The sequence below is a fragment of the Manacus vitellinus genome, unplaced genomic scaffold (genome assembly GCF_001715985.3).
Source record: "Manacus vitellinus isolate BGI_N305 unplaced genomic scaffold, ASM171598v3 scaffold_24_pilon, whole genome shotgun sequence".
NCBI classification, from domain to species: domain Eukaryota; kingdom Metazoa; phylum Chordata; class Aves; order Passeriformes; family Pipridae; genus Manacus; species Manacus vitellinus.
Window position 1 is genome coordinate 6,839,325 of NW_021939798.1, and position 125,444 is coordinate 6,964,768.

At 43.1% G+C, this 125,444-nt stretch overlaps 1 protein-coding gene across 7 annotated transcripts; it reads right to left on the reverse strand.

The window, feature by feature from the left end:
- Window positions 1–64,195: 64,195 nt before the first annotated feature.
- SPAG9 (sperm associated antigen 9) lies at window positions 64,196–99,458 on the reverse strand. Of its 7 annotated transcripts, XM_018073196.2 has the most exons (29): window positions 99,013–99,458; window positions 95,048–95,201; window positions 91,196–91,406; window positions 90,594–90,693; window positions 89,339–89,460; window positions 87,844–87,855; window positions 86,216–86,273; window positions 85,519–85,671; window positions 85,383–85,434; window positions 84,845–84,975; window positions 83,894–83,950; window positions 83,756–83,767; window positions 82,851–83,024; window positions 82,087–82,216; window positions 81,752–81,844; window positions 81,304–81,471; window positions 80,477–80,648; window positions 79,418–79,645; window positions 78,465–78,660; window positions 77,922–78,044; window positions 77,301–77,381; window positions 76,770–76,837; window positions 75,435–75,583; window positions 74,126–74,297; window positions 73,039–73,152; window positions 71,258–71,296; window positions 70,212–70,388; window positions 69,722–69,859; window positions 64,196–67,900 (listed from the first exon to the last, which is right to left on the reverse strand). In XM_018073196.2, the coding sequence occupies exons 1-29, from the start codon at window positions 99,171–99,173 to the stop codon at window positions 67,785–67,787; spliced, it is 3,561 nt and encodes a 1,186-aa protein (XP_017928685.1). In that variant the 5' UTR covers window positions 99,174–99,458; the 3' UTR covers window positions 64,196–67,784. The 7 variants fall into 7 exon arrangements, with proteins under 7 accessions (XP_017928685.1, XP_017928687.1, XP_017928686.1 ...); XM_018073198.2 differs by lacking the exon at window positions 83,756–83,767; XM_018073197.2 differs by lacking the exon at window positions 87,844–87,855 and having other exon boundaries at window positions 99,013–99,457.
- Between the last annotated feature and the right edge of the window lie 25,986 nt (window positions 99,459–125,444).

Here is a 125,444-nt window from a genome sequence, read left to right on the forward strand (position 1 = left end):
GGGGGGGCGGAGTCAGACTCGGGTGTGGGGGGGCGCGGCCCCCCTTCGGAGCCCGGGGAGGGATGTCGGGGGTCCCCACAGGCGGTTGGGGTGCGACCCACCCCTGTGTTCCTTAAAACATCCCCGGGCGTTCTCTTTAAACACCCCCTGAGGTTTTCAGGGTTGCGGCTGGGGCGGTTTCCCTCACGCCACCAGCAGGACCCAGTTCTGGAGGACAAACTGTGAAGGGGTTTTTTTTTGGTTGATTTTTTTTCCCCCCTCTCTCTCCGCCTCTTGCTCTGTTTGTATAATAATAAAGCATTTTGGCATAAACGCTGCATGGGCCCCGGGAGAGATTTGGAAATGCCACTCGGAAGAAATGCCAGGACTTTTAACCCTTTGGTGCTGAGAATATAGATGAGACTGGGAGGCAGGAGCCCAAAAACTGAAATACCAAGGGAAAGAAAAGGATAATATTTAGGATTTTCCACAGCTCAAAATTTCTGCTAGAAGGCTGCCTTCATTGTAAAACACATAGCTTTTATTCAGACATATCAATGTTGATGCTACTGGGATTGCAGTATTGCAAACAGCTTGAAGATCTTGATTAAGACTAAAAATATTTACGATTCCCCCCTCCCCATTTCTCACCCATTTTTAACCATAAGGGGTTGCACATGCCTTCGGTGAAAACTGAGTCACCTGCCGTCACTGTGCACCCCGAATGGAAAATAAAGTATGAACATTATAAAATTACAAGCATTAGCAACTGGGAGACTACTGGGAACTGCTGTAGCATCACTGGGAATCTGCGTGAGAGCCCTGGGTATTTGTTTTGAACAAAAAGAGACAACGTGAAACAACTCCCTAAACAGAGAAGGCGAAAAGACAAATAGAGGTGGTTGTTTTGTTTTGTTTTTTCTGACATTAGCGCTCAGAAGGCTCCCTGGTACAACAAACACACCTTGGGAGGTGACATCAGCCCCCAGTGACAGTTCGGTGTCTCGCTGCGCTCAGTTCTGGGGTGGCAGCAGCAGATTTCCCTTTGAAGTGGGAAAAACTGCACAGTGCCGCAGATCAGTGTTTTCAGGTGAGATTCCGTAAGGAGCTTTACAAACCCGGTAACTGCTGCTGAGCTGCTAAAAAAAGCGGGGTTGTAAAAGCAGAGACTTTCTTTTAAATGGCTTTAGCACTACATGAGAAGCATTAGGAGCTGAATTAAATGTACAGAGCCAAGGCATTGGTAATCAAGGCAGCTGTGGGATCCTTTAAAGCTGTAAAAACTGTGGCTTCTCTGTGACTTAAGGAAAGGCAGCTTCTCGTGCAGTCCACGCTATCAAAGAAATCTGATATTAAATGGAACTAGATCATCTTTAGGGTCCCTTCCACCCCAAACCATTCTATAATTCTAAATGTTAAAGACAGGTAATTACCCTAAGAATAACCTCTTCAGGTCTGCAAGAGTCAAGCCCGCTTCTAGTGGCCCATTCGAAGTTTCAATTTATCCTTGTTTGTCTGAAAAAAACCTGCTTTTAAACTGCAGTGATCCACATATAGCACATCACAAGTAGGTGGCCAAACTGTAGTAGTGTTAAATTATTAACACCTAAACCCAGAGTTTAATCCGGGATAATTTGTATTCTTAAAACCTCGGCTGCCTTTTTGATCCACAAGGGTCAGAGTAGGGCCTGCAGTATTTTTCAGTCTTTTTGATTAATACATAGCAATAACAAAATGTCTGCCTCTCCCTGCTAGAAAAATCTTTAAAAATGCAATCAATACAAAATAACTCCAGTAGCAAAATTTTACTCAAGTTGCCAATTCTATTCAACTGGAAGATTAATCTTAAAAGAAAAGAAAAGATATATATTCTCATCTTTCCTGACAGACCTTGACAAGTTTTTTCCCCAGCAGAGCAAATCAGCAGGAGTATTTCAGAGCAGGGCAGGAGGCAGGAGTGAGATTAGAAGTAAGAAGACTTTCTTAATCTATATTAAATGAGAAGGGCTTGATCTCATGCCCTGTTCATAGCCAGATCCTGCAATGTTGGCCGGCAGGCAGCAACTGAACTACAATTTCCATGGTCTGAGTCTCTGCACAATAATCTCTAGAGCCAAAATCTCTGTATTGTAAAACTACTTACCACAAGACCTTGCAGATACTACATAGTCTCAACAAAGGAACCTTCTTTTCTACTAAAGAAATCTAAATTTGGTTCCTCAAATAATTGCTAGTGCTCTTTAAAAATCTAAATCAGCAGCATTTATTGATCAACACAGTATCTGAAACCAAAATACGGTTTGTTAATCTTAAAAGTTGTTAAAAGGAATTAAATATATCTCAGAACATTTTTGCTAATTATGTCAACGAGGACAAGAATTTAAGAGCAGTAGGAAGAAAGGCTCAGAATTTCCACCACCCATCTTTGTCCTTTTCATAGAATCCTCTTCTCTGCTAACTGAATGTTGCTGTACAGAATAGATAAGATTTATCCTGACGGTGGACATGAAGCTTTGTATCATACATTCCTGAAAATAGTACAGTCTCTCTTTTAACATTTTCCTATTTGGGAACACAATTCTTCCTTTAGCGTGGGAGCCTGAGCTTTGATTTTGAAAAATGGAAAGCTTTCCCCATTGTATTCATCTCTCTTTAGCCCAGTTTTATCCATTTGCTGATTTTAACGCGTGTTCCTTTTCCCCACCATCTATCAGTGTGAGCAACCAGGCCTGGCTGCTCTCCAGCATATATCTTAGCAGTGAGTTTGAAATGTAGTGTAGATTCTCTTACATTTCCCTTTAGCAGCTTAAGCAGTGGTTTTTCCATAAATACAGATTATAGAGGGTGTCTGGACCTATCAGGTGTTGCCCAGCATCAGGAGCTCTCTGACCACAAAGGTTTTTTGAGATGGGAAGCCACGAAATTACCTTGCAAGTAACATTGTTTTGATGGAGTAAAGAATAACTAAGAACAGAATTCAGCCAGAACAGCCAGGTCATCTTCTAGGAGAGCCCCAACTCGTTTCTGATGCTGTGAAGGGGCACATAGTTCCCTCTGAGGGAGAGTGGCTGGAGGACAGGGGATGCTGCCACAGCTTGAGCTGCCAAGTGAGTGCACAAGGCAGGATGTGTGGGATAACTCTGGGTGTGCAGATTCCTACCCCCGGGGCAAACAGCCATAGTCAGAGACTGTGCCCAGGCTTGTGCCTGTGTAGCTCAGGGGGCTGAGGAATGGGATTAGTGTCCAGGGAGATGTGCAGGGAAGGGATGGAGGAAGGAGGACCTGGCGGTTGGGTAAATGTCTGTCAGACTGAATAGAGGGACAGTGAATCTTCACAGAGAGGGAGGAATAGCCCTTGAAGTGCAGGGAGGGAAGTATTGCAGTAAAAGGGGGAGAACAGAGGGTACAGTAGTGATGGGCTGTGACCGTGAGAACAGCCCTGCATTGTTCATCCGACCCTGGGAGCCCTGAAAGCCCTGGTACCAATTCCCATGGGATGCTCTGGGTCTGGCCTGCCCCACAGATCAACTGGGCAGGCAAATCCAAACACCAGCAACAGAAATTGCTCTGCTGTTACAGTGTGTGATGTTAGTGGCTCCAGTGATGCCAAGATTTTAGAAACTTGGCCATCAAGAGCTGGAGCTTGTATGCCATGGATTGAAGAGCAGTTTCCAGATCTGAGTATCTATGGCTTTATGAAGCTGAAAGAAACCCTCCTAAGATGGTACTTTCATAGATATTAGTGAGTCTTCTAAAAAAAAAAACCCAAAAACTAAATATATATATATATAATATATTCATGTTATTTTGCTGGGCCAACATCACTCAAACGGACTGATCCTCCTAGACTGATCTAAGGAGCTTAGAGCTCACAAGGACATCACTCTCTCTTAAGTGGAATGCTACTAATGTTATAGCTTACCTGGCAGAAGTTGCTGGAGTCCTGAGCAAGACACAGAAGGCAGCTGGAGGAAAAATAAAAACAGGAATAAAAATTTTGCACCAAATCTTTGCTCTTCCCAAAGTTTCCCTGTCAAGGATGAAGTAAAAATGGGGGGGGGGGTTGTACTGAAGATGGTATGAGGCAGGATCTGTTCTTGAAAGGGAGCCTGATAAGTGACATTTTGAGAAGCGGCTGCAGATTCCAAGAAGGCCAGGTAAAAAGAGTGAAAAGAGGAGGAAGGGATCTAAAATTGCTGTGAAAAATAGTGGTCACAGGTAGATAGATATTGTAATAGGAGGGGGAGGGAATGGGAAACATTTTATGAGTATCAGAATTTTCTATAGCTGTGAATAAATGGGCTGAAGAAGGAGGAGGGAAGATTGATTTCATACCTTAGAGAGGTTGACCTTTGAGGAAAGTTTTATTAAAATCCAATATAATTTTTTCCTCGAGTTCACCTTTGCACTGGGATTCTGCCAGTTTAATGTCAGTTAGTTCTGCAGTATCTGTTAATAGATAAAATTATGAGGTGAGGACTGTCCTAGCTGATAGCCATGTAACTTCTGCATTAATCAGCTTCAAGTGCTTTACTATGGTCATTCCAAACAATGATTCATAAACAGTTTTAAAGAGACAGAAAGGTGCTTTTTAAACTGTAAGGACTTTTATGGGGATCAAAAATAAACAGTGAAGATGAAGGGCTGATCTTTTGCCCTTTCAGTTTCCAATAGATGGAGGTAACTTGAAAAAGTCTCATGAAGAATTTACTTAAGAATTTTGTGTACTTAGCATTTTCCAGGAAGAGAAGTAAATCTTTTTTTTTCCTGAGGAGGGAATTCCGGGAAAACTGTTCAGTCTTGTTCAAGAGAGATACTGAATGTGAATAAAGAGATAAATGGGAGGAAACTGATTATAAAGAAAAGTTTTGTTCAGTCTGTTTACCTGAAAGAAGGAGTAGAGGAGGAGTGACTGTTTACCAAAACTTCCTGATAAACACAGAAGTTCTGCTAATTTTTTGACATTCTGATTATCATCAGCTAGGGAACATGCCTCAATTTTTGCAATACAGCACAGAACAAAATATAATTTTCATATCTCTAGAAGATTTCACGTGGTTCTCAACTAAGAATTTAAAGCACCCAAGAGCAGTGCAGCTCAGTAAGAAGCCATCCATATTTTAAGCTTTCAGGTGATGAACAGTCTGTTTTTTCTGGAGCGTGTGGCTGTTGATTGGGTTTCTTAAGCCTTTCTGTAATATTATTCCTATTAGAATTGGTGTTTTATGCTGAGCCCAGTACTTGCTCAGGACTTGGAGAGTGTAATTAAATGCAGAATATCACCTTTAGGAAAGCCAGGTGTTGATATTGGTCTGAGAGCATTGATTTGAGAAAGGCTGAATTAACCTGCTGTGCTGTCACACTGTGACAATGTGAGTGATGGTGACTTCAAAATAAAATGAGTTCAAATGTCAATGTCTTCATAAATACAGTCTGAAGATCCTTCTCATGAGAAGAAGATGGCTGGAAACTGTCTTCAACCTTCCAATATCTGAAGGGGGCCTACAGGGAAGTTGCAGGGGGACTCTACATCAGGAACTGTAGTGGCAGGACAAGGAGTAGTGGGTACAAATTGAAGGAGGGGGAATTTAGACTGGATATTATGAAGAAATTCTTTACAGTGAGGATGTCGAGACACTGGCACAGGTTGCCCAGGGAGGTTGTGGATGCCCCAACCCTGGCAGTGTTCAAAGCCAGGTTGATTAAGGCCTCGAGCAACTTGGTCTAGTGGAAGGTGTCCCTGCCCATGGCAGGGGCAGTAGGACTAGATGACCTTTAAGGTCCCTTCCAACCCCTTTACATTCTGTTAATGATTCTATGATTCATGTTAATAAAAAACCAAGGGTGTTTCTTTACAGATGAAGAGAAACTTGGTGACTCTGCACTTGTGCAGACATGAAGAACTAGTTGAGTGGAAAGATGCCAGCTTACGACAGCTGAAAGTTTGACCCTGAATATTTAAGGGTATTATCCATGGGGGAAAAAAAAGCCAATGGAAATTTCTTTTCGAGCTTGCTGTGCTCCAGATCTGGCCCTTACTCAAGTCCGTCGAGTCATGGAGACAGGAATAAGGGAGGGGAATGAGGATTCAGGCTGTGTGTTTACTGCCAAGATATACAAAGTGGATTTTACACAGTTTGTGCATCCTGTTTTTAAGACAATCAATGTATCCTGTTCATGTAAGGAGCAGTTCATGGAAGACTCGGTCTGTCACCGGCATTGAAAAGATCATTCAGTTTAAATAGTAAATCACTCATTTCCTCTCCAACTTCTGATTCCTAAAGGTATAATTGCCAAAAATAATATAATAAGCGCCTTAAAAGATTAAGCAAAAGGTCAGATTAGCATAACATCTTTCCTGAAGTGATGGCAAAATGGTGAAGCTGAAGCCACACCTTTGAAACCCCCCAGGACGGTACTCGTGGGACTTGCCAATAACACAGTTTCACACAGATTCTTCTGTTTCACAGGTCACAGCTCCTTACCCTCTGATGGACAAACTGAGAAACCCTCACTTACCTACAAATACATGACCCACTTCATTATACCAGAATGTTTTCTCTTGAACACACAGCCCAGTAGGAGCCATTATCTCATGCGCTATTATTAATGCAAAGGCTTCAGACAGTATCTGCACACAGCAGTGGATCTGTCTGGTCTCAAGAGTTGCCATAACTGAGAACTTCAGAAAAAGGGATGAAACAGCCACGTTGCACAATTGCATTGAGTTTGGCAATGGGAAGAAGAGATTTCTCCTTGATGCCACATGATGATAATCTTACACGCTGGAAAATGAGCACTCGGAGTGACATACTTTTTATTGTAGTTAATGCAACTCGGATTTGTAAAGAAGGTGATTCTGCTATGTGACCATATTATCTAAATTGCTTTGTCGCCAACGCATTAAAAACTGAATATAAAATTGCGTGAACATAATTGAGTGCTGACTCACCCTCAGATTAGGGTAAATGGTGCAGCGTTCCAGGGTGTCTTGGAGCTTTCTATAGCCTCACAATCCTATGTGAAATCTTCTGATTGATTTTTCTCCCCTCCAAGCAAGCTTGTGTTTCATGCTCCTATTTGAAGCTAGATGCTACAAATCCAGCTGCTGTCACAAGGCATCTTCCCTCTGCTTCGTTATCTTGATCAATTTTCTGCTGAAACTCTCATCTTTCTTCCTGGCTGGTGCAGTTGCCTCCCTTGTGATTATTCCAACTCCTGGCTCTCCATATTCATAGCCACTCTTCGAGCTCCAACTCCAACTCTCTAGTTTCTAAGGCTACATAGCTGCGAATGTTTTCTCACGAAAAGCTTTTCCATAAATTCTCACAGCCTAATCCGAGGCTGCATACACACATGACACTGCTCAGAGCAGACTTTTAATAAAAGCACCTGCAAACATGAGCAAGAAAACATGGTCCCAAGTATTTTAATTTTTTTTTTCTCTTGAAAACGACCTTGTATCACAAATCTCCATTTGGAGGTGTAACTGTGCGACTATCCCTAAAACCAGAACAATTTTTGGGCTTTGAAATGTAAATGGAAGAAGGGCAATTTTAAGAAGCAATGCCAGAGAGCTGAGGTGAACTGAGTCACAGATACAGGGCAGAGAGCTCAGATTTAGCTGACTGTGGCAATAAGTCAAACTAGCACTTGTGCCTTGGGTGATCTCTGTTTCAACCCTCACTCAGGTAGTGAAAAGAAGGAGCAGAAGAAGGGCCATGACCTAAATAACTGGGAGAACAGTGATTATTAATCAGCAATCACACCTAGAAGCATTTGCAGAAGATGCCAGCCCTGAGCTGGAGGATCTGGGAGTGAAACCAGTCATGAAGGTGACAGAACTTGGTTTAGTTTCCAGATAGCAACGAGCATCTCCTTTTTGACTGACTGAACTATTGCATGAGCAGCTGCTGAGCACTTATGACTGCACAGCCCAGCCTTGTTCCTTACCAGGAATTCTAACTTTTGTTGTCTGGTAAATGCCTTGCCCCAAAGAGGGTAAATCTCATTTATCTCATTTATCTCCAACTCCAGAGAGGTAATAATGCAATTGCTCCTTCACACCAGGAGATCAGGCATCTGCTATCTGCAAGTTCTCTTCTGAGTTGGATCACATTTTCTCCAAGTACTTCCTTCCACAGAAAAAAGGGAAAATCAGTTGAAAAGGATTTCCAGAGATAAACACTTAAGAATGAAGCTGATTGTAAAAAATCCCACCATAAATATGATATGGAGAAGAAAATCTAAAATTTAGAGCTGATCTAGAGCTGGTTCAGAATCCAGCCAGAATTAAGGATCTGATCTCTTCTGGTTGATCTGTACCAAGGCTGTACCTTTGCAAAATAAAGGCACATTTAAGAGACATGATGAAAAAAACCAGGAATCTCCAATAGTGAAGAAAGCAACACATTCTGAGAGAAAAAAAATGACTGTCTGAACCCTTCAAAGATAGCAGTGAAATACATAAAAGCATCCATGGCTTCCCCAGACAGGTTAGGGTTGGTTGTTACTCCCAGCCCAGGCTGCACTTGACAGCTCTCTCTCACTTATATTGCCAGAAGTGTGTTTTAAAAGGGGGAAAAAACAGATGTTCAAGCCCACTATTCCTGTTCAGATTGTTCTTGCTAAATGTTTGACAGCAGCCTGTCCAAGTGACATCCAGATGGGGACAATTAATTGTTAATGTCCCCAGTTCAGCTGGATCAGAGAAATGCCTACATGACAAGGGAGAACATCACTGGAAAGACTAGAGGGAGGCACCAGGGGATTTGCAGCAGGGGGAGATATATAGGATGTCTGCATCACAGCACGTTTAACCCCTTAATCTACAGCAATTGGTGGATCACTCAGCTGCCCTTTATTGCTGGGCTGCTGGGAGGAGCATGGGCTGAGCAGGGAGGCAGAGCACCCTCAGCTGAAAGCTCGAGCTAATTCTGCAGTGGAGATAAGCCCTTGGATAGAAATCCTTCAAAGGGATGAGACCAGGCAGGCTGTCACCACAGGCATCTCGAAACAGGCAATCAGTCCTCCCTTTAATAAATAGAAGAAGATACAAGATGGTCAGGGCAGAGTACACTTCTTAAGTGTGTTGGAAAAATTAGGCTGAAACATCAGTCACTCCTGATCCACAAAGCAATGGAGGTTCCTGAAGAAGCACTAATGCCTGCACAATCAAACAGGAGCAACTATGCTGGTCCTGCCCTGAGGCTTGTGCTCCAAACTATAACTAATGAGTGTAAAGGCCCTGACAAAAAAAGCTTCCACAGAATGCCTTTTCTAAGGCCTTTGATTTTACTGGAACATGCACAGCGGTAAAATTCATATAGCCAACGGGAAAGCCATGTCCTGGCCTGACCCTGCCACAGAAAACAGCAAAACAAAGGGGCAGGGATTTGGGGTCACGTTTGGGGAGGATCCATGATTCAGCATGTCTGTTTACTGGGTCTCTGGTTTGTCACGTGGTGAGGCAGTGGGGCAAACACCTGCAGCTCCAGGCTGAAAAGGTTTGTGAAAAGGTTTGACCCAGGCAGCAACAAGCGTCGGAGGAATAAATGACTCTCAATTAGGACAGTAGGTCAGAAAGAGCAAGATGATTCATATCCAGGACGTACTTCAACCATCCACTAAACCACTCAGCAATTCTATTCAGCTTCTCTCCTTCAAAGCACCCAAAAACAGCGTCCTTCCCATGGCGCTGGCAGGTAACAGGGTTTGAAATGTGTGCTGAGACACATTTTTGGAGTAACTGAGCTAAGCTGGGAAGAAATGGCTTCCATGATCCCTTCGGCAACAGGAAGGAATGAGATGGCTCTGTTCTGCTCACAGCGTGGCACCACTAGTCTAGAATTTAGGGGACACGGAGATTCACACCCCAAATAAGGTACCCAGAATTTATGGCCTCTTTCAGGGAGCTGGCTGTATGCAGCTTTCCCAGGAGCAAGCAACAGGTCGTGACAGATGGGGTTTAGGAGTGCTTGGCTCCTAGGTTAGCACCCTGACAATGCCTCTGCTCAACTGTGCAAATTGTATTTTACTTGCTTGACTGTGAGTTGCTGGGCAGTGGGATGTAATTTTCCATGCTTGCAGTTGGCACTCGGTTTAATCTTGACTTGTATTTTACAGTGCAAGCTCTGTCAACATTGTTTCACCTCTTAGAAAATAATAATTAAGAAGCCTGGGTGATAGGTATGTATTAGTACCCAAGAATTCATGGCCAGCTCCACTTTAACCCAGTGACCACATTTTACTACTCTGCAACAAAACATCTTTTCCAGATTTACCTGAGGACTGGCATATCAGAAAAACTCAGGGGTGCCAGACATATACTTAGTTGACTTTGATCTCTCTGAAGACAAATCTTTTAAAGCTTAGATCAAGGAATCTTTTAATGAAACAAAGAAATCGTGCCACTTGTATCAGTTCCAGATATAAATAAATCAGCTAGAAATAAACAGGAGCAAGGCAAACGTAAAGGAGACAGCCACGCTCTGCAATGTCAGTCCAAAGTGACTGTCTGATGGATGATAATATGGCTGGCTCAGAAAAAAAGTCAGTTTAAAAGCCTCGCTGCCAGCCATCTGGCAAATCCTCCAAAGGATATTGCTGTAAAATGGCACTGATTTGGTACCTGGTTTGCATCTCCTGCTATCAAGGCAGCCTATTTACTTTTTAAATGCAGTGAGAATTTTGAGATCCCTACTAAGAGCCTCTCCCTAGGGACTCATTGCAGCCCTCCCCACAGCCAGTTCACTGTTCCCTCCTGCCATCACTCTGCCATGTGTGTGTAATCTTATCCCAGGATCGTTCAGGTTGGAAAAGACCTCTGAGATCATTGAGTCCAACCATTAACCCAGCACTGCCAAGCCCACCACTAAACCATGTCCCCAGGTGCCACATCTACGTGTCTTTTAGATGCCTCCAGAGACTGTGAGTCCTCCACTGCCCTGGGCAGCCTGTTCCAATGCTTGACAGCCCCTGGCTGAAGAATTTTTTTCCAAATATCTGACCTAAACCTCTCCTGGCAGGATCGTCACAAAATCACAGTATGCTTGGGGTTGGAAGGGACCTCTCAGAATCATCCAGTCCAACCCCTTGGTTCACCCAGACCAGCTTGCACAAAGTAAAGATGCTTTTTAAAACGATCTTTCCAAAATAAAGATGCTCTTAGACATTTAGGGGATCACTAAGACGCTGAGCAGACCTGACTCCATTCAGGCTGCTGCAGACACAGAGCCTGTTTGCAGCTCAGAGGTGCTGTTCCCTTGTGCTGCAGGGGAGGCAGAAATTCACAGCACTGGGATTTATAGCACATCCATCCTCTTGCTCCAGAAGCATCATTACCTCATGCTTGGAGCTGAAGAGCAACATTTCACATGGCTAAACAGTATAGGACTTATTTTCATAGCTGTCATTTGGACTCCGTACCCCAGAAGGCAACAGTAAATATCACCACTGGCTATTTCCTAATAAACATAAAGCGATGAAAATTTAATGTCAACTTAAAAAGAAAATCCTTTCCATTCCATGAAAACTAAATATATCTTTAAAGAACAGGCTGCCTGGACAAATATTAATGATTTTTCCCCCCCTGTTTCTTCAGCTCCTCCCCTCTGGTCCATAATCAGCTGTAATTGAGTCCACGACCCTCCTGAATTGTAGTGAAGTGTAATGGCTTGTGGCCATAGAACTGAGAGTCCTGGCATGCAGATAACCCCAACACGCTGCCTGAGAGGCAGCTGGAGATCCTATCTGGTGACCAGACACTCCTGGGTTGTAACATGGACTCAGTAAAAGCTATTTTCAGCTTAAATGATCTTTGATACTGAAACCAGAGTTAACCTGGATGGCGAGTGTAGGAGATCATCTGCTCTGAGAAAGAAACTCAGGGAGAAGGGGGAGGGAGAAGAGTGGGAAGATAACAAAGGAGAGGGATTCTTTAGGGAGAGGAATTAACTTGAAAACATGCACTAGTGGAAAAAGGAACACGGGGAAAATGATGTTGCATCTCCCCATCACTGCTGCTCAGGTCCCTGTCCCCCCTCCACTGCCAGCCATGTTTGTCATTTGTAATTCTCAGCCTTCTTAGATAGATGGGGCTAAGCAGCAAAAGCTGTCTCATAGCAGCTTGTCTCACCTTTGCTACAGCCAGTTTTAGTCCTTTTTAGCCAGATTGGTTTGGTTGTTAATAAAGACTTGATTCTAATTTCACCATGTTAACAAGCTGCTCCAGGAGATCCTTATAGGACAGTGGAAACCAGGGAGAGGAAATAATTACAGCACTTCCACCTATGGTAGTCTGCTCCAGGGCAGGTATAAATAGACCCGTAAGTGTTTGTTCACTTAAAGTTCAGCCCAACTGCTTTCTCAATTGCCAGCAGTAGAATCAATGGATGGGTATTTTTTCTTAGAAAATAGGGGCAAAGATCATCTACTAAATATCCCCCTCCCTTCTTCAAGACTGCAAGAAGCCTTTAAAAAGTTTCAGTATTTTTACCAAAGCCAGATGTTGGGTGTATAAAAGTACGGGCAGTTTTTCAAAGCCATTCTATTTCTTTGGGAAGGGAGGGATAATTAGATCAGAAAACTCAATTCAGCCTCAGAACAGAGGAAATTGATGAAAAAAAAAAATCACATTTCATTCACTTGGTGCATCCAAAAAGCTCTGGCCTGATGCATGCAAAGAGTAACTCCCTTTGGAGTCCCACCACAAGTTTTGAGAAAGCAGTTGCTAAAGTGTCTGAAAACACCCTGTTTCTTGTCCTCTGCTCTCTGAAGGGCAGAGGGGGCACAATGCAATGCTCAGCTGGGATGGGAGTGGGGTCCCAGCAGGCTGGGGGGGATCCACCTGTGAGCTGGGCAGCGGGACACCTGCATCCAGCTTGAGCATCCCAGAAATAACCTACCTGACACAAAGAAGGTTTGGAAGCTTCTCCTCAGGGCCCAGTGGTGTGGGAGGAAGAGGAGCCCAGCATGGGTGGCCATGTGGGTGCCCTGGGCCTCTCTCCTGGAGCAGCTCTCCTACAGCTCCATCTACCCATGGCTCCGAGCCCAAAGCCCTGCCAGCATCCACATTTCCCTGCACCAAATTGCTTAAATAAACTTCCCCACTGTGGGCTCACAGAAATGCAATAAACCTCGTTTATGTGGGCTCCTCAGGAGCTCAGCTAATGGGCCAGTTGGAATGGCATTACCAGGACTTTCCAGGCAAATTTGCTGCTCTCTGCCTCTGGCCTCCCGCATTGAAGCCTCACCTCGGACTCTGTAACAGCACAAAGCACGTACCCTGCCACTGCCTATTGTTCAAGCTGCAGGTACTATATATAACCAAACAATAGCTAATAAACAAAAGGCATTTTAAGTGGTTTGTGGTGTCTGCTGAGCACCAGCTGCCCTTTTTGTGTTCTACTGTGTCTTCAGTCCCGATGCTCAGGTCTCCTGGGTCCCATTCAGCTGCAGAAGCCCAAAGCTACAGTGAGAGGAACAAACTAATCTGATAGGGAAATAAAACAATTGATGACTCATAAAAGCAAGAGGGACAGATATTTGAAAAGGAAAATAGCAGAACAGATTCAAATCTAATTGTGAGTCCTACCACAGGAGTGCTGTAAAAGCAACAAGTTCCGCCACGTTCTTCCACTCGTGCCCCCGCCAACTTCCCCGGAGCCAAGACTCAAACCTGTGGTTCCAGGTAACCTTAGTAAGGTTTAGTTCTGAATTAAACCACTCTCCTGCATGCCTGGGGATGTGATTCAGATCTCCAGTCTTGTGGCAGCCTTGGCTGCTTCAGGCTGTGCTGAAGCATCTGGAGGTGCGTGTTTTTGAGTCCCAGCCCAAAGCACTGGGACAGAGCTGTGAGCTCTGCTGGAGTCTGAGACAGCCTGCTGGAGGGAAGGACCTGCTCCCAGGTTTCCCATAGGGACCAGAGTCCAAAATCAACTCTTTCAAAGGCAACAACAGTGCAAGCCCCCGGCCAGCACAGGGATCTGTGCGTGGCTCTGGGAGAGGAGGACGGGAGGCTGAGCCCACTTACCCAAACACCCACCTTCCCCTGGAGTCAGCTGCTGCTCCTCGGGGGGAGGAGGACCCCCAGATTGGCTCAGACACCCCTGGGATGGGGAGGAGGGGTCATTCCTGGGGCTGATGGGACCCTCTCATGTCCCTGCTGTGGGGTTTGGGGCTGTCACCTCCCCAGTCCTTCGTCTCCCCCAAGGCAGGGTAACGAGGCCAGCGGAAATCTGAAGTAGAGAGATTTACTTTACTCAAGGATTCCTATTCAGAGCTACAGCTATTGACAGATTTTTTCTATTCCTACGCTCAGCGGAAGCTGATAGTATTTATTAAGCTGATCTCAGGCACCAGAGCTGGATCCTAACTCCAGATAGGCAGGCAATCATCAGAGCCTGTTGTGTTTGCATGAATATACTAATCCTGCCTCTGCTTTCTGAATGCATAAATTGATGTATAGGACCATTCATCTATGATAGTCTTCTAGATGGCTGCAGAGGGCGAGACAGTATTTTTAATATGGAGAACTCCATGGCAAGCTATTTTAATACCTTGGGATCATTAACATTTTTGAATGTCTGAGAAGCTGCTAACATTTATAAGACAACCACAACCAAGATTCATTCTCCCAAATGGAGAAAGAGCTCATATTTTTCACATACACTTTAGATATTGATAATTTTCTCATTTTCTGATATGACAGGGCTTGGGGATTTTTTCCCCGTTGAGACAAGATGACTGACAGAAGGAGATGAGAATTTCTCATAAAGAGAAGGAATGCATTTTTACACAGCTGAGGCTGATAGAAAGCAATAATTGTCCTAACATGCAGGCACAGCCCTCCAGAATGGCTGATGATTTATTCAAAAAGTCAGTCACCACTGACCAAATTCCAGGTGTGTCTTCCCAAGCCAAGATGGGAGCTGAGACCAGTTTGAACAAATCCTCATCCTTTTGCCCACCTGCTATGCTGCTCTTGGGAGGGCAGAAGGATAGTCCTGGGTGGGTGTGGTGCCAGCCTGGGATACCCTGACCATGGTGGATGCAGAGCAGCAGAGCTTCACCCACACCTCTGCCCTGGTGGGTCCAACCTGCTGTCACAGAGGTGGCACTCAGTACACATTTAGTTCAGTTTTAGGGTCATTCTCACTTAATGTTGGGGTGCTCAGAGTTCCCAGGGAGCTTTGGGCAGAAGTTAGAGCTGCCACTGCAGACCCCACCTGGGCTCTGCTTTAAAAAAAACAACCAAAACAAAAAAAAACCAAAACCAAGTCAGAGATGCTGCCTCCAACACTTGAGCCAGGACACACTTGGAGTAGCAGGGATGCCTGTCCTCAGGGTCAGCACCACTTCTGTCCCCCTAGAGCAGTGGAGGGGGACTTTCTGCAGGGATCTGCAGGGATCCTCTGGAACCATCCACTTTTCCCGTGTTTGTTCACATCGTGCAGGGTTGTAGCTGGTTCACTGGTGCATGCAAGCCAAAATTTGCCCTTCTCTACCTGCTTTCCTCCCAGCCTCCTCTTCCAGCTGTTCTCTCTCTCCTCTCTCTATCTGCATCTCCTGTTCTTCTCTGCTGTTCCTAATAGCTTCTATCTATGCCAAGTCCCATCCTACTCATCTCTCATTAAACCCCAGACCTTGCGTGGAGCTTTTCTGCATTGATCTCCCAGCCAGCTTTTGTCTCTTTGACGTCTAGGTTCTCTTTGTTTGTACTTCTCTCTCTGGATCTGGGAATTATCCTGCTTCTACTGATGTATCTGATCCAGGCCCTGATATTTTGCTGAATTCCTTGGGGTACCTTCTGCTTGGCAGGTCCGATGGTGGGTACGACTGCTCCCTGCACCGGGGGTGTTGCGAAAGCCTTGAGAGGCTGATGTGTATCACAAGCAGCAGGAAACTTATCCTGTGCTAGATACTGGCTTGAGAGAGACATTATCCCTGGCAGATACCAGCTCCAGAGCGACATTTTCCATGGCATCCCTGCCCAGGAATAGATCCTGACATCACCTAAGAGAGGAGCCGGAGCTGGTTGTGCAGGACTGTGCTGCTCACTGGAGGATGGCACGGCCACAGCAAATGGGCAGAGGTGACCCCTGCCATACCCGTGGTGTTCTGCCTCCTCCTGCTCATTTTCTGATGGCACGTTTTTCTCTCCTGAGGCCTCAGATCAGTATCTTGATAGAAAGCTGTGGATCTGAGCGGCTCCTGCCAGCAGCGAGCGCTCCCCGGAGCATGAGGGGTCCCAGAACATGTGCTCTAAGCAAATCTCTCATTTGGAAAACTAGATGGTATTGACTATTTATAAACCTCAGCTTAGAGCAAGACTAGGCCAGCTGGAAAATGTGCCACCATGGGTGAGTGAAGGTGCTTAGTGAGGAGCGGAGAATTGAGGGTTTTCAGCCCCAAATTACTGGGCAGCAGTGAGCAAGTGGCTTTGCCTTTTCTTTTTTCCCTCCTACTGATTTAGTTTGGAAGCATTTCAGAGGGCATTTTCTCCTGCTAAATGGTGATAAAACCCTGGGCTCAATAACTGAGATCTGCTGTCTGGCATCAGAGCAACACAAATAACAATAAAAGAAACAAAATAGTGGTGAGTCAGGCTGGTTTTGACTTGGAAAAACATCGGTTATCCTTATTACTCACCAGCTCTGTCGTCTCCTCTGGGGGACTCTGCCGGCCACCAGCAAGGCTGCAGTCGTAGAGAGCCTGTATTTAGCTCAGGCCCTCCTAGAAATGGTTCTCCCTGGGGTTTTGGAGGGTCAGTGATTGCATATCCACGTCATCAGGACCATGAGCAGCCTTTTTGCAGAGAAAAAGCCTGTTGCAGATGAGCGCCGTGGAACCACAGGGTCAAAGACATGGCACGGCACGGAGAAGCCACAGTCCGTGGTGGGATTGGACAATCCTCGAGGCCCACGTCTTTATCTGCATGGAAAAAACAGAGGAGGGGGGCTGGAGGAGGATCACCCTGTCCCCAGCACTGGCTGTGGTCACCCCTGGGCTCCTGAGTGGTGTTCAAGCCCCGGCTCTGTCGTGCCCCTCAGAGCATCATCACAGCAGCCCGATGCATCTGAAACACGCTCGGAGGGGCCAAGTCCAGCTGGAAGTTGATTTCAGCCATCGAGACTTGTATTTATTAATTTGTAGCCCATTTGCTTTCTTTTGGCACCATTTTTCTCTGCAAGTGAAAAATTTCCCCTGAATCACAGCGTGTTATTTCCACTTGTCAAGATAAAGGTTAATGAAATACCAGTAACTGCATCACAAATCCAGCTCTGTATCTACCCAGGATTTTATATGGCAAGTTATACTGCACAGCCTGTTCTTAGAAAAGGCTATAATCAGAAAAACCAAAATTGTCAGAGATCAAGAAATTCACAGTTAGAGCAGCTGAGCCTCTGCCCTTCACTCCTCACCTCTCGCCTGTGGGACAAGGAAAAAAACCTCCTGGAACTGGCACAAACAAGTGTGGGACTAGATTTCCTCCAATAGAGAAGATTCTGCAGGACTGCAGGATTTAAACAGCATTCTCCTTTGAAAACATTGTCTGCCTCTGGATAATGGTTACTTGGATATTTTTACCCTGTGTAAATAATACATAAATACACAAACACCATAGAATCATAGAGTTGGAAGGGACCATCGAGTCCTATAAATACATGTAGGATTTAGAAGCAACATAATGCTATAATTGACATACTGCTGTCTTCAAAGAGATTTGCACCAGAGACACGAAGGGAATTTGAAATGCTTGCTGCAAAGAGTGCCCCAAACGTGGAACCACTGGGGCTTATCCAGAGGACACTCTGTGCCCAGGGACTGGGGAGCTGAGACCAATTATATACCATTGCAAACACACCTTCGAGATCCGCCAGCACAGGGTCAGACCCCAAATTAAACACTTAGAAGTACAGAAGATGCCCCTGTTCAGCAGCAGTTTGGGCACGTGAGCTTTCAGGAAGGAAGGGAGGAGCTGCTTTGTTTTCTTCCTAGGGAAGGCCGGGGACGGATGGGATGAGTGTCAGAAGCTGCCGTTTGGGATGAGTCAGGAGATCGGCATGGGGCGGTTTGCATTAATACCGGCTTGAACACATGCCAAAGAGGATTTCCAAAATTCACAACCAGTTATTTCTTGTCACAGAGCTAAGGGATCCTATAGCCTGTTCTTCCACTCCGAGGCATGCGATCAAAAGCCTGCGGAGATTATTCTGAGGAGGTTTGTTTGTTCTGTAAATATGTTTTTAAAATCTTGAATACAGATGACTAAGTTTTTTAAAAAAAAAAAACAAACAAAAAAACAACCCAAAAAACTTCTAACAGATCAAACCCTCTCACAGAGAATCTTATCCCTCCTTGGAGGTGGATTAAAAAGCATTGTTATGAAATCCCACTGCAGATTTTATTATGGGCTAAATCAAAATGCTTTGGAGTTTTTGGAATTCAGATCTGAAGTTCAGCGTTTCAGCCCATATGCTCCATATAAAAGTAAGATAAAGGAAGGGATGTACTTTTTCTTCCTTTTGATATGCAAAGATTTCAGACGAAATGCTTACTTTCCAATTTGCTTTTTCAGTAGAAATTCACTAGAGATCATATCAACATGAAATACCCTGTGAAGCCCAAGGAGCTCCTGAGATGATGGATGACATCAAGAGCCAAAGGAAGGTGTACAAAGCGTCTGCAGAAAGAGATCCTTAATCACTCTCTGAAGCCTGTTGATTTGTTGCCAAGTACTTAACTTAAAGCTTGTGTTGTCATATATCTAACTTTAAAATTTAATGAACCAGTTGGAGAGAGGAAATCTCTGTTAAAAAATTCAGTCCTGTCCCTTCAGCTGCAGTGTGAGCAATAACACACTTCGCTGGATACTCTCAGCAAGTCCCTTGTTAAAACAGGAGCACCAAATGAGATCTAATTTTCCTAATATTTGTAGACTACAATGCAAAAAGGAAAATATTTGAGATTTTATGTATTCCTGAAGAGTAGTAGAAAAAAAAAACAAAACAAAAAACCAATGCAAGCTGCTCCCCAGGTTATTTGCTAGACCTCTTTCTTTCACAAGTATTTTACTGTTGAAATTGAATATCAATAGTATTTTTATCTTTTAAAAAATCTTTTGCCCACTAGATGGCTGTAATTGTTATGGCCATGCTTCCTTTTTGGTATCAAATTCCCATCCTCAACAAAATCTATTCTTCCTCTTTGCTATTCTGCAGCACATGCTCTCGCTCTCCAGTGCGGTGTTTGAAATTATGGGCTCCTCGCTTTGCAAATTTCAGCTGTTTTTACAAAATCTAGGAGTTCAAGATGGCTCCTGCAATGCCTCACATCTGAGGCACAGGAAGCCACCACCATTTTGAAGGATAAAGTGGGGCTTCATCTTCCATTACTGAAAGAAATACTTTGTTTTCTGCCAATACAAAGAATGATCAAAGACTCGGAGCCCTTCGGAAAGGCTTTCCAATAGTGTGGTATTTAATGCAAGCAGTTTGTGGTTACTGTTGTAGCACAAAAATGTTGTAAATCTGATGAACGAGAGCCCAGAAGGCAGGATTGAGCATCTCCTGTGTCCTAGATTCAGCTGAGGAGCTGATGTGAAAAAGAAGCAGGATCTCCTGGAAGGAAAACTCAAACAATATATCACAGGGAATAAAATTTCCCTGCTGTTTGCACAGGCTCTAGTCCAAGAGCAGGAGTGGGTCTGGGTAGTGGATTTGCAAAGTGTTTGCTGGCTGTGGTTCCCTGTGGCCGCAGTTTTCCAGAAGCTCCACCCAAGGGGAATGACCGTGTAGGCTCAGGTGAGGAGAAAGACTTCCCTGATTCAGCCACTGAGCAGGACACCGGTGGTTCCTCTGAACAGAAATGCCTGGATATAAACATCTCCATATGTTTGACAGCTCTCAACTACAAGATATGGAAAGGGAACTGGCTGTCTTGTTTTGTAAGTCAAACACAGGTTTTAAGCAGTATGCAGAGACATTCGTAGGAACTCTCCACTAAGCGTGAGCCAGCACAGATTCACTGAGGCTGCAGCCCCTCACACAGAGCCTGGCTCTGCCAGCAGCAGATAAATCTGCCCTTAATGGGAATTATTTGTTATAGGATGAGGAGTTTGCCCCTCAGTTCAGCACTGCACCAACAGGGTGATCAGGGGCCATCAGGTTTCATAAGACTGAAGTGCAGCTCCTCCAATAAGCCTCTCTAGAGAGGGTTCATTCAGCTGGATTGTGAGCAGCTGGAGTGGGGCAGTGCCTGTGCCTCAGTTAAAATCACCTCACCAGCACAGCCTGTGCACCCCACACCGAGCTCTGTGGACCAACTGGTACAGAAGAGAAGAGAGAGCACCTCTGGCAAAGGATGTGCCGTGATAAGATCTGGTTCAGAAGAAATTCAGGACTGCTGTAGCGTGCTGGTTTAATATCGGTCAAGTAGATAATTTCACTCATTGCTCTCTCTTCCAGAAATACCCTATCAAGGTGCTTGGGAGGTCCAGCTGCAGTCAAACCAGTGCATCCCCCCTGCATTTCTTCCTAATTCAGTATTACCAAGCACTCTCCTTCTGCGTGTGCACAAATAGGTCCCTGCCAGCACGTGAGTCCCGTGTGCTGTGGGTTGGTCAGCCAGAGGCTGGTCTCTGCCTCTCCAAATCCAGCACCAGGCGTTGTCCCCAGCCCCACCTTGACCCAGCTGCCTTATCGTGATGGGTGTGGGGGTCTGGTTTGTCTTCTGTCCTTCCTGGCATATGCAAATCCAGCCTACCTGGGTATTTAAATCAAGTTCATTGCCATGCTAGCTGAACACCTTATAAAGTGATGTTAATTAAGAAAGAATAATGAGCCTTCAAATTCCCCCAAGTTGTAAGTAAGGACACAGTGCTCGAGTAAAACATCTCTCATTCTAAATGGGCCTTTATTTCTAAGTCTTCTGCATCCACAAAACAGGAAAAAGTAAACACTCTGAGATGAATGGATGAAAAGAGCAAGGTACTGCTCAGGAAGATGGACATCTGTTTTACCCTCTCTTCCTACTCTCTTCAAAGTAATTCCTGCCATCATCCTTTGAAACAATATGAATAAGTCCCTAAAACTCAAGAGACTTCTTTGAGATCCTCTGACTCACCGACTTTTCTGTCTTTCTGTGTCTACAGCGAATCTTGCTGAACAGGTTGAACCAAAATGATCTCCATCCAAACATTCTGCAAATAGATCAATTCCATATCCTGTACCAAACATCCTACCTGGAGCCCACTGAATAAATGGATGTCTTTGCTATAAAATTATAAACCAGAACTTCATATAGCACCATACCCATATAGATTTGAAATAATTTAGCTTCCAGCATAGAGTTTCCAGCATTGCAATAGCAGCAGTATAAATAGCTACAGTCTCTGAGCACTGTAAAGGACAGGGATTAAGGTCAGCAGCCACACTGCAGTGGTTTGCCTTTGAAGACTATCTGGAGCAGACTATGGAAGGTACAGGGTATTTGAGGCTCCCACTCAACTGTGATGGGGTTGTGGATGCCTTCTATTTGCCACTAATCACTCTGGAGCGATTTTAACAAGGAACAGATGTACAAAAACCTGCAAGATACTTTTGAATAACAGAAGCTGGCTTGCAGAGAGGACAAGGCTGGTTCAAGACCATGGCACCTGCTCCTACCTGTAGCAAAGCTCCCTCTGAGCTCCATGTCCCAGTGGAGCACACCCTCCACCCGTCTCACCTGCACAAAGCAAACCAAATACCACAGGGGTTTGCTGGGTAAACGACTCACCCCTGAGATATCAGCTCTGGGGAGAAACAGAGGAAGAGCTGCAATGGGTGCTCCTCACCTCATGTGACTCATCCTGGAAAGATGCTTGGGTGTTTTTAAAGCTGACAGAAGGCAGGTTTAGATTAGATATCAGGAAGAAATTCTTCCCTGTGAGGGTGGGGAGGCCCTGGCACAGGTTGCCCAGAGAAGCTGTGGCTACCCTGTCCCTGGAAGTGTTCAAGGCCAAGTTGGACAGGGTTTGGATCAACCTGGGATAGTGGAAGGTGTCCCTGCTCATGGCAGGGGGTTGGACTAGATGAGCATTAAGGTCTCACCCATCCAAACCATTCTATGACTCTCTTTGGGAGGGTGACACACATAAGACCCTGAAATGTATTCAACTGCACCAGAGACCTGTCTGAATTGTGCAGAGATACCCAGCTGGAGTCAAAGAGCCAGAGGAAGCCATGAAGGCTGAGAGAATCATGTTGGGTTGGATGGCTGCTCACTTTCTGGGGTGAGGGCTGAGTACTCTCGCTCCTGGGTCCAGAGCCAAAGCCCCACAGCCAGTGGGGAGACTCTGTTTGACATCCCCGATGTTGGACAGGGCTTTGGGGTGGGTCACAGGCTTTCCCAGAAGGGATGTCTGTCACCTTCATTAATCTTATCTGGGGATTGCTCCGAAACAAAGCGCTTTGTGAGCCTGAACAAAATCACCGGGGAGCGCTCGGCGGCGAATTCTTTTGCATGCTCCCTTTTTGTTCTGTATGATTTCCAACATTTCTGGCAAAAACATTTCCTCTGACTGTTTTCCTTCTAGAAACAGCCTCTTCCAGACAGGGCTGCTCTGCCACTATTTAGCTGGGTAGACACGAGGCTATTTAAAACACAGAGCTGGAACATTAGCAAAACACTTGTCTCATTCCAAGACAAGCAGGGGAGGGGAGGGTGCGCATCGCCGGGTGCAACCTTGCCCGTCCCCGGGAGGTTTGTGCCTGCGTCATGCTGATTTGTGCTGAATTTAAGGCTTCTGGGGATGAAGCCTGTGACAAAATCTGACAAGATTTTTTAGGAGCCGCTAGTTCACACAGCCTTGAGTATTTATGATTTTTGGCTGCCGGCTCTCGCGCACTTCGCGGTCAGCAGTTTAATTATTTACCAGGCTCTACACGGCACCGCTCAAGCAGCAACCATCCAACCCGACATTTTGATAATGCGAGGGTAATTGGGTTATTTTTTTTTTTTTTTCCTTTCCCTTTCCCTCCCACCAGCTCCAACCCCCCTAATTCTGCTGGGAGATGCAGAGTCATAGCTCTGCTGGCTTGGCTTCCCGCCACCTCGCTGCTCCTTTAAAACCCCATACCTCCCATTGAAGGAACTCGGTGTCCTGTTCGCCAGGAGGACGTCAATGTTTCTATGGAAACTCTTCCCAAAGATTCTCGCTCCGCGCTGCCGCTGCTGCGTATTGTATGACCGGCTTTGTACACTGCAATTCATTATCAGGGCTGTGATGAAAAGGGAGCAGCTTTCTGCCCAAAGGGAAAAAGCATTAAAAAAAAAAAAAAAAAAGGAAAAAAAAAATTCAAACTCACAATGCTAACCCCCCCCCCCCCCTTAATATTAATAAAATAAGCCACTAAAACCAAAGGTGCTAAAGCTGTTTGGTATTTGAGCTATGAACGGAATCTGCTCGCCTGTGCTTCTTGCAATGAAAAATAGCCTTTCCTGAATAATTAGCTCAGCTGAAGAGGCTTATAAATTCCGTGTAAGGTCCTTTTTCTTCCGAGTAGCTGGGAGAAAATTTTCCACCTCTCACCATTACAATCACAATGATGGATGAGTGTCACGTAGGTAACAAATGGGCCTGAGCAGGAACCCTGAGTTGAGCGCAGTGGAGGCTCAAACCCAGGTTCAGGTTTTGCATTTGAATTAATGTCTGCAAAAGGGGATGCAGAATTAATAGGCTGAAGGAAGATTCACATTAATTTCCCATTTGCCTCAATAACAGGAAATCTCTGGGACCAGGGGAGGACATGTTGATGCTGTTTATGTGCATGTCCCTTACTAATGATGTCCAAAGGTGACCAGATCACCCACCCCTCTGCAGATGAGCTCCAGGTACTACATACTAGAAAGGCAAAAGGTCAAGGTTTTGTTTCCACCTCTATCACAGGTTTGCTCTTATTTTGTATTCAGACATAACTGTTAACTTTGAAAATCTGAATTTCTAGGTGCTGCTCTGAAGGAGCTGAGGACCTGGTTTCCTTGACTCCAGTGGATCACTGGCAGGCTCTTGGCACCTTGGGCAATCAGATTGTAGGTCCCCCAAAGCAGATACCTCAAAACCAAGGTACTCAACTTGTGACACTTGCAGAAAGGCAACTCCTTAACCCAGCAGAAGTTTTGAGATCTCCTGAAGGAAAACGTTACGTTCATCTACTATGCTGGGAACCAGCACTGAGTAAAGATGAGGATGAGAGGAGACAAGTATTTTATTTTTAAACCTTATGAATTTCTGAGTAGTTCTGCTTTGTTGCTTTCCTAGGGAGGAAGGCAGGGTTGGGAAGATCAGAATTTCAAACTCTGCTCGCTCCCTGATGCCACACTAAAGACTTGTATTACCTTTAATTGATGTTTCTGAGTGCATCCTCATTGATTTACTCCAGCCGCGCTCTTTATGCAGGGAACATTCTATTCTCAGAGCGTAATCTAGACCCATGCAAACAATATAGATGTTTCCTGATAACATAATTTAGAAAGAGGAGATGTAATTACTGCCTGTGCTCAATGCACAGCATCTCTGTGCTTGCCAGAGCACTGCAAACCCGTGACCCCTTTCGGAATCCACGCAGGGAGAAACTCCCAAATCCTTCAATGTGGTTCTCATTCTGCCGTTTCCATCTTATTAAATATGCTGGTACTTGTGCCTTTGATTTTAACTTCCTAAGGATGGCTCATGCTGAAATTATTTAGGAGGCTCTCAAAGGCTCTTAGATGAAATTCAGGGATCATTCCTGCGGAAATGTGTCTATTTGTGGAAGAGGGGACAGCAGCAATGTGGGCATCAGCTGCAGAGGAATGGGGAGGGGACCCAGCAAGTTCTCCCTGGGGTAACCTGTTCTTCTAAGAAGTGCGACAAAGCAGGTTCCTGTTGTTAAGGACTTCTCTTAAATACCTGAAGAGGAGGTTGGAACTCATCTGACCTGCTCCAAAACCAGTCAGCTTGGCTGCACGTAGTGCAATTGCTGTGATTTAGGATGAGTAGTTGGAGTGCTTTTGTCCTATAAATCATCCCACAACACTATGTTTCATTCTCTTCTCTCTGATGGAAGGATATACAGAGTGAGACAATCTGAGTTTTCATCTCTAGGGTCAAATCTATCTCAGTTCAGCAGTGCCTGGAAAGCATTGCCCTGCAGTGGGGTTTTATGTGAGATAAGCACATGTCCCTCCACAGCAGGGTCAATTGGGATCCACAGCATGGAAAAATCACCACTGTAATTGCTCCCTGCATCAGCTGCCTCAGGGAAAAAAATAAAATAAAATAATAAATAAATAAAAATCAATGACTGAATTGGCCCCAGAGACTGAGTCACTCTCCTCTCATTTGGAGAGTGGTCCCTCCTGAACACTTTTCCACATTGCAAAGCCACCACATAATGGAACGATTCAGCTCCACTGACAGCCCTGGCTAAAATAGCCCCGGAGCCGCACGGTGAGATAGGGGAGGTGTTGTAGGTCAGTGCTGAGGTGCCTGGCAGGACTGTCAGCAGGAGTCATGCCCACACTAAGAGAGTTTTCCAAATTACTTCAGAGAGGCCAGAATTAGCTCTTAACCCTGATGCAACAGTTCAGAGTGAAGCCCTTTTGTATTTTGAGTTCCTGCTCATCAGGTATCGACTTCTCCCCAAGTTCTGCAGCAGCAGTGGCAGCTTTTCTGTTGGCATTGGTGGTTAATGGCTGGGCACAGGTTGGGCCTGGGACCTCCCATCAGAGGAGAAGGCCCAACTCTGCAGCCTGCTTCCTTGCTGGAGTCTGATAGAGCCTGAATTTAGTTTGCCCTGTGACCCCGGGTAAAGTCAAACTACAGATAAAAAGCATTTCCTGTTTAAAAATCTTTAAACATAGTCCTAAGTAGGTATTAGGAATCAAAGCTCCATATTGTAATTGCATGTAATTATCTGAATTGGGCATGAGGGGAGCAAGAGTTGAGTTCATTGACCACTGGGATTAAGAGAGAGCAAGGAGACCACCTTCTTGGAAAATAACAGCAACCAAAGACGTTGTGAGAAGAAAACACAATCTAAGAGGAATCAGTTCACAAAAATCAGAGTAAATGCCACTGGCAGCATTAATCCTTTTGTCCTCCTATTGCTATGGAGCCTCCCAAATCCCAAATCTGGTGAGACCGGACAGCCCAGAGGGTTTGGTTTAAAACCAGTTCAGGTTAATTCTGCAGAATAAGCAGAGACTAAACTGCACAGCTCGTGACATAACAATGTCACCCTGTTCATGATAAGGAACCAAACTGAAGTTTTTTTAAATAAAAGCCATTTCTAATAAGGTAGAAGAGCAGCCAAATCAATGACTGAGAGGAACTAGAGGTGAAAGCTGAGAAAAAGAGATATAAATACATTCATTTTTAAACATTTTAATTTAAAGTCACAGGAAAACCATTCAGTGTGTGTCCTGGGGTTTCTTTAAACAGGGAAAGAAGATTAAAATACTAATCTCCACCGATTTCCCTGTGCAGCAGCAAAAATGAGCGTGGCTCAAAGGACTGACCTATGAGAAAAGATTAGGAGCAGCTAAATTTGTATAGCTTGGCTAAGCAACAACCATGAGGGACATGCTGGGAGGGTGCAAAACCAGAGAAAAGGGAGTATTATTTGCAAAGACAACAGAGTTAGGGGATGAAAATTAAAGAAAGGTCAGGCAGAATGGTAGAGAAATGTCCTCTAAGACTCTGGCATGTGTCTTAACCAATGAAAGCCATGATACTCTGAGCATATAAGTACAGGGATGAACTAGATGCTCGTGTGGGGATTGCTGGGTGCCACCAGTGACTTCAAGCACTTCTATTCTTGAGTTTCCAAAGCAAATCACCTTTAGAAAAGTGACAGCTCAGCTCATACTATAAATCATTTCTTCTCAAGCTCAGCATCCAGCAGCCACCGATCAGTTCTTAAAATCTTGAGCAAAAAATAAACCACAAGGAACAATCCTGCGCTCCAAGGGAATGGACAAGCTAATCTAATACATCTTTGTCATCTCTGGTTTCCATGACAGTTGCATAATCAGACATTTATGTAAGTAGAGGTTTCCTCCTTAAATAGCAGCCTATGATCTCATCTGCACCTACGGTATAACCCATTTGAATGGAAATGATGTGCCAGTCATGTGTACAACTAATTTTTTAATGCTTCTCACTTATTTTTATTTATTTGTTGTGGCAAATCCGCCTGGAGAGTACTGCTCACACATGACTAACTCTCCTCGTTGTGGTCTTCTCGTGGTCCAGAAATAACCATGGTCCCCAGGTCCAATGAATGGCTGGGCTCCACATTTGCTCAACGATCCAGAATGAAAAGTGAAGTGCAGCACCTAAGCCTGCTGCCTTCATAGAATCACAGGATGGTTTGGGTTGAAAGGGACCTTAAAGACCATCCAGTTCCCACCCCCTACCATGGGCAGGGACACCTGCCACTATCCCAGGTTGCTCCAAGCCCCATCCAACCTGGTCTTGAACACTTCCAGGGATGGGGCAGCCACAGCTTCTCTGAGCAACCTGTGCCAGGGCCTCACCACCCTCACAGGGTAGAATTTCTTCCTTGTATCTAATCTAAGCCTGTCCTCTGTCAGTTTGAAGCCATTTCCCCTTGTCCTGTCACTCCAGGCCCTTGTCCAAAGGCATTCTCCAGCTCTCTGGCACTGGAAGGGGCTCTGAGTTCTCCCTGGAGCCTTCTCTTCTCCAGGCTGAACACTCCCAACTCTCTCAGGTGCTCCAGCCCTGATCATCTCTGTGGCCTCCTCTGGACCTGCTCCAGCAGGTCCATGTCCTCCTTACACTGGGAGACCCCAGAGCTGGACACAGCACTGCAGGTCTGAGGGGTCTCACAAGAGCAGAGCACAGAGGAGCAGAATCACCTTCCTCGACCTGCTGGTGACACTTCCTCTGATTCGCTTTTGGGGCTACCAGTGCACATTTTAGGTCATGTCCAGCCTCTCATCACCAAAACCCCCAAGTCCTCCTTGGCAGGGCTGCTCCCACAGCAGCTCTCTTCAAGCAGCTCTAACCTGCAGGGTTTACCAGCCGCCCTCTGACACTGTTTCAGGTTTGCCAGGAGGTTGAGATTTCCTCACCGTATCCTTCCTGCAAGGGGCTGGAGCAAGGAGCACGGTGGGAGAGCTCCAGGGATTTGTCTTGACCAATTTGGGCTTTTCCTCCTCTCAAGGCAGGAGGAAATCACCCAGGGCATCTCTGCTCCTGAAGGCTCCTCTGAGCTTATGCCTCTGCAGAGTATCATAAAGCAGTGCCAAAAATACAGATCCTTTCCCCTATGCCACATTAATTGAAATGAAGAGAAGCAGCCCCAGTCCGTGAAATCTCACTCCTACTCCCGTCTAAGTTCATGTAATAAGAGTGAAAGGCAAGCAAAAGTAACTGCAGTTAAATCTGCATGCAAAAAAAACCCCAAAAACATCTAAAAATCCCCGGCTACCTGGAAGGAGTGGCTTTTATCTAAAGACTGCAGACATCAGCAGTCTGGGGAGCTGATCCCAGTAGGCAAATAGTTCTTAATATGGATGTTCTGGGGTATCAGACACTCTTCAAAACCTGTTCAGAAGCCGTGTCCAGTGAGTTGATCCTGAAATGTAAGTGGTCCTATTTAAACCATCCTCTTAGTGCTTTTTTGCATCACTCTGCATCAACCAGTGCACACAAAAATATCCTCCCAGCAGAGTAAAACAGGCAAGAACAGAAATCTAATCTGATCTGCCAGCCTTTGCAGCCTCAAATTTGCAGGACTCTTGCCAGCCTTTGGATGTTGCAGTGCCTCCTCTCAAAGATCCCACTATTAGAACAACACAAAGTATATTATGGACTATTGTTCCCAACGTCAAACAATCAGCAGAAATATCTCCGCTGGCTCCTCAGCCTAATCTCCCTTCTCCCACTGAAGCTGATTTAGTGACAAAGATAGAGAAAAATAGGGTGGATTGGGGTTTGCAAGTGATTGTCAATTGGATTTTGTGAGCCCAGCGGTGTCTCGGAGCAGACTCCACTTTCCCCTGAGCCCCCTGCGGCTCCTGTTAGCCTCCTTAACTGCTTCTAATTTTGGCCAGGGCATTTGCCCAGATTTTTGGAGAGGTGCTGGTGGTGATGGGGGGTGGGGGGGCTTCTTTCCCTTGTGCAGAGCAGCTCCCACCTCCATGCAGCAAACCTGGGCTGTGTAATGGCTTAATTACAGGGAGCAGTCCTGCTCCTACAGCCGGGCTCTGACGCACGTTACGTAACTGGGTTGTTAATGCTTTTTATATGTTGGCGGAACTGAAATTAAAAGAGGAAATTATTCTCCTGATGCTCAACTCTAATCCCCATCTGTCTGTGTTTTTACTTTTCTGCACTTGCAAAGCTCCCTGATCAAAAGGTCTTGAATAGATTCCAGATTTCCAATTTAGTTTGCTTATGCAACCCAAAATATTATGGCAGTCTTTCCTGGGGGCGATTAAGCATATATTTTCAGTTCCTCCAATTCTCTGTGTTCCAAGAGTGCTAAAAATGGCATAAAGCTTTAGCTCATTCCATACTGTTAACACCACAAACAACTTTTTTTTTTTTAAGACTTTTAAAAAAGATAGGAATAGCCAAGAGCTTTGCAAGGAAGGAAAACAGTCTGAAAGAAAAATAAATGGGATTTGTTAAATGTCCCCTATGCCTTGGCAAAACCAAGCAGGGAGTCTCTACTGATGGAGCTGTGCAGCCAAGGCAAACAACGGGGGACCAGACAAGGAGACAAGGAGGGAGTCTTCAACCAGGGCAGATCCCTGAATCCAAAAACCTCAAGAGCTCTTTGGATCTAGACTTTCACTTTGTCCTGTCCAAAGGATGAGCTTCAGCTGGACAGCTGAGAATAGATCTGATCTTTCTTGAGGTACTGGGATCATTCCCACCTGAAAATTGCCACAATTATTTTTTTTTTTAATCCATTTGCTCTTCTTTCCCAGTCCTTCCTCTGGTGCTAGAACTATGGGATCATCAGATGGTTTAATTGGAGGGAATTACAAGGCTCCTTAAGTTGGAAAGTGTAGCTTTTATTCAGAGCACCAGCAAATGAACCCAAAGTGTTGTGTTTCATCATCTCTTTGGTTTCCAAGAGCAGGATGGGAGCTGGCACCACACTCACCTGGATCCCATGTGAGCATGATGCTGGCACACAGGAGCGGGGAATGGAGAGGATGCTTGAGACCACTGGTGTTGGGTGCACTGCTCTTAAAGAAGGTTTTTTATTTTAAATACAGAAGGAAAGTTTATATTTACCCACAGCTGATGGGCACCTGCTCACATGGGTGATGGAATACCTAGCTACACACAGGATGGTGTCACCCCTTCTGACCACTGAAGGGCAGCTGTGGAATGCTGGAATCATAGTGCAAGCCTGGATCAAAAGTCTGAATGGCACTTTTTCCAAATTTGGATTAGGGAAACTGCAATTTAAGGCAGTTGCTGAATCCCAGAAAATACTGATTTCTGGCTCAGTCAAGGCTTGCAGCCTTTCTACTTTCCAGGATAATTTGATTTGAGAGTCCAAGTGCTGTCAATCTCCCAGGTTTCAGAGCAACTCAGCACAGGAGATGCCCAGGAACCAAACAGGTGATCCTGGGGGAAGCCCTGCTGATCCCAACCTGCCTGGTTTTGCTGGACTCAGCATCAGACCATCACTGCTGTTTTGACAAAGTGCCAAACTCTACCCTGAACATCTCCAGCCTGAGCTTCCCTCCAGCAAGCTCCAGTCTTAAACACACCAACACACTTGAATCTTTAGAGCAGAAGGGGTGTTGGAGAAACCCCCACCACAGCTGGCACATCCAGCAAATAGAACAGGGCTCCATGTACTCAGCCAAGTGGCTTCAGTCAAATCACACAAGCCATTTATCATCTGTATTTCAGCAACACCCACAGGCTTCAGGCAGGGACCTGCACTCTGCCTGTACAACAACATCCAAATATAGAGCAAGACGACAGCACAACCACAAAGCTTCACTCAGAAAGCATCGCTCCCTTCCCTGCCCTGGCAATAGTCCCTCCAGCCCCAAACTGGGGAGGAGCTGCTCTTGCTTTTGCCAGAAAGCATTTTATAAGGAACAGCATATTATAAGGAATTTTTTTAATGTTTTTAGCAGTGCGACAGAGCCACCAGTTCCAGCAAGGCAGGAGGGTAATCATCTGCCAGAGCTGCTCAGGTTCCAGGTTTGGGGAGTATTTAAGCATATGCTAAAATTCCCTTGTCTCTGGTTAGAGCAAAGCACGTGTTTAAATGCTTTGCTGAGCAGAGGTGGACTTAAGGACATACCTTGCTTTAGGCATGTGCTTAACTACTTTGTAAAATTAAACTGAAGATAATCAAGTGCTTTTGCTGAATCAGGCCCAAGTGCTCTGCAAACCCCCATCCTCTTAAGCAACACAGCTTTCAGCAGCATTTAATTTGAGAACACGCTCAGAAAATACCATTAAAAAAATGTTAAAGAGCCAGGAGCCTTTAGAGAGTGGAAATAAATAACTAAAAAGATATCTGAGGAAATCATTAAACTGCACAAACCAGCACTGGGCTTTAAAAAAAGAAACTTTGCCTTGTGCTGGTTCAGCATTTGCACATAGATGAGAGATGCTTCAGCTGCAGGGACCCAATTTGTGATGGATTTTTTCCCCCAGCTCATGCTACCAATGCTGCCACCAGGTCAGACAGGTTCAGCCTCACGTGTTTGCCCTTCAGTGCATCCCCAAAGAGGGTTATTTTGCAGAGCAGGGTGGGAGGAGACCTGCTGGTAACAGATATGTCCAGTGTGTGCCCCTGGGGCAGGGGGTTCCTTCTGGGAGAGGTCCCTGATCAAATGTTGCTGCTCTCAGTGGAGAGCACCCCATGTATAAATAACCCCAGATTCCCTTACTCCGTGACCTTCATGTCTCAGCCCTGCCAAACCAGCTCTGTGCAAATCCACACTTATCACAGTCACACCTCCATCCCAGACAGGCCTCCCTGTGGGTTTTGGGCTCCCATCCCAGCTCGGGGTGATGGTGATGCCCCCTCCATAGGGAATCATCCCCAGATGAGCACAGCTCAGCTGGATTCACCACTTTGGGGTGGTTGGGCAGGAGATGGGGTGTCCAGGAGTGTTCTCGTGGAAAAGGTTTGATAAATGGGTTTGGACATTCTCAGATGTCTTAATACAAAATAGCAAAGTTTAGGTAGAGTTTACATTAAATGGAGCTGTGCCTTGCAAACCCTTACCTTTTTTCTTTTTTTATGTGTCTCTTGAATACTAAACTGTCTGCAGATAAAATTGTTGGAGCTCATATAACACAGAGATCGTGCCCTCTCCCCCACCCCAGACTTTCATCAAGAGGAGATTTCCTGGTTAGTCTGAGTCTAGCAAATCTAAGGCTGGACTGGCAGCATTTCAAGTCAACTTGGGCTGATTTGGAGCTTGGATACATAAACTCAGTGACCCCAAAGAGAAGGAAACGTGGCTGTTCCTGTGTTGGTCTGAACCTAAAGCACGTTGCTGACTCGAAGCTTCAGAGCAAACTCGCCCTGAATGTGCACCCAAGGCACCCAGGTGAGCAGGGCATCCCAAAAAACAACCCCCCAGCCAAACACCTGCCTTATTATCACACCTGTCTGATCACACACACAGCCTTTTTATCATTTACGATCCATGCAACTTTCCTCAATGGCTCAAAAATAAAATGTCATTTCTTTAGGAGAGTGGCATTTCCTATTAACTGTAACAGCCCAAATAAACCTCAAGTGCCAGCACAGCTGATCTGGGCTTTTTCCTTGCCATAAAGCCATAAAGTGTCTATAACCAGTTGTTTTCCTTAAAATCTGATCTTGAAATTTTGTCAACAATTAAAAAGAATGACAAACAATTCCTTCCTGAGCAATTTCGTATAAATATTTAAAGGCTTTAAAAAAAATAAATCAGAGTCACCAATGGCATTGCTGAAGCTCACAGTGCACTGCTGCCCCATTGCTGGAATAGTATAAATCTGTAATTTTTCTCTTTTTTTTTTTATGTTGGGGTTTGTTTTTTTTTTTGCACAGGTGCTTGGGGAGATGCAGAATTTTAGGTTTGCTTGATGCCAGCGTTCCCAGCTCTGGCTTTAAAATTCCCAGAAGCACAAGCTGTTGCAGAAGACAAGTGAAAGGGAGCCCTGAGGTGCCACATTCCAACACTCCATGTTGTTGATCTCTCCCTGGTTGTCTCCATGAGCAGCAGAGCAAAGGCTCAAGTGTGTTTTCACATTTGCCACTGCAGGAAAACCCTGTTTTGAAATCTCAGTGGTGTCTCATGGAAAAGCTTTTGAGAAATGTGCTGGTTGGAGACAGCCCTGCTTATTTTGGGATCACTAGACACATCCTTTCACTACAGGACAAGGGTAAGGAAAGGGTCACTACAGTGACCCTTTCACTACAGGACAAGGGCTCCAACATCAGGTCTCAGGTGATCATTGTCCCTTCAGCACCCAAATAAATAATAAATGTGCTGGGTAACAACCTTCTGAGCACATGGAAAAGTGAAATAGCAAAAAAATGACCTTGAGAAGTCCATGGAGTTTCGGGTTTGTGCCTTCAGCCCCAGGCTGTCAGGGACACCGGGGTCAGGTCACACACCCTTCAGTGGGGCTGAAGTTGAACCCTCACCCTCAAGACAGGAGGAAAGGCAGATGCCAGTGTTTTCTCTCCCTGTCAGCACTTCTTAAAGGCTTAAAAGCTTCACTTTGGTTTTAAAAAGCTTCTTTCAGCACTGCCAATGCCCAGGGACTTTTTTAAATTTAAAAAATAAATAAATAATTACATTATATCTTTTAAAATTCAGGGCAGAAATTCTTGCCCTGCGTTTGAAATCCTCATTCAGGCAATAATCCCTTGTTGAGGGAACAATATGCACTTTTTCTTAAAATTGTTTTTATTTCATGTCCAATTTCTTTTTAATTTTTTATTTTTAATTGAGTGCTCTAAGCACACCACACTTTTCAGATGCTGTTTGTTCACAGCCAGGGCTTTAGGGCTGGGCCTGTTTGAGAAACCAGAGCATTTGGGTGAAGTCTGGGTTACTCACTGTTTGTTTGGACAAGCAGGTATTTTGCAATTCTTCATAAGGCTGAAGCTGTGTTTTCGCCGTGAAAGAAACACCAACTGCATCTGGGCAAATTCCAGTGGGGTTTTAAGCTCAAACTCATCTTCATGTGGCTCTGAATTTCCTTATAATACACAAAACCTTCAATCCTGGTACCACTGAGCTGCTGCTGGATAAGGAGCAGCCGGGGGGTCTGAATGGACCAGCAATGTCAAAGCTGTTCTAAATAGCGACACTGCTCGTGCTGTTTGGGATCTCAGAGGGAATCCCAGCTCATCCCAAAAATATTTCCACTGCTCACTTGTCCTCACCACCCCGGGAGATCTGGCAGGTCCAGAGGGGTTTGTGCTGGTGCCAAGGTGGAGGGAGCTCAGCACAGAGATACCTGCCCAGGGATCGGGTGTCAGGCAGGGATAGTTAGGAAAATATTGTCACTTTCTTTTCCCCCCCAGGTAAATAATGACTGATCTACTAAACTGGAAGCTGTGACCATGCTCGCTGGTTCAACTGTTTCAGTTTTAAAACAACACCATAATATTACCATAAAACCAGACAAACAAACCCAAAAATGGAATCGGAACCACTGTGCAGTATAACTCTCACTTTAGGGCTTTTTCATTATTATTAAAAACTGTAAAATAGTGACATCTCAGGTCAGACTGTGACTGCTGGAAATACCATGCAACTGCATTTCAGGTAATTTTAAAATGCTTCCTAAAAACAATATATAGGATACCGAAGCAAGCTATGAAACTTCCCATCAAAAAACTTCCTTTGTTTTCCCTTTTGACCTTGGTAACAGCACTTTTAACCTGTCCCAAAAGCTCAATGAGGACAAACCCAGCTGCCAATGTGCCTCAGGCATCTCTGCATTTCCCAGGAGGGGTAACCACATCACATCCCCCCAGGGACCTGCCTCGGGAATGCTCTGTTTGAAACAGAGCCCTAAAGTCGTGCAACCCCTTGGATAAATATAGTTGTGTAAAGACAGTTTATTCCTCTGCAAGAGCAAGCGAAGTTGCAGCTGCCCTGGGGACTTTTCACGGGTTTCAGCTCTGGATCAGTCCTGTGTATCAAGTTGGATGGAGCAGCCCTTCAGTGCTCAGGTAAAATCTGTTATTTCCCATAGGAAAACCACTGATCCCTCTAGAAGAATGTGATCTGCTTCGTACACACCTTCTGTATCACTAAAAACCATCACAGCTGGACGTGCAATGTGTGTCACCACTTGTGATACAGACCCTCCCATGCAGATAAAAAAAATTCCACACTGCCCTTCCCTGCTGCAAAATAAATATGTTGCTACAAGCATCTCTTTTTCCCCCCCTCCATCCCCATTGCCATTTGCACACAAGGGTTAGCAAGAACAGCTAATACGGAAGAACAACAATCTGTTCCCTTCCTTTCTTCTGGAATTAATTTCCAGTGAATTGGGGGTTTAAATTGCTTGATAGGAAAGACTAAAAGAAGTACGTCTTCAGGATGGCCTGGGTGCAATCTAATGGTATTGTAAATCTATCAAAAACAACATAAACTGTCATTTGTATTTTTCTGTGTTCACAGGAAAAAAAAAATATATACTAAGATAAACCAAACCATTCTCTTTGAACTTTCCCTTTGTTTGAGTTAAACACTCTGGAAGCCAGCAAGTTAATCACACTGTAAAACCCATCAGGTTTGCAAGCTTAGATTATTTTTTTTAATGAGCAAGTGTTCCTTGTGATAACTTGAATTATACTTTCTGAATGGTGGGAAAATACACAATTATGTCACATCCCCCCAACCTAAACACACTATTCAGGAAACACAATTAAAAATAAAAAACGAATAATTCTTTTTCTTTGCTTCTCTACTGGAGAACTTCAGTTGGGGATTAAAAATCCTTTTGAAATGTTGCTTTTTAATGATGTTGCTCCTGTTCATGTTTCTTTTACGGCATTTTCTGAATTGTTTGCAGCATTTGGATCTGATTTCTTAACTTGGAAAATGTATGTTTTCCCCTTTTAAAGTAGGGCTGTATCTTAAAACCCCTTCTGTTTTGATGTTATGAAGTAGGTGCTCTTGACATTGCGCCTTGTGGTGCAATTAATAATTTTCTTGCATTTCCAAGGAAAATTGCTATTTTTGATGCAGTAAATCACTCCTTTCCACTGACTGGCAAGTCTTGGGTGGGCTGGAGGTCACTCCTGCCTGCACAGTCTGAGCCCCAGCACCCCAAAACCTGCTTCACATCACCCGGGCCAGAGCAGCGAGTCCAACCTCTTCCTGTTCCTTCAACCCCCTGCCTTTATTTTGTACCCTTCAGGCCATCTCCTACGGAATTTTTTACCCCATAAGATCCTCAGCAAGATGCACACACAGCCTGATAATTGGCAACTGGGTTGGACTGGGACTGTGGGAAACAGCAGAGCATCTTTCCGTGGAGCTCCCCGCCCTGCAGGAGCAGCTTTGTCCAGCTTTGAACCTCTCGGATTAAACTTTCCAGCAAAAATTTATTTTGATGGGGATTTTTCCTGTTGCAACAAAAAGCCATGCCAGCTTCGGAAAAAGCCAACCCGCTCCAAATCGGAGGAGAGGAGAGAGGGAAAAAAAAAAAAAAAGTGCAAATTGCAAAACATGGCAAGTTTTTCTGGATGGAACGAGCCCAGATGGATTCTCCCGTTGCCTTTGCCAGAAGGAGGAGTGACTCAGAGCGCTCGTGTGTGTTTCGTGGTGAGGGCTCGGCACCCTGCCACAGCCCCAGGGACGGGACTGGGACGGGAGAGTGAAAACAACCTCAAAAGGGACCAAAGAACAGACCCCAAACATCAAAGCTGAAGGACAAGTGTAGCGTTTGCCGCTCATTGGGAACCGCTGCTTTCCCCGTCCCCGCCCCTCCCCAGAAATCGGCTCCTCGTTTCCTTAGTAACCCCTCTTGGTAGAAGTAAACGCACCTGAGCGTAGCTTAGCAATGGGAATTTTCTACACACGTTGCTGCATCCCTTTCCACCCACTCCCAGCGTCTCCATGAGCATCCGTGTCAGCCCCGCCGCACGCGGCGCACGGGCTGGGCGCCGCAGGAGGAGCCCCTGAAAAACCAAAGCCTTGGCAAGGAGCAAAAATAAACCCTCACCAGTCACTTTCTTGCAAACGTTGCTCCCAAGGGGATGGGAGAAATTGTACGCCGGGATGCACACGCATGAGGCTGCCTACGCTGCCGTGTGGGAAGGGCTTTAATAGGGAGCCCAGAAAGAGCCTGCACGTAGGAGGGGAAAAGAGCAGATGTTAGCAGTGCCTTTTTGTTTTCCTGGATGGCATGGCAAGGGAGGGAAGATGGAAAGAAAAGCTCCCCTTCTGCAGAAATAGAAGCTGAAATGGGTAAGGCTTTTTCCTCTTGTCCAGGCTGGACTCAGAGGTGTTTGCAACAGCAAAAAAAAAAAGCATCAATGAGATGAGGACTGGGCCTGGCACTGACCATCCTGGAGTGCCACAAACAGAAAGAGCCTTGGTGTGAGACACCAAACTTGGAAATGACTCTTCACTGTGCTCATGGAGGCTGAAGCAGGTCCCCTTCACCCTCCCACAGGGACTCTGGAGCTGGAGACACTCACAGGCTGCCGGGGCCATCTCCTATCAGGAACCTGCTGTGAGGTTTCTGAATATACCACTGGTTCCAGTTCCACTACAAAAACTTTAGTGACTTTCCAAAGAATCATCTCTCTCCCCAGAATAGCTGTGTGGGATGCAAGTACATGTAATTTGACGTGTAACACTCCAGGCAGGAGAGGGCTGGATAATTCACCACATCAGACATGCACGTTCTGTTGCAGAGCCATATTATTGCCTTTAACACCTTGAATTTTTTGCCAGGCTGTTGGATAATCTCCAATGCAGATTCCAGGTGGACAACAGTGCCTGGGGAGCCACCAAGCACACAAACCCTGCTCCTCCTGTGAGCAGAGGGGTTCCTTCTTGGGAGAAGGGACTCACAGGTCAGATGCAAAGCGCAAAATTAAGGCAGAAGAGGAACAAGCTGTGTTGGTGGGAGCACAGGACTGGAGCTTAGGAGGGCCAAGTGTTGTCTGGACTTGCCACAAATACCCTCTGTTATTTAGTTTGCACTGTAGTACCTTTTAGAAGTCCTGAACTTAACCCCTGGCACTGCACTGCTCAGAAAATGCCTGCTTGGAAGATTTTTGACTCAATTATTTCACAGAGTTTGTTTTTCTGTGCCCCTGTAACTTGGAGGAGGGCTGGGGCTGCATAAATCCTGCAGGACTGCCTGGGCTCTGTGTGCAGAGGCCGTTTCAGTGTCCAACTAACTGCTCTGGATGTGTTTTTATATATAGTTTTGTTCACTGGCAGAGGCTGCACAGGCTGCTCGTCCCATGGCAGGGCACAGAGACAGGGGCCCTTTAAACCCTGCATGAATGAGGCTCTCATAAATTCCATATTTGAGAAACGCTGGCTGTATCCTTCGGTCATAAAAAGAAATTAAAGCTGCATATAACATTCAGTACCCTATAATCCCACTGCACAGCCTTGTGCCTGCATAAATCAGCCTCTCATGAATATTGCACTGTACCTGCAACTGCCTGACCCGGGGGTTTAAAAAGGATAAATCAGAGGGAAACAAAGCGACAGTCACGTAAAGGCTGCGCAAACAGCACCTGCTTTCTGAGAGCCTGAAAGGTCACCAGAAGCAACCCGAGAAGAGCACAGATTTCAGGGACCCAGTCGAAGCTGGAAAAGGAGGAGAGAGCGGGTATTTTTCCTCCTCTCTTGCCACAGCGAAGCAAGACCTGGAACACAGAGCAAATCCTCTGGCAGGAGTTTTGTGGTCACGGAGAGGGACAAGCTGTGGGACACCCCGAGGGTGGTGAGGAGCAAGGAAGAAAAGCTATTTTATAAACCTGGCAGGGGAAGGAGGGCCTGAGCTTCAACAGTGAAGTGCTTTTGCACCAGAAATAACTTACAAAAATTTAGGATTTCAAATTCTGTCTCGGTTAAAGGAAATGATCCCCTCCGCTTTTTTTTTTTTTTAATCTGAAAACTTTAAAGAAGGAAAAAATCTATCTTGTCCAGCTCCAAAACAGAGAGCAGGAATAGCTTCTATTAACAACTTCCCCAGAGACCTAGAAAACACATCACAGTGCTCAGGGGGTGTTTTTTTGTTGCAGAAATCTTCAGTCAGAGGCAACAAAAAATTCAGCCAAGACATCCCCTTTTGTCCCCTCCACCTTCCCCAGTTTATTTGCAGCCCAGCTGGTTATTCCTCCTGGGATTTGTGCACAGGAACAGCACAAAGACAGGTAAGGAACAGTGAAAAGCACAGTGTAAATGCATTTTCTCTGGAAGGATCAGAGACCATGGACCAAGATTGTCACTCTCTGGTATCTTACTTGCTTTACAAGTTAACTGCTCTAACTCAATTCCCCTACTTGGTAATAGTAAAGTATTTCAAACTCCTTGGTGTCCACCAAGCACCCTAGAAGCCACCTGAGATTTGACCTGCAGGATTTTACATGGTGGTTTGCAGACTTGCTGCCACCTTCCCCCCCCAAACTGGGGATTTTTTTTCTTGAACAGCAGCACCTCCCTTTCAGCTCCTCAGTTCTACTCACTCCAGCCAGAAACACAACACACCTTGTGCCCCCCATTCCTGTGTTTCAAAATCCTGCATCTTTAAAACTCTAAGCAAAGGTTTGTGTTGTAGCCACCAAACACTGTTAAAGGGTATTGAATGCTTCTTCCACTGCCATTAATTGTGTGAAGAGAAAACAGGCTCCGCTGCTGTCATATCACATCAAAATAATTAGCTTGACTATAAATAGCTCAGCTTACTCACTTTTTTCTTTTCCTCTTTTTTAAGGTCAAGGCTGCAGCCAAAAGGAGTAGCAGCACATCCCAGAGGAGCATCCCTCTCTTCTGCTTGGATTCAGGCAAAACAGCGAGAGGAGGAGTGCACCTGTAATCAATGATCCCAAGGCCACACAATTACATCACAATTAGAGAAATAATTAGTCCCATTTAGGTAGGAAGAGGGGGAAAAGAGTGTTAGCAAGCCCACATCTATGCAAATTTACCTTAGCTTAATTAATGAGCATTTTCAAACCAATTTTAGCTAAACTGTCTTTGTTTTCATTGGATGATGCTTCTGTATCGACTTGGATTATTCTTTAATCACTTCAGCATTAAGTAGAGCTTCTACACGAGAAAAGCAAGTAGAACAAGCTGTGACACCAAGGCATTTTCTTCACCTTAATTAAGGTGTTTCAAAGTCCAAGCTGTAGGAGCCCTGCCCTTGCATTTGCTGCAGCTGACCCCATCCCCTCTGTCCCTCCTTAGAGGTTATATCCTGAATATCCAGGCACTCTGGATGGCACTATATCAAGATACTATAAAAAGGAATAAGAATAAGCAGTTGTAGCAATGCTGAGCACAGTGCAGGCTCCTTTACTCTGCTCCTGGATGTATACAGTAAACATTGCTTAAGAGAGCTGTGTACTGCTTCACCAAAACAGCAGCCACACTGTACCCCTTCCCCTTTCCTGGTGGATTAGCTTTGCCATCATTTTGGAATCGACACCATGTTCCAGCAATAAATATCATCAGTAGCCAGCAGATCAAATCTACACTAGAGGCATACATTTTATAGTTGCATTAATCAGAAGTCTCTGAATTTCTATAAAGGTGCTCTAACACAGCTCTTTGTGTGAGATTATTGTTATCCCTTGGGAACATTCCCCCCTGATGCTTATGGATGCACTTAGGTGTCAAACTCCTTTTGGTTGATGTTTATTTAGTGCAATGCACAGTCTCAGTTCCAGACCAAGGGCTGCACAGTGGTGCATTTAGATCCATCTCTATCCACTGCATGAAACCTAAAAAGACTGCTTTTCTTCCTTCCTAACTTCCCAACTCCTTGCAACACCATCAATCACAGGAGCCGCCCTCCCCATGCTCGCTCAGGGCCTCGCTGCAGCAGGGGGGCACTGGACTCTTTCTGTTCAAAGCAGAAGATTTTCTGCAATTGTTGAGTTTCCACGGGAGCCAGTGGGAGTTAAACACCCAGCCTGAAAAATGTATTTGCGCTCAGGCAGGTCTGGCAGGTCTTCAAGTGGATCCTGACCTGCTCGCAGATATTTTTTGCTGCCCGGACTCACGTGCAACCATATTTTCCAGGTACACTTATCTGCCTGTCATGCACAATGATGTATAACCCTGAAGAAAGCAAAGCAGGTGATTACCTTTCCCCAGTCAAGTGCAGTGGAAAGGTCAGATTTAATATGAAGCTGAGGGGTGATGAAATGGCACAGAAGATGTACAGAAGCAGTGTAGCCACGCCGGAGGGGGAGCGGGTCTGCCCGTCCCAGCGGAACACCCGGCAGCACAGACACACCATTCATCTCCACACAGGCTCCTTATTGCTCCCCGCTCTCACATTTGGGACATGGCTCCACTTCCATGGGAGATATATTTTTGGGAAGATGCAAATCAGGCAGGTGAATAATTTCCAGCCTTCAGCCCCCCCTGAGCCCCCTCTCCTGTGAGCACCCCCCGCCCCAGTCCTGCCACGGCTGCTCAGGCACTGACATCCAGCACCCACCCAGCTCCTGGAGTCCCCCCAAAGGAGGGGAATGGGGTTCTGCTGGGATTGTTCCACAGTTTTATTCTGGAAAAGATCTTTTTCCTCAATGTCTCCCTTCCATGGCCGGCCACGTGTTGTATGCACATCCTACAGTCACTTATTTTTAATTCTTGAGCGTGGCTGGGCTCTTACAAAATCAGCAGATTGTTCACCTGGATGGAAACAAATGCACGATGCAGCAATTTCCTGCATTCAGAGCAATATAGCAGCTTTCCATGCCCTAAATGCAACCAGGTATTTCACAACCACTATATCTAAATTAGATTTTGCCATGTTCATTTTTTTCTCCAAGTCTTTCCTAAAACCCACAGCAGATTCCAAGGAGAAATTCTGACCACTCACTAGGGCTCGAGCCTCAGATCCAAAGCACTCAGGCTGAAGATTCAAAATCAGCCACAGAACACAGAAGAGCCTTTTAAAATAGTTTCACAGTTGAAACAAGCTCCTGCTTTTACTCTCCTGCCTCATTTTTTGAGTTCAGGATTCAAAGTCCCTTTCTGCACTCAGGTCCAGGCAGATCCACCCTTTGGATCTGGGTAAATGCCTTGAAGGTTATGGTTAAGACATCAAACTTGGAAGTGGTTATTCTTAAAGCTGAGAAAGGAAAGTTCCTGGCAGTCTCTATGATAGGTTGATAAGAAATAATGGAGAATTGTTTCATTTAAACACAAAGAACAATTCAGTCATAGCATGACTCGTGATAGAGACTCTATGAAAGTTATCAGATGAAAGTCTGCATGCTAAATCTTTTGAATATTGAAGAGAAATGTAACAATTTACTGTCCGTGGTGAAGCCCGGGCTTCCTGGAAGCACATCCTGCCTTGCTGCTGCTCCGTGTTCCCCGTTTCTGCCACTGCCTTTCAAATGAGTGCCATGAATCACAGCCTAATAGCCATGTTTTAAAGAACTACTTATTTCCTAGGAAGTCAGATCAATCCCACTTAAAAGTGAACTCTGTGAATGTGCCAGATATGTAGAAGAATAAATCTTAAACCCAGTGTGATCCAGACACCAGCACTCCCAGCTTCTCCTGTGGGCCCAGAGCATGCAGCTCATGAGGGAAACTTTCAAGGGAAAACAAAAAATTATATGTAGAATCAAAAATATATTAAAAAACCCCACTAACAGCTAATTCTGTCAAGTCAAAAAATCAATGTATGGTCTCAGCTAGTCACCTATACCTTTCCTATTGAAATTTTGCTTTCTCACAGGGCCCCCTTGAGCTGCCACCCCTGTATCTGAAATGAAGCACCACTGACTGAAGGGCTGGTTTCAAACCTCTTTAAGACCCATATGAAGAGTCTGTGCCCTGCAGCAAGTTTGGCAGTCAGCACTTTAAAAAATAAACTCGGCTACAGAATGATGATTTGCATAGAGCATGGTGACTAAAATTAGCCTGCCTCCACTCCATCGCGGGAGGAAGTCTGACTTGCCACTGCAGTTTCAGGTTTCTTGGCTTCAGGAGAAATTCATAGCACCCGAGGAACACAGACATGTCTTCTGTGCAGTCCTGCTCCTCTTGGCTGGCACTGCTCTCCTGAGCTGCATCTCAAAGCTGTCCCACAGCACCAGCAAAAGCCTCATTCTTCCTAGCATGGGAAACCAGAGTGTGCTGAAACCTGTGAAACCCTTATTTTCAGGATGAAAATGTTTGGAAGACGATTTACTAAGGAGAGAACGTGTTGCAGGTCGCAAGATGGTCTGTCCTGGAGGTAGGAAGGGTAGAACCTCTCTGAGAGTTGAATACCACGTGCAAGAGAGGTTTCTCAAAGCAGGGGTGTGCTGAGAGGTGCTCTGGAGGAGACATACACAACGTAAAGTTGGTTTGGGATTGGTAATTTAACCTCCATTAGCTGCTGGATGAAGGTGAGGTACCCCAGCTTGGTTCTCAGCCGTGGCCCCACGGCATCCTTGTGTAACAGCTCGTGTTCCTCTGCCATAATTTAATATTGTGATTTGGCTGGGCGAGCAGCTCACACGCTCACTCGGTCTCATTTAATTCTGCAGATGAACAGATGTCCATAGGAGGTCATGCTAGTCCACCATGGATGTCTCTGTCGAATTTAAATTATTCAAAAAGTCAGTCATCAGCTAAGTGCTAAGCTGTTGGGTTTGGGTTTTTTTTTTGTTGTTGTTTTTTTCTTTTTTTTGATTTCAGCTTGAGATGTGGCTATAGCTTCTCTCCCCAAGATGTATAAATAATTCATGCATTTATGTAGTGGGATCACTCGGGACCTGTGCTGCAGAGTGCTGCTTGCTCAGATCCCCCTCTCACCTACCTCACGAACTCAGCTCAGCTCAGACTCTTTCATCCACCCTCCACAACTGATGGTTGGGGTCGGGCCATGAGCCCTCAGGCCACATTTCTCGGGGTTTTGGTTCTGTCCCTGTGAGGTTCCAGATGCCTTTGAATCTGAGATCACAGCTACTAGAGGTTTGTAGCTTAATACTTGTATTAAATTTGTGCAAAATAAACTTGCTGTAGAGACAATCCAGTTAAGTGTTGGAGTTCATATTTTATATGAACGCAAGCCAGCAACTAATTTCATTTTCTGCTCTGTTATAGAATTGAAAGGTAATGATTCACCCTTAAAAATACATTTAAAATGATTTAGTTACTACTTTGACTGCAGTATATATCTTAGGGAGGGAGCCCAGAGTAAAAGCTCACTGATGTGCAGAGTCCTGGCTGGATGCAATTAGGAACAGAACAGCCCCATGACATGAAATCCGATGATACATTGAACTTCTGACCTATAGGAGAAATCTGATCGTCACCACCCAGCTTCTTCTTCATTTCAGCTCTGTTCGGGAAAACAAAAGTCTTCATTCAACATTCAATTTTCTCCACCCTTCACCACTGGAATTTTTATATGAGCTGAATTAAATATGCCAGACTTTGAAGGTAGAAGTTCCAAGTGGCTAAGTGAAATCCATGGTGTCTTTCTGTTTCTTTAGCTATTGTCATTAAGCCTTGTTCTCTTCTAATGAGGCCCTACAGGAAAAAGAGGTGCTGCTGTGTCCAGCTTCACTGTGGTTTAAGCAGAATAAAATACTGACTCTAGTATTAATGCATTATTTTTTGCCTGGACTGGAGGCAATCATTGTTTTTTTGCCTGCTTTAGCCACATTCCCTGCTCCTAAGTTATTAAGTATTAACCCTGAAGTCCTTATTCAAGGTTCCTATTATCCAAGGCAAAGCTTGAGCAAGGCACAGACTACACAAAGTTTAATTTCTGTGCAGCAGCGGCGAGTTGGGGTAGAATCACCCAATAACCTGCTGTGTGTCACGGCCATGGGGCTGACACCTCTGCAGTGTTGTGTGGAGATAATTAGGTCTTAAAAGGCATACCACCAAGCTGGATGGAGGCCAGTTCAGCAGTCCTGCTTATCTGAGTTCCTGCTCAACTTTATGCACATCGCTCTTTGCTCGTCCACGGCCGAGCTCCACGAGAGCCGGGCGTGCGTAAGAGGACGAGGGCTCTGCCCACCCCTGCTCTGATAAGCTAAAAACAGATTGAAGGTCTAAGTCAACTTGCACTCAAGCATGTGATAAAATTCTTTGCCAAACTGGGGCCTAAGTCAGTGTGCTTTTAGGGTGGAACTCAAATAACTGCTCTTGGAGGAGGAAGAACAGGCAGGAGAACAGAGCCAAAGGTTCTCCTGGGGTGACGGGCTGGGGTGAGCCCGAGCAAATGGGGAAATGGCATGATCCAAGGGAGGGAAGGATTGTGTGACTGGCTCTGTGGCTACAGCTTGGGAGGAGGAATTTCCTCGTGGGAACATTTCCAGGAGGTTGAGGAAATCGCCTGCTTTTCTAAGCTGAAGCAACTGATAAAGGAGGAGTGAGAACTAAGTTTCTCGCCTGTGCTGTGGCAGTGTCACTAAGACACAGTGTGAGTGGTGCTTTGGGTTGTGGTGTCCAAAATAACACTCTTGCTTTAGCCCTTGAAAACTCTGAAAGGGTAACAGAGCTCATCTCCCATAAGCATCTGTGGCCACCATTCAGGAGGTCTGTGGCAATGGCTTGTGTAGTTGAGGACAAAAATAGCCCAGGTCTAAGATACCAGTCCCAGATTTCACCTTCAGTTCTGGAGACCAAGTGTTAGCTGAGTCCCTGGAGCTCCTCATCACACCAAGCTGCTACTGCTGGGCTGCCTGCTCCCTGTGTTTATGCTTCCTTTGGGGCTTTTGAGCCACTTCACAGTTCCTTGTTCTAAAACATGCTGAATCTTCTTCATCATGAAATCAGAGTGAGCTTCTGTCCGTCTGAAAGAATCTGTGGGAAAGGCATGGAAGGACCAGAAAGCATTATCAACACATAAATGGTTCAGGCTTTTGTCCCTTTCTGGAAAATAAGCAAATTGCAATCTGGATAGGGGGGACCTTAACTTCCCAGGAAAACTCTTCAGTACATCAGGAGCTACACTCTGAAATTGGTAGAGCTGTGTGTGCAAGAACCCAGCTTCCCCACACACAAAGACACATTTGCTAGAGCCAAAAAAAATCTGTGAAAGACAGAACCAAACAACCTCCCAAAAACGCATTCCCCCCTAAGGGGGCTTTTGGGCACTGTGCAGGCTGACAAGAGGCTTGGAGCTGTGCAGAAAAGCTGTTTCTGGAGATATTTCCACTACACAGAGGGAAAGAAGGCTTCATGCCTGAAGGATCTCCTTGATTACATCTCCATTTCGTAGGCGCCATCTACAACTGGTTAGAACCTAAAAATGGCAACTTCTTCTGCTCAGAAGAGACAGCAGCCTCTTTTCTCCCCTTACACCAGAAAAAAAAACTGTTTTGAACCGATTCCTTTAGATAAATACCACTTAGAAGTAAGTGTAGTGCTCAGGATGAGTCTCGTGTAGGGATTTGCAGTCGCTTTTCATGCCACAGATCACAAATTAATTAAGAAAATCTTGTCTCTTGGAAACTCTTCTATTCACAGTCACATCAAATCACTGTAGCAGTAGTTTGCATGGAAAAATAACGTTAGGGATATTTTTATTTTTAGCTGTCTTAATGAAATATAGCAGATGGAAATAAAGAGGAGAAGCCCGTCCTATGTGACTAGCCATCTGTCTGGGGATCAGCAACAAGTGTTTCATGGATCACAGCTAGAAAATTAGTGGGTAATTAATGTCAGTCTTCAAGCTACCTTACAATTCTTCACCCTCATTATTCTACTCTGTACTGTGGCTTTCAAACACCACCCATAACTTACCCAGCCACGAGAGACACGCTCGTGGCACCACCCTTACCTTTGGAGTACTGAACCTTGGGTTTACTTCTCTGCCATCCCTCCCTCCCTCTCACACAGAACTGCAAAGCTGTCAGCAATCACACAGCCATCCACTCTCCCTGAGCCCAACTACCAAGATCCTAAGGACTGTTCCAGCTAATCTAAATTTGCCTCAAAGATGTTCATATCCCACCCTCGGTTCTACAGCACACCAAGCACTGGGATCTGTACTAAGCATGTCGTGGAAACCAGGCTGCTAACTTGAACACGGGGTAAAGAGCTATTATCCAAAACTAGTTTTCTGTGTTGGGTTTATTTCTGACACGTTGCTTTTCCCAGTTTGTTGACTAGCTAGTCTGGAATCTCGCTCTTCAAACCCGCTGCAATTACTTCTACGCACTGTTCGGCTGGAAGAAGCCTGTCTTGTTTAATGACATCCTAAACAGACACACAATCCTGAATGCTGCTAAAGGTCACGCAGCCTGAGCTTTTGGAGATGAGATGCTTGTCCAGTGTTGTCATCGTTATACCCTCTCAGTGCCCACACATGCTGCATTACGGCTCCGGTTTGTTCTCCCTTTCCTTTTTGGGAAAATCAATGCCTTCTCACAAGAAGGGTTTTGTATTTCACCATTACAGAGTATTGCTTATTCTTCTCTGGTAACAGGATATTGTTGTGGGGCTGTTTTAACTTTCTTTATTGCCTCCATTCCTCCAGCTGCTACAATTCACTCGATATTGGTTTGGTTATTTTTATGCTTTGATTTAAGAACAGTGTGCTCCGAGGCTGCACTTTAAGAAATGCCCAAGGAGCAGAGCTAAGGGAGTCATCAGCTTATTTACTGGACTGTGCTGAGCCCTACACGATGCCTTAGGAAATAACCTCTCTTGCTGGAAATCCGTGGCTAAGTGGTAAAACTCTACTGTATGGCATAAACATAATTAATCTTCACAAAACCCTGGAAGCACAATGTCTGAACGTGACGTAGCAGGGGGAAATTGTGTTATTCCTCATACAGAGAAAGTGGCCACACTGACAGAGCTTAAATCTAGGGAATGCTGTTTGTAGATCTACTAAGGTTTTGGCTGTCTATTTAGTTTTATGTCCCCTTTTTTTTGCCTTCTGAACGGGTGAGCAATCACAGTTTGCTGACAAACACTAAATATTTGCAAACACATTTCAGTCTGCCCTTCCCAAGCTTGCAGGTGGATTTTACAGGTCGTGGAAATGTCAAATGTCTCCTCCATTCTGCATCAATACCTTCAGCATCTCAGCCCTCCTCCTTCCAGCCCACCCCAGGGCAGCTGAAGGCATTGGTGGTGGCTGTGCTCAATGGAAGGGCCAAATTGGCCTGCAAGGCCACTGGTCCTTTTCAGCATCACACCCACCCAGGGAACCAGGGCTGGGACAGGACTGGGATGTCAGTCAGAGGGATGCCACCAATCAGCCCCTCCCTTCCCACTTTCCACTGAAAACACCTGTAAGGAAATTATTAAAATGCACCTGGCTTCGTGTAGTGAGGTGTAAACTAGAGGAGCAGATGTGAGGTTTAGATGTGTGCTGCCTTTCCAGGTGAGCCATCCCTCCAGAGCCGTGTCCGTGTGCCGTGTGGAGGCAGGTGGAGCAGCTGGGCTCACCCTCGTGTGTGGGACACACGTGTGAGTGAGCAAGTGAGCGGTGGTTTGCTTTGACAGGGTCGATCTGCCGAGAAAATGGGGATTGTGGAGCCTCCCCACTTCGTAAAGAAACCGTGGAGTTGATCTAATTAACACGCAGAGGGTTGCTAGAGAACTGCAAAGGGAGGGCTTGTGAGATGTGAAATGCCATTTGCTTTTTAATGAAGAAAGGATGAAGAGATGATCTTAAAAACAAACACATACGCAGTGTCATGTGCCTTCTGCGCATTCTTTGCAATGGCCCAGTTTCTGTTTCAGTTTCCTGTGCACATCTGGGTGTGCACAGCTGGAGGGGGAGAATGAGCATCTTCTGCTTTTTTGCTCCCTGGAGGCTGGACAGACATAAGAGTGAGTGTGCAGAGGTGCTGCTGCCCAGAGGGGGGTGATCCCCACTTACTCCTTCACTGCACCCTTGGCTGCACTTCAAGAACATATACAGCCAGAAGACTGACTTTCCTGGTATTTTATATCCAAATTAAGGCAGTAAAGATAGCAGGGTGTCTCCAGATGTTTGTCTCATTTCTTTTCTGTCTAAAGTTTCAAGCAGCCAGACGGTTGCACAGAGACCAAGATGAGGGAATTTTTTCATGTGCTTTACCTCAGGCAAATCCCCCAACAGTGAATTCAAAAGTCATTTTGGAAGAGCTGTTGGCTCTTTGCTGTGCTTTCTGTTTAAACCCCAGGAACCAGGCTGAGCCTTTTGCAAGGCAGGCAGCCGTGTTGCCAAGAGGGCTCTGATGAGAGGCCGGTGCTGTGGCAGTGAGGCCAAGCTCAGACCTCGCTGCAAACCCTGTCCATGCACTGGGAGGGGATGATGCCCCCAGCCACACCAGGGTGTGAGCCTGAATCCACTGGTTCAAAGCCATCTGGGGGCTTGGGCACACACTTGGGGCCCTGCAGTGTGTGCAACTCCAGTTTGCCTCCCAAGGAGCACAGGGATCCTTTACCAGGTCTTACATTACCTTCTCTTTTCCACCCACCCCAGCCTGTTGTTTTCACTACTCGTAGCAGCAGTCAGGCAACACAGAGCTCATTTCAAAATCCACCTCTGCTCCCGTGGCCAAATTGACCTCCCAGCTATCCAGGAACTGGTAACCAAACCTGGTGGCTCCACGGGCTCAATGGGCTGTGAATGACGCACGACACAACCATCCTCTCCCTGCTGCTATCCCACACAGAGAACTCTAAGCCTTTTCAGGGTATATTTAACCTGAGGCTCTACCTCCCTGTAGGGATAGGGCTGGGATTTTTCAAATGAGACCACTGGGAATTGGTTGCTCAATTCCAATTGTGTTTCAGGGGATTTGGGGAATAACTCACAGCCTCTTTTAAGAGCTCACAGAATGGCAGTGGAGATGAATTTGCAGGCTGTCCACAGAGGCAGATCGCTGAGGTTCATTACAGTACCAGTTAAATATCATTTATCTCCTTTGTTGTCTCAATCCAGTTACTTATTTCCCCTTTGGAAAGCCAAAGAGTTGGACACATGAGTTGGCTGGACAAGGTTCTCCTTTCAACTGTCATTCTCTGTTTAGGAATAATACCTAGAAATATCTTTTCCTCCAGAGTCTTAAGCCTCCAGCCAGGGCAAACAACTGCTTATTGCAGGAGTTTGGATCCAAAGTTTACCACCATTCATGGAGAGCTGGATCAAAGGTTTTGGTTTGGCTGATGATAGAGAGACAAGCAAAGCTGAGTAAACCCAGATCCGAACTCCTCCCAGTGTCAGTGACCAGAGACTGGGCTGCTTCCAGCTTATCTTCACAGAAGCCCATGGCCTGAGCTGCAAAATCAATTCTGAAGCAGCAGAACAGAAGTGTTTGGGTAAAAGTGCACTGCTGTTACTCACAGTAAATAAATGCATGAAGTAAGACGTGCTGTGGTGAAGAAAACTGCACCTGAGGGGTGATATTCGGAGCACTGAGCTGCACCCCCGGGATTTGCACCCTGGGGTGGCCTGGTGGCTGCTCTCACGAGGAGGCAGCCAGCACCATCGCAGGCTCCTTGGGGAGCTGCAAGCATTTCCCAGGTTGTAATCCAGCCCAAAGGGCTTCGGTCCCTGGTGTAGGTGACATCCAGCACAGCTGCCCGGGGCGCTGCAGAGAGGAGGGAGAGATGCGGACGGCGCGTATCGTGACATTTGATCCGAGGAATCACAGCTGAGGCACCGGCAAGCCCCGACAGGATTCCTGCTGCCAGCTGTAAAGGGCAGGGAAAGGCGCTCGGCCGGGAGATCACCCCGTGCCTGGGCGGGATGCTCCTGCCGTGACATCGCAGCCGACCCCCATCACAAGCCAAATTCTCCCCCTGATCCCTCGTTTCACTGAGCAGCACAAACATGAACTTGCCTTTGCAGCTGAAGGAAAAGGGCAACCAGATTTCTTGTCTCCATCAACCCTGTCCTGACCGTTCCGGTGTTGTGAGTTCAAGATCCCTGGTATTTTTTGAAGCCTGAAGGCTGCTGGAGTGCAACTAGTTCCCTGCCTTGACCTTCTAATGTTAATGTTTGAAGACTGTTTTCATTAAATGGTAAGAAACTATAAAATAAAAAATAAAAGGCAAACCCCAGATTTTTAATCACTAATGGCAGGAGGAGGATACAGAAAAATGACTGCAAGCCCTCACACAGGTAAAATTACAGTGCAGAAAACTCTATCCTACTTTTCAGCACTGAAATTCTCTTTTCCAATAAAGCATGCCTGCTGAGCTGGGGTGTTTCCCAAATGAAAGCAAGTTTTTGAGCCATTTTTGGATGCCATTCCAATGGGCACACGCCTGAATGCTCTTCTGAACTTCTGCCTCCCAAAGTACCTCTCAGCTAAATACCTGGTAGCTGCTGGAGCTGACAGCATTGAGGATCCTTATGGGACAGATCCTTCAGAAACACTTAAAAATCAAAATATAAGCAAGCCAGTTCCTGCTGGTTTTGGTTTTACCAGCCCTTGCAAAAGCATCACCTTCAGTTTCCAAACTTGCTGCTGTCTTTCTTAGGACCAGGATGATCATTGGGCTTACTGGGTTGGAGGATCGGGGAGTCCAGGCTCTCATCCCTCTTCCTCAGTGTTTGGGAATTTTACTCCATGGCCTGGTTTAGCCATACACTAAATGAAAGAGGTAACACATAAAAAAGGCAATAAAAGCAACATCCTTGTCCAAATGCCCCGTGCCTAGTGAGGCACAAGGCACCCCGTGTACACCCCGCTCTGCCGGCTGTTGGGAGTGTGGTTGCTGTTTCTCTGGAGATGGTGTTGCAGGGCTTGCCCTCGGTCACCCTCCCCATCCTGGGTGACAGGCTCGTGCAGCAGGACCTGCTGCCTTTGGGGACATGTGCATCTTGATCTTACTCATGGCTCAAAAATAACCAACTTTGTTTTCACATCCGTCTCAGCAGCGCGGGGTCAGGTGGGCTTTGGGTCTGCCTCAAAGAGCTGGAGACCAGCCCAAGTCTGAAAGGTTTTAGGGATGTTTTGTGCAACCAGAAAGTCTTATGAGGTGAGAAGAGGAGCAACCAAGCCAGGAGAAACTTGCTGCTGCTTCCAGCCACAGCTCAGGTGAGGCCCACTATGAACATAACCCTTACCCAATGCTTTTCTCTTAAATTTTTTTCATCCCATGAGTGCAAGCTGAAGCTGTGTTTCCAGTCTAGAGGAGCCACACTGAGCCAGTGCTCTCTACAGCACAGCTCCAGGTTGCCTTACCTGCCCGTTTGAACCTGGTTTTCTTACCCAGGTTGCATTTTCTGAGGCACAGGGACATTCTCACTGGCAATCCTCAGAATGCCTTGCCCAGGGGGACTGGTGAACCTCCTCATACTAACAGAATACACACAGAAAGACCTTGCTACTGCCACCCAAATTAATGGGTGGGAAGACACAATGTGTGTATTAAATAATACTTAGCAGTCCAAAGGGTTAATTGTAAGGGCTAGTGGAGAAAAAGAAGCTCTCAAAAAGCTGAATTTTTGGGCCCATCACTTCACTGTGCATCTGGGCCTCCCACACTGTCTGGTTTGATGTGAATCTCTCACACAGGGACTCTGTGTGCTCAGAGCCCCCACTGCCACTCACTCCCTGCAGGCAGATACATGTGTGTGTAAGTGATACACATCACCGGCCCACGAGTTGCAACTAATTAGCAGAAATACCCTGGTATTCCATTTGATCAGCCTGTCAGTCAAAGAGAATCCCATGGTCCTTTCTGATGTTCATCCCAGGGCTGCAGCCATCCGCTGTTTGCTGCTAAAACCGAGTCCATAAAGACTTGTGGAAGCATCCAGCTGGTAACGCCTTGCACCAAAGGCCTGGGCTTGGGCTCAGCAGCAGGGGAGCTACAGCACAAAAAGAGCACTAAATAAACCCAATCTCAGCACCAGGGTTGGTACAAAAAAGCCATAAAAAGCTGCAACAATGAAAAAGAAAAGTGCACGACAACAACAAACGCCAGATCCTGACATGAAGGGGTTTTGTTTGGAAGAGGCTGCCTAAAATTCCCTCTCCTGAGGGCAGTCACATGTCCTGTCCCAGCAGGATTACTGCTTGCACACACATGCGTACGTCAGCCTGTATTCATAGCCCCAAAATGTTCCTGTCAGTTGGACACTCCACAAATACCAGAAAGACTCAAGATGCTGCTTCCCCTGCCCCTGCCCACCCTGTTGTTGTTGCCTCTGCCTGTTTCATCCATCACCAGTCCCGTCCCCAGCTCCGCCTCAGCATATGTTGCAGGAGGAGAAATATAATTAAGTTGGGAAAATTCATTTTGAGGTAACCAGATGTCTTGCACCACCCTGAACGTATTTCCCACACCTTAATTAGCAGAGGGGAGGTGGCTGCCCGTGGCCGAGCAGTGCTGATGGCAGGGGCTGCCAGACAGCAGAGGGGCTTCTCACTCCAGCACAGGGAAGCATCTCCTCCAGGAACACATCCTGCAAAGGCTCTTGGAGCACTGATGTGGGTTTGGAGAGGACTCAATTTCTGGTGCTCTTCACCTGCACACATCCTGATAGCCTGTAGACAGGCTTAAGCTGTGACTTCCTGTTGCCTTCCTCGGGGCTGCAGGCTTGATTTATTACAGATGAGTGTGGTTGTGTGTTCCGGCACCAAATCCACGTTGTGAGTCAGTGCAGGCACTTCTGGGTGCTGTCTGGGGGACTTGGTGGTGGCAGTACCACACCTGTACTGGGACAATGCGGGCACAGGAGCTGCACACACTAAGCCAGGCTTAGCTGTGGACCTACAGCACACCCCGTGACAATGGCATTTCCAGATTGCTGTTTTACAGGAAGTGCCTTGTTATTCCATAAAATGTTGCAGGACACCCCAGGGCACAGACTCAGTCCAGAAGTTTGCATGGAGCAGCAAAGCTGGTTTAGTTCTCTCCAAAACCCCTTCACTCCTCTGCCAAAGGCTTAAATCTCTCTGAGGGCCTTCAGGTGAACTCCTGGCTTGTGGAGAGGGAAGGGAGTTGCAGAGAGGGGATGGAGTGATGCTGGGAAACCCAGAGACAATGGGGAGCAGCTGGGAGAAGCAGCACAGAAGGGAAGAAGCTGCCCAGGTCACTGCTTCAGGAGAGGGTTTTCCCCTATGGATGTACCACTCTCTAGGGAACTGGGCACTGGCTATTTCTGTACTGCTGTCAGCAGCCAGGAGCTGTGGGATATTCCTCTCCCAGCCCTGCTGTCTCCCCCAGGGCTGGGTTTCCTCCTCCTGTCCCATCCAGCTCACTGGGTCCCTGCCAGAGGCTCTGGTGCCAAGGGAGGGGTGACACAACACCCGCCTCCCTGGAGCTGGGAGGATTAGGGGAGGGACTTGGAGTTCTTCTCCAACTTGTGCCCTTGTCACCCTGTTGCTCCTTCATCTCTGGACGATCCTGCTGCCCTCGTGCTGGGTGTGGCACGTGCAGCAGGGATGCATCTTCCCTTGCTGAGAGCTCACCAAGCTCCCACCTCAGCAGTGCAAACCCCCAAACCAGACCCCCACAGCCACACAACACCCCATTTGTGTATCCTCAGCTGTGTTCAGAAACAGCTGAGACAGACCCACCATGGACTCAGTTTCCAGCAGGAGTGGCTGTGCAGGGGCTGCCCTGGGATGGGGCCCTGATTTTGGGATCAGCTGCCACACTCCGGCTGCAGCCCCGTCCAGGTGTCAGCTGCTGGCTGAGCAGAGCAAGTGCCCGTCCCCCCACACCAGGGCAGTGCCCCCCACACCAGCAGTGCCCGTCCCCACACCAGCAGTGCTGTCCCCAATGCCGTCCCCCCACAGCAGTGCCTGTCCCCCACACCAGCAGTGCCCGTCCCCCCACAGCAGATCCCCCCTCCCTCTCGTTGTGCCCCACCCAGAGATAAAAATATTTCCCCAGCTGCTGCCCACCTGGTGCTGGAGACGAGTTTAGGAAACAGCAATAAGAAACTGAAAATAAAAGGCTGAAAAGAGGCAGATAGAGGGCTCACACCAGAAGTGAGAGAACTAAAAATAGTGGTGATACGATCTGTCAGAGCTATAGGTCATTATTAACTGCTCGAGTGGCTTTGGGCATCAAGCAAGTGCCTCTGCAGCAATAGGAAACTCACAGGGGTTTAACAGCCCAGACAGAGTGTCCTGGACTTCCAGCATGTCCTGGGCTCCTGGCTGGACACTGCTGAAAATAGAAGATGTACGGACAGTCCTGTGATGGGCCGATGCCAGGCACTGGTGGGGCATTCCCCTTCCTCTGCACTGGGGTCCTTTCATCCTTTCATCCCCCACCATGGAGCTGTGGGGTTTTCCCCACAGGAGTGGATGAGCCACCCCCTCCTTCAGGGAGAGTAAAGGCCCTGGAGGGGCAGGCAGGCACTGGCCCAGGGCCACCATCCTCCCTTTGGGCACAAGCCCATTGCTGTATTCCCAGTAGCTCTCAGGAGCTGCTGGGAGATGGATGCATGGATAAGCCTCAGAAGCAGCTTGAAGGGAGCCTGCATAAGGCTCTGGCACATCTGCATTTCCTTCCCTGGAAAGGAGAACGCACACCTCTGAGCCATCTTCCAGTCTGGACACACCATGATCCCTGCTCCCCTGACTGCCCCTGTCAGGCAGCTGCACCTTCCATGGGGAATTCCCAGCCCCTTGCTGGGACCAGCACTGGGTGCTCCTGGCTGTGAGGGACTGCCTGTTCCTGGGATGTCCCATTTCACCAGAGAAAGGTGGTTTTATACCAGTGATCTCCACCAAGGGATGTGCAGAAGGGGCCTGTCAGGTTTGGTTCCCAGCCCCTCTGCTGTGCTCACCCCAAAGCCTGTGGGTCCAGGGTATGGGCAGGACCTGGTAACACCCTGTAATGGTCACAGGAGTGTATCCAGAAGTTCAAAATATCATAGTCAGCTAAAATGCATCTCTGAAGTCGATTTATTTTGTAATTTATTTTCTGTAAATATAGGATATTGTGCATGAGTCTGAGTGGAAAGTTTCCTCTGTAACTCCTCCAGAAACAGGATTATTTAACCGAGCTGCTATACCCTGGAAACCTTTGACTCATTATGACATTGTGATAGAGGAGAAATTCAACACCACAACAGCCCTCGGCTAATCCATTTTCTTTTCTGGGACTGGGAAAGCTCAGACTGGGATAAGGATATTTAAAACCAGTTCAGCTCTAAGAACAAGTGGTAGCTAAAACCAAAATGAAATAGGGGAGGGTTTTAAAAACAAACACATGACTTAGTCAAACATGACGCTAAAAGAAGCTAAAGCAGCTACAAACCATAAAGAACATGGTGTGTGTGGTGCTCCCTATGACCTGTGCAGAAGCCTGATGCAACCTGTGTGCTGGGAACAGCTCCTGTGTGGCAAGGCCAGAGCTGAGGTGGATGGAAGCATCCTGAGATCCATGTGTGCCAAAGGTACTGAGGTCAGCAGGGAGGTGAGCAGGGGCATCTTTGCAAAAGCACTTTGCAGCTGATGTGGGTACCTTGTCAGATCCCAGTTCCCCACCTTCACCCACACACACCCTCCTGCTTTACAGCCTGTATGGAGCCTCTCTTGCCTCTCTGTGGATGGTCTGGGGCTCACACCTGGCACAGCACAGTATCCCAAAGGTTCTTTGGAATAATGTGACACAGCAGAGCCTGGACACAGCCCAGTGTCCGGCAAGGAGGGCTGGACACAGGGATGAGCAGGGATGGGAGCAGCTGGGCTCCAGCAGCTGGAGCTGTGCAGGGCACTGGGACATGGATGTGCCACGGATTCACCCTGAGTGTGAACAGCCCAACCCTTTCTGGTCAGTAAGTACAGACTGTGCTCTCACAGCTCCCTTCCCTGCCCCCAGGTCCTGGTGCTGCTCCTGCACAGGGTGTACCGACAGGCTGAAGGGCATTGCAGCCAGCTGAGATTTAGGACAACTTCATAGCACAACCAGCACAGTCCTGACCAGCAGGAGCACAGCACTGGGACTGGGAAGAGGAGACTGATGTTGGCTGTGTGGCCACAGCTCTTCAACCTCCAAGGGTGCACCCACTGGGTGCCTGGAGCCCCAGGCACCTCTGGCTGCAGAGCGAGACTGGGTTGGAGTCAGAAGAGCTTCAAAGTCATTATATTATTTTCTCTCATTCTCCTTATTTTTGGCTTCAGAGTCTTGGATGTCTCCTGCCTACTCCCCAAATATGTGACAAGGAGTAGGTTTGAGATAGTAACAATATTAAAGTGAGTCAAAGCGGAGTTTGAGATGAAAGTTATCACAAAGGCAGAATAAAAACCCCTCAGCAAAAAATAACAGTCAGGTAGGCAGGAGATCCTCAGGAAAAGACTAGGGAACAAGGGAGGATTGCAGGCTCAGCAGGGTCCCCTATGCCACATGGTTTAGGAAATCTCATGGGGACTGTCACACCTTAGACATGCTCTGCTCAGCACTGCTCAGGCTGAACTGGGGAGGCAAAATCCAGAGAGGGATGGGAATAATCAGAAAATGTGGGTTATAAGGAGAGAGGGAGATAGCCAGGGTTAGTGGGCAGTGGATGACCAAGAGAGAGATGTGGTCTCATGAGATTACTGCAAATGAGAAGGGAATAAAATTGGTTTCTACAGAAATTGGCTGTGAAAAGGGTAAGAGTGTCCTGAATTGCTTTGCGTGACCTCTTGAAAAGCCCCAGATGAAGGGATGCCTTATCTCTGACATTTAAATCTACTTCCAAGTCAGTGGTGAGAAAAGCTGACCTGCCTCAGGCATAACACAGATCCCTCCAGAGCCTCCACAGGTCCCTCTTCCTGTTTGTTTCCACAAGCTACTGCTGCATTTAACAGACCTTCTGATACCCTGGAGAGCTGATCCCAACCCAGCCCAGCTGTGGTACCCGGGGAGGGAAAGCCAGGTCCTGATTTCTGGGGAAAGCCACCAAGGCAAGGAAAGAACCAAATGCTCATTGGCTTTGTGCTGATCCCTCAGCAGGCAAGGGCTTGGGGGTAGGTGAACCATTTCCAACTTCCAAGTTGAAGTGATCCATGTTAACAATTACAGCTATTCATTGACTTCTTTGGGGAAGAATGCGAGAGCCTTAGACGTAGGAAGCATCCCTGGAAGTGTTCAAGGCCAGGTTGAATGGAGCTTTGAGCAATCTGGTCTAGTGAAAAGTGTCCCTACCTGTGGCAGGGGGGTTGGAAATGGATGATCTTTAAAATCCCTCCCAACCCAAACCAAAAATTATATGATTCTATTTGAGAGGGTGACACCCAGAAGACCCTGAGATGTATTTGACTGCAGCAGAGAGTTATCTGAATTATGATAGAGACACCCAGCTCTGACAAAGCTCCTTAAGTCTAAAGGCATCATTGCCACTCTTGTCCTTCCTCTGTGGTGATAAAGAACTTTGTGGCATTTTCAGGGCACGTCTTATTTCTCTCCTCCCTTCTTACCCTTGATTTAAGACTTGCAGTTTCTTAATCCCACAAGAAACCAAGCAGATGCTTCCCATGGGGACATGAATGGCCCCATTGAAATCATGTGCTCTGACTTTACTTGTGTGCTTGGAAGTTTGAGGCTGTGGAGTCCAGGGGTCATTTTTGGGAGGAGAATCCCAAATTCCCCAAGCACCCCACAGAAACTAAACGTACCAAACCATGGTCTCACAGCCACTCATCCAGCAGCTACATTGGATTTCAAACCTGCTCCAGGAGGATCAATGCACAGCCCAGCCTGATGCTCATTCTCAGGCCACCAGCTCAGCTCTTGGCACTTTGCTCCAGCACTTGTCACTGCCCTGAATGGAGCAGGACAGTCCCTGAATTGCAGCTACCGATAGAAAATGTTTAACAGTCCCCAAGTGGGAAGTTTGATAAAAACATTTAATTACTACACTTCCTAAAGCATCCCAGAAAGCACAGTGCTGTCGTGCAAATAAACTCTCTGAACAACTCCAAGCCATTAAAAGCCAGTAGGATCTTGCATCCTCTCCACGGCCATAAAACCTGCAGAAATAGAGATGCTGGATGCTGACACTATTTAAAGGGAGGGCACAGTGTCATGTCTCCATATGGTGATGTGGCACTGGCCAAATCCCTTGATTAAAGTGTGAACATACATGGCAATGCCTTGTTTTTTGCTTGTGCCCATCCTTCCTCTAGAAGCATCCCCCGATGTACATCCCCTTACTCGTGGGATGAGGAGCTTTTCCCAGCACAGTATTTGTGTCAAGAGATGATCAACTGGCTTATTCCAATCACAAAGCATTTTTATATTTTTAACCAGAAGCTATAAAAATCCAGGAAATGTGGATTTATGGCCTATAAAAGGTTTAGCCAGAGCTATGACCTACCGACTTATGTAATTTCCTACTGGCCTTAGAGAGGGCTCCTATTCCAGCGCCCCACTAAGCTCTTTTTGTAGCATTTCTAGATTTGGGTTCTGTTAAAGCACAGTTGGGCAGTCAGATGTTCAGTCAGATGGGAGCTTGGAGGGTGGGTGGGCACCTGCCCTGGGAAGCAGGAGAGCCAGGAAGTGCCGACCTTCAGTTTCTCAAGAGGACCATGGCTGTGCCCCGTGGGGAAACCCCACCCCAACCTTGGCCCTTGGTGTTTGCCCTGACACAGGAAGAACACTTACTGTCCCAATGCCAAATAGCTTTTGGCCATCCTGAGCTTTCTGCAAACCAGGATGGCAGTGGAGCCTGGGCTGGAAGGGTCCGAAGAGCTGTAACGTCCCAGGAAGAGCAGCCCCACAGGAATCACAGAATAGGATCCACCTTGCCCTGTGCCCTGGAGCTGGCCTCCCACCTCCTCACTCACAGCAGTTCAGCCACAGCTTTGGCCCAGGGTTGACATTTTGGGTTTTATATTGCAGGTTGCTATGGTGAAATGAGATTCTGAGCCCCCTGGAAGGTTCAGAGAACTCTTAAAACTCCTTGCAAAATCCAGTCACCTGACTTGCTGTGTCCAGCTGACGGCAGGCCACTACCAAAACAGCAGCAAAACTCTTTCCTTACCCCCGCTGCATGAAGCCTTTACTCCTATAGTGATGGTAGTGCCAGTTGGACAGTAGCAAGGATTTCCCTGGTGCCATCCTTCCCTCTGGAAATGTCCTTTCTCATTTTGTCTTCCCACACGTGGAAATCTGCAGAGCCCTGAGCAAGGCAAGGAAAAGGTACCTCATATCTGGTGCTGAGTTTGCGACGCCACTGTGGGGATCTGGTCCTGTGCTCCCCAAACCTCTGAGCTCTGGCTGGGCACAGGAACTCAGGTTGCAGCATCCATCCATCCTTCCTTCATCTCTCCCCAAGGGGAATGAGACACAGGAACATCTGCAAAGGGCAGAAGAGCTTTTTTTTTGCTACTGAGCACCCACACAGTGTTTATTTGCAAGTGAGTCAACCAGACTCTAATGGGTTTGTGGATGCTGCACAATTCACCTCTCTCTTATCTCAGGGACTTTCATTACCTTTTGGGCAATTTGGACAAGAATTCAATTTTCCCCACCCACGCACACATCCTGCTGTTCTCTCATTGAACACATCAATTAGTAACCAAAAAAGTCCTCAGCACCTTTTCTCTCCTGGATTCAGCCTTCTCCATCAGCCTTTAACACCATTTCCCTGTGCTGTTACCCACTCCACACCACTGCCAGGTTTGGCCTGAAAGACTGAAAGTTTTCACACCTGATCCATGTGCTTCTCATCCCTGCAGACATCTCTCTGCCATCCTAGGAGCAGAATCCAAATGCCCAAAGTAAGCAGGGACAGAGCCACACGTGGCACCTACATCCCTGCCACAGCATCTGCCAGGAGCACCTGTGCAGTGGTAGAACAAGTGTAAAGTTTTATATCACTCTCATTTTTACCCCATTCAGAGAAGTATCCAGAGGTATTCCAGCTGCCTTTGCAAACCAATGAGCTCTCAGATTTCCTGCTTTTTATTCCTGCTGGGATGCAGACAGCTGCACCATTTTCCATCAGTCCACTTGTTTCCACAAAGTAGAAACTGAGTCTTCCAGTCTGAAGATGCAGCAGGATCCAGGGTGACCTGTGGGTCACCTCCCCATGCTCCTGCTCCCTCCTCCAGGTGTTGCTTTCAGCCACTGTCAGACCAGACACCAGGACATGTGCTCTGACCCAGGGCAGCACCCATCAGCTTTCTTTTTGTCCTTAAACTCAAAGCAAGCATCAGCCTAATTTAAGTTTAAACAGAGACTCCCATGTCTGCAGGCCAGGCTTTGGGAAAGCCTAATGATGACACTGGAGTGAAGAGCTGCCACTGTCACCCACCTGTTGGTTCAGGACCTGGCTGGTGGCAGCTCCATCCCTGCCAGTGCTGAGCCAGGGCAGGGCCCCAGGGCCACCAGGACACTGGGCTCCCATCTCAGCTCCATGCACTGAAAAGGTGGAAGTGAGAAGCAGATGTGAAGTCTGGGAATGTTTCCAACACCATTCTTTTGGTGGTTTGTTGTTTCTTCCCCCCCCTTTTTTTTTTCTCATTTAAGAGAAAATTTTTCCCCAGAGCTGAGACAGCCTAGAACAGCCCTGGGCACAGTGATGTTCAGAAGCAGATGGCAGCACAGCTCCCTTTCACTGCAGAAACACCCCCCTCCCCTCGCAGGTCCCAAATCCCTTGGCATTGAAGGAGGGTTGGGGAAGGACTGGGGAAGATATGAGGAGCATCAGCCCCCTCAGCCCTGCAGCCAGACCTGCTGCTGACTCATGGATTGGGAACTGCTCTTCTGCAGGCAGGGAATGAATGCAGGGGGTCCTTAACATCCCACCTGCAAACTGGAACAGAACTTCCCTGAAGGCTGGAGAAGCAGCAGGCAGGGGAATGTTGGGAAGCAGCTGCTAAGCCCTTGTAGTGCCAAGAAGCCTTATCTGCCCCACCCCACCTGGCTCCTTCCCACTGCCCAGCGGGACCTTTGTCTGATGAAGGAAAACCTTTTCCTTTCCTAAGCATTAAGTGAATGAGGCTGGAGATCCCAGCTCTGGAGCAGCCAGAGGCAGACAAATCCCAACAGCTCAACTCAACCTTCCACAGAGGTAAAGGCAGGGGAGAGCATCTCCTGAACTCTGTGCTGACCAAACACTCGGGTTCTTTCCTTCCTTGGACCATTGACACAGCAGCTTCACCTTGGAGAGCTGTTAGAGGGAACCTGAGACTTGGATGCTCAGACAAAGGCCAGGAGAAGGGAATACTCCAGCAGAATGAATTTTCTCTCGTCTCCACGTTGTGTTTGAATTGTAAGAGCACCATCTTGTGTCACAACTCGGGCTGCACCCGCCCCTGGGGCTCCATCCTGGCCAGAAGCTCCTGCAGAGGATAACAAACACCAGTCCATGTGTTCCCATCAGCTCCTTTCCCACTGTCATTTTATGGAGTGTTTTAAAAAGCAGGAAGCAATTGGCAATCTTGGGTTCGTCCCCTCAAAATAGCTTATCAAGGAGTTATGTATGAGGCAGAATCACAGGGAGTCCTGCAGGCCCTGCCATGAGCTGGAGTGTGGTCCGAGGCCAGAGGCCCCTCAAAGCTTGTTCTACATAGAATTAAGGGGTACTTGTGCATCAGGGATCATCAGGATGTTCAATATCAGTTCCAGACTGTATTCCTCAGCCAGCTCTCAGGATGCTGAAAAAGGAAGGCGATGGCAAAAAGAATCCCATGTTTTGAGGGTAATAACTTGTATCCCTCGGTAAGTTTGAGGTTTAATTCCCAGCCCAGAAGTATTTTTCAACTAAAGCATTCACATTTAAACAGTCTCCCTCCCTGTATCCTTATTAACAGTGTATGCATTCTGATCTGAACACCTCTTTGTGTAGGAGACTGATACAACTGAGAGAACTTTTTAAAAATCTGACTCAGAAAGGGTAAGTGCTTTTCCCATTATCCCATGTCCACTGCAGAAGGGTTTGGTGTTTCTAATGGCTTAAAACTTGTTTCCATACATCATTTGTAACACCTTAGCCTAGTTCACAACTCTATTCTCACTTCTCTCAACACAGGATCTGAAAAATTCAATTACTTATGCACAGACCTGAGGGGTTCCAGGGCTGCCAGAAGAGCTGAAACATTTCCAGAGTGATGATTTATGATGCTTCTTCCCAATTAATACACACACACACACACACAGCCTTAGCACAGTGCAGTGTGTGACCTGTCTGGGAACAGACACAGCCCCAGAACAAACACTGCAAGGAGAGGGAAATCATCAGTACATCTGTGCTCTGGAGAGGCGAAAATCCTGCACAAAAACTCAGCACTAAATAAGCAAAAATTACAGTGTTTTTTTTAAGCACCAGGGGGGATAAAGCTTCCAGTTGGTACACTGTTGGTGGTTCTAAGCCATGGAGGATTCCTGTGTTTGCACATGCAAGCCTGAGGTATTTACGTCCTAGAGGTACTGAACAACTCCCCGTGGGCCCTTTGCTGCTGCTCAGAGAAGCAGCAGTGACAGAGCACACACCCTGGCACAGGGCAGGCTGAGGGCATCGTGCCCCCACCACAGCCCAGCAAGGTCTCTCTGTGCCACCCCAACCCCCTAGAACGAGGGTAGCCGGGTGTCCTCAGGGGCACTTGGGACTCACTGACCAACACACACTGCTGGGGCAAACATGGTTAGAAAGGGGCAGGTGAGCCAGGGAAAAGTTAAAACCTGGCTCCGGCCAAGTGTTCTGTTTCTGCAGTCACCAAGTCCTTGTTCTTCTGCCTTAAAACCACAGCGTTTCCTTTGCTGTGAAGTAGCAACCAGGGAGGATTTGAGCTCTGACAAATCTGTGCTAAAAACAGAAATAAATCTTAGTGCAAGCACCCATTTCATCCGAGCTGCACCAGGCAGATCTCCTCCAGATCCATATCCCACGGGAGGCACAGACATCACAGCATCATTTGGGAGCCAGTCAGTGAAACAAGCTGTTCTTCACAGTTTTTGCTTGGGCCCAGTATGAGAGAGCAGATGAGACTGGCCAGGGGTTGACTCAAATATATCACTACCTGTAGTGATGATGGCAATATTCAGCTGTTGGTGTAAAATCCCCAATTATTGTGTCTTCTGGTAGCACGAAAACCCTGCGGAATTAACATGAGACTACAAAGAACACACAGATCCGATGCATGTTTCATATACATATTTATATATATTTCATGTACAAAGTTACATTCTGAACCCCATGGATTCAATAATAGAAATAAATACTGAAATAACTACACTGCTATATGAGCTCTTCTGCTCACAGAAAAGAAGCCTCAAGTTTTAACAGACAGCAAGTTTAACGCTGTAGTATCCATCTCAGATTACAGAGGCAAGTAAAATTCAGCGTAAAGTGTCCAACAGACAAAACTTTCCAAAATTACAGACCATAAAATGTTTAAAATATATGTTTAAAAGATTGAGAAATGTGCATCAACAAAATTAATAAAGGAAACTTAATCTTGTTAGAGGGCGGGAGAGACATTTAGTGTATAGAAAAATGCTTTGAGGTGCAACATAGGTTGTTACAATATGGCATAACCCTGTTAGAAAACCAAAACATTTAATTTCCCTAAAGAACTGTACTTGAGTTTACCGTGTCTCGTTTTACAGAGCGGGGCCTTCACAAGACCCCACCTCAACAGGGCCACTTACAGAGTGCTAAGTCAGGTTTAATCCTTTGGTAACTTTTATAATACTCACATGGAAATAAATATTCAGTTACACAGCATTTTTAAAAGACACACGTTCTTTAGAACAGTTAGTATAATAAAACAGATTTAACATTTGTTTTGTTACTAAGGCAGCCTATGATAAAGTGTCTACGCTCTGTCAGCTCGATCCCATCCGAGGCAGGAAGGCCTTCCCAAGGAATGGACGATGCAGCTTCACCTTCACCATGCAAACACCCCTACCCAGGCAAGTCATGTGCTGCATATTTTGTGCTCGAAATGTTTCCAAACTATTAACAAGCTGTAGCTATCAAGAGATTAGCTCCTATTTATATGATGCTTTAATCACGAGTGTATGCATAAACACATTCTTGAGACGGATTTGAGGGGTGTATTGTCACCTCAGTGCCTGGGCTTTACGTGCTTTATTCACCCTTCAAAGCCACCCTAAGGAGAGCTTATATATCCCAGAGCACTGTGATGGCAACAGGGACCCAGTTAATCTACTGTACCTTAGGACAGGGGATAGAGTTTTTAAATGAGAAATACAGAGAAGTGCACATGCCTTTATCTACACCCACAGTGGTACACAGTTAAACTATTGTCTGCTTTAAAACCCTTCCACTTTTGGACAGAAACAATCATTCTCTGAAATATTTGCAAGAGTTGGCCCACTGAGGTGACTAAAATGGCACGGTGGACCAGCTACATTTGGCAAAGGACCAGGTACACACTTGCCAGGTTGAGCTGCTCCAGTTTGCAGCAGCGACGCCGTTCAGAGAAAACAGCTCGTCTCTAACAACAAACAAAACCCCACACGAGAACCAAGGAACAGAATTGTGCGCTTTTTTTTTTTTTCTTTCTGAGAACATGAGAATGTGACAATCAACCAGTGAGTAAAAAACTTTGGAGATGGTGTTTCCCAAAGAGGAGGAAAAACAAAAAAAATATAATTCAAGAAAATGGCAGGAAAAGCAATGAAACTGCACCACTCACAGTGAAGATTCTGCACAACAGTAAAAGTTTAGACAGCATTTTTCTTAGACATCCAATCCCATAAGTTAATTCAGATGTGCTTCATGTTCAGCATACATGCCTATAAGTTTAAAATAGGTCTAAGAGTGTTGACTCAGTTTACTTTCTGTATTCGTATATTTTTTAATAAGCTTCCAGACTTTATATTCAAGCCAAAGTACTTTAAGAGTGACGTTAAAGATGAATTTGGAAAGCAAATTATGAACAACATGCTCTCATCACTTTTGGCATTCTGAAGAGAAAAATACTACCAAGATATTAGACATCTTTAATAAGGATTTTTACTACATAGTTCATGTCCTAAATACATATTTACGAGAGGAACAGCTGTGTACAAAATATGTCGCTTAAAAAGTATTTATACATATAAATCTAACCAATAGACCTGAATGGAGATTTTCTGGTTTATCAGCTATGATATGCATTTGAAAAAGCTGCCTAAATATATATTTACACAATAGACCTCAGCTAAATGTGTTCATTTAAAAAATTAAGAAAATATATAAACACATGTTTGCCTGATAGACCAGAACTGCTCCTATTGCATAAAAATGTTTAGGCAGTTTTAAAAAAGTGTTTCTATATTTACTCCTCTGAAACTGTTCAGTTCTCTCACATAATCAAGTGACTGAATTTCTCTGCCAATCTGAACAGTCCCAGCCTTTCAGGGGTAAATGCTGGATGTTTATTAAAACCCCTCAAAACTTTTACTTTCCAGAGACAAAATGAAAGAGCAAATCTGGGTTTTTAAATATTCTGAAGTACAGAAGTCATGAAGTGTTTAACTTAGGTCTGATACTAATGTAGAAATTTCAATGCAAAAGGAAGACAGTCTTCAACTCACACTTATGGTTAAAAAAATAGATGGTGAGTAGACAGAATGTCAGCCTAATATTAGAGTCTCCTGACTTTCACTAATTTTCTCAATCTTAATGTTACCTGATAATCTTGTTGCTAAATTTTTATTTATTTTTTTTTTACTAAATTGGGGTATGGAGCTACAAAAAAATACATTTTGTACCTAATCATCTGTCACTAAAGTTCCTTTACGATCTCACTTGGGCAGAATGCATTTTTCCTGTACACTCTCAGTCTTTTCTCATGCTCTAATCGAGGTCTTTAACCTTCACACATGTAGTGCCTCATGAGTTTGACCAGCTAGGCAGAGAAGATCATTCTAGTGCTTAGGACATAAGGAGTTAAGACAAGAAAAGAACAAAACATATCCCCTGTTCAAGACTTTTGCAGTTATTTTCCAATTTAAACCATCCTAAGAATACCCTTTGAAAACAGTTGTTCCATGTCAGGGAGATGGAAAAACATCATGCTCAAAATTGCTTTTTACTGAGGGCAGCAGTTCTCAAACTTTAAGATTCAATAATGAAAACATGTTTTTATTTAAGTATTGTGTTCTTAATTCCTATACAGTCCCCTCTTTCCCCAAAAACTCGGATGAATGTAAGAAATTAAACCGTTAACACAAGATTTTTTAACCGTAAGCAAGATTTTCCAGGTTTGAAAACAAAAGCTGAAATATACAGTTTGCTTTAGCCCTCACTGAATATTTGGATGAGTCTTAATAATCCATCTTATAATTTGTCCATTTTTTTAAATACTCTGGGAATAACTTTGCTGTTTTACTCAATGCATTATACAGTGAAATGAAGCTCAGTTGTAACAAAGCCAAACTCAAGTGAGGCTACCAAAGAAGTGAACACATTAGATTGCTGTGGTACAGTAAAAGTAATGCCTCAGCTGCTCACTATGGTGTGCACATCAGTTGGAGAAAGATCTGATTTCCTTATACTGTTCCATGTAACACGGGTGCAGTAAAACAGCACAAGCTAATTCCTGTATAGTTAAAGGTATGACAGATTTGCAATATAAAGTTAAACAGCAAAGAAATGCTTCAACATCATGTAGTGAAACAGGTTCACAAAATAAAAAAAACATGCAGAAGCTTTTTTTTTTCCTTTTTTTTTTTCTTTTTTGTTTTTTTAAGGTCTCCAGCTGCATCCTACGGGCTCACTCACTGCCACACATGACTTGCCACACTATCAAGTGACTCCTCTCAGCTTTGGCTACAGAAGGTTCAAGTGGTAGAGCTTCTCCAAGGAGTTCAGATTCTCCTCCTTCATCACCTGGAAAACAACAGCTTTGACTGAGGCAGCCAATAACCAGAACAGCATCAACACCACATGCAGGGAGACAAGTGACATCTATGTCTACAAGAAAAACACTGAAGATACAGTAGTTACCAAACACTCATATAAAAGCATATTAAAGTCTGGGAATGTATACACTACAAACAGAGTGTGTATCTCAGAGTTTAGTATTCTGCTGGCCATATTCTTCAGTTCTAGTCCCAAAAATTAATGGCAGTTTTGTAAGTATCCATACTCTAAACATTACATTACTTAGAACTCTTTAAGGCAGAGAAACAACCACCTAATTTGCAAACTTGCAGCACCACCCAGGAAGACCCTGAGACGGTTTTGCTACAAGGAAGTGTGCTGGGATAAACATTTAAATGCTCTGGAACAAGAGCTGTAATTGAGACAATGCAACATTCATGTCTACGATAAACTTCCCCCTTCTTTCCTCTTGTTCCCGTTATCCCAGCTTGTCACAGCTCTGCACACACTGGCAAAGACAGCCTTAAGCATATTCTCCATTACTGCTCTTCAAAAGAGAAGAGCAGTTCTGTAACTGCATCTGAGCTCTGGGTGATAGGAGTCAACTGGGATCAAACCCGGTCAAACAGACCAACCACCAAAAACTGCACACAGACAGCCAGAACCACCAGTCCAGAGGCAGTCTCGTGGTACAGTTTAATCAGATGAAACAGGAACTGACCTACACCTTCAGGAAGGTGTTAGATCACAGTCTGGCTGGCTTTCTGGTTAGACTCCTCTGGAGGGCTGAGGGATCTAAACACAGAATAGCCCAAAGCTGCTCTTGAGCCAGTTTGCTGGGCTCACGTGGCAGTGGCTGAGCTAATGAAAGTGCAGCACTGACGCTCAGTTCATGGCTTTGCCTCATGCCACAGGGACAGCAAAATGCACACTTGGAATGTGGCTATTCCAGCTGCCTTGGAGTAAGTGCAGAGGTTTAGTCCTCACTGCAGTGTGGCACAGAACTGCCCCAAGCCCTGCCTCCCGCGCAGCTCCGCCAGGGTTACCAGCAGGAACCTGTTTGTCATTGACTGGGATGACAGAATTCAGGTTGGCCTTCCTGGAATTTCCTTTGTAGTGGTATTTGTGGGTTGTTTTGCTGTTTGGTTGGTTTTGAAAGACTACAGACAGATTTAGGCAAAAGGTCAAAACCAGGTTTAAGAGTTGCGACACCTTTTTACGTATTTTTTTGGTCGGGGTCTCCAGCACAGAACCACAACTGCTCTCAGTTTATTTCCCCAAAGAGTTCAATTAAAACAAAATAATGTTTACAACAAGAATTCTTTTATGGGCTAGATCATACAAAAGTGCTATCCAAGAAAAGCAGTGATCAAACAAGATGGGCATGCTGAGATAACAGTGATCTACTTTTTCCCTTGCTCACTCAAAAACGAGTAAATTTTAGATTGAGTGTTCTTCACTTAATGCATGACTTGTTTTTATAGTCAGTCTGCATTTTAAGTAACTAAGGACATGTTTTCCAGCAGTTTGAGACAGAAGATTAATCTGTCAAAGGAAGACTGAAAGCATAAACAGTAAGGTGGTACATGACTCCAAAGCAGAGTTTCAAATAAAACTTTTCACGCAGTCATCCCAAAGGTCATGGTTTATTGAGGAGAAGAAGCTGAAGGTATGTCTCAGGATAAAAATACTTCTACCCTTGCAGTACAAAACCTGTAAATACTGACCACACAAAGGCACTCTGCAATCACAGCAGCAGTTATTATGTGGTTAATGACCTTCAAAGGATGAAGAGGTTACAACGCATTTTAAGCTCAGGTTTCTTACCCATTCTGAAGTCAATGTATCCTTCTCCACCACTTATCACCAACATTGATTTTAAGGGACTCTGGTTGAAGGACTCTTGGGCTTGTTTATCAGCTGTTAGCTCTGTCCCACCACTACTCTGTGGGCAAACAACCTGACCTGGATCAAAAAAGGAATACATTTTTATGCCATATCTCACAGAATAAAATCAAGTGGATGACACAATGCCTAAAGCACTGACTGCCTTATTAATAGGCATGTACTCACCACAGTATTTTTTTTTCAGATGGAAGCAAAGCACTTACTTGTGACCAAACCCTTTTCCTCCCATTAAATAAGACTGCACTCAGCAATCAGACAAGTCTTGTAAACGAAACATAATATATTATTCCTGAATGTATGACTTCATATAATGACTTTTACACCCTTTCTAAACACTGTGTTTAACTAAGAAAATGAAGACAGAAAAAAAAAAACCAGCTTCATTTGAAGAATGGTGACAAAACCTCACCTGGTACAGCGACAAAGAACTTCACAGCATCGCGGTGCCCGTGGAAGCAAAGCTGGGCGTGTGCCATGGAGCAGTAGGGGATGAACGTCCCTGGAGTCACTTTGTCACTGTTCTCATCTCCATACACACGGATTACACTCCCTGGACGGTTTCCAGAGCCTGCTGCTGCTTTATTAGCTGCAAAAAGAAGAGAAGTTGTTCTCGACTTCAAAACGCAAACGACAGAAGCGGTTATTTGTTAAGAAACCTTATGGTACCATCTAAAAGCTAAAAGCCAACTTAGATAAAAATGAAACAGGAGGGCAGCAATGCCAATTCAAGACAGAGCTGGAAAGAAAAAGAATGCATGCTTCGTTATTTTAAGTACATCAGAAAATGGAGCAGGATTCTTATTAGTCTAGCATAAACACCAGATTTCAATATCCTACTTTTGGAAAAAAAATAATTTGTGAAAGGACTATATCTTTCATAGAAAATAAATACCTCTAATGTGTTTCAGGGTGAGCAAATTCAATGTACTTAGACATATAATTAAAGACACTTGCATTCCAACTAATCATAGGGTATCCCCTTGCCAGAAAAATTCTCTAAAAATAGCCACCTGTGGGCACGAAGGAGCTACCCTATATTACAATTCTACATCTAGTTTTTACTGAGTTTTGAAATCCATCAAAACAGAGAAGTACTCATGCTAGACATACAAGCCATCTCCATTCCAAAGACTATCAAAGTAGTGAAAGAAACAGTGATTTGTAACAAGACAGCAAATGATGTGGATTAATGACAAAGTTATAAGATGTGGTATCACATTGGCTGGAAGAAAAACAAAGTCTGTATGAGAGTTCAGCTGCAACACAGGATGATATGCTAAACTGCTGAGCAGATTGGTGGCCATTTAGCAAACATAAAACTGCTGCAATGCAGTAACTGCAAGTGGAAAAACATTTAGGAACATACAAAGGGTAAATCTATAAAGGAGTGGGAAACAGCCTCGAAGTGGCTATTAGAAGCCTGAAAATAGGTTTTTGTTCAGGATCTGCACTTACCCCGCAGCCCCAGTAAACGTCCCTGGTGGAGGATTACAGCTAGTGAGAAAGGAGGAAAGGGGAAATGGATAGGTATGACAGTAGAGGAGAAGGATTAATGAGAACCCACCACTCATATTTTGGTTTTTTGATAAGGTAGAGCTTAAAATTTTAGCTCCTAAAAAACAGTAATTACAGAAGATTCAATCAAAAGTCACAAAGAACAGCATCTTGTTATAGAAGTTTCAGTACAAAATGGACCACAAAAGCACTGCCACTGTCATGTGCTTTATCAGTTTAAAGTTTATTATTGATTAGCAACGTTTCCCCTTTCTCTCTTTCCTTGGCAGGAGGCTCCAAAATAATACAGAACGACTCATGTTTTCGTGTGCCCTTTTGAAACATCATCTGCTGATGTTGAAGCTGCCCAGCTACTGAGACCCAGGGAACTGAGAGATGCCACTGCTACTTCTGAAAACCATCAATATTCCTAACAAGGGCTCTCAACCCCACCATCAGGCTACCCCCAAATGGCTGTTCTGATCTACCAACAAATAACAAAACAGAGATGAAACTGAATAGCTTTAATAGGGATTTCTTCATGTTCACTCCTGTTTTAAAACAAACTCCTCCGGTAACATTAAAATAAGCTTCACGCAAATTAAGAGCTATAATTTTTGAAAGCATGATTTAAACTATTTCAAAGTCATGACAGGAAGTCTGTCCTTCCTTAGTACATTCATGCAATGCAAAAAAAGACATTTACTGAATGGATGGACAATGCAATGGAACAGTATGAGAAACAATGCATGTGTGTGCTGTTCAACAAAGCAGATACAACATGAAGAGTTTTCACTATTAAATTACCCTAAAATTTCACCTGTCATCCTATACTTATTTTCTATGTAACCATAGCACAATTAGGATTATCAAACTTCTGTATTTTATTTTTTGAAACTTTTGTTCACCTCTTTTAACAATTGCCTCAGCACAAGCGTTGAGGGATTTTTTTTTGTTGCTTAAATGCAATCAATTTACACAGAAATTCTTCCCAAGCTTTTCCTATTTAGGATTTGTTTTGCCCTTGAGCTGGAATGCCCCTTTCTCCTGAGGTTCAACTGCCCATGTCTGAATGCTTCCTCTCCCACCCCCAAGTAGTTTCAGCCTATGACAAGAGTTTGGGGGTCTGTTGTTATGCAGATACCTGGATTTACATGACTGGAATTTGACCTAGAAGTTAGTGACCTGTTTGAAGAATGTGTTTACAGCTCCTGTAACTCTGAACATGTCCTTTAAAGCAGTCGTGCTACTGCTGTTACAATCCTTTTTACCATTTTTGTGATGAATTCTTAAGAACTAAAGCCAAACAAACTGTATTAGCAACAACAGCAACTTGCTCAAATGAAACAAAAATCTACTTTGTGATCACATGGCAATCAAAAATAACATTAATTAGAAAACTAAAAATGTCTCTTATAAGCAATAAACTTCTATAAATGCTGCTAATGCTCAGAACACCTTGAAGGCTTCAAAGTGTCCCCTTGATTCAAGCCACAGCAACTCTGATCAAATTGAAGTACAGGAGATTCTGGAAAAGTGCTTTTTTTGCTCATAGTAATTGAAACCACATGCACAGATTTAGGTGCTAAACATCACACAGGCCCGAATCTGTTACAAACCTGCAAGATTCAGACCTGGCAGTGAAGCTTTCTATCCATTAGCAAGCATCTGAATGGTGTTTTAATACTCTTTTTTGTGTCTACAGCATATTGCACAGAGCTATTGATTTATATTTTACTTACTTTCTGTTAATGGAATGGAGATGATGACACCATTTCCTGTTCCTACCCATAAACGATTACAAGACACCATAAGAGCTGTGATTCTCACAAATGAGAATCCCAGTTTACCAGTACCTAAAAACAAAAGATGCTTTTCATCAAAAATTATGAGCAAGAATAATTTTAGTTCTACAATAGAGAATCTTAACTACAATTCCCAAACCACGCAGACAAGTAAATTCCCTCCCATTTCACACACAAACAAAGTAGAGGGGCACATTTAAGTTGTAAAGATAACTTAAAAGCCTACAACACTAATTAAGTTGTGAACCTACACTGCAAGAGTAACATGAACTATGAGAAAGCAAAAGAGGTACAACAGCTCCATGATGCTGCACAGTAAAATCTTTTGGGCCTTACCAAAAAACCAAACACACAAAAAAAGTGAGTTTCCAGATGAAAGATAATGGTTTCTCATCCATTAAAATTAATTCTCATCCATTAGCAGGATGAGGCAAGCACAAGGCTGACCAGTTTAGTGCAATGGCACAGCAGTGACTTGTGAAGGATTTCCCAGAACCCATTTACCTGTATTTGTTGTGTTATGTAGGTGGGTAAACTGCTCTTACATAGATATTAACAAAAACAAACAAATAAACAAAAAAATCAGGCAGCTTATTAGGCTCAATAGCAACAAAAGTCTGCTGTTTTGCCTTTTCTTGAAAAAAAAAAAAAAAAAAAAAAAAGAGGTATTTTTTCCAGGCAAGTAGTGGATTCTTCCTATTTTCAGTTAAAAAAAAAAAAAAAGGCATTGGTACAATAAAAAAAGAGAAATTTTTTGGTTTCTCTCTTGGTGCCTGCACAATCCAACCACTATTTCTCTCATTAGCTCTGAGTTTTAAGGGCACTTCAGACATCAGGTAAGATCAACAGACTGGAACAGACGACCCATCATTCTCATCATGCTTTACAGTCTGACTTAGGCTTCTACTTCCAGACTCAAGTTTTCACAAACTGATTTGCCTGGCCTTCCACCCAACCCAGTGAGAATTGCCTGCTCCAGACAGCAAGAGGTGTCAGAACACAGCAGTTTTTCTCAGGAACTTACCTAGCATTTTGCTGACGTAGGGCTCAATGTCCACGTCCTGCAGGTGCTGATACGTGTGCGCGTGGTAGAGGCGCAGGGTGGAGTCCAGGCGAATGGACACCCAGACCCCATCACCCACCCAGGCCAGCTGCCTCACTTGGCTCTCCCTCCTTGGGTGGGCATCAAAGGACTTCTATGAAACATTGGAGTTTAAAATTCAAAAGATGAAACATGGGAAAGAGTAAGAAAGATTTCTCTGTTACTCTCAGACCGCCTGTACCGGCAATTTTCTTAAGTCAACCACAACCCTCTGATCTGCAAGATCACAAGATACATATTTAGCTTAGTTACAACTACCATATGGTGTTAGTAAAGTAATAGTAAAATTGCTGATTCCTTTCCTTGGGTTTGATCTTAAAGCTGTAGTTTCCTACTATGTCTTCATTTACACGTCACATCCCAGCCTGCTCTGGCTTCTGTCTCCCTTCAACCTGAAGCCTTTTTGGTCTGAGGTCCTGCTGTCACAGCACAAGATACATGGGCCCAAAAAGTGCTTCTCTTCCTACTTCTGTCATGACTGACTGACTTGCTTACTTACATACAAAACCACCTGTGCAAAATACACACTATCCACCAGCAAAACAATCAATGTCACTGTTGCATGAACTTCATTTCATTTTTTTCCATATATAAACAGCCTTCACAAAAACAGCTTATTAATTGGGTGGTTATTATTTTCAGAATTGCTAAGCAGTCAACCTCAAAAGATCTGGATCATGTCTCAGGCCAATAAGCAGAAGCTGAAGCATTAATATTGCTAAAGGCTTGCAGAAAGCCCAGCCACCTTCTGCACTCGAGATGTCAGGTACAGATAAGACACTGCAGAACATTACACACCCTACATAAACAAACTACTCTCTAACTGGAGGGAGAGCACATTCAAGATTAAGTCACAAACCCCTCAAGTATGTAAAGACAGATTATAGAGAAGTTTACAGGTAGGTGGAGAATAAAATGAGGCACACACAGAGTATGTTGGGAGCTTGTCTCACAAGCTCTGCACAAGGACACTTCCAGTTCCTGGTCAGCTAGAGGTGAAGAATTAAACCACTCAAAAATTGGTTTCAATAACTGAGAACTGCCTCATCTAAAAGTCTTCCAAAACAGTGAAAACATCTTAAGAAAACGTAACAAGATTTCCCAAAACAAATTTGTTTGGTTGCTTCTTTCTGTACTGATGAACAAAACAGGTGTTCTCTGGAGTTACTCTGCAGTTTGAGCAGCAGCATTAAAACACCATTTAATTATTCTCATCACCATTTTAGCTTACCTCTATTTTCATGGCCTTTGGTTGAACAACATAGATTTTGTTCCTGTAGCCACACCAGACTTTGTCATGTACCACTGTCATGCACCGGATCGAGTGGTGCGGCCGGCCCAGGTCTAAGAGGTGATAGTTTGTCAAATCCCACTGACCATCTTGGAGAACAGAAGGAAAAGAAAAAGTAAAACTAAACATTGGTTCCTATGAGTTCAAGAATAACTTAAAAAGTACACAGCCTAATTTTTTAAAAGCACTGTAGTAATCTGGACAAGTCAATACAAATTCATGGTTTGGCTCCTCATTAAATAGCAACTAGTTATAGGAACTACCGGTATCCTGAATGCTATTTTTTTTTAATAAGGTGGTACAATGATTCATGTTCAAAACACAGCAAAACATTTTTTAAAACAGCAAGTTACCCAGTGCTAAATGCACTGCTTGGCCAGGCACCAGTGTACATCACAACACACAGCCTGAGGCACTTGCTGCCTTGGCTGAACATGGAGATGTTGGCCAGTGCAGCAAGATTTTATGTTAAATATGCTGCAAGATCGTAAAAAAAGGCCCCTGAAACCTTCTAAAAGCATACTAAATTTGCTCATTCAACACCAAGTAAAATTCTTCTGTAGACAGAGCTAAGCCCCAGATCATCACTGACATTCATTAAAGATCCTTAAGGATTGTAGGCTACTACAGTGAGTTCTTAAAAAAACCCAATAAAACAAAACCACTAAAAATATAACTTCATCCCAGATGCATCTTTCCCAGTATTTGCATTAGTGTTGTGCAACCTCTTTACTTCTTTTAAATGCCGAGCATAGGGATTTAAACATCACAGGGAAAGGAGTAAATGAATAGGGAGGTTGTGGAAACAAGCCAACAGATAAGTTCCAGCTGCTCATAGTGAGACTTTCCCCTCCAGGTCCTATTTCTGGAGTTGGTTCAGAAGTGGTTTGGGCAGAAATTCTGAAGGGATGCTTAAAAAAGTCTCCTTGAAGGACTTGGTCAGAGACAATTAACACTAATTAAACAGAAGACACAACTATTGAGCATAACGAAAAAGCAAGAGAAATGATAAAGTGGACTTTCAAGTGGCTTTTCACTATTTAGCTCAGATATATCCCATTCCCCAATTCAGAGCAAGCAAAAATTCCATTAATGCACCAGGACAGTGCAAAAATGGTACTTGAATCTGCAACTGAAATAAAGATTTCTCAAGGTAACCTGTAAAAAACATTCCCACTGGGGAATACATTATCGAAACACTACTCAGAAATGGCACATTTCTTTCCTGAGTACTGTTACAGCTTCACTGGTTTCCAGATCTAACAGAATGCTTACCAACTCCTCGGTGAAAGATTGCCAGTGTTCCATCAGCCAGTGCAACCAACACTATTCCTTTTACATGTCTGGGGAAAAAAGGAGGCACAACAATAGGAACTGTTACACTGCACTGCTCAGAGGGCAAGTTTAAAGTAAGGTATAAACAGCATATTTTTACAGCCATGTTAGCCCTACTGTTTTGATTTCTACAATATAGCTCAAGAAAAGGGATGTAGCAAGGTGTCAAAATCCAGTTCAAAAATCTTGAAATATAGCTAGCTACAATGCCTGAAGGAAACATCATGGATAGAACTTGTAACTGTTTTGAGTAAACAGCTACAGCTCATCATTTGGGCTACATATTTCCAAGAGATACAAGGTTCCTTTCATTTTCCTTACTCCCCGAATGTTTTCCACTATCCCTCAAAGAGCATGCAGGCAGTTATGGCAACTGACATTCCCAATATCTGAGGAGGAAATAAAAAACTACTTTGAAAGTATTTTAACAGAAATTCATTATGATTTACATGACATTCTTTCAGGACTTACACAATACTGAGAATAGAATCTTTAAGTTTAATGGCATGAACACATTTCCTCCACTGGGCCACTGACGAATGAACATACAGGCTGCAAAGACAAATCAGGAGGGATTAAAAGCACTACCAGACAATAACAACCACAAGCAAAACCCCTACAACTGAAATCCACAATCAAAGGGAAAATAAGTTTTCATCTTCCACTGGAAACTACGTACAGACTGAAAGGAAGAACTGCACGAGCAGCAGAATGGATTTTTCAAAGGCCTAAAGCATTACAAACCTCTTTGCAGATCCATTTGTAGTAAAAAGCACAATATATTTTTCTAGCATAATAAAATACTGAAAGTTATGGAATTATAAGACCATAACTATTTCTTTGACTACAAAAAACCCACAAAATTTTTCTGCAGATGAAAGTGTTATCCATCAAAAAGAGCTTGCTAACCACCTACAATGCTTTCTTTGAATTCTATAATGCCTAAATGCAGCAAAGCGTACGAGGTTTTGGCTCCCTTGAGATCTTCCTGCCCTTAATCTTGACTCCAGACAGTTATCAGGCCTGTAGGCACAAGAAGCAAGTTTAAAGCAATTATTACAAATAAGTTTAACAAGATTATCACTTCCTTACCATCCGTTCTGTGCTCCAAGCCACATGGTCGGTAAAAGGCTACTCATTTTCTGTGCTTCTTCTCTCACTAGATCTTGCTCATTTGGCAAAACTGCAACATCTTTATATAACTCTGACTCAGTACTAGAAAAAAAACCCAGTTAAGATACATTTAATGAAGTGCACAGATCACTCAGGCTACAACCTAGGCATTTACTTCATTGCTGCTAATTCCTACACTGGCTTTTGAAGTACTTAAGGTGTAACTGTGCATGAAAATATGATACAGATGAAGTGACAATAACAATGAATTTCTTCAAGTGGACATTTTCTTATACAAGGAAAATTAGGTTCCATTCAAGCCTGTCAATATTGTTGATCTCTGAGGAACAGCAGAAGAGTCACAAGGCATAGCATGTCTTGTACCAAGACTATTTACACAAACCTCAACACACTTAACAAGAAAAAAAAAGTAGTCATTTTGTCTCCATGCTATGTTCCCACAAACACTATATTTTTCATTTTAAATACATTTTAAGAGGTATGAGGATTGAGACTATGTACTTAGGCTGGTACACTGGAGATGCTTCTGTTGTATGCTGTACTCCCAAAGGATCTGTAAAGACATGCTCTGTGTAGACTCCAGTTTGTGCAATATCAGCTGTGTCTTCTCCTGTCCCTGCATTGACTTCTGTTGCTTCTGTTGCCTCCTCTGCTGTTGGAATGTTCTCATCTACTAAATTATTTTCATTTGCAATGTCTATGTAAACAAAAAAATTTGAACAACTTTTAACAACTGTGACAGAATTCTCAATTATTTAAAACAGCAAGAACTTCATACTTAAAACTGAAGTGACCAGACAGTCACAATCCAGATCTCATATTTCATCTAACAAGAAAATCACATCAGAAATGCCCAAACTTTCCCAGGTTGTACTGTATAAACAAATGTCAAATGCACTTGAAATACTTAAATTTAAATACTTAAATACTTAATGTATCAACCCAGCAACTGATGGCACAGACTGTCCTTTAAGTGATTAACTAGGACAGCACTGAACAAATCCAACCACCCCATACCCATTGCCAGTCACATCACCAGACAGCTCTGAAGGGCACAGGACAGAAAACAGGAAGAATGTCTACAAAATAAGCAGCTTCACTTAAATCTCTACTAAGACTTGACAAAATTCAAGGCATTTATTCACCTTCTCTCCAGTCATTTGTTGGCAAGATCTGCACTTCAAGTACTGAATAAATTAAAAGCTCTCTTTAAACCGTGCACAAGAGAGTTCTCTCAAAAACATTTGCAAGAAAGCAAATGTTAGTATCACCTCCACGGAGTTTTCAGCAACAATTACACACTGCAAGAATGCCAGACTCATAGGCCACAGAATATTTGTTTTATGCTACCCCAGCTTACAGACACACTGTTATATTACGCAGTTTCACCGTTAGTTTTCAGTGACACCCGAAGGTGTTTGGCCATCCCTGACAGGGCTGTGATGTTTTCCTACCTGACTGTTTCTCTGCCACTGGGGAGCCCCCGTTGGCATCCTGAGCTGCAGGTGCCCCTGTGAGCCCCTCTGCAGTGCAGCCCACCACGGTGATGCCCCCCAGCAGGCTGTCGGTCTCAGCAGAGCTGTTGCTGGTCATGCTGCCACACAGAGAGGACTTGTCCACCTGACTGGGATCTGCTTCCTGAGACCCTTCCTCTCCTGCAGGATAGTCTGTCTCCCTTGCCCCTGGAAGAGATTAAACCCATGTGTTTTTCACAGGGATAAAGCTGAGTCACTTATCTATCTGAACTTCAAACTGAATGAACTCCCCAGCACCTGAGATCAAACGTGCAGATACTTATCTACAAGCTTATTTTAGCATGATCAACAAATATAAAAGATATTGTCACAAAGCTCACAAAACAAAGGTAATATCTACATATGCTGCACACTTGAATTGTCATACAACATAATTCAATCTGCAGTTTTCCAAACAGCTTATTTCAATTTTAATTACATTTTCTATTAAAATTAGATTTCATAACAATGCACATATGCAGGGATACCTGCCTACATATTTACAAAGAATTTAGCTGCAGTACAGCCTTTGTTCTGGAAGAAAAGCTGTTTTTTCTCTTGTACAACCTCTTCATACTTTTAAGACTTATAATATTCTCAATGCAACAAGGATTCCCTCTGCAGGAAGCTCCAAGACTTGCTACTTATCTTCAAGAGACTGAAGAGATCAAAAAAGCAAACTACATTGTTCTTTTTGTGATGTTCACAGTTCCATGAAGCACTGACACTATTGCACAATTTATAACACATCAAATAAAACAGTTACTCTTGGCTGCTGACATCTCTCTACCTTTGAGTTAGTTTAGGCCAAGAGCCAACTAAAGAGTGGAACAGTAAAGTAGAAATGCAATAGTTTTTGGTATAACTAAATACTTCCTATTGCTCTGTTGCTGTAGCATTTTTATCACACCAATTCACAAATCTTTGGGTTTTCACTCAGCACAAGAAAAATCTGAATTAGAAATAAAAAAGCAGGAACTAAACATGCGAGGTCTTTACCTGGCACACTGGCAATACAAAGCACATGAGAATTGCAAACAATGAAACTGTCCAGAATATTTCCTGGTTGATTTGCATCAATTATGATAACTTTTGTAGCAGAATGTGTGCTAGTACAGATCCAAACTAGACTGGATAATTCTTCCTGATGTTTCAGTTCCTTCTGCTGATCCTGAAGGAGAATAAAGGCAGAACAGAAATGAACAACAAGAAGGGGGACAATAAAACTACTACCTCTGATCTTTCATGTTCTTACATTTTCAACTACAGAAGTATACATAAATATATGGTAAGTTAAATATCTTGGTTGCCATTGTAAAATTACATGGAGCTACTTGTTCTCTATGAATTTAAAATATAAACCTCCCTCATATTTCATATTTGCATAAAACATATAGAAAATCATTATACTGCACAATTCTTGTTAGAAATACAAACACTGCTGACATGCCAGGTGCCATACTAAGTGTAGCCACAGATTAATGTGATGTCCCAGAGATTAAAGTCTTTGTTTTTATACCCTTAATATGAATTCCATTCATGGCAGTCAGAGCATGAACAGTTTTGTCATAAATATTTTTTAAAGGAGGCAGGAGTGGCATAAGCAATGCATCATTTTGATGTAAAATTTATTTACTCCTCAGATTTGCCAACAAGCTGGCACAGTATTTTTGTAGTTGGATTCAATAACCCAACTATCTTGGGTTGATGATTACCAAGAAAAATCTATTTGTTACCAATAAGCCTGATTACAAAATACTTTATCATTCTACTGATAAAGATGTTTAACTATATAAATTTATTAAATGTCTTTACAGGGACCTTACCTTGAGCTCCTGGTCTAGTTTATCTAAGCTACTCTGAGACCCTGTTTGCTGCTTGTTGCCATCTGCATCCACACCAGTCACATCATTGTAGAACACACTGGCACCAACCACAGACCCGCCGTCCCGTGTTTTCCCTCCTGACAGGTTCACCCCTACAGCACACCACAGCTGGGAAGAAAAATAAATATTTCACTTGAATTCTAGACTAAAAAAAAAGAGACACAACCACTGTTAAATATGCTAAGTAATACCAACATTTTGTATAACTGCAGTCCTTTTTAAGGAATTCATTACAATTAAAGTACATTTCTACTGAAGCTTGAATTCTTCTTTACTATGCTTTAAAAAGAAACTACTTAATTTCAAAAAGAACATAATTCAGTCTAAGTTAAAAATATTCAAGCTATAGCTTGTCCAAGTCTCTCTATCACCACTGGAAATATCCTACCTTCATAGAGGTATCCTTCTCATCTAAAGGTCTCAGGTAAACAGGTACAGGCAAGTTTTTCATCTTATTTTCACCCTGGCCACCATTTGCCACCTAGGTTAAAAAAAAAAACCAAAAACAATGGAAAAGCTTTTTTACAGTCTTTGGAATCAGTTGCTCAGACTTCACTAAACAAGATTAAGAGTTTTGCATTGTTGTTTTCCAAGAAAGATTCTTTACTGCAAAAGTTCAACAAAAAAATTGCCAGAATCACTCAAACACAAGCTGTGAAATCATATTCCATTCAAATGTCCCAAAACATGAAGTTGTCACCCTTACACATGAAAACATGATACCTGTTTGTACTTCTGAGGTAGACTCCAGCCAAATGCTTGCACCCTGCCATCCTCCTTCTGCACGTGTGCTTTCACCTGGCGATACTGCTCCCTCTTCTGCTCCCTGCGTGAGGCTAAACTGGCTTCAGTTCTGGAGAAGAAACATGATTGAAAAACCTCTTCAGAACTCTTTGTGCAACGGGAGTTGCTGTTAAACTCAATAATCAAGAGCTCTGTGGAAGCACTGGGTTACCAGAGACATCCCCAGGTCTCCTGTGGGCTGTTTCTAAGGGACCGGTAAAAGACAGGCACAACCAGAAAGTCTGTTGCCAGGATCCTTACAGAAAATTAACTTGGGTTATGTACCTCTACTAGAAGCTTTAAAAGTTGTACATCAAAAGAATATATTGTCAAAGAGAAGCACAGGAGAAAAAAAAAATAATTACAGATGCTTGTTAGCCTGACTCATGTTATTTTCCACTGAAGTACCTGTACAGTTATTGCTTAGCTACAAAACTTGCATATAGAAGTGTACTTAGTGCTGCCTTCTGTGCCTAAATGCACTTTTATGAAAGACAGTGACATTTACCAAGCAGAATATTACTGTCAGGTATCCAGAGTACTCACCCACTGCTGCACCTTTCAGCCTGCACTGTCTTGAGTTCTTATGTATCAGCACTCACTTCAGGAGAACATCACACTTAGCAGCACGTTAAATCTCAGAGGATTAAAAGAGTAAACACTTGATAGAGCATATCTAGTATTATAAAACTAAAATGTCTTACTCTTCACTGAGGAATTCAAAGGCTTTAGATTTGTCACTGGGTAATTGAGATAAGGTGCTGCTTCTTTTCTTGACTGACGGAGTAATGTGCGAGGTTGGAGCATTGTATTTAACATTGACAGGAGGTTCTGGTTTCTTTGCTGTATTGCTGGAGGAACTGAAGAGCCTGCTAAAACTAGAAGAAAGAAAAAAAAAAAAAAAGAGTCAAGATTTGTCAGATACATCCAGATTTGACTATGCAGGCAAAACAGTGCATATGCCAGCCTGCTCAAGACAGTTAAACTAAGAAACTGGAGCCCAACATAGCAGCAGCCACCACACGCTCAGCAACACCCCCAAAGCACAAAAATTCATGTCAGTCAGAAAAATTCCTAAAGAATTATTATCCCACTTGTTCATCAAATTTAACGGGAGCTTCATCTTGAATTAACATCTACAGGGAACCAACAAATATTAGGATGTGAACATCACACCTGGAAGGCAGGTTTATGAAGCACATTAGTTCATGCAGAGAGCACTTTAAAAACCCCACCATTTTCTAGGCAAAAAGACAGATTAGTTATCAGCAAACCACAACATCAAAAGGATTATTCGACAAATATCTTGTTGTGAAAACCAATGGTTTAGATTTAAAGAGCTTGAAGTTAGCAAGGACAATGTAACAATCACTAAGTTGTACTTCACAGAGGAAAAGGAAGTTGAAATAAATGCAATCCACACATGCTATTCAGGTTTCTACTATTCATCATAAAAAAGAATCCAGAAAAATGTTCAGGACAAGAGTCCTGATGCATATTCAACTAGAAAAACGAAATTAAAAATCAAGCACTTTGGCATTTAACTTCACAAAGTGCACAACCATGTGATGCAGCTTACGATACATTCTGTCTTCTAGACCAGTCTTACCGAGCTGGCATGCTGGGTAACAAGAGGAGAACAATTAAGACATCTTAAAGGATAATTAGCTAACATACACAAATGTGCCAGCTAATTGGTTAGAGTCTTTTATCTATTTTTGCCAGTGAGTTGTGTTTCAATACTTACAACTGCCAAATGCTCGATCTCTTCTTCTCTTGCATGGCTGGATTTTCTCTCGATGCTCTACAAGAAATGAATTCCAAGTTTACTGAGTAAGCACCAATTAAAAAAGGGAAAGGAACAGAATAGGGTGTAACTCTAATTTTTTTAAAAAAGCATAACATATCAAAAGTAACAAAGCCTGTTTCTTCACATTGCCACTTCTCTTCTGACCAGAACTGAAATTCCCACGAGATCAACTGAAACTACATAATATACTCCATCCACGTTTCCTTGCATCCCAAACACCAGTTGTGTTTGGGGAGTGCTTTTCAGACAGAAGAGACAAACCTGTGTAACACTTTGCAATGAAAACAGCTAAAAGAAAGCAGCAAACCATTTAAATTCTTCTGCCTCCCGTTTTTAATATTTTAACCATTGCTTTTTTGTTTTAGAGCCTCTAATTCTTCAACATATCAGTAAGTAAGTGATAAAGTGAGTGTTCTTGAAGTCACAGATGCGTTAACAGTGATAGGAGAGGGTTTTTACAGCAGACAATAGCTAGAGAAAAACAAGCCATATCTGTTGGGAATATGCATTTTTCCAAAGGCTGACAGATATGAGGACAATGGGAACAATCAAGTGCCATTGCTGTACGTGGCCAGCAGGCAGCACCACTGACTCTGGTATGGCAGGGGTATCTACAATTATCAGCTTTTGTAACTGTTCCAAAATACACACATTTCTTCAAGGGATGCTTATTTTGCATCATATGAAGTAACAAGTTTTCACTGAGGTCTCACCAAGAACCCATTTTGACAAGTTATATGCCCATAGTTTAAAAAACAAAGTTATTCACGGGCATGAGGGAGACAAGCGGAAGGCAATTAACCTACTGACCAGATCACCCTGCAGCTAAAAATGAGGAGGTTGTAAAATCCAAGGAGCTCTGCCAAAGATTTTAAAAGAGCCTTTCACCTGATCATCTCAGTCCATCGCACAGCTTCCTGGAGCTCCATCAGCCTCTCCTTGTACTGGTTCCTCTCCATCAGGACACGGGCCATCTCCACCCGGGTGAAACGCTTCCGCTGCGCCGTGGGGACGTCGCTCTGGGCACACAGCAAAGCAGACATGGAGGAACAAAGGAGAACAGCAGGGCCTTGCAGAGTCACCCTCTGCCTTCCCACAGGAGTCAGTTCAGGCCACAATTTCAGATTCCAAACCATTTGGGGCCTTTGTAAAACTAACTCAATTTTATCTTCCTCTCCTCCCATCCTTTGTATCCGATATAATCTGAATGTGACACAGTAATGGGCAGAGAGGAAAGCAGGAAAACTAATCCCTGTCAGTTAAAGTTTACTTGTGCTCTTTAGATCTTCTGTCTTTTCTATTCATGGAGAAACTTTACTGACACTTATTAAGCAGTAAAGCTTGGCAGCACTCACTAAACACGTGGACTTTTAATGTCCCACTGTGAATCACACACACAAAAATACACACACACACATACACCTACATCATCATCCTCTTTAGCTTTCTGTCTTGCTTCCTCTGCTTCTGCACGAGCTCTAAATACAAAATAAAAAACAGCTGCATTAAATATCACAGTTGGGTTTTTTCTTTCTTTTTCACAACCAAGGAATTAAACTTACTTTCTCAGCTCTTCTTCCAGTTCCTTGTTCTTCTCTTCAAGCTTTTGTTTTGCTTGTTTTACAGCCTCCAGTTCACCTTGTAGTACATCCTTCTCACAGGTCAATTCGTCCACCTTTGCTATCAAATCATTCTTCACTACATTCAGTGCATTTCTGCACAAACATGGAAAATACACTATTACGAGGATGATCGTGGTCTCATAGTTCAGCTTCAAGCCTGATTTTATTCCCAAAGACCTACCCATTTCATAAAAGCTGCTGCAAAAAGGTACAGTTTTCTAAGAGATCAAACCCTGCCCCCTCAGGTCATAAATGTTCAAACACATTCACACCCCTGTATTAGAAAAAAGTATTGATAAATCAGTTTGCTTGGAATAAACTCCTCCACAGTACTCCAATGGATTTGCTTCTGCACTTACACTGTTCTGACAGGGAGCTGACCTCATTAGGACAGAGCACTGCATTTCTTGTAGCCTTACAAGGATAAAAGAAGCTTTTGCTTCTTAGGTCCTTAATTTCTAGAAGAATACCAACTCAGCTATACACTTAGCCAAATACACCTACAAATTCAAAATACTCATACCAGTACTACTCTTAGAACTGAAAGCACATCTGTATAATTTTGACTGTGTATGAAGATATTGAAGATATAATGAAGTAACAAAGGCAGTATTTTTACATAAACAGACTCACTTACTTTGTCTCCAACAGCTGAGTGTTTTCCAAAATAAGGTTTTCAACCTCCCGTCCCATTCCTTTCCAAAGGAAACAAACACACGAAATTAGCAAATAAAATGGATGTTTTCATGAAACTTATGTTTTGCCATTGTCTAAAGCCAACTCAATTTTAAGTATGACAAACTTGTAAAGAGAACTGTGAGCTATCTGAAGTTCCAGGTCCAACCTACCTTCTATAATTAGCTTTCCCCTCCACCTACTCCCAATTTGACTTCAATTAAAGGCATCCCTGGTTAGTGACCAGTGCTGCCTCCACCTACCCTATATATTTGGAAGATGTTACAGTACTAAGTCAAAAACCAAACATAGCATATACTGCAGAAGTATTAGTCCACAAAATATTAAGTTTAAAATGCTCAACTGTCATTTATACCACGTTAGATACAAAAGTATATCAGTTATAGACACAAGACATGCTGAATAAAGCTCAGACTGTGAAAGCCCTGCAGATTTCCCCAGAGCAAATGATACCTTACCAAAGAAATTATGGTCTTTAATGCCCATGCATTCCATGTAGAGCAAAAACAAGAACAAGAAACATTTCATGTAAGGTGTAGTATGAGTGAAGAGCAATAAAAAATTTAGACTTATGAAGTAAGAGCGAATTAAAACAAAGCCACCACCAAAAGTCTGAAGTGGAATGTGATGTGATTAGAAGCAGGATTTGTAAGAAGGACAGATGTTGAAGAAATTAAGTCTGTCACAACCATTTCTATTGGTTAGACCTCTTATAAAAATCAGTAATAATGTCTCTCATTTTCTGTGAAATAATTTAGAAGCACAGTACTTGGAAGAAATGCTAATCCATTCAGGAAACATTTCCAATTAATCTACTACTGTGGAAAAAAGTGAACCTATCTTTTTATGGCCACTTTGAGGTTACTTAAACTTCTGAAAATCAATTTCTTACCCTATTTTTGGCACAACTAGTATAATTTGTAGGATTTTAGAAAGAAACTTTCAGGAGAGAATAATTATTTTGCATTTTGCACAGCAAAATAATTACCACAGTGATAACAGCAGAAATTATGTTAATTCAAGACTAACATAATGAATGAGAAAGGTATCTTAATGGTGGAGGCCTTTTAAAATACTTTACGAACACAATCTTCTAAGAAACTTTGGTAACAGAAGACTTAAAAGATATTTGGATAACAAAGAAAAAAGGTATCTATAAATAGACATGCAAGTCAAAGTTGCCTCTTGAAATTTCCCTCTCTGGCTTTTGGATTAAAAGTAAGTGACATTTAATAGTGAAGCAACTTAGATCAGTTATTGTTAACTTCATGAATATCTGGAGAAATCCCCTACACTACAGTCATCATGAGCTTTTGTTCAAGAAGCTATTGCTTTTTAAACATTTTCAGTATTCACAGATAAAAGTAGGTAGGATCATTTCCAACAGGTTTCAGGATCCTTTATAATGCAAGAAAAAAAATTAGAAAGCCAGAGTGCAAAGGCAAAAAAAAAGTTACCAAGCAGGAAAAAAAATGCAGAGAAATGTATTTTATGAGAGCAGCAGCCAAGAATGCCTGACTGGAGAAGCAACAGATTTCAAAGATTTTTTTAAAAAAGAAGCATACACACCAGAATATTCCCCTGGGTATGCAGCCCAAGAGAAAACAGATTAGAGAATCCCAATTAACTACTTTGACAGAACTCCAAACTGACGTTTAATGCTCACTCAGAACAGATCCAAATGCTTGAAAAACACCAACTATCCTGGATGCAGATGTGGATTTTCAGCTACTGTTTGGACTATGATTGTCCTCAAAGTGAAATGACAGTTCTACAGTAAAAATTTGAGACCAGCACATTCTGCATAACAAACTCTGGTATCATCCTGTGCTTAGCCTGCACACGCTGGTGCTTCCAGCAGCAGTTTTACAGAAAATGGTAATAAAGTCAGTGACAAACCTTTGATAAGTTATAGCATAAGGTTATTTTTGGCCCACAGAAAACAAAGCACTGTGAGCAGGACAGTCTGACAGTAATTTGATTGGTTTAATCAATTTATCACATCATCTAAGGTATGGAAGTTGCTCTATGTTATTACTTCTCCAGTACCTGTATTTTTGCATGCAGAATGTGTGATTAGTTGTCCCTGTGACAATGGAGTGACAAGAGTTTTGGATGAAGTATGTTCCAGTAAGGATATGGAGATCCTCACTGCTCAGCAGAGTGACAACAAAGAAAAACCATCTCAGACTGGAGATGGGCCCATTACTCCCAGTGAGTAACACTTTGCAGAAATGTCACCTGCCTGATGTAAAACACGTTTCTGGTGAAACACTGAACAACCAGAAATCCAGATTGCACACAGGAATTCTAACCAGTGCTAACAATCTGTATTTTTGCTGGGTCAGAGGACAGAAGCAAACAAGCTGCTGATTGTCTCTACACAACCCATTTCTAAAACACCCAAGAGCAGCATCTGCATTTTATACATTCCATAGTACCAGCCTGCATTATTTCAAAATGAGGCCTGAACAATGATATGGCCAAAAATATCTTGTTATGTTGTTTATAGTAAGATCATTCTTCTCATGACCTTTTTGCTCTTGATCAACTCATGTTCCCCAAACTCACACTTTGTTCAGTCAGCACAGAAGTAACAGAAAGCTGCTTGGACAGGGAAGAGAAATGTGGGTTTCCCCTCCCCTTTCAATTAATGGTTTGTTTCTCAAATTACCACCATTGCATTTTGCTGCAATTCTCTTTGAAGTTAAAATCCCTAAAGAGGTGATAAAGCCAGGCCATTACAGATCAGGCACAATCTGAATTAAACTACCTAAAACTAGTTGAAGGCAAAAATCCTTCCTTGAGATAAAATCCTGGTGTCAGAGAAAATGTAAGGAGAAATGAAATAGGGAATAGTGTAAGAAACGTCCCAAAAGATTAAAGTTTTACTGAAAGAAAGAACAAACACTTTCTCCTGTTTGAATTCCAATGACTACCTTAGGATGCTACTCAAACGATTTTAATGCAAATGAAGCCTAACAATAAATCCAGCAAGAACAATTAAGCACTCCACTAACAAGGAAAATTCCTGTACACAGCATCTTTAAATAACCTTCCTTACCCAGCAAATCTGCACCTTCATCCACATCTCCAATTAGGCCAGAACCAGCAGATGACAGCTCTTCAAAGAGTGACTCTGTGTTACGGTCAAACGCTTTGTTCTCGATGCCTTTGGTAGGAGTGCTGCTCAGGGAATTAAACAAGGCATGAAAAAGCAGAAAGAAAACATTCCCATCATGAAGAAAGTTTTTCTCTGCATCTTTACCAATAGTTCACTTGTTACCCCCACCAAAACCCAGTAAAATTGTCAACAGCTTTCAGTTGCCTTATAAGTCCTAGATTCTATTTTCAAATACTACATTGGCATCAAGGTCCAAAACTTGACATGGGTGCTCGTATCAAGCTGGTCAGGATTTTAATAAATTAAAGCATATCAAGTTCTGGCCTGTAGAAATTCAGCTCCATCAGGACTTAGTCAGCCCAAATGACTAAAGAACAGACAGCTCAGCCAAACTGGAAGTCATTTAATATAACAAGAAATGCAAGAGAACCCAGTAGTCAGAGATCAAAATATTCCTCTGGCCAGAGAAGTGGCTCCTTTCACACAAAGCTCTTACACCATTAACATTCCCTGTACAAGGTAATTTTTTCCATCTCGTCACAAGAATGAAACACATAGACACAAAATGTATTTGAAGGATTTGTGACTACACTCTGAATTGTTTAGGGCTTACCTAAAAGATCAGGCACCCCTGGCTACTAAAACAGCACTTGTTTATTTTTATGGGGCTACAGAGCTTTGGAAAGAAATGTTACCCTTCACAAGCAAAAGCCTGAAAGGGAGCAGACTCAGACAAAAGTTCTGTCAAAACTGGGATTCCACCACCAGAATCTGATAAATAAATGCTGTAATATTTGCAAAGCCAGTCATAAATCCAGATTTTAAAGATACAGGTGAAGACACAAGGGTCTAGTTTAGAAACTGCTAGTACTTTGAAATCTTCACCTAGGAAGAAAAGGCCTTTTGGAACAGACCCTTTGCTTGGAAATATGTAAAGAATATTTAAGTACTCTTAAGTCTGTTATAGCATGAAATACCCTGAACATTCATCAGGTTTAACAATAGAACAAAGAACTTCTGTTGCATTTAAAACCTCCTGAGGAATTTGGGGAAATAAGGTCACAGAAGTAGGAGATTCATTACATAATGCAGGATCTTAGTCTGGTAAAATTTCTTAACAAATTACAAGTTCCAAACTGAAACGTAATACACTCTAAAATTTGTCTTCTTACTCAAATCATAACACACAACTTACCTGGAACCCTTATATCCACTGAGATCTTTATCCATATCCAACTCTGGAGTTGACTCAATGATTGCCTGAACTTCTGATTTTTCTTCATTTTCATTTCCCCCTGAGGCAAAGCAAGTGGTACAGCTCCATAAACAACATCACCATGACATTAACCACATGTAGTTGTTATTGATCAATCACCAACTCATTAGATTTCTGATCAAAAACTTATCAAGGTAATTAAATGAGAAAACCTTCAGATTTTGATACTCTATGGCAGACACTGGAATTTCCAAGTCTCTCTTGAATTTAACATAAGTCATCCAACAGTAGTTATTTCCCACTATTTCTGCAACTGGAACCAAGATGTCTATCATCTCATGCCTTTTTGTGTCTAGCTAAGTTCCATTTCAAGGAAATGTCATAAATAATTTCAATTCTGAAGAAAAAGGGACTAAAGGCACCGATAAACAACAGACTTCTCTCTTATCAATATTCTGTACTCCTCAAAATATTGAGTAAAAACCCCCAACGTTTCTCGTTTATGGTACAACAAGATATTTAATAACTGATTAAATATGAGGTCCACAGTAACCATACACTAAGAATTTAAAGCAGCTCACCAGTGGACACATTTCTTGTCTCTTGAGCTGCCTGTACTTCAATATTCTTGCTTATGTCCACCTTCTCATTCGACATCTCTGTGTCCTTTGCAAGCCCTTCAACATTTTCCTTCTGAGGAGTTTCAGCAGGCAGCACAGGCACATCTGAAGCAGCTGTGGATGCTGGAGTAGTACATTTGGAGCCTGTCTGGCTGACATCAGAGAGCTCATCCTAAAATTGTACAGTTACCATTAAAAAATGAACACAAATTAAAGTGTTACTAGAAGAGTTGGGCATACAAACCAAAGAACAGAACCCAAAATTCCTGTATTTTACTGAAGGCTATGCAAATGCAAAGAAACAGGAACAGAAAGAATACTTTAAGACAGTAGAGTCATCTTTAGACTATGGTTGTTTCACTTCTCTTAAAGCAGCTATAACTGCATAAAAAATGCCTTTATTTTTCATAGTAATGTTTGATCTCAGTTGATAATTATAGTCACAATCTCAGGGTGCTTTTAGTTAAGTCTTCCAGACAACAAGGAGCATTCCCACATTAATAATCCTTCTACAGCTGCACAGTGAACTGCTGAATCTTCCCAAAGCCGTCATAAAACTACTTGTTCAAAATGCACATGGTATCTTGAAACATCTTCTTAAAAAGCAGAGATCAAAGCACTGATGCAGAACATGGATTTAACTATATAAAAGTAAAATATTTCACAGAATCATAATCACAGGGACCATCCAGTTCCAACCCCCTGCCATGGGCAGGGACACCTTCCACTAGACCAGGTTGGTCCAAGCCCTGTCCAACCTGGCCTGGAACACTTCCAGGGATATTTGCAAGCACTTCACTGACACTGTTTTTATGTGCTTTCCAGTCTGAACTGCAATCCCTGAATGACACTGGGAATGAGACTGCAGTGACTACCTGTCCAGTTCTATTTCAGATCCACTATGGAACACCAGTAAATAGCTCCTTAGAAGCTGATTCCTGGCAACAATTTACTTTACAGTGGCTGTATCAGGGCCCCAAGTGTGGCATTAATTAAGGAATTAATCCATCTGCTGGACTCCAGATTATGACCATTACTCAGAGCTACAACAGGCACTGGGTGGGAGGACAAGCTAGACCCTGTTTGACACAATTAGAGGCCACTACCTGAATATACCAACAGACCTTTTCTGGACCTTCTCTCATCTCCTTCATTCACATTTTACCCCTCATTCATGGCTAGATCCACACCAGCATCCAGATGTCTTAAGGATGACTTAAACAGCACATGACAGTGAACAACAGCTCACTGCAGACAGGAAAACAAATTGGTCTGTTTAGGTCAATATTTTCTAGGACACAATGTTAGAGGAGTCTTGTTGGGAAAAATAAAGATGCAACCTGAGGCAGCTGTGTGCAAAATGAAGGCAGGATGGTAAGTTTTGATAAGAAGTTATTTTAGTGTTTTCCAAAATCAGGGGGAATCAGAGGTGAAAGCAAAGTCCTGGAAGTCTGTGACATTTAAAGAGAAAGTGTTATCACAGGATACTCAAACTTGTCAAGAATAAAGCAACTTCAGATTTTGTAAAGCACAAATCCACATACTGCTAGGATCCCTTTTTGAGAAGGAAGTGAAACTAAATTTTAAGGTTATTTTAAAAAAAACAACACAAAAGAGATCTGTATATAGACACACATTCCCTCATTTGCACTTAGTGTAAGATTACTGAGAATTGTAACTCCTGATTGTTTACTTTTGGAACTTCCTCGAAAGACAAGATTTTAATTTGGGAGGGTAGGGAGGAAAACACACATTTATGTATATGTAAAGCTTGTATCCTATAGCTACACTCCCACGTGGAATTTACCAGCCCTAGAAACACAATTCAGCACTTTCAAGATCTGCCTATCAATTACTGACAGTTCCCATCCTTTGTTAGCAAATTGCAGGATAACCAACTATTAATATTTGATAATTCTGACAAAAGTATTCAGAAATACAATCAACTAACAGATGCCTCTAAAGGAATAAAATAAAAGGGGAAAAAAGCTACACAAGTTACCCAATTGCCTTTTGAATTGGTGGAGTTCAGCCACTGGGTAATGATTCATAGTTCAGTGAGCAGATACAGAAGGGAGGAAGTGGTGCCCCTTACCAAGGGGATCCACAGTTCACACGAACAAGGAATAAAACCTCAACAGAGCTGTTGGCTCTGTTCAAACATTTCTACATCTTTGTATTCCAAAAGCATCCACTGACTGATGCAGCACAGACTGATCACTGACATTCACACACAAAGCTCAAGAAAAACAGCTTGATAGCACAAGAAAAAACAGCGAATAAAAACAGTGCATGGAAGGGCATTTCCTTAAGGGCATTTCAAATCATCTCATCTATTTTATATTTCTGACTTTATTTATCTACGGTATTTTTTCAGATTACTCTTGGAAACCACACGGATTAAACTATCATGAATGTTTAATCTAGAACTAAAGAAAATGAAAAGCAATTCCATTAAGTGGCACTGAATTAATCAAACTATCTCAAAGCCTAAACATTTGAAAGTCAGTGCTGTGTTGACTTTGTAAATTTGACCTTTTTTGGTCATGTTTCTAAAAGACTTTTCCTTAAAAAGAAAAAAAAAGAAAAAATAGCTTAAACCCTCAATAATTAAATCTGAAGGAGTAACTTGCCTTCAATGCTGTGCAGAAATGAGCAGAAGAAAATGAGTGGTACATAATTGTGTGTTATCTTACAATGATACCCAGCAATGTCACTACTGTACAAGCTACAGAACGCTCAGGGTTTTTCTCCTGGGTTTCTCCCTGCCACCCATTCTTTGTGATACTTATACAGGAAACACTGACCATTAATGAAATGTTCATGCATGAAGGGAATAGGACAAATTCAAGACCCAAACTCACGGCTAGGACCATTGTTAAGTGTCAAATTTTTAGAATCAAACTCATGTTGTTACTTTGATATGTTTATAATTAACCATTATTTACACTTCCCATTATGTCCACATGACCTCTAGGGGGAAAAAAAATGGGTTCCTATTATTTCTGAATAGCTTTTTTAGTTCTTATCAGTTAAACATTCCCTTGCTAGGTAGTTATTAAGTTCACTTAGGAGGAAATTCCCCCCAGCTGTATGCCTTTCCAGAAATAACAGTACTCCCATAGTATTCCAAAAAAACTCATCAAGAAACACATAGAGAAGATTTACACATTCTGGAGTTCTTCACCCTGCAGATCCTCCTCCTGCTGTGCTGTGAGTGCAGCCGAGTCCTGACTGCCAGACTCATCACACTCCAACACCACTCCCCCATTTCTCCATTCCTGCAGCTTGTTCTGTGCCACCCTCTCACTGCTGGAACACAGAACAATTGCAGGAATTCTACTCAGGCTACATGTAAGGGAATTCATAATAACAGGCTAATCTAGGAAAGTTAGGTCATTCTCAACTCTGTGGCCTACCTACACCATACACCTGGTAGTAGGTAGAGCAGAGCCCATGTAGTAACCAAAGCTTTCCTTCTAAAGCACTATTAATCCTGTTTACACTACCTAGTTACATACCTAGTGCATAAAAACAAGTTGTAACCTTTGCAAAGGGTCCTCAGTCAGAAAGAAAAGACCCACTGCTGAGAGTAAGATCTTAACTAACCTGTATTAACCACTCATTCAGAAGATGCAACCCAAATTCTGTTTATTCCAGTAAGAAAGCTCCCTCAAAGCTCATTCAAGTAAGCGAAATGGTTGGCTTGTACAAATATGATTTAGGGGTTCCCTCCTCCCTTTCAATTTGGTTTTTCTTCATCCTGCCAAGGATCTGTTGTGGGAGACAAGAAGGCAGCCAAGCTGTGCTCACCTTCAGGCTGGTGTGGGACCGGGGCTGGCTCAGCTCGTGGAATTTCCAGTGCTCCGATGCAGGTGTTTCTGCTGCTTCTCTCTGAGCCTCAGGCGTGAGAAGGGCATCTCCTGGAGGCAATGGGAAGATGCCCAGTGATATTGGACGCTCCTTCCTGTTTGAAAGGGAGACAGGTCTCATCAGCCATTTCACATGTCACACAATTCACCTTCCTCCGAAAATCAACAAAGAAGTGGTGAAATTATAGGAAGGAACATCCATATACTGTTTGAATAAATAAACAGTGGAGCATGCACAGTATCTAACAATTTCTCATTTCACATGATTGCAAACAGTCAATTCCATGGCTTTAAATAGCAGTTATTGATTTACACTGTGGCTTATCAATAGCAAACAAAAGTTTTACAGATTGAATACAAACTAGAGTCCAAGACAAAAATTCTCCTTATTTCAGATTAGTTTTCAGCAGCCACTCTTAAAAACACAATTCTGCATGTTTTTCCCCAAATTACAGTACCATGTAACTTCTACAATGGTAAACAGCTAAATCATCGACTGAAGCATTTGTCAAAGTTGTAAATAATCAGCTTCAACTCCAACTCTTCTCAAAACACAGGGTATTTTATCTCTGCAGATCACAGAAATCACATGGATTTGTTTAAGTGAAAAGAACTGGGTCAAGGAATTACTGATGTTAAAACCAGCCCAGCCAAAAGCTGTGTAGTTTTACCCAAGATCAGTTCAACACTCTTTCACCCTAAAGCTGCACAAAAGCTTGTTCCAGCAAGGCAAGTCACTTCATCCCAACTCTTCACTCTTTTCACTTCCCTATGGTAAACAACATTTGGAAATTCCAAAGGTTTGTATGTTGACCCTCAAAAAAAAAGTCCCCAGGTCAGTAGTGTGATCAGTGAACAAAAGGATTCATTCTTCCTGCCAGCAAGAGACAAAACCATTGTGTGCAGTGCCATTCATAGGATGCTACAGACAGCCCTGAAAAGGAAAAATATCAGCCAGGCCTCGAACTGAGATAAAGCAAAATGTTTGTTCAGGCAGAACAATGTAATGCAGAAAAAAAGAACTGTAATCAACTAGCACAGCTTTAAGTATACTAGAGGCAGAAGATAAAAGTGCCCACAAGAGATGGCAAAGTTCTTGCAATTTGGCATTATGAAAGGTCAAATCACAAGCACATGCACTTTCTGTTGCAAGGCTTTTCACAAATTAAACAAAACCCAGGCAGAATTCTGTGCAGAATTAGTATCTGCATATAAATTATATGCAAAAATATGACAATGAGTGCTGAAAAGCAAACACTAAGCATTTTTGGGGTTTGTTTATTTTGAAGAAAAATTAGTCAAGAAGGGATTTTATTTAACAATTAATCAGTAAACTCCTTTTGGTAAATTTTTCATTGCCAAAAACACAACATTCAAACAGCCAACAATTTTAACTGGCATGAACCTTTCTGGTACAGGTGCACAAAAGATGCTCCTTGTCACAAAAGTCTTTGCAACTAATTCTCAAATTGCAGCTGTCTTGGCCTTTTATAAATATTATTCCAAGTCAGGTCGTTAATTGGGAAGGAGTTGAGCAGAGTAAAGCAGGCAGCAAAGTGAGTAAAGCAAATTCAGTCACGGTTACAAAATTAAAACCATCAGATAATGTTCCAGCATCTGCAAACTTGACTGTGCCGAAAAGTCCTCCTGAGAAACCCCCCAGGGCTGAACGGAGCTGGATTCCAACATTCCTGCTATTGTAGCAGGTTCTGCTTTTCTTTAGATTTCCCACAGCTCCAATGCGTGTGGGGAACAAAAGACACACCACAGAGGCTGAGATTGTGTCAAAGACGGGCTGAGACCGTTTCATTGGATAAGAAGTGCAGGAACAAAAAGGAGGAAGAAAAGCTGCCCTTCAGTGGGCAGATAAAGCTTGTTCTGTGAGGGGCTGGCCTTGGGCATCCCCTCCTGGGCTGTGGCTCCAGCACGTTTCCTTCCTTGCAGGACATGCCACAGATTTCACCTTCCTTCCCATCTTCAAAACTGAGAATATTAAATGGGTACCAAAAATGTTCACACCTGGCATTTCTTTTTTTTTTTTTTTTTTTTACAGATTAGTTTTAAATAAATCTTATAGTAAATGTATTTTTATGTGCTAAACCACAGTTCAGGTGCACTGCAAGGCTACACAGTAAATGGAGTTTGCAAAAGAGGCTGATTTTGGAAATGAAGGTGAGTGTCTGCATTAAAAGAAATTACCTGATTAGACCGAAGCAATTTCACTTTATTGCACTGATTGTTGACCAGAAAGCAAAGAACCTCCTCTGCTCCCCCAGTGCCCAAGAAACATCCAAAAATATCACAGTGAGCAGAACGGAAACAAGTATTTTAAAAGCTTAAACTAATATTCTGAAGTGATGTACTGAAGCATTCACAGGAACCTTTAGGATAAGCAACCAGATGCTCAGTTCTAAAATCCGACTAGTGTTAAAAAATAGAAACAATTCTTCTACAATTAGATTCCTTCAGCCCATATTTTTATTTTTTTTTTTAATTAATAAAGACTAAGGAACTGAATTCTAATTTCTGTAATTCCTGAACCAAATTACTAGAGGCGGGAAAAAGCATTTCCCCAAGCCCCTCAAATTCATTAAACACTCTCCATGCAAAATGAGTAAAAGCACAAAAAAAATAAATGTTTCTTAAACCATCTGACTGCTCAAATCTAAAAAAATTTCATATAAGTTACTGAACACAGAATACTGAAGTTCAATATTCTGCTTTGTGGTTTTTGGTTTGTTTGGGGTTTTTTGTTTGTTTGCTTAGAGTGGGGGTCATTTGTTCTAGGTTTGGGTTTCTTCTCCCTTTTAAAACAAGCATAGCCTTACTAATAATATCAGTCTAAAAAGAGTTACATTTTAAATTTATTTTACTTCTTTGTATTTAGGTATTCATACAAGTTCATTATCAGCTATTGGCATAAATTGGTATTTCTTTTGTCTATTGACTGGCTTTAAGCCTTTGGAACAATCCTGTGCTCACAGACCCAAGTTAAAAGCATACTACCATACAAAGTCTACGTGCAGCGTGTGTATTAGGGAGGAAAAGTCAGACAGCTGTTCCAGAGAACACTATTTTCCACCATTTTTTCCTGTTTGAATTAAGTTTACTATTAAATTTACAACCACAGTCAAAGTATGTCAAGTTTTCAGGTCAGAAAGCTGCATTTCAAAACTTTTCCAGCTGTTCTCCATTCGGAATTATAGTACTAAAACACGTTGGGATCACTTTTGGTCACAATATTCTAAAGCATCTCTGCTACTGCTCCAGGCAAGTAGGACAAACAGAACATAACTTGAGGGGGGGGACAGACAGCTGGCAACTTGCCATACAAGTACAGAAACAGAGGAGAGGATAACATTTGGCTGAACAATAGTGAATAGGCTTTAGGAGCTCTAATGCTCAAATAATGAAAGATTTTTTTTTTCTCACCAACCAATAATCAGGTCTTTTTAAAATAATGTGATCAGCTAATTACTGTGGTTTTAGCATCAATTAACTGATCTTACGTAATTATTTTTGATTTCAAAAAGTGCAATTGAACAGTGCAAAGCCTCAGCCTGCACACATTTATGCTACACAGGATCAGCCAAGTGCCTGACAATACACTGAACATGAGCTTTATCCCTGACATTAACATTGCAGCTTTTTTGCAGGTTACAACAAACCACCATAAGAGCTTTCTACAGAAAAGAAAGAGATACATGAACTGACCTTGTACTCGTTTAAAGGCAATGAATTTTGAGTGTATAAGAAATATATTGTCCATAAATACGTTTACGGCAAAAACTGATACTTATAGATAATTTACATCTCTAATTCATCCTCGCTCTTTCCGTTTGGAAGGAAAACGGAAAGAAGGGGAAGAGGAAGAACACGAAGCCAGGGTTCAGTGGGTCAGAGTACCTGAGTATCCTTGGTAGGTTCTGCGTCAGAGCTGGCACACCAGTAGAAATAGAAAAGTGCACGAGTAGCAGAACCGAGAGCGACACCAGGATCGCGGAATTAATGACCACCGCCCCGCCAACGAAGCCAAACACAAACAGCAGCATGCATCCAGGATTCATGGCGCTGCCCTGGCATGGTGGAACGCCGCGACCGGGAAGGCTACGGAGGGGCCGAGGGTGTATCTTTGTCGGCAAAGTCTGTCATTCAGCCGCTGCCACAAAAACAATGCCATCAGCCGCGGCGCTCCACTCTCTGCAGCAGCTCCGGAGCAATGACATCACCGCTCTCCTCCCCCTCGCCGGAGCATCTATGCAGCAACGCAGAGCCACGGCCAGCCCTGGAGTGACTCTCCCTCCTTCCACGCAGAGTTCATAGGCTACAAAGCTCCCAAATCTGCATAATATATGCACATGGAGCCCTCGGGACGAGCGGGTACCACGCACGCACCTCCATCACCCCGCGCACAAAAGCCACGGCAGGATTCCGGCTGGGCCGGCACAGCTGCTGACATTCTCCCTGCCTACCCGAATGCAAACAGTCAAAAAAAAAAAAAGAGCTGAAATTGTTTTAGGCTAATTAACGTACAAAGTATATCTCCACGTTTAGCAGCAAAACAGCGAAAGCCTCTTTCCACTGATTTCTACGCTGTTCTCTTACCGCATTCCAATCATACAACAAATCTTCCCGATTCAGCCGAACCGTTGTTGTAGGATTAAAGAACAAAGTCTTGCAAACACAAATGAAAGGATTTTTTTTTTTCCTTTCCTTTCAGGGTGAGAGCGTAATAAATAGCTTACCTAATTCTACTGTGTGTTGTGGATTCTAGCTGATCACCCCCTGTTAGCTGATGAAGTTTGGTTCTTTCCAAGTGCTCCATATAATTGTGAATCATCTGTTCAAAAAGGACAGAAACAGCAAGAAATATTTAATAACATTTACTACAAGTGCACGATTCTTGACCAATACAATATATTCTCCCCCTGTAACGTTAAATAGTAAAAGTAACTAGAAACATTAAAGAAATAAAGACAGAAGCAAAATTATACAGTGTGTAAAACCACAAACCAGAAGAGAAGTCCATAATAAACTAAAAAAATTGCAGAACTTCCTTGTGCATTCATGCACAGGAAACATCCTAAGGGTACACAAAGTGCATGTGATATTTCAAACATGAGTTTTGAACGGAAGTACATGTTCAAATCCATTTTGGAGTCTAGGACCTTTATGGTCAGTAGATATTAACATTTATTATGTGACACATAATAGGCACTATGGCCTAATTGCAAAGTACTGTGAAGGTCAGACAACATGCACCTCAGATATTAAATAGACTGAATCCATGACCTAATAATCAGATTATTTCTGTAAGCAGAAATACGAAGTCATCGTCTCTTCTCCTTTTTCCTTCTAAAATTCAAAGAAATTTAAACTTGCTGTATTTTCTAGAAGTGAAGTTTGGGTTTAAATTATCTAGGTTGACATCTCATAAAAAGGACTGAGTGGCTGTGGATTTTAGCACTCAAGAAGAGCTCTGCTTGCTCTCTTTCTCACAGGAGACAGCCACAGGCCAACATGCTGAGTGCTGCAGTCATGACTTATTTAACGAACCCTGACTCCCATCAGCCAAAGGATGCTGCTCTCAGCACGTAACTGATCCAGGACATGCACAGGGAGAAGTAACAGATATCACTGCATCACTCCAAGAGGTTCATCTGGACACACATCTCTCAAATTAAAACAGGGAAAGCCTGAGGAGAAGCCTACACAGCATTTGGTATTTTTAGCACTTCTGCACTCACATTCACAACTGAATAGGGCACTAGGAACAATAAAGAAAGAAAGAAGTCACAGGTGTACTGCAGAGGAATTCAATGTACTTTATTCCTGAGACATATTCAGGTCACATCTTAAAGGTTTCCTCTAGAAAAAAAAAACCTATTCTTCAAAACTGTCATTTCTTCTGCTATTCTACCAAGGGTGTACACACACTTCAGAATAGTGATATTCACAGGCATTTGTACAACCAATGTTACATAACCTTTTATTTTGGGGGCAGCTGCACACACTAGGACTGAACTCAGCAGGACCTGGAAACCTAAATGCACATGTGACTTTCAAGGGAGGGTTGATGTGCTCAAGTTTGACCTTCAGATGCCACCAAACTCAGTACCACCTTCTCCTCAAACAGTGCTTGCCAGCACTAGCTACATGTGAATATATATTCCTTAGTCTCATATTTTTCTGATCAAGTGAACTGGCTTAAGATATCCTGACTGATGGATATTCTATAAATCAGTAATTTGGGTTAAGTGGTGGTTATGTACAGATGCTGGTTCTCCCAGCATTCACCTGAACTAATAAATATAATTCAGACAACAAAAAACCCCAATCTTGCTATTTTTAGAGAAACATTATATAATATACTTGAACTGCTGTCAAAAGCTTACAACATTTATCCTCCAACAAAACGCAGCAGTTTCACCAGGCCATGGCATTTGTTTTCTGATTTTTAATGCTTGCTCACACACAGAGGCAAACAAAAGGACTGAAAGCTCCACCTTCGACTATCCACATTTATTGTTTTTTCCATTTCCATCAGGCAGCCAGAACTAGGTGTTCCAATTGTTCCTTTGCATAGTTTTGCATAAGTTTATTATAATGCAAATTAATTTAGAAATTCCAGTGGGGAAAAAAATCCCAACAGTGCATAACTTGAAAATGCACACTAGATACATTCTGTATCCTGTGCCTGCCTTCCCTCATCATGGGAGGGAGATATTGCTGAGCAGAAGATGACCTCCCTGCAAATACTTCCATTTGCAGCACACCAATTGGTTTCTTGAAATAAAATTTTAAACAAAACAACTGTTGTGCTTTTTAGCCAGTGAAGGGGAGATGAGTAACTAGTACCTCTCCAAGGAAGTACTATCATATGGGGAAAAAAGAGTAGGGTCAGTAAAACCCACAAAACTTTCATGTTTTGCAAAGTACATGGTTTAACCTAGTTTTTCCCCTCCTCTCAGTCTGTTCTTTTGTTTACTGAAACGTCTCATCACATTTATTACCCACAGACAGAGGCTGGAGGGCAGGTCAATTTAAAGGATTGTGCAGTTTAGCATTGTCCTGCAGCTGAAAATGATGCTGATGGTAAAATAAGCCAATCTGCAGGTCACATACTTCAGCACAAAGCACATAAGCTATAGGAACACAAAAATAAAATGAAAACCCAAATGTATGTGCAGGTGCAGGGCTGCATGGCAGTTTCTCCACAGATCCAGGCTAGATGTGCCTGTGCTGTCCAAAAACAAAACAAAACAAACAAAAAAATCAGGACAACAGTGGGACCCCCATGTCATGTCCACTCTCTGCCTCCACCCAGGATCCCAAAGATAAAGGTTGACAACACTGGAACAGTGCCCACAAGGAGAAGAGCTCCTCACCCTCCCCTCCCTGCCCATGGGATGGGGGACTGCACAGCTGGTGCTGTGGAGTCAAGAGACAGTGTGTGGATCCTCAGCTTCCAGAAACAATTTAGTTTGAGGGCTGAAATAATAAATTAAATATTGCAGCTTCTTGGGAAGTAAGCTCACTGTAGCTGTTCATCTACAATAAAACTTGGAAGACTCACTCCAAAACCACTGGGGTTTGAACTAGACTAGAGCCAAAGATCTTTTCAACCCAAATGGCCCTCGAGTCTCAGCATATCCTTGAAGTGCCATATCCAAAAAGCCATGCAATGAATTAATGCACTAGAATTCTCAGTGCTCAAAACCTAAACAGAAGTTTTGCTGTTTTGAGATTACTCAGCTATCCAAAGAAAAGTTTTAATAATACCAACAACTTAAAAATAGACTTAAATGGATTTAATTGCTTTCCACTCAGCACAATCCTTACTGAAGTTGAGCTGAAGGACAGATGATAAATAAATGACCATGTCCACCCCCCCGACTCTTCAGTAAAAGCTACAGTCAATATTTAATCATCCATAACCTTGTACTACTGACAGCTCATCCTGCTGCCCATGAAGTCCACAAGTATCGTGAATACAGCCAGTTTTTCCAAGGAAGACACCACCAACACTGAACACTTCAGCATTGTAATTAAACACATTGCTCAATTACCATCAGCTGAGGAGATTAAAGATAAACTCGGAACTTGGAAGAATTAGAAGAATTACCCTAGTTAGTTAACAGCATTTCACAGTTCAGGGGTTAGTCATTTTAGGGCACATGTACAGACTACAATAACCTTTGGAACACGTTACAGCTGGAACATGAAATCCATTCCCTTCCAAAGCAAAGTCTTTCCACCTCAAGAAAATACTCAGATTGGTTTCCTCATATGGCACGTGACAAGTTCTACAACTGCAGAAGTGTTACAGGTTTTTCTATTTCTTAAACCTCAGCATTCAGTCCAAGACAATTTTAACATCCTGTCACTCATTTCTGTTCCTACCCTTACAAATACAACCACTCCCAATGTACACGAGTCTGACACTTCCTTTGTCACAAACAAACGTGGATATGCCATGTTGGGGATATTGTTACCTGCACCTTTGCCTTAACCAGGTTGAGATCATCTCCTTTATACCTTCCTTGCTCTTTCGCTCCTCCTTCCTTTTTGTGTCACTGCTTTAGCTCCCCCCGGCCAGGTTTTAGTAACTCTCTCTCTGTCAGACCAGGCTCAGAGCTACAGCCCTGGCTGCTCATCCCGTGGATCCAATCAGGCTTGGCACCAGCAGCTCCTCCCTTTGGGAATGTTCGACCAACTGTGTATATATAGATCTTTCTGTGTCCCACATAATCGAGATTTATTAAGGTAACAGATATTTCTAGAATCTCCTTGATTCAGAACCAAAGTCCTAAATATAATTCCATGTAACTCCCTTTTTCCTTTGAGGATTTCTGGTGAACTTGCCACTTAACTAAAAGCATCATTCCCGCTGGAGAGCTTGATGCATCTTTATCCACACAGAAGATGATGTTGCTGGAAGACACAGTAATATGTAAAGAAGTTAAATCCAGGTTTTACAGATCAAGCTGTTAATGCTTCAGCATAAGGCTTCAGAAAAGCTATTTGCTTGAACAGATACCTAAAGTCTAGTCTCACAGACTCTGTGACTGGTACCCAAGTTTGGCTATAATTGTAACTAGACAGCTCCACCAGCCTCCTCTTCCTGTCTCCCTACACAGGGACTTGCTGGGGATATGTTTATCCAAATGAACCTGACAAAGTCCATTCCCCATGCCAGAGACAGGCTCACTGTTCTGTCACATTGTATCAGTGCAGAACACTGAGAAACTTCCATGGCCCAATTATGCTTCATTAAACTAAGCCCATGTTCTGTGTGTCAGGGAAAGAGATATCGAACTATCACAGTCTGGAGTTTCCAAAGGATAAAAAGAATAACTTCCTTAAACTGGAAAAAAAAAAAAAGTTTATTTTGGCAATGTTTGCAGAGAAGGCCCACAGGTTTTAGACAACTCTCCAGCAGATGCTGACATAATGCTTTGCCTCAGTTTCCCAACTGAGTAATAAACATAAAACAGGCTTAGCCAAAGTCTTTAAAAAGCCAGATCCATAGTTATAAAGCCCTTTAACTATGCAGAAAGACAGCAAGACCCTTTACCTCCTACTCAGGTGTGCTCTGAAAGAGGTACCAGCAGCAGTCCATCATCTCAGTAGCAAAGGCAAAAAAGCCTCCACAGGTACATAGAGCAGACAGGCCTGCTTTTATACAGGCAGTATAGCCACTCAGATTTCTATATTTGAGATAGAAAGGAATTTTGACACTCAGTTGCAGTTTTTAAGTCTATGGAGCAAAGGTCTGAAGATTTTTGTATTAGACCAATCCATTCTGCTCTCCAGCACACTGCCCTTGGTTGTCTGATTACTTCCTGCATCTGGTCCTTTATAGACAGAGAATGATGGAAACAAGACTTTGCACAGTCTGATTCCAGAAGTTCCAACTCAGGAACTCCAGCACACTGCTCTATTGCTCATCTGGTCTGAGCACTAGAACAGAGGATGATCAGCACAAGATCAAAACACTGCAAGCATAGGAAAGACAAGGAACTGGAGCATGGATGTAAGAACATGTTTAGGTAGCATCCATCCATTCTGTTCTGACTGAACAGTTGACTCTTCATCACCTGCTACAAATGCCCAGCTACACTCCACCTTCCAGTCTGCCAGCTCAACTGCTCAGGTTCTCATACCCTAATCCATTTAAAATCAAGCCAGTTAGTCCAAGTACAGATTTAGTGGGGAAGGAAGCTTAAGGGCATATACTCCACTCACACCAGTCAGCTCACCTCCCACTCCACAGAGAGCAGCAAGAGGCTAATTGAACAGAAGGGTGAGGAAGGCTAAAGCCTCTCCCCAGAGCTCTGCCCAGCCAGGGCAGCCCTGCTGTCTCTGCAGCTGCAGACACCTTGTTGTTGCTAGGGCAGGCTGGGGCTGGAGCTGCAATGCAGAGCCCTGGCTCTGGCAGGCTGAGCTCCAAGGAGAGCTCCCAGCTCTCAGCACAACACACACACTGCAGGAGAGGGATTGGTTCAGCTCTCTGGTTCACATCACAGGTATAATTTCCCGTGGAGATTCAGTTCCAGTAGGTCTCGGTCCATTGCAACTGAAACTGTTTGGGCAACATCCCCCTGAGCTGCTGAGCCAGCACGTTTGTTGAGCAGTGAACTCCAGCAAAGGCCCACACAGACGAGGAAGGAATAGGGCTGGAAGGATATGGTTAGAGCCTCAGTGAAGTCAAGAGTTGGAAGAGAAAGACATCCAAGTCCAAAATACTCAGCTGTGAAATAAGGAATAAAGGGGGGCGGAGGGAAACAAACACTAAAGGCAGAACGGAGGAAAATTGCTAGAAATTAAGATTGCGCAAAATGCAGTCAAGTCGCATCTTTAACATGACATCTGTCAAAGTAAGCACTGCCAACATCTTAAAGCTAAATAAAAAAAAATAAATATCTTTCTAATGCTCTGTTCCTTATTTGGTCCATTGAAAGAAAAACAATTGCCATTTCAGCAAGTACCAAAGATGGATCACTTGCAAAGACAACAGTGAAGCTGATTCAGAAGACATATCCCTTCCCAGAAAAAGGTGGAAGAAAGAAAGGTTTCAGAAACAAGAATTGTGATAGAAATACTTGAGCCAATAAACCTGATAACTAAATGCTGAAAGTGGGTTGGATATTTGCCAAAATATCTTGCATTAAAGGAAAAAAGTTACTAAACCACTACAGTTTGCTTGGAGAAAGGGAAGCAGGAAATCACTAAGGGAATGGGGAGATGGGCACTATTAGCAGCCAGTCCTTTCCAGTCCCCAGGGATTTTAGTCCCTGAATCTTAAACACACACCTGATATAGCATTAAAATGCTGAGATGGTCTATCCTTGTAGAAGGTCCCTAAGGAAGGCTACATGTTGCAAGATTCACAATGGTCTCTCTAATTGTTCTCAAAAAGCTCTTTGCAAGTGAAGGTAAGGAGCATCCAGTTACTTCCTGGGGTTGGTCACACAGTTGTTAAAAAGGCTCCCAGCCCTTCCTAAACAACCACCCTGTTGGAAGCTATTCTTTGCCCTGAGTTCCCAGTGCAGACTTCAGCTTCCACAGCCCACCAACCCATTACCCATCACCTCTCCATGTCCTGTCTTTAATACACAGCCCTACTGCAGCAGCTGCCAGTTGGTGGCCTGAGAATTTTGTGTACCTCTAGTAGTGTGTATGCACACTGTTCACCCAAATGCAGACATCAAAGTCTATGGATACAAAAAAAAAAGGCAAAAATAACCTAATTTAAAGGTGTGAGCTTCTAAAACCAATGTAATATGAATTTTCCTTCATCATCCTGATTTCCTTAAGTATTTCGGGTTGTCAGAATTGACTAAACAAAAGGAAAGAGGTGAAACATTAAAACTGAAAGAAATAAAAATTCTGAGACTGAGTAAACAAAGAAGGAAGGAAGCAAACATATTAAAAGGGAGGAGCACAGAAAACATGAGACCTGATTTTAGAAGCACAGAGGTATGGATATACCAAGCTGCATTACAACTTATTTCTTTATGAAGAAAGGATACAGTCACCTCAGTAATAATAAAGCCCAAGGAAACACCTCTCCCTACACCAAAGAGAGTGAATTTAAGATGTGAAAGCATTTAATAAATTTGAATCAAACCAGCAGAGGCTGTTGTCCATTTTGGAGCAAAACCTATGTAAAAAGATATTCAGAACACGTCATTAGCATTTTGTTGAATTAATGGTGCCCAACACATTTAGTTATCTTGAACTCTGTATTCAAATAGGATTTTATTCAGACAGGGTTGAATAAAAACCTGTGCCACTTCTATTGTGACAATACCCATAGGTCCTAACTACAATACCCAAAAGTCTGCAAGCACTCAGTACTCTGAAGTACTTCCAGTTCAAAAGAATGTAAAATTTAAGTGGGCAACGCTATGATTTGTTACTTCTCATTTAACTTAAATTTCCAGTTTTCAACAGATGCATCATTCTAAGTCAACTATTCAGTAACAAATGTTATCTTAAATACATCAGGATTTCAGTAAATATACAGATATTTTTATTTAAGAGCTACAGAAGTCTTGTCACATAATACTTGAGCACTACATGCTGGCTGTGGTTCCAGGTCACTTCCAGCTGCTGTCAGTACAACACACTCAGCTTAGGATTGCTCAGGAAGTATTCAAGGTAACCAAATCTGACATCTGTATCTGCTTCCCCTTTCCCCACACGGGTCTTTTGAGCTGGGAACAGTCAGTCTGGCATTCCCCTCTTTGGTAGTGATCTAAAAACAGCTACCTGCCCTTTCAAAGGCAAAGCAATCAGAGCAAGGACAAGAACTGTGCTCAGTTTTGGGACTCCAGATTAACCAGAATAATTCAGAGGACCCAGTGACTTCTCCACTAAAATATGTATATAAGTTGGGCTGCAAGACAACCTGCTACTGAAAACTGAAGCACTGCAAGTCCCTGTTTTATGCTTTGGAATCAACTTTAACAGTGTGGCTCTTATTTATTTAAATTACCAAATTCAAACTCGTTCCCTCTTCATCAACAAATCCTGTTTTCAATAACTATCAATAAAGTATGGCAGGGGATTCTTTTAATCACTAATCTCAGTAGGCCAGGTTTTGGAGGTATTTGTTCCTTCAATGGTACAAATAAAACCAACACAGAAAATTGCTGGAAAGAGTGTCAGAATGCAATTTCATTTCTATTTCTTTGAAGCTTATTAGTGTTTGAAGTACTGCCTTTGAAACACGGAGAAGAACATTCCTGATTTTTAAAACTTAGTATCTGACAAAGCATAAAACTGACAAGTGTATAATCAAACCAACATGGAAGAACAGACACGTGAATGAGAAAAACTGCTTTGTCAAACGAAGCTTGGTTACAAATAACATCTATACATCCAAATATCACTGTACAAACCAAAACATCCAATAGTTTTCCCAGCTTCTCACAAAACAAAGTCTTCCACAGATCCATATTTTCACAGATACTCCAAAATTATGTCGGTGTAACGACCTACCTCTGTATGCCTTGAATGCAGTGCATTGTACTCCTTCTTGAGTTCTGCCTCCCGCTCCTCAAGTCTGCTAACTGGAAGAAGAGAAACCACGAGAATTAAAATTAAATTCAGAGTTGCAGTAAATGAGGCTGACTTGCCTGGGACCAGGCAACCAGACCAGAGTATTCTTAGTGGTGAATAGCAAAGGCCAGGATAAAAAGTATGTCGGTGCCCGTGGCTTCAAGCTCTCATCACTTGAGCTTCCTAAGCACATCCACAGCAGCACAATCTCGCCATTTGTGTTCCCCTGAAGAGCCCAAGTAATATATTTTCCTCTGCTGATTGCTGGTCCAGTGAGAGGGGATTTTTATGTTCAAGACCAGTTTACTGCCCACACCAATCCAGATTGCTTCTCATGTGCACATGGAAACCACGGGAAGAGGGAGAGCCACGTCAGACTTGATGCTGGATGAAGCTGTGAGCTCCAGGTAAGGCTCTACATTAGTTTTCTAGAACACATCCACACCATCTCCAGAGATGTTTAATCAGGACAAACACACACAAGGCATTTGTTAAAACAGTTTTAAGTCTTATGTGGTACAGACATTAAGGCTTCTCCTGGCATTCACTCATATTTCACTGAGTATTAAGGAAATAGATGTAGGGAAAGAAAACATTTGAATATTTCTGTAGCTATTCCAAGAAATAAAAAAATACTTCGGGCAGATTCAGGAGAACTTTAAGTTCATACAGGAGGAGATGAGCTGAAACAAACTGTGATATCCCAGTGCAATTAATCTGCATAAAAACTAACAGAATTTAGAACTTTCTACACACAACTTATCCTCTTATCCAAACACAAAACATTTTTTTGCTGCTTAGATGTGAAGTCCACCTTTTTATTTAGGTATTTTTGAGCAAGATATTTATGTGACACAACCATGTGCATCAAGTTCTGTAACTGAGCTTCTCTTATTCCACTGGCCACGTTTAAATACCCCCGGGAAAGTTCAAATTTATAGTTACATGTCTCCAGAGACTCATTGCCAGACACATTATCTGAAGACAAATGCCAAGATATTCTCTGCCATTTGCATATTTTCATGTTGCCAACTGGGTCTTCTGAAAATTAATTCTCAATATACCATTGCTTTTTGCTCTGCATATCTGTATTTTGGCACAGTATTTTATCCTAATTATGCTTCAATCAAAAAAAGTCTTTGCCAGAGTCAAAGGCTGGAACTAAAATACATAACTGTCTGCTCACTCAAACCTGTGTAAACATTCTTAGCTCCTAATCTAATCTTGCTCTTATAAGAACATTAAGTTCCTCGACACAACCTTTTGCACTCCACCTATAAATATCTGACCAAAAGTATTACATCAAATGTTATTTATACCAATGCAAGATCGAACACTTCCACTTCTGCCATTATTGAATGGAACAAAAGCTCTTTGGATCAAACAGCAGTCAAGTGATGCACAAGTATAACAACATATATAAAAATATATTTTACAGCACAACACATACGTAAATGTTTTTTTTGAGACTCAATGCGGAACACAATATTTATTGAATGGAATATTTTAGTTCATTATTTTGAGGCAGAAGTTGTTTTAAGTCTCTTCACACATTTAAAGGGAAGTTATATGGTAAGAGCCTACAGAAACAAGAGTCAGAATTTATAGTTAATGATGTAACAAACCACATTTTATCTACTTTGTTAGACTGGTCAGCATCCTAGTCATGATTAATTAGATTTTAAGCAGCAGAGACACCCTGGCAGTAACCACTTGGCAGCTCCACTGCCCACACCCCATCCAGAGCCACTGTGCTCCCATGTGAGCCCCCCATTCCCAGGTTGTGCATCACAGTTCCCAGGGGCTCTCCCACGGTTCAGTACAGCCTCATCAGGAACTTGCACACAGACCAAGGTGATGCACCCCAACACTGTTTGGTACACTCGTGTCTAGGCAGGGCAGCCAACCCTAGAGATTAATTTTTCCAGTGGACTCTGGGAAAAATACTTGACAGTGCATTTAATGAAGATTAACACCACAGGAGGTGTTACAAACACCCTTCTTCACAGTTGTCCATAACCAAACTTCAGGAAATCCACAGAAGCATTTCCCATGTTATGGATACAACACACACTTGCACAAGGGTTGAGGTTCCAAAAGGGAGTACACCACTTTCTCCATCTATGGAGAATAAAATTTTAAAACATTTTAAAACATTTATGTGACCCAATTTTAAACAGTTCCTTGGATCCAGTCATAGAAGACAAATATACATATACAGGGGTACTGCACAGTGGGGGATACAGCCAATAGATCTGATCACAATTTCCCTTAGGTACACAGGTTAAAAAGATGAAGGTCCCAGAAGATATATGGTATAATGGACATTCAGCACTTTATTCTGGAAGTCACTTCCAGCTGTGTAACACCTTACAGTCCTAGAGCTGGAAGTTTCAGTCCTAAGAGGATGTACACCAAGTTAAACACCCTCGACAGACACCACATTAACAATCCTCAGAACTGGTTTTTCCAATACCAGCAGGATGAGACAACACTGGAAATCTATTCTACCCAAAACATGGCTCCCATCAAGATAAGATCTTGATAAAACACCCAACTGAATATACTTCCCTTTTCCAATTAAATACTGTGCAAGAGATCAGATACTCCCTGAGGATCAGAGACCACCACTGACTTGAACACAGATGACTGAACCTCATGTAGAACAGTCAGAAGAATTTTAAGGAAGACCAAGTTCTTGCCCCAAAACCTTGGAGAAACTTAAGTCACTATTAAAGATACATTCCCATCAGCAGTAACAGGAAATCAAATAGGAGAGAAAAAAATGCCTTTCCTTGGCACCCAGAAGTCCATTTCCAACCCAATTGTGACCAGTTCCATTTTAACACACCAGCACACAAAAGAGTGGAAGTCTGGCCCTGATAACACCCCAAGGAAGGGAGCTGGGACCTGGCACTGCCTGTCACATGCTGGGTCTGCCAAGTGGCAGCCAGACATGGTTCCCATCAGTTTCACGTAAATAACAATACAAAAAGTTCTTCTAATATTTCAATCTCAGACTTTTTTGCACTAAGATGTCAAATTCTTAATGCGTGGATGACAAAATTAGTTTGAGTATATACATCCTAAAAGCAGAAGTATCCATTGTCTCTGTTGCAGTATGTCTTTATAAAGACATCAGATCCTTGTTACATCATGGAGGATATTACAATGTTTAAGATATTACATGTGCAAAATGTAACACACGTCAAAAAAGTTGCACTACTCACAATTACAAGCTTATATGGAAAAAAAAATTCAAAAGTCTTCAAGCATCATAAGTTTGAGCAGAAAATGCAAATATTCTAGTGCTTTTAGGCTGATGAGAAAGCATCCCAGTGGAACACTACCACAAACTCAAGCCCGAGGCCTACTTGCAACCTCCTCCAGCACTGTCAATGTCCTAACACCTTCAATGATCTGAGGTACCAAAGTTCTCTCAAATCAAACCAATCAAGTCTAAAAATGGGAGATTAAATATTCTGGTAAACTAGACAGAAGCCTTGGAGTTTGTCTCCTGACAGCATTATGAGGAATCAGGCAGCCAAGCTGCCCACCCTGCCTGTTCAAAAGTCAGAGCTTACCTCCCAAGTCTGATGGCTTTTACCAAGTTTGGAACACCCTTCATCTGTATGTTGTCCTCTGCCTCAGACTCCTGACAAGCCTGAGGGGGAGAAAGAGAAACAGACCTGCTAGAATGGCAAATCCAACCAGTGTGATGCCTTCAAGAGGAATTACAAGTTCCTCCTACACAAGTCAGGACAGAGATCCAGCTCATTAACGAGCCTTCCCTACCACCAGGACTATCTGAAGACTCCTTGGACAGCTTTCATCCAGCTCCACTCTCAAATGCAGGTCCCACACCAAAGTTAAGATACAGATCCAGCAGGACCTTGTGACCTACTAAGTAGTTGCTAAAGAGCACACACATGACCCAGGGACTGAAAGAGGGACTGAAGTTGTCAGATGAGTGTTTAACCTGGAAGTGGTTAAGACCTGGAAATCAAAGCAGCACGGAAAACTGATTTGTAAAACAAGAGATAAATTCAACCCTTTGGCGAGACCAACATCCTCAAGCAGCACTTACTGTGAACTACAGGTCTAGCTCTCAATGGGGCACTTTCAATTATGAAGATAATTTAGCTGTCAAGAATGCTCTGTTGATAGCAAATATCAACACATGCAGCTGCAATGGTCTTATCCCTGACACTTCTGGGCTGTTCAAGTCTGAGCTATGTCTCAGGTGCACAGAATCCCTGACACAAGCACTTGACAGAAGACTTGAAAGAAATTCCTTCAACATTCTGATGCAGCCATTTAATATAAAGACAACCATATGCCAGGAGATCAAGGATATATACAAGCCAACTTCTACACAAAATCAAGTCCAAAATCCAACCTCTTGCTCAGTCTCTGTACAAAGAAGTGTTCCACTGAGAAAAACTTTTGTTTGACTGTTTTGCAAACGGTGGGATGCTCCATACATCAGGCTATTGAAGTAAGCCCCTTTCTGAGAAAATCCACATGAAGTCAGCGTGAATAGAGAAGCCATAGCAGACTGGATTTGATTTAAAGCCAAATAACCAGTGACAACTCAGCAGTGTAAGATTCTAAGAGGCATTTAAAGCCATTTTCTTAATTGCTGCAACATTTATAGCCACAGAATCATTATAACAAGCAAACTCCAGCACCTAAACCACTAGCACAATACTCCCTTAATTTAAAAATCTACACGAGCAGTTAATTATATGCCAGTGGATTTCCATCTCTTCTCCTCACTTTTGTTCAGGTATACTAATAGCCAAGTTTAAAGCAGGCCAACCACTGCTCTAATTTCCCACTCCATTTTATTTTAGCCTGGAGTCTTGCAGCCTGGCTTGGTGCAGGCTCTGGAGCCAGCTGTACCCCCTGCTCCATCTAGTGGGCTGCTGGCTCCCAAAACCACGCAGTAGATACCTGGGAATAAGCTGGGAAGTCACTGAGAAATGCAGTCAGAAGCAAATCTTCCTTTCAGGTGCACTCTGATACTCACACTTCTCCTCACAGAAAGATTCCTCAGGTGTAGGGAATAACAGCTGAGGTACAGTGTAGGGAAGGGTAGAGTGAATCTGCCTGGTAAACAAACCAATGATGATGATGATGATGATGAACATCATCAGAGATAAGAAACAGCCAGACTGAGAAAAAAGGGCAAACAGCTCCACATTTATTAATCAAGTAATACAATATCTCAAGCTTTCTGTTCCTTCCTTGCTGGAAATCAAATTAGTTCTGCTGTTCTCAGTCCTTGAGAATGAACTACGGACAATCCAGACCCCCAACTGAACAAACTTGAACTTTTCAACTTCTTTCCAGGATCTATTGAAAAGCTTCCCTGTATTCTTTAGAATAAACACCAGTTGAGCCATAGCTAGAAACAGCACTTACTGACAGAGGTGTTTCATGCCAGTTTGGTTATTTACATCACCACGTGCACAGATCAAGTCAAATCTCAAAACAACATTAAGCTTCACAGCTGAAAGTTCATATCACAGTTTCCTTGTTAAATAAAGATCCACATAAATTGCTGCTGCCCCTCTGTGCAGGTATATCTCTGACACTGGATGCCTTCAGACTGTCCACCAAGAGGCTGCCTGGGTGTACATTACAGCACTGCTGGTATCCAGAGAGCTCAGAGGAAAATAAAATATCAAATAACATCTGCAGAACATTCACAACATTTTCTTTTGAAGCCAGTGGATTCTGTTTAGAATCCGAGGAAAATAAATGTTTTTAGGTCAGCTGCCAAAGTGTTTGTCTCATATCCCAAATAAAACCTTCAGCAAGCAACAGTAGCATGATGTCACCTGAGATGGGAAATACAATCACCCCAACAGCTGTGTCACAATATCTGCAGCTGAATATCAAGACCTGTTTCTTGGGATTATGTGTTTGGGTTTCGTTTTGGTTTTTTTTGTTTTGATGTGGTTTGTTTGGGTTTTTTTACAAATATAGTTTTCCCCAAATACAATCTAACTTGGTCACAAATTCCAAAGCTCAGGTTTGATAAACTGAGGTAAGAAAAAATGTCTGTTCTCTTCTCAGATGCAGTATGTTCTCTGGGTTGTACTTTAGGACTAGGCAGATGCAGAAAAGGAACCAAATCTTTCAACTCCCACAGCCTACCACCTCCATCAGAAAGCACTTCAGTCATGCAGACATGGTGTTTTTCAGATCTTCTCATAAATAAGTTACTTTGAGAATGATTTCTCCAGAAAGCTTACTCCAAAGCTGTCCCACAGTAAGTCAAAATACACTTCAGTCATCTTTTACTTAAAAAAAAAAAAAAAAAAATTAATTAGCTTACAGCCTGTAATATAGAGAGAAATGACAACACCAAAAAGGCAGGCAAAGAAGGGAACTAAAAGAAACCTCTGTAGCCCCCCCAGAACTCAGTGGCACATCACATGAGCTCTGAGAGGCTCTTACCCCTTTCTGTAACTGGAGACCAAGCAGTATCCCAGGGAGTATCATGTGCCTTCATGGAATATTGCTGGACAAACGAGCTGCATATTGCTATTACACGTTTTTAACAGCTCTGTGTGCCTAGTTTTGCAGATCCAAGATTGAAATTTCAAACATTTTAATGCTGCAAAGCAATTACGAGTAGAATTAGCGGGTATCACCACAGCAAAGACTTGAAATAATGTGGAAGATACATTTGAGTTCTTGTAAGAAATGTTTAAGATTGTATCAAAGACTGGTGACTGCCTCAGGCACACTGAAGTGGAAGGGAAGAAGAATTTAAGTGTTAAACTTGTATTTATTGAACACCTGGCATTGCCATGCTCAGTGCACCTCCACAATATTCACAGGTGCCCTCTGCTGCCAAGAAAAGAAAACAATACATGGATTCTAAAGTCAAAGCCAGGAGACATGTGCTGACAATCAGTAAAAATTTATTAAAAATCCACAGCAAGAGCTTCCAAAATATCTGCCTGTACCAACATCATCCCTAAACAAATCCCCAGGAACTCTGTGCTATTCACCTTGCTTTACCTTCCACGAGTCACAGACTCCTGAGAGCACAGGTCATGCCTTTCCTCCCCTCCCTGCACAGGTAACACAGACACCAATGCCAGGGCAGGACAAACCATGGGAAGTTACAGAGAAGAGCAGCACTGCAAAACGAGCCCAGGAGCTGGACCACAGAGCCTCACCACTGCAGCACATTCCTGCACTCAAACAGACACTGCAAATCCTTACACCTCTGCTCTCCTTTAAGCAGTTTAATGAAGTTTAACAAACTATCCCAGGATGCCACACATTGCACCATTTTTTGGCAGCAAACTTGACTTAGGCAACAACCACAGGCCACCAAATATCAGGACCAGCATGCTGTACATCATGCAAGAGTGGTAACACCACATGGATCTGCTCCCACCATCCAGGATTTCATCATCTGCTGGGGCTCACAGTCAGCTAGCAGTGCCACCAGGTCATGCCATCATCCCTCCCTCTTTCCACTTCCTCCTAGGAAAGCACAAACCACAGTACTTCACTCATTCAGGAGGTACTTGACAGCAACTGCTCCAGTTTCTAATGAAGGCAAAAGAAGTCAGTGAACCAGAGGAACTCAGCAACTGGTTGACGCAAACAAGCTTCTCATTTCACTTGTTTAATTTCAAAGGGCAGATTTATTCCAACCTGGCTGGTTCAATGTGTGGCTATGGATGGAATCCCACAGGATAAATTCAAGGGCAAAGAAATATGTCTTTTTTTCTTTAGCATGACAATCAGACTGCACAAACAAGTACTCACAGTTCAGGACATAACAACTATGGTTTCTTGAGCAATCTCAACTGGCACATGGTTAAAGATATACAATCACACTGACCTCGACCATGAAACTCCAGAGCTGCCCTATCCCAGGGCTGACAAGTCTTCACTAAATGCTCACAACTGATGGTGTTCAAGAGAATGAATCAGAACTTTTTAATGGACAAAACCTGTTCTCACAGCCTTTGCTCATTTGAGGAGAAACACAGAGAGCACAAGTAGTTCACATGAAGCAAAAAGCCTTGTAGTTAAAATACAACGTGGGATCACGTTTTACCTGTTTTCTATTCTAATCCATTAATCATGCCATGAACTGCTGTTGCCATCTCAGACTCTGTATTCCAAAGCCAGGTTTTATTTGCTTACTTGCTCTGTGCCAGGCATTTGCAACTCACTCCCATTACCCGTGATAACACTACCCCTGTTTTGAATGTTGACGTGGTAACAGTTGGCAATACCAGAGCCTAATTTAGATGCACAGGCAGTACTATAGGAAGTAGAAGTGAAAAAGAAATATAAATAAAAGATTTGTAGCTGCATCCAGTGAATCAAAGTGACACATTGGTATCTTGGTATCGTGGCCTTGTCTGTAAAACAAAACAAGGTAATGCAGCAGAGTTAGGCTACTTCAGGAGTATAACACTAGTATAGTTTTCATACCTTAGAAATTTAGAGCACTAAAAAAACCAGTTCACTTGCATAATATTTGTTAGGTGTTCAACAAATGTGCTTCTGTCCCCTTTGATCTTGCTCTGCATCAGCAGCATGTCAAATCTTCCCAGCAGCCTTTCATGTTGCCCCAGACAGCTTATCAACCCAAAGCATAAGCAGGACTCCATGTTCAACCCAGCCCTATTGTTTCTCCAAAGATACAATTTTGCCATCAAAAAAGGTTTTTCTCCACTAAAAGATTTTTTTCTACAATAATTAGATTTTGGAACTGTTTAAAACTCAATGCTGTAACACCAGAGCTTTATGTAGTTATGATAACTGTTTTTAATAGCATTATTTCTTACCAAAAAGTAGTTCTAGCCAACCCTCAGTGGTTCTATCGGAACAATTGAGTTTCTTGCGCAAATACTTTCATTAATATCATATATACACATAATATATAATTAAAAGTTTAAAATCACCCATTGCCTTGAATATTAAGCCTTCAAGTATAACAGAATTTCACACAAACAGACTCATGGAACAATATGAAATGGTGTTATCAATACATGGTAAGTGCAACTTCTAGAAGAGAAACTCAAGGTATGCTGGCACGTACATTGCCAGAAATCCAATGATTTTCCTTTTTTGTTCAACTAGTTTGTACTTTTTATTGTATTAACAGAAAAAGTAATGGCCTATAGGGCACGATGGAATCTTGATGCCATAATCTTGTTGTCAGAGTGCAGGGTCTCCCATTGACAAGTTGTTTGGGCTGCGGGTTCAGAGCACGGGCCTTCTGGAAACAGTGTCTTTGTTACCAAAACAGACCACTCAACTCTTGTCACAATGTTTTCTTTTCCCCTCTTCTCCCGCTTTTAAACACACACATACAATTCCATTCACAAGAATCACAGCGTTTCTGAGACAAGTCTCTGCAATACCCTTTACAATCACCCATTTTAGCTTGACTTGATCTATAAAGATACAGTTCCAAAAAAAAAAAAAAAATCATCCTGGGCTTCACTAGGAAAGACTGCCTGAAGTGTTCCTCCATCACTGCCTGTGCAGAACCCTGGAATATTTTAACTGCAATGGAACTGAGAGCACATGTCTCTTAAGATTTGCAAACACCATTCTAAACCACTCAAATTTTAGGAAGATTCAACTCTACAGGCCACCTATGTTGAACTTAACACTAGTGGACTAACACTTCTACCCTGCCAGAGACTCGCTCATGCTACTGAAAATTAAACTTTACAGGAATGGTATTATAGCTTAAGTTGGAAAAGAGCTATAACTTGCTGTGTTGTGGGCAGGAAAGGTGGCTGGGTAGAAATAAAGGAAGAAAGAATAGTAAAAAGGGGCTATTTTGACAACTGGCACCCTGCTTTTAGAAACTGATCTTATCTCAGCCTTGCCACAGTCTCACTTTACATTCCTGCATGGCCCAGCAATAAAAGCTGTATATTAACTCATGAACACACCAGTCTTACATCAACAGAAGGCAGCTTAAGTGAGAAGTAGAAAAGCAGAAAAACTGGTGATGGAGTTTCATCCAGTGACTGTGTACCTGGATAAGAGGCAGCCCAGCAGAATGTCTACACTACAATATATTTTCAGTGTTTCAGGAAAATTAATCACTCATCTTTTTCCGAAGCTTACACAAGTTGTTTTTTTAAAATTACACAGAACATCCCTAAAAAGGGAAGTGTTCTTCCTAAATTCTCTTGCTATAAAAACTAAAGGCCTCATAAATAATTCAGGAAAAATTATATAAAAGCTAATGAGAATCAGCATCAATGCACTTCTCATCCCAGCAGTGCTTCTAAACCCAAAGAGATTACCTTTAGCTAAGCACAGACACTGTTTTAATGGGGAAATAAATAGCTTATTTTATCATCACTAACAAGAGAATAAGTCGTAAGTATCTCCTGGAAAAGTTGCTAAACAAGAAAAAACCACAGTCAAAAAGGCAAACAAAACAAGCAGGATAGCAGAAGAATCTGATTACAAGTCACGAGCTTATATTTCATTTGTTCACCTTAATTCTAAGGAAAACAAACTTGCACAAGAGTTAAACCCAGTTATCAAAGTACAGGAATCAGACAGCATAGATATTTAACATATGTATTATCACTTTACAGAGCAAAACTTAAAATGCACTAATATCACTTTTAGGAGTGCAACATATTTTACTTACTTTGATCAGCATAGTTTTTTGCTTTTAGTTCAAGTTGTCGAGTTTGTGACTCCAATGCTTCCACTCTGGTCTGTAAGTCCTTTTTCTCTTGTTCTTGAGAATCTTCAAATTCAATGAATTTCTAAACAAACAAACAAACAAAAAAACCAAACAGTGAAGTTAGACTCAAAAATTAATTACAGGTATGGGGGGGGGGTTAAGTCTGAGTAAGATTGTTTCTCCAAAGAGAAATACACAGTCATTCCTAGGTTTGCTTTTTCAGAAGCACTTTCACATCAAGCAGCATGTAGGAAGCAGCACAGCAGCCCTTCACAGCAAGGAAGGTGCAAGCAGGTTTCCAAAACAACTGAACAGACCCACAGGCCACATTTAAACTCAAAGGACTATTTCAGACCAGGTCCATCAAACACCCAGCCTAGGCTGCTCTGTGTACTATCAACCAAGTGCCAACTACTTCAGAGAACCTGCTTGGGATTAACAGAAATATGAATTATTTCATTATTTTCTAACTTCATGTACAACTGCTAACATGTGAATACAGAGAGTCTTGGTACCCTCAGTTTGACTGAGCATCAGAGAAGTTATTTTCACCTGTAAGCCATGAAGGTACAAGACAGTGCAACAGGACAGCAGCAGCAGTGCCAATCAAAATTACATGCTATCTTTTCATTCCCACCCAACTTCTGTTTTCCTTAGAGAGGTTATAAATGCTCAGTCTTCATCAAATACTTAATAACCATCTCCTACAATCTGTCAACTGCACAGAAGTGTCTTTATGGGCACTCTGTTACTGTGCCAATCACCTTTACCTTCTGCTACCTTCCTCTGCCAACTTTGTGTCTCACAATATTCTGGAGTTCTGTGATGAATATATCACTGTTTACATTCCACAATATTGAAATTATCAATTCAGCATTATAGTAGTTTTTAAAACATATTTTGCTATTTCTTATAACCAACAAATGAAGAAGTTCACTGTGTATTGGCAGCACAAAGAGTACTTCTAATAGTCAGAGATGTTTCAGGTCATGCAGTACTCTGTACTCTGCATTGCAAGGAGAAGGCAAGGCCACCAACACAAGTTATGCACAAGGCTCAAGGAACAAGGAGGAAAACTGGACCAGAAGCCTCTAGAGAAAAAGAAAAACCCCAAACATCCAAGACAGTTAGGGGGTCAGAAAGCAAGCTGCAGCTGGACACCACATGGAAGCAAAGAGACAGTGGAAGCAGCAACTTTAAAACAGTATTGTGATTTGAATGTTTTTTCCCTATTTATTGCTAGGGAAAATTAGTGGGAAAAAGTACTTCAAATGCTCACACATCAACTATTAACAAGCTACTCCCACGTTTTGGCCAATGTGATTTAGAGCTTTCACAAAAGCAGAAATTCTTAACTCTATGAAAAGAGCTTCAGTTTAGCAGGGCCATCAGAAGAAGCTCTGCTTAAAAAGTACTTCAGATGTAGAAATGCAGCAAAGATCTATGAAGTGGAACAAGAGTTCCTTTCAAACAAGCTCTCAGAGCAGCTATCACAGGACTAGGCATGGTGTTCATATGACTGTGCTTGAAGCTACATCACAAAACAATTGAGGACCAGCTGACACCAGCCCAGGTAGCCCTGCTGTGGGGCTAAATCACATCTAAAATCCTCAGATGTGCAGAATTCCTCCTGCCCCCGCAACACGATGTTTGGGAATATTGATTTGTTGATGTAATATTGAAAAACTCAACCTTTAGGCTTGTTTCACGCCTCCTTTGTAGTAACTGATACCAGACTTTTGCTCCTTTCACATTAAAGATTCAAGTCATGTCTGGCCTATTCTTAGCAGAGTCCCTTTTCAAAAAGGGTTTCAAAGTTTGACGCAAGTTTGGCACTGGGGCTAAAGACCAACACAGTTTGTTACACTAAACATGGGAAAACATGAAAGAAAAACTATAAAACTGTAACATCTTTGTTTAGTTGTTTCTCTGATGATTTCCCAAGTCAGACATGTCTCATAGCTTGCAAAAGGCCAGTGACAATTATACTTGTGAATAAACAGCCATTCAGAGCCATCAATGTCATTGTTACTCAGAAACTAAAGATAAGTATCATTTTGTATTTCCTCTCAAGTTCTTCAACTGCAAGTAGGAAAACTGGTTTTGTCTAGAATAGTTTTGTTACCTTCTGCTAGTTTACCTTCATTTGGTTAAAGTTTGAATTTACGTTACTAATTCTTCAAAGCATTTTTGTAATTACAGCTGGGTATCTTTTTTTTTTTACCCTTGCTGAAAACTGTACGTGATCAAATCAGGGACTGAGAACTTTAGACTTTGAATGTTTCTGTTTGGTTTCATTTCTCCTTTCAGTGATAGTATTATCACAGCCCCAGTAGACTGATCATCCCATCCTGACTAAGCCTGCATGAGTATGATGGAAGGACTAGTCAGATAAACCACCACAGCAGCCAAGGACAGGCTGAGCACCTGAATTAAGAGACTTTTCTTTTTTTTTTAATTTACATTGACAATATACTCAAGTATTGCACAACATCTGCATTGTTTAATGTAAATCCAGCAGCATATTAACCACTTAATATATGGATACTAAACATCCTCTTATTTCAATCCCAGCCACTGGTTATACAAAATACTGAGACAGACAAAAATCTAGTTTTCCTCATTTTAAGTGACATCCTGTCTGGGCCACAACGATGTATCTTACAACTCTAATGAGAAATGAGATCTTTTGATTTTTTTTTTTCCCCCAAGAACAACCTGAAGGACACAAACTCATCTCTAAAACAATCAGACCAAATTACACAAGATTACAGAAGATACAGCTAGAATGATCCTTAAAAGGTCATCTTGTTTCAAGGCTCTGATGTTCAGCGTTAGTTTTGATTAGGCTATGATGAGGTGGAAGCACAGGATGTGATGCACACCTCCTCCTGCATGTGCCTGCTGCTGAAACCCAAGCCTGTGATACCTTCAGCAACTATGTTTGGCAACTCCCACTTAATCCGGCCCATTTTCTCCAGGCAGGATCAACCATGTCATTTCAGACAGACCTTTGTCCAACCTGTTCTTAAAGACCTCCAATAAAAGTGTGAAAAGTCCGTCACAAATTAGACTCAGAGGTCTTTATGTCTTCAATTCCAAAACTGCTTTAAAGTTTACAGTGATAACTGCAATGAATACGAACCCAGACTACACAATGGCACAGCACAGATATTTGGAGCCCCCTCTCAACCATTGAATCACTTAGCAGCACATTACTAGCCAAATGAAACATTTTTTCCTATATTTATGTCATTCTCTGTCTCCTTATGTTCAGACTTGTTTTCCTGTCACATGACCCAGGTGCAATACTGAGCGTATCCGATGTCAGACATTCCCACCCACTTGGCAATCTTTATTACCCTGTGACATGTCCTTTAGTAACTTGCTCTGCAGTGATGCCAGATTCCCAGCCACTGGCATGTTCCTCCTGGAGCAGGGAGGAAAAGTTAACTACACAGCCAGCTCAGTTGAACTTGGGGCAGAGAAAAATACATATAACTGAAAACAAGTGGTAACTTCCACACTATTTTACAGCTTTCTGTAAATTGGATCTCAGTTTTGTTCTCTCAAATGAAAAATACTTAAACTCTTACTGCAGAGTGTTTACTTAACATACAATCCTAAGGAAAAAAAATAACTTTGGGAACAGTAAGAAAAGGCAGGCATCAAGTTCACGCTATTACTTAAACCAATTTTTGTGGTGGGAAATCCTTTTTCATGGTTGCAAAATATTTCAAGAACAGCTTAATCCCACCAGCAGCAGAGAAGCTAAAAGATCATTAATCTGACATGGCTAAAAGTAGATTTTATCCTATTTCCATCTACCCAGAACACCTGCCAGCCATACCCCCAGGTCTGAAGCAGTTCATTGCTACAGAAGGAACACTTAGAGTGTGTAAAAGAACCCCAAATGCTGGTTCCTCTCCCACTTCTCTGTGGCAGGACGTGGTGCCTGTAAGTTATGCAGAACTGTAAGCAGAACAGCTGGTTCCTCCTTCAGCAATATCACAAAACCTACCCCATTAAAAGTCAGACAAGGCACTTCACAGCAACTACAAAGATTGGGACTGAGAAACAGGCCCAGAATTTCCATTAAGGTGACTTTAAAAATAAAAATTATTTCAATACTCTACAGGCAAACAACTTTCAAGATGTTTCTGTAGTAAGACTTTCTAAGCACAGCAAATAAAGAACATGAATTAGGACAATGGGGTAAAGAGATATCTATGTAAACTATTAATGTTCATTAAGATACTGCTACAAATAAAATTTCCTACAGCACCAAGCAGAGAGTAAAAGAAGGTATGTTAATTCCTCAGGACAGTCAGAGTAGATGACACAGGCTGCCCAGAGAAGCTGTGGCTGCCCCAGCCCTGGAAGTGTCCAAGGCCAGGTTGGACAGAGCTTGGCATAACCTGGTCAAGTGGAAGGTGTCCCTGCCCATGGCAGGGGGTTGGAATGAGATGAGCTTTAAGATCCCTTCCAACCCAAATCATTCTATGATTCTGCGATCAGATGATATGAAATAGTGAACTTAGTAGCTCAGAATTCTCCATTTTGCCATCACCCTACACAAGGAACCTCCACAATGAAAGAAAAGAAACGAGCTAAGTCAACAACTTGCTGTCTGAGAAAAATAGTGTTGTACTCCTGTTCCCTCCTTATATTTCAAACATACTGCACCCATCAGGCTACCCCAGCATCACAAAAATAGCTGTAACAATCATGGCTGACTAAAACACGTGCCTCTCCTGAACATGCCACGCTGTACCTGACAGACACTTTCACACCTGTACAGCTCAATGACCTCAGCACATCACAAAAGCAACCTTTGTGCTTACAATGAAAATATGATCTGTGGTCTAACTGCACTTTGGAAAGCATCAGGGAGCTGTCTTGCAGCATGAGTACTGGGTTTTAGACTGCATAATGCTTGTCCCCTTAAGTTAATTCATCGTGACACACAGAAATGGAGATGGCAGTGAAGCACACTACCAACACAAGCACTACAGCTCCTGAAGAGCCACAACAACATAATTAACCCCATATTCTCTTTCATCATATTGATACAGTTTTTGTTCTACTGCCCAAGGCCTGCTTTTTTCAATCTGCCAAATGCTGTTTGTGTTTCAAGCCTGATTGATTTTCCCATGAATTAGTTCAGAAAGTATTTATCAGTCCCTTCCTATTACTCTCAACAGAAACGTGTTTTCTTAAAAAGCCTTGTACGTGCAGCTTGTGTCAAAACTAGTGATTAAGTCTTCATGGCACCAGTCCCCTGACTGAAGTCCATAAGGCATCATAAAACAACTACGTGTTTCACAAGGAGCATGAATGGTCACTCAGACCAAGAGCTGGGGGGGCATCATTCATATCACAGCACTTCATAACTGAGACCTGGAATAATAGTCTGCAGACCACATTTTGCACTCATTTATAACCAAAACATAAATGAATGTTTGTACAAGGTTAATGTTTTTCAAATTAAGCTTTCATGGTCAACACTGTCTTCACCCTCCCCACATTCCGCTGATTTTTGGAAAATTTAGAAGGCAAGCACAACAAGAGAGATAAGCACAGGACAAGAATTCTGGAAATAGACTTGTAAGATGGCTTGTTCTATTACAGATAATGCTGTCAATCCAATTTCCTTCAGGAGTTTGGCAAGACAATGAAGCTGGAGGAAGTTACCCTGCACAGCTGCTTTCTATTGTACTGTTTTATAATCTCAAAGGGATAACACTTTGTGAGTTTATTTATGCCAAAGGGATTCTTAGCGCAAAAGTTGAAACAAAAACATCGAATACCGACTCTATCTCAAGCCAGAGCCGATGTCATTGAACAGTCCACCACCACCTGTTGCTGCCTGCGGCTTGATGCACCGGCTCCGAAGAGCTTCAGCCTAGACATAGTTTTTGCAGTGCATCGCCACTATTTTTTTTTATGTAAATACCCTCTAAAGGGTATTTACACCCACCGGTCTTTACATCCAGCTCCCGGCACGGAGCGCACCCGGAGGGGCCGCGACAGCGCAGCGAGAGCACGGCTCCACGTC

Excerpts from the sequence above, each read along its gene's own strand:
- SPAG9 (XM_018073196.2), bottom strand. The coding sequence starts at position 99,173 with ATGAATCCTGGATGCATGCTGCTGTTTGTGTTTGGCTTCGTTGGCGGG. Across the intron at positions 85,435-85,518 it reads CTGGAAGAAGAGCTGAGAAA|AGCTCGTGCAGAAGCAGAGG; the intron begins GTAAGTTTAATT and ends TTTTGTATTTAG. Across the intron at positions 83,951-84,844 it reads CGATGGACTGAGATGATCAG|AGCATCGAGAGAAAATCCAG; the intron begins GTGAAAGGCTCT and ends CATTTCTTGTAG.